Genomic DNA, 125,854 nt, shown 5'->3' on the forward strand with positions numbered 1-125,854 from the left:
AAGTAAGCGCTGATGAGCAGTATGCTGTTATCAGTAAAATGTAGGGGACTAGTAAGCATTCTTCAAGTGGAGGTTAGCAATTGGGGTAAGCCAAGGTTTTTGGGATTGAAACTTGAAAGAAGATTTTCTAAAGGATATAAACGTTAGAGCGAAACAGTTTGTAAGACAAGAGTTGCAAATGACACGAGCTGTTTTGTGAGTCACAGTATTTTTCCCACCGATGTAGGATGATGCAATAGACCATAATGTTTCGGTTTATATTTTGTACGGTTCGCGTAGTGTTATCAAGCGCGATCTTGATAGAATATTTGGGCGAAAAAAACACCTTTATTTTTCTGAGTCGGAATTTTGGTGGGACATGCATGGCAGCAAGTAGACTGATTGGCCTCAGATTTTTAAGTTTGCTAAAAAATGAATGAAAAAAAGATGAACAAATAGTTCTAGTGTTTATACATGTAGATGACAAATTAGATATAGAATCAGATTTGAGATGTCGCTCCCACTGTTTAACCCTTTGCTGCAGGTGATGAGCATAGCACGTCACGCCCTACATTTTATTTTGCAACATGCCATACACACGCTTAGGAACATTGATTTGTTCCAAGTACTATAGATGGCAACACTTTTGAATCTTATTTGCCTGTTCAGATAAAAGCAAGTAATCACTGTTCAACATTGCTCTCCGCAGCTTTGTACGGGTTGGCACAGGCTGAAAAATGGCTTCCATAGCAAAAGTGAGAAAGATTGAAGCTAGATTTTCATCAAAACTAATTTTTGACAATGAGATGTTTTAACATTGCATATAATTTTATGAGGCCATGGAGACCACGTCTACATGTCAACCCACATTATGCTGTTAACCTAAGCTCCTTTTATGCGCCCCTATTTTGATTTAACAATCACGATGCGCGTATGCACTTCTCCGGTGAGGGATTCACATCCTCAAATCTGTCTTTGGCTTCCCAAAGAGGTCGCTACTTGCTTTAGCCTCTACAGTCTAATTTTTGTCTATCTGCAAAGTACACCATTTCCAGCCAATTTTTTTTCTGCGAGTAAGTTCAGTTACAGACCCCATTGCTTATTGTAATGCAAAATAAATGTTTTAGGTCGTTGTATGTGATAACCCGCCTATTGTTTTGCAAAAGAGGGTAGGGGTCTGGGGGAGGGATCTTAAAACTCGCAACAAAACTTGGTTACAAACTTTGTGATTGGCCAATGCAGAAAGGCTTACAGTTTATAGTTTTGAATAAACAATATATGTCTTAGAATTGATTTTCGTCATGATTAATTATGACCCCTTCCTTCAAATCAGCATACTTCTATACTTCAATTTTCAATCGAATCCAAGAATTGCAATGCAATCCACATTTAAAGCAAAAAGCCTTATATTCCTAAATAAGCTGGTGAAGGGTAAAGCTTTTTGTGAAGTTGTTTAATGGCCCTGTTGGTAGAAAAATACTTACTTAAAAAATAAACTTTTATGACGGCCATTGATGGTAGCACCTCCTTTATTCTGCCAATTCTCAGGTTTCACGCACCAAATGCTTAAAACCCGCTATCGAGATACAACACCATGACAACATGTCCATTTTATGAAACACCCTGTACACAATATTTACCATCTGCACTTATAATGTCTCTTGTGCACAAAATGGTTAATCTACCAATCATTTATGTTGCCATTGATATTGAAATAACAGTGGATATGTCTTTTAAATGATCTGGTCAGATTTGAGAAAAAAAGGACAAGCTCTCGATTAATTGGTTCAAGTATTGATTTTAAAACAACAGAATCAATGAGATGAAAAAAATAATAAAGAAATGTAATTTCAATGACATTTTCATCAAGTGGCTGTTAGGAATTCTCCTTTATTGGGGTTTAAAAGTAGCGGGCAGCAAGCTGGTGGTAGGACAGCCTCTCTCTTTGAACAAAATGTAATGGTATCTCATTGTGAATGACTACAGAAAATGGGTTAAGTTGCTGCCAACTTTTAAAAAATCTCCTTGTACTCAAAATCTTAATGAAACCCCTACTACACATGTACTTAGACATCTGCACTGAATGATTTTCCTGATGACATAATGATTTCAAAGTAAACAGTTTATCTGTTTCTGACCCATAATGGCATGATAGTTGTTTTCTGTGCTGGTCTGTGAACTTTTTCGACTGTTCTGTTTGATACATTGGTCAAATTTCATTTTGAAATGCCGCCCCGAGTGTCACTGAGGAAACTTTTCCACCTTTCTCGTCTGACATATCTTTCTGTCTCTTCCAGCGACCACGGGTTGCCAGCCCAAGCAAGATTCCTGCGCCCAGTCCACTGCGGGAGAAGACTATCAATTACATCGCCTACAGACCTATGTACCATACTTCCACCCTGGAGAACCGGCGACCTCCCAAGGCGACTCCCCAGCGCTTACATAACTCAAAGATCCCCTCCCCCATTAACCCTGTACAGTCTCCCCAGTCTCAGTATAACAACTATACGCTAAGGACTTCCAGGTTATTAGAATTGGCTCGAGCTCGTGGTGCTATTCCAAAGAATTTGGACTTCATGAATGCACCGCGGGCTATGCCGGAAGACAGTTCGAGCTCTTCAGACCCTAACTTAGAGGATTATACTATGCAACAACAATCATCTATGCCAGATGTACGTGTAGCGGGTGATACGAATAAACGTGTTAAAGAAATATCAGACGCTGAGCCTAGTACCTCGGCAACACATTTGAAATCTAGTGAATATATTCTGAATTCGGATGTGGATACTAGCGAGCACGAAACAACAGACTCCAGACCTAAAAAATTAGTGAATAAGTACGAAAGTCTTGAGCCTGGCTACATGGAAAGTAGCAGTGATATGTCTCAGCAGGGCTCAGGAGTGTTCAGCAGTTCTGCGTCGAAATCGCGCAGTGGATTATTCAAACCAGTATCTGGTATTCTTTCGGCGTTGTACAGCAAGCTGGATAGCTCATCGCACAGCCGTCTTAGTGGGAGCGAGGACGGTGCCACAAGTAACAATTCATCGACGTCAAAATTAGTTGAACAAAATCCGAATGCAACACCGAGCAAACAGAAAAAGAAATTTTTGCTCCACCTGAATCGGAAGGCGCACAAGACGAGCACACCTAAGCATAATAGTGGGAAAAGCAGTTCCAAACGTGCATCACCTCATTCACCTCATGGGAATACCCATTGGTTACCTAAACCCGAGTCGCCACGGTTACCTATGCAAATGCCCATAGCAACCATAGAAAGCTTCACGGACGACGAAGACGATGAGTTTCTGAGTAACAAACCGTTGATTCAGACAGCGCAGTTGCCGTCGCCAACCACGCAGATTCCTCGGCCACAGAGAAGAAGCAGTGGCAAACGGTCACAGAGCTTGGCCGAAGGGGATTCGTCACCGACGGCCAAGGCGTGGTTTCCAAGGAACGGAATATTCACCCCAGTGCCAGACAACTCATTGAGGTATGAATGATCTTTTACTTGTTTTAGAGTTGAGTAGATTTTAAATTCAAAAGTTTTTTGCAGTGCTTGAAGCTTTTAATTGTGATCATCAAGCATGAAACAAATTGCTCATTTGTACAGCGCTCAAGAGGTCTCGGCGATTCTCTTGGTGGTTTAATCCTTTTGCTGTGGGTGACATGCATAGCACGTCATGTACATGGTCTCGTATCATGAATGTGACGTGCATAGCACGTCGTGCCCATCCAAAATGTTAATTATAAGGGATAACTAGTTTCATCCTGATAGAATAGATGGCGACACTTCCGATAAAAGTAAGCTCCGCAGTTTGTTATTGGTATCGACCGTCGGTACCTGGCGGCGCCGGCGGAAAAGTGGCTGCCGCATCAGAAGGGTTAAGGATTGATTCTAACACTTCAACCTCGCTTCCAGGTGCGAGTTACTAAACGTCGGCTCCTCTGACTCGTTGACGCATGAATCTTCTGTGAGTAGTCTTCGCCAGGATGGCAGCATGGATAAACTGGTGTCAGGAGGCAGTGGCTCAAAGGTGCATCCTGTTAATATTGCCAAAGGTAAGCATCGCCAAACTCTAGCAGACGGCATCCAGATTTGTCAATTACACCAAAAGTGCCCAGTTTATTGGAAGGGTCAAAACTATACACACCAAAAATTGTTTTGTTTTTGACCCTCCTGAAGTGTTTTCTGGATGTTGTAATGATGAAATCTGCTCCTTGACACCGTTTAATGACATCACACCTGTACCCCCCCCCCCCCCCTCATCCAGTCAGGGGTCAACACCAATTCACATTATTTTGAGTTATTTGTGGTTTTCACCCGTCGCTTTGACATTTACAGATGATGAACAGCCCTCATCGGCGCCGAACCTTAACACAAATCCTTCCACGAAAAATGGACAGTCCCGAATACCGCGGCCTTCCTCGGGAAATGTTGCCATCGCAAACACGCATAGTTTTACTGCAATTCCAATTGGTCCAGAGGGGAGCAATGGTTTGAGGTCTCCTCAAAAACAGGTAAGGAGCATTCTGATTGGTCCAGAGGAGAGCAGTGGTTTGAGGTCTCCTCAAAAACAGGTAAGGACTTTTTGATATGTCCATGCAGCGGAGAGCAGTGGTTTGAGGCCTCCTCAAAAACAGGTAAGGACTATTCTGATTGGGCGAGGTGAGGGCGATGGCTTGAGGTCTCCTCAAAAACAGGTAAGGACTATTGGGATTGAAGGAGAGAATGAAAAGCAAAAAAGCAATTTATAATTTATTCCAACTCTCCAGTGGAAATGGTCATTTGGAAATTGGGTCTTGCAGAAGAAATAATTTCATGCAACACTGCTTATTTCTCACTGCAAATGAGAGCTGCCTGACAATGAACTGTGATCAGTAAAACTATTTGAAGTTTGGTTGTTGGTGAAATGATACCGAGCCTATAAATATAGTGTTGTTTACTTGTAGAAGAAGGAGCCCCCGCCTAAACTACAACTCAAAGACTTTGACAAGGAGGCGAAGCAGTCGTCTTGGAAAACGGGGCTTTCACATCTGCTGCGGAGGACGAAGCAGAGTAGCATGAACAACAACGTGGTGACTAAGCAGAACGCGTCGTCTTCGCACAACAAACTTGTCAAATCGCGGCCAAAGTTGGGCAAAGTTCGAAAAGAGTGGAATAACGATATGGACGCCAAGTGGACGACGCCTCCCGCTTCATCAACGTCATGTGTGAATAGTAACAGTAAATTCAGTAAGTATTTGCATGGACCAAGAGGTGGTGCTGTCAGTTGTTGCGTTAGTATCGTTGAAATGAGTATTATGTATGTTATTCAGTCCAATTGAAGTTAGGTAAATTATGTTGTCCTGTAGTGTAATATGCAGGGATAAGGCATTTCCATTTTTACCTGCATAAGAAGGGCTTCATTTGTCCACAGAATTGGAAAGCGCTTGCCTCAGCTCTGCGTAGGATTTTGAATTTTGGAAATCAGACCAAAAAAACCCATTTTAGAGGCATGTTTTGCAATTTAGGGCAGTTCCAAGAACAGCATTTTCGTGCGAATTTTTTTCAATTTTTACTGTTACATCCCTTGTGAGGAGTGAAAAATCTGGCACAGAATGTCCGCCACAAAATATTATCTCAAATGGGTATCTGTACCTACGTGTAGCAATAGCATGTACAGACTGTAATTACTTTATCTTTATTTTCCATTATAAATGTAAAAACGTACTGAAGAACCTGTGTCAATTTCAGTTAAGTCTTTCAAGAATTAGTAAAGACTAGTCTTTATTAGTTCTTGATTATAAACATTGTAATAGCATTTCGATTTTTTTACAGCACTAGCCCGTTTCATGTTTCAATAAGTCATCTTTTTTTCGTTTTATTTCTGATAATTTGTCATGCGGATAAGTCTTACTCAGGCCGTCCAGAAGGAGAAATAGAAATTTGAAAAAATCTCTTTATTTATGTTTTGAGTTCCTCATGTCAAATCAAAGATTCAAATCTTTGAGGGAGACCGACGTTCATGAAATTTCGCTTTATTCTTATGCAATTTTAAAGGCCTACGCCATTCGTTAAAAATGTGAAATTTGTAAATAAATTCAAAATTTTCTCATTAAGCTAAATCGAACTGAATATAAATTTCAACATATCCATTTTGTGGACAGATATACAACTGCCGAATGCATGATAATGCACTGTGGCATTGTGTATAAATGCATACTGTTTTCCTAATCCATGATTGAAAACGAAAGGCGTACCCCTTTAAAGAAGAATTCGCTATTCATTTACAATTAGGATTTGCTGGTTTGGTTCATAGCTGCTAGGCATTTCTAACAGTAATGCGCTTGGTAATGAAGCAGCGAATAACGTGTTCTGCTAGATCATTATTATGAGGGTAGTTCAGGGACTTTTCTAGAATCGGAACATCTTGAATTCAAGATTGCGATTGACTGAGAAATGGTCATGGGCCGAAATGTCTTGGCCAAAATGGTCTAGGCACAAAACGACCATTAAATAACCCATCAGGCTTCTCTGCATTGATGTCATCTTGCGTTCCAGATGTTCTTATTCTCATATTAAAGTCTCTAAACCTCCCTATTGTCGCAACAGCAGGAATCTCTCTTTAGCTGCAACTTGCATCAAAGCTGTCAGGCATGGGTTCAACTATCCTTCTGTCCGATTCTAAACCGCTTTTCAAAATACTCACACAATAACAGGATGGGGAGAAAATTGGCATTGCCCTGAAAACTGCTTGGAATATCACAATCTGTCCAATAAAAAATATCATTTGCTGGTTCTTTATATTCACCTTTGCAGATTGTGGATTGTCACAACTCTAAAAGCACTGAAGTGGCATTTACGAAATTGCTGCTTCTGTCCCGGATGATTTTAAAATGTACCAAATTTGATGTGGTCTACTTAAACCCAGAAATTAGCTGGCGATCGTGACTCGCACATGAGAGGACGGTTAGTCAGACCCAACTGTTAGCCTGGATGAAAATCTGGACTTGCTTTTGCATAGTGCGGACAGAAATGTCGCGGGCGTGTACTCTAAACGGTTCTACCTTGAGGTTCACAGAATAAACTAACACAACTCTTCAGTTAAAATGATATCAATCTATATAATTTGGCCAGTTCTTCACTGCGCCTTTAATTTCATACAGTTAATACGGAAATACACCTTGACTTACAAATATATCTTCTTCACCAGACGAAACAACGGTATTCGACACGGACGCTTAATAAATCGAGACGAGACACAATGTGACTTCCCCACACAACGTAACTTCTGAACTGACCCGAAAATCCAGTGCAACTCCTTTTTATACTATGCAACAGAACCCCCCCGTAGAAATACGTCCCCCAACAGAACCCCCAAGGAAAAGCTATACAACCCCTTTAAAGATACGAAACTAAGACACCCTCCAAAGGACCCCTATAAAACGACCCGGAAATATAACCAACCCGACGCGCTAACAATAATAAACATTGGCACGTGGCCAACGTAGACGTCATACGGGAATTCCCTACGAATTAACATGCCAACAATAGAATCCACAACGAGGCTCCCGCCATGTTTGCTAGCAGAAGAACAAAATAACATGCGTGACGGCGAGAGACAAAATGACATATAAATACCGTTTTAGCTGCAAGACTCATAGAACTTATATACAGACAGGTAAAGATATTATAATAGCCTAACTAGGATGCTAACAAAAGTAGTGTCATGCCTTTGCGAAACCGCTACGCGCCCGCAAAGCGCATGACCAAAACCCTAACAATCTGGCATACTAAACGATGTACACTGCACTCAACTACAATCCATGCATACATTAATACATTACGAATATACAAAACGCCACACTACCTCCCCTCTCACCATTGTTTGCCCCCAAACAATAAACCCAAAACAACTAACATTAATGCTGGACCATCCAGACTCATAATTAATGTCCTCACCACAGAATAGAATAATAGAATACCAAAGTTACACAGTAAACATACCCCCAACTATTAACTGGCAGCTCCAACTCTCAATAATGATAATCTAAGATACAATTCATGAACTAGTACACGTAGTAGGGGAACAGTTACTCATACTAAGCAGTCTATTCTAAAGTTCAAATAAAAGTTGCTCCCAAAACTCTCCACTGTAATCATCCTCAATGTTCTCCTTGTCCTCGTCTCGAGTCGCCTCAACTCTAACTGATTCAGTTCCCTTCTGTTCGTCCACCTTACTCTTTTCCACAACTACGACCCTGGAATCCTCCACCGGTGGTGGTGCTGATACGGCCAGCTGCTCCTCAAATGTTTCAATGTAGTCCTCCCCGTTTTCCCCGTGCCACTCGCGCTCCGTTACCATTATGTCAGAATCCTGCGTTGCACCTCTCCCCCTTATATATCTAGAATGCTGTGCAGTGACATGCACATGATGACGTCGCATATGTCTCCTCAAGTGTGAGTTGGTGTGGAAGACACCAGGGCAGTGTTGACAGTGCACACTTCTGCGCCACCTGGGATTGCTGCTACAACGTCTTAGATGACTCTTTCTACTGTCCTCCACCACTACTCTGCACCATTTACATTCCCAGGCCATCACACTGAAAGGAAGGCATGGAAGAGTAAATTCCCAATACCCAGAGGTGCCTAAGCGTCTAGGTTCATGTGATCTGACCACAATCCCCTCAACCACTCTCCGAATCTCTCTTTAGGCCGGGAGACTCGGCCACTCCTAGTAATTTGCACCTCATCAATGATTTCAGCTTTTTCAGCTACTAACTGAGGACTAACATTAATTTGCGCCTGACTTGTAATAATATTTTGATTTTTATTTCTCCCCTTATCTTTCCCAGGTGAATTGAATAGAACTTCTGGTGGATCTGAATCCGCACTAAAAGGTGCTGAGTCCACTACTCCAGGTTGTTCACCTGACGCCCTAACTCCCTGTATTACCTCTGACGTTATAGAATCAACCACCCCAGGTTGTTCACCTTGTGCTGGTTGATCTGAATTCAAAGTAACTTCGGACTCTGAAGTCCTACTGGGCTCAACAGTGAGCCAACTGACTCCACTAGTACCCTTGTACCGTCTCAACCGATCTATATGTACCACCTTGGGTTTGCAACGTACAGTCTTCTGTACTCTATACACAACGTCATCTATTTTATTCACTATCAGATATGGTCCCTCCCAATTCCTTTGCAACTTGGGTGACAACCCTTTCCTAGGTTTTGGGTTATACAACATGACCCACTCTCCCTTACTCAGGGGTTCCCCTTTGACCTTGAGGTCGTAATTTGTTTTTTTGTCGTCTGGTGTTCTTTATTACCACCTCCCTAACTTTCTCATGGGCATAACTTAACCTCTCCCTCAACTCTTCAGCATAATAGGATTCAGGTTGCCCCACCACGTCTTCTTCTAGTCTATTGTCCAAATATAAGTCTATAGGCAACCGTACCTCCCTACCCAACATCATCATGTTTGGTGTTTCCTGGGTGGTCTCTTGCACCCCAGACCGATATGCCATCATAACATAAGGGAGGTAAGAATCCCAATCGGTTTGCTTCTCAGACACCATAGTGGATAGCATAGTTAATAATGTAGAATTGAAACGTTCCACCAACCCATCAGACTGAGGTCTCAGCGGTGTTGTGCGAGTTTGGTGTACTCCCAATAGCTTCAAAGCCTCCTTATGTAACTTGGCCGTATACTGAGAGCCCTGGTCACTATGGCACAATCTAGGCACCCCATATCTACACATCACCTCTGTAACAATTTTATCCGCCACCGTGGTAGCTTCCATGTTTGGGATTGCAAATGCCTCTACCCATCTAGTAAAATAATCTGACACCACCAGAACATATTTCATTCCACCCTCAGTTTCTGGCAAGGGTCCCAACAAGTCGGATGCTATACGCTCCATGGGTTCACCAACCCTGTACTGTTTCAAAGGGGCTCTATTTTTCTTTGTCTTTTTACTAGCACAAATGTCACATTGCCCACACCAAGTCCTAATATCCCGAGCCATACCATGCCAATGGTATCTGAACTCAACCTTTGGCATTACTTTTCGATATCCCAAGTGTGCCGCAGTAGGACTTGCATGTAAAGACAGAAATGCCGGTTTTCTCAACCGGGCTGGAAGCAAAACTTGCCATCTAATTTTCTTGCCATCATCTGACTCCCATTTTCTTTGTAATACTCTATTTCGCAAGTGTAATCGACCCCATTGCGCCCAGTAATGCTTCGCTCCAATACCTTTATCAGAGACATCTTCCCATTTTGGTTGAGGGAGGTTTTGCTCTTTGGCTGTCAAGATCCAAGCCAGATCCTTGTCTTCTAATTGATCTGACCTGATACCGTCCCAAGACCACCCTAAGTCATTACTTTCAGTCTGGCTATCCGCCGGACTTTCACTCGGTATCCATTGTTCCCCTTGCGCACTGGTGCCCGCAACTACACCGTCATCCTGTACCGCAGGATGACGGTTACTGGTAACGGCTGTTGGTTCCTTTTCACTGGGTTTGGTTTGCAGTGCCCTTACCCCTGAACTTTCGCCTGAGAACAAGGTTTGACTCTCCTGGTCAAACCCCATCCTTTCACATTGCATGCAAGGACCTCTAGACATAGCATCAGCATTATCATGGTTTTTACCAGCTCTAAACTGTAACTTAATTTTATACATTGACAACGTTGTCAACCACCTAGCCGTCTGCCCCTCTAGGGTTGCCTTTGTCCCCAGAATCCAAGCCAACGAGGCATGATCATACCTCAAAATGAACTCTTTTCCGTACAAGTAATGCTTGAATTTAGTCACAAACTCGACCACAGCTAGCAGTTCACGCCTGGTTACACAATAATTTCTTTCTGGCTTACTGAGTACCCTACTGCCATAGGCAATAACCTTCTCCTCACCCCCCTGGATCTGTGAAAGCACACCTCCTATGCCATAGGCCGATGCATCAGTATCCAGTACAAAAGTGTCTCTGTTGTTTGGGTATGCCAACACTGGTGCTGAACACAATCTTTGCTTTAGTGTCTGAAAAGCCTCCTCACACTCCTCATTCCAGATGAAAGGTGTATTTTTCTCTGTGAGGTTGTACAGTGGCTTGGCAATAGAACTGAAGTTCTTTATAAATTTACGATAATAAGATACTAAGCCACAAAATGACCTAACTTCAGTTGGTGATTTAGGAGTTTTCCACTCCATTACCGCCTTGACCTTGCCCTCTTCAGTACCTAACCCCTTTTCTGACACCTCATGGCCCAAAAACACCACACTTTTCTTTAACAACACACACTTCCTAGGCTTAAGCTTGAGCTTGGCCTTCTGGAGCCTCTCAAAAATTATCTCCAGGCGCTCTACACTTTGCTCAATCGTTGTGCCCCAAGATATAAGATCATCCAAGTAAATCAACACAATGTCAAACGTCAGACCAGCCATAACCTTCTCCATTAATAACTCAAAGGTGGCAGACCCCTGAATTATGCCAAATGGCATAACTTTGAACTGCAAAAGCTGATTTCTCCCTGTCGAAAATGCAGTTTTTTGTCGGTCCGATTCAGAATCAAGCTCAATTTGGTGGTAGCCCGAACAACAGTCAAGGGTAGAGAACCACTTCCCCCCATCCAGAGCATCATAGCACATTCCTATGTTTGGTAAGGGTTGTGCATTTACCCCAACACATCGAGCATTTAAATCTCTATAATCAATCGCCATCCGATAAGAACCGTCTTTTTTACGAACCATCACCACATTGGAATGCCAGGCACTTTCTGAGTTCTCTACCAGCCCATCCTCAAATAAATTCTTAGCCATACTGTCAGCGATGTCTTGCTGATGGATAGGCAGTCTACGCGATTTTTGTTTGAACGGACGGGCATCCCCTGTGTCTATCTTACATTTCACTACGTCTGTCCTCCCTAAATCCCTATCATTTTTGGCAAATACATCCTGCCACCTTCTCAACATGCTTGCTATTCTAGGGCCATGCTCTGGGGCTACATCTTGCATGGTCCTGGTAAACAAATCTTGGAGATGCTCAGGTATACTCTCTAAGGTGTCTGACTCCTCAGTAATAGTCTCAACTGATAATTTACAACATTTACCCCTGTTAAGGATAGGAGAAACATTTTCTGCTTCTTTTATGGTGCTTTCTTCCCCTTCTGGTCCTACAACTTGTAGATTATCTACAGGCTGAACTATTCCTATATCTTGTCCTTTGTACAATACTACTGGTTCACTGGACGGATTCATTATCCTGACCGGACAGCGCTTTTTGCTGAGATCAACAACACTCCTAGCCGCTATAAGTCCTGTTTTTCCCATACTACCATTAGCATTTTCAACCAGGCCCCACCCAGTACTCATTCTCCTTTTTCCCCTGATTCTTGGCACCCCCTCAACTACCATTTCATGCCCAGGTGGTATACACACTGTTTCACCCAAGTTCACCCTACAACACTTTTGTGGTTCGCCTTCTGTGTTGCATCTGATGATCTCCTCATCAAATTTAAGGGTTTGATTTTTTATGTCAATAACACAACCTGACTTAGTCAGGAAATCCATCCCAATTATTGCATCACTGGTAATATTTGCTACTACCACTGTCATAAAAACCTTTGCCGAATGCAACTGAATTTCTACATTTATCTGGCCCAATGGCCTTAAGGGTTGGTCATTCATCACATAGAAGGTGGAGTAGCAGGGCTCCAAATTAGGTCTGATATGCTCTGGAATACTGTCAAAAATCTTAGGGGTTATCAGCGTTGTACATGAACCTGTGTCTATTAAGAAATTTACTGACACAGTACCTAATGTGCCTCTGGCATAGAGTCCACTCTCTGGTGCATTTGGAAAACAAGTTGACAACACCCTGGGTTTTTGAAGAATTTCAGACTTTTTTTCTACAATGCTGTTTTTACTAGGCGTTAATACTACTGACTCTTCTACCCTAGCTTCAGGTTTTTCACCTGGCACTGAAGGAACATTATTTACAGTATCAATCTCCACTTTGTTCTGATCATCTATTACAGAATTATCTGTGTCTATAGAGCGGTTATCAGCCTCAGTTTTTTCAACTGTAATGACATCTTCGTTTTTGATAGAAGTAGTAATATTAACAGTGGGTTTTTCAACCCTTGTAGTATTTCCAGCGCCTAACATACATGTACTTTGGGGATTTCCCTGCTCTCTGACCAAATTGACCCCTTTCAAGATGGCCGACCTTAGTTTTCCGAACGCTTAGTCTCGTTACTAGTACCACCACCCCTATTTAGGTTTGGACAGTCCTTCTTGAAATGTGAAATGTCGCCGCATTCATAACATCTGCGTGGCTCCCCTTGCTGATTGCCCTGGAAACGTCTATACTCCCCATTCCTAACTGCGCCATTGTTAGTGTTACTACTGTTGCTATGGTAACCGTTGCTACCACCCTGTTTGCCATAGCTACCACTCTGGGGTCTGGTAATGCTATCATTACCACTGTTTTGCCTGTTATACCTATTTCCATTACTGATATTCTCTCTCTTCTCTACTGCTTCAGCTAATCTCGTTATAACTCTACGCAACTCATCCATCTCTTTTCCGAGATCCCTTTCCCTGGGTTGTTCACCCACACCCCTCACTGGTAATGATGGCCTTTTGATGGCTACACTATTCCCATTTCTCTGCGCCTCTAACTTTTTAAAGGCTTCTACCTCCAATGCTACAATGATTGCCTCTTCTAACGTTTTAGGCTGGGATTGAAAAAGTCTCATTCTGATATCCTGGTCAGTGATGGCGTCTGAAAAATGTGTCCGAGCCAACATATCTCTCTGACTTAATGACACTCCAGGGTATGCCAGGTTAGTCAGTCGCCTTACTGCCTGTCCGAGCTCTTTCAAACTCTCCTTTTCCCCTCTCACCCTAGCTCTGAGTTCTGCTAAGTGTAACTCCGGTCTCTGTTGTGGCCCAAACCTGAGGTTCATGATCTTTACTATTTCGTCATAGTTCTCAGAATAATCTATTGGCAGATCAGATAGCACTTTCTGTGCTTGGCCCCTAAGACAAGCAACTAAATATATGGCTTTCTCAGCCTTGTCCCACCTGTTTATTTTAGAGACTGCCTCAAAATGATGGGCATAATCTAACCATGAACCCTCCCCGTTATACTTTTCAGGTAGCATGTTGGGCTTCCGTAGGCCTCTTGACTGTTCGTCTCTACCCATACGTTCGTTACTAAGACCTGCATAGTTTCCCAGAGACTGTCCGTCTCTGTTCATTCTGTCATACCCGGGACTAAGATGCTGGTTAGGCATACTGTGTGCCTGTACATTATTCTGAGACTGTCCGTCTCCTTCCAAATTTCCATAACCGTGGTTAACGTAACGCTCGGTGTTACTCTGAGTCTCTCCGACTCTTACCGCACTCCCATGTAAATGTTCACGGCCCTCACATCTAATACCGAAACTGTTCGTCTCTTTCTTGGCCTTGGGTATCCCCTGCAGCGCCGGCTACACTGTGACCCTCCCCTGTTCTAACATTATACTGGTTGGGCCTAATTTCTAACTCATTTTGATCTCTATGAAGTGCCAAGAGATTGTTGGCTGCTGCCATCACATTATCGAACTCGTTCATCAAGTCTGAGTTCTGTTCACCCAAAAATGGCGCAGATCTGCTCGACCGAGTTGCCATATTAACAACAATATATATATATAAGTCCAGTCAAATTGTCTATTCCGATCACCTCAAAGCACTCTGCTGTCACCAATGTCGCGGGCGTGTACTCTAAACGGTTCTACCTTGAGGTTCACAGAATAAACTAACACAACTCTTCAGTTAAAATGATATCAATCTATATAATTTGGCCAGTTCTTCACTGCGCCTTTAATTTCATACAGTTAATACGGAAATACACCTTGACTTACAAATATATCTTCTTCACCAGACGAAACAACGGTATTCGACACGGACGCTTAATAAATCGAGACGAGACACAATGTGACTTCCCCACACAACGTAACTTCTGAACTGACCCGAAAATCCAGTGCAACTCCTTTTTATACTATGCAACAGAACCCCCCCGTAGAAATACGTCCCCCAACAGAACCCCCAAGGAAAAGCTATACAACCCCTTTAAAGATACGAAACTAAGACACCCTCCAAAGGACCCCTATAAAACGACCCGGAAATATAACCAACCCGACGCGCTAACAATAATAAACATTGGCACGTGGCCAACGTAGACGTCATACGGGAATTCCCTACGAATTAACATGCCAACAATAGAATCCACAACGAGGCTCCCGCCATGTTTGCTAGCAGAAGAACAAAATAACATGCGTGACGGCGAGAGACAAAATGACATATAAATACCGTTTTAGCTGCAAGACTCATAGAACTTATATACAGACAGGTAAAGATATTATAATAGCCTAACTAGGATGCTAACAAAAGTAGTGTCATGCCTTTGCGAAACCGCTACGCGCCCGCAAAGCGCATGACCAAAACCCTAACAATCTGGCATACTAAACGATGTACACTGCACTCAACTACAATCCATGCATACATTAATACATTACGAATATACAAAACGCCACAGAAATAGCTAAGTTAAAGTGTTTAGCAAGTTGGGCAGCAGATGGTATTGTGTCTTTTGTTGGAACTGTCCTCCAGTTGATCAACTTCTGATTGCATGGATAAAAAGCAAATTTAGACCAGATCAGGTTCTGATAATGTGGACGAAAAGCAAATTTAGACCGTATAAAATTCTAATAATGTGGACCATAAGCAAATTTAGACCGGATCAAATTCTGATAATGAGGCCCATAAGCAAATTTAGACCAGATCAAATTCTGATAATGTGGACCATAAGCAAATTTAGACCGTATAAAATTCTAATAATGTGGACCATAAGCAAATTTAGACCGTATAAAATTCTAATAATGTGGGCCATAAGCAAATTTAGACCGTATAAAATTCTAATAATGTGGACCATAAGCAAATTTAGACCGGATCAAATTCTGATAATGTGGACCATAAGCAAATTTAGACCAGATCAAATTCTGATAATGTGCACCATAAGCAAATTTAGACCGGATCAAATTCTGATAATGTGGCCCATAAGCAAATTTAGACCGGATCAAATTCTGATAATGTGGACCATAAGCAAATTTAGACCGGGTCAAATTCTAATAATGTGGACCGTAAGCAAATTTAGACCGTATCAAATTCTAATAATGTGGACAAAAAGCAAATTAAGAGCGTATCAAATTCTAATAATGTGGACAAAAAGCAAATTTAGACCGTATCAAATTCTAATAATGTGGACCATAAGCAAATTTAGACCGGATCAAATTCTGCTAATGTGGACGAAAAACAAATTTTGACTTTATCAGATCAAATTCTGATCCGGTCTAAATTTAAATTATATAAAGTGTAAATGCCACTTATGTCCATCTGCTATCAATGCTTTGAAGTGCCTGAAAAGCACTGACTTCACTCTGCAAAGGAGTTAAAATGCTTAGCATTAGGGTTACAAGTTTAAAGCAACTATCCGTCTCTACGTGACTGTCTTTATTCTATTTCGAGTCCTGAGAACATCACAAGCTGGATTTTGCATGGTCTCTTTCGACGATTCTTCTCACCTCACTGTAAAGAGCAGGGAAGGATAATCACAAACGAATGAAATGATTAGAGGTTGGGATTATCACAGCGCCGCCCACTGAATTATCACGGGTTGTGGCATGTGGCCTTCTGCTATTGAAGACAACTGGCTTTCTGGAAATGACAGAAAAAACTCAATGTTTCCTGCTGTTGGGAGTTAGCCATCCTCGTAGTAACAACGTGCATGTATTTCTATGTTAGGTTCAATCCGAGTGACTCCTTCCCCAGTGCCATGCAACTCACCCACGCCAAACGCACAGGTGTTTGACTTCAGTAACACGTGCTGTGATACGCCAAACAGCCCGCATAAAAAGAGTAAGAAGTCGGTATGGCCTGGCTGTAAGGAGTGCGCCACCAGGAGCGATCAGTCATCGGATGAGGTACTCATATAGCTTAAGATACCGGCCACTTGCCTGCCTGCCTGCCTGCCTATTTCCTGGTAGTCGCTCGCTCTATACTACAAGCACGGAATTACAGTGCCGCCTTACTTATTCTCATTGGTCAATTGGATATAGTGTCAAACGTGAAAGATTTTAGGAATTTTGTTGTGTCCGAATTTGGATGTTGATAAAGTCACGCAGTCTCTGGACTTCAGTGCAAGAGATTCTCAGGATGAATTCGGGATTGATTGAAGATTTCTGGGGCGAATCTTTTGGGTAGGGTATACTCTTTATCATTGGTGATGGAAAAGATGACTTGAGAATGAAGTAATGGTCGAGTCAAACAATTTTCTACCTCCTTCTTGCTGAGCTGCATGCGTCGCTTATTTTAATGCTTTTTGTCTCTTTTTTGACTGAGGCGCTGTTCATACATTAATTAATTCTTCTTAAGTTGCATGGTTTTGCCATCATTCTACATATGTAATTTTCATCCAACAAATCTTAGTTCCATGAGCTGTTTCACTTCCCCAACATATGTGCCATATACCTGCTGCACAAAGTTTTGTGCAGCGGTATTGCACCAATGTGGCTCGATGAGAAGTGGAAACTAACGGCGTGATTTACTTTGCTGACAAAGAGCTTTATAATAGTTTGTTATTGCTACCAAATGAATTTGTCAGGTTTTTTCTTGCGCAAACATTATTATAATAATCACACTTATATAGCACCTATCAGTGATATCTTGAACCTTGCCCAAAAGCACTTTTGAGGCTGTGGGCCGAATAAAAACAGGTTTCTTTTGTGGCCGCATTTTGGGGGGCAGAGTCAAAAAGATTTCCTCATGATGAATTTAGGTCATCACATTGCATAATAAAAAGGTTCCCACAAAAATTGTTGCACGTTAAGCAGATGTACTGACTTAAATCGCGAGAATATCCCATACAAACACCAGCTTTTCTGGTTTACAGACTGGCTCATAGGTGGCCGAAATCTGCTGATTCAGTGCTGCCACCTGGGATACAAATTATCTCAGCTCAGCTTAGTTGCCATAACTTTATGGTTGCATTTGTTAATATATCGATCTGGTTTAGGAGCAACTATTTTTGAGGGAACATTTATTCATGTAAAGTGAGGACTTCGAATATTTCACTCGGCCAATAACTGAAATATAGCTTCATTACGAATTTGCTGGAATTTACAAGAGTCAGTGGTAAATCCATCAAATTCACAAAATGGTGTGCTAATTCTATCAAATTCACAAAATAATGTGGTAATTCCATAAAATTCACAAAATAATGTGGTGATTCCATCATGTCTGACATAATAAAGACCCTCCCGGTTTCCCTGCTGATTGTATTGTCTTGTGCAGTGTTGGTGTGATAAAGCTGACAAACCATCTTAGTACATGCAAGTAAGATGGTCAAACACTTCATCAAAATGAAATCCAAATATTTTTAGATCGTGAAATTTCACCATTTAGAAATCATCGGCATGACAGGTCGTTTTATTTGCCATTTTCAAAACATTTTGATGAAAAGGACTGGTTTCTCTGTTGTGTTGTTGGGGTATGGGTATGTGTCAGTGTAGCAGACCGTGGTTTCAAGAGAGCTTCAACTGAACTCTCAAAAGCAGTTTCTCAAACATGTTTTGAGTTGCGTGCAGATTTTGTCCAAAAAACAGAGTTAACGTGAAACTATAGTGACTTCATTATGCCAAACTTACGAGCACCAGAACTCTATCAAACAACAAAATTCGGACAAGATATTTTTCGGAGGCCATGCAGAGCACAAGTGACAACGTCCTTATGGAAATACTTGTATCATTTTGAGGATTTTAGATGAGTTCTGGTGTTTTTTAGATTGGCGAAATGAAGTCACTATAGTTTCACATTATATAGAGGAAGTATTCATCTGCCCTATGCCTAGCACTGTCTACATGATCAGACATTCTGTTTTTTAACACTCGCTCAGTTAATCGCTGTGCGCCAAGCAGAGCTAACGAAATCAGCTTCTATTTTTACATGGAACCTGGGAATTAAGAACCAGATACTAAATGTAATGTATGTAATTCTATCCTCATGCTTGGTGCTCAAAATGATGTATGTAGTGATAGGCCAGATGAATATACTGCCTCTAATTAACTGCTGTTAAAACTGATAGAATGTTCCTCTTTCATTGTCAATTTTGCATGAGTCTTTGGTGGACCGTTATAAACACTTAGACTGGCATGGCAGCCTGCACCAGTCGCTACACATCTGTTTGATGCAGCTAGAACAACGCGTAACCCGTGGGCGGACCATTGCCGGCATGATCAAATATAGAATCGATAGGTTATGTTCCTACAAAAAATTTACTGGTTTATATGCATGAGACTATCAAAAACATTAAAAATGGAACGGGGCGATCAGCGTTGATCAAGCTGTGGCGACATGACTGGAGTATGGTGTGGTCATGTTTGGTGGGTGACGCAAAAGATCAGTTTGGGCAAATTATGTTTGTCAGCCACATGAATACGTTTAAAATGTTTTCACAGCTGAGTTTTTCAGAGAGGTGTCCTGATTACTGTGGTCGAATTCAATGGAAGTGGCCAAATTGGGGCCAAATGCAGTACCCTTTATGCCAGTAGTTTGCCCTCCAGAGCCCAAAATGATGCGGATATAACATTTATAAATGGACTATAGCAGATATGGTGTCCCAGAGAGGGTGTCTTTGATAGTGAGGTGTGCTAAGGGAGGTTCCATTGTAGTTCATTCTGATGGATATCATAATTCTGTAGTTTTGAGATGCTGATTTTCTCTCGTCTTGGTATTTCAGGGCCTGGACTCGGCGTACATGCTGGAGACCAATGTCAATGAGACGATTCACATGTCCGTGAACATCACAAACATCAATGATGCACGCCATTACGCCATTCAAAAGTGCACGAAAACATAGCATCGGGCGCCTATCGGTCAGGTCAAACATAGCATCGGGCGCATATCGGGTCGGAATCAACAAAGCATCGGGCCGGAATCCCCAAAAATGGATTGTGCTGCAAGGTGGTCAAATTGGACGAGAATTACATTGGGAGGAAAAGCACTTATTCTAAGCGGATAGCATTGCGGCCGACTTAAAACATATAGGGCGCAAATGAGGCGAAACTCGCCCCATTTGTGGTTCTTTCGAGATCGTGTGATACGGTGCGGCTGCATGTAGAGGTGCCCAAGGACGCCAAAGTTAAATTAATCGTTTCCGTGTCTAGAATTTTATATGGACCATTTTTTGATTTCTTCAGAATATACGGACCATTCTATGGAGGACAGCCATTTTAAATTTGTCAATGCGTGGAAAGTATCAATCGACATCTGAAGATTTCATGAACATTATTTTATCGATGTACTTGTACTTCTTCAAATTTATCATTGCATCATAAGAAATGTTCATCGCGGTCATACAAACTTCATTGTACTTAGTTAGGTACTGCAAAGCTGTACATGAGAACTTCAAATCCTATATTTAAATTTTGACAATGCAAGACGTTGGTTGTATATAGACGTTTTTATACTCGTATGAAAATCTCTGCAAATTTTTATCAGGGCTCCAGTTCCACTATAGTCTTGTAAAGATTGGCAACGCTGACAAAGTGATGCAAATCCTGTGGCTAGTTAAATGCATTATTGTAGTGTATATATATCACTGTATGTTTGTCTTCTGTCTTAACTTTGACTCGCATTTTATCTGCATGGTTTAAGGTGAATGCTGATTTCACAATTTGAAACTTGCGTTTTGATGGTAAACGATTGGCTGATTTTGTTATTGGCTGTTTAATTGTGATTGAGTGATCCAGTTATATGGCCGTTTTTCAAATGAGGGGACTGTAAATTTACAAGCCTATTTATCTATTATTGCTGTTCACCACAATTCTTTACAGTTTTTTGTTCTGACAGATTAAGAATTGTCTTTTTGAAATGAAATTCTGGTGAAATCTGCAAAAATGGAACGCTTTTAATGCATCGCTTTGATTATAACGTAATTAGGCCAAACAATTTAAGTGGAATGTAGACATTTGTTTTTGATGTGTATATTTAGAGGAAATGATTTGGGTGGTCAGAAGACAGGAAAATTTTCTTGAAAATCGTCAAGATAGTCATTTCTTTCATTAGGAAATAAACGATTTACAAAACTTGTGGCATTGAGCTGTACAAAATTTTCATAGTTTACGCAATCCACCTGTATGACTGTAGTTCTTGCTGATCAGACCAATATCCTTCTAGCCAATCAGACTTAAGAGATCACTACCCATGTGACTGGATCAAGCCAGTCGATCACCAACAGCCACGAACATCAACAACTAATCAGATGCAGAATACATTTGGGACAAGTTCTTGTCTTATCGGCCATCAACTTAACACATCCCTTGCGAAAGACTGGCTGGTTTAATTTGGAGTCTAGTTGCATCCATTCCTTCAACAATCCCTTTCGAAAATGGCGAATGAGTACATCAGACATAAAAAGCCATAGTTTATACCAGCGAATAAGTTCATTTTGTTCATTAAACGCTTTGCTTTTATTGATTCCAATGCTTTTTTTCACCAAGAACGTTTCATAAGTAAAAGAAGTTATTTGAAATGCCCATCATAGCTTTCGCAAACTTCAGAGGACACTGCCAGCCTTTGATTCTTCTTGAGTTCTCGGCATGGAACTGGCTTAGAAAGCAGCGGTAATTTTTTTAAAAAATAGGGAATTTTTGATGGTAAAAAATATCATTTCTGCTGTTTCGACACTTATTGTGCTGTTCTTTATGCTGGTAAAACATTTGTTTTGTCAACAACTAGAAACTGTTAATAAACATGCATGGCCCTGTAAACCTCACTGTAAACATGGCCCTGTAAATGACACTGAACAGGCCTTGTAAATGAAACTGTGAGCAGGAGATACCTGTTGATCCGTGACCTCTGAACCAGATGCCAAAACATTGATATAGAGGACCTGTTGATGATGACGTCATCACTAAACAGATGCCATTTTGGACATTGAATTTGCATCATTGAATGATGTGGCCTACTTTGTCCTCTGCGCAGTGCAAAGTGTGGTGACGTCAATCATTTACAATAGTGATGTCAGCAGGGTCAAGGTCATGAATTGACATTCCTAAAGGATGCTCAAATGACGTCACTAAAAACCCTCTATTGAAATTTTTGTAAGTTACTGAATATTTCACTGTTTTGGAAATGAACTCTTCCTGTGATATGTGCCATGAATGAATACTGTAATTTATATTAATGAATCAGCATAATATTTTGAATAGATTATCGTTCAAGGTTAGTTTGATAAATCATTGGCCCAGATATAATTAAAAAGTGGGGTGGGGTGGACGAGTATTTAGACAACACGGATTTTCCATCGATAGATGCCAACCAAATCGTCACTAATGTTCAGGGTTCTAATAAATGTTGCTCGAAGTTTTTGGTAAACTCAGTATCTGAGCTGTGAAATGTTGGTGAAGCTAAAAGTTAATATACACAACTTATCAGTGGAAATTTTTTCAACACTTGGTTTTACAGTGCAAAATCTTGAAAAAGGACGCACACGAAAATTTCAAGGTCAACAGTAGATGATTTACTTAACTGTCAATTGTGTTCATACTGACGCCAGAATCAAGACCCGCAATGCTGCATGGATGACAGATGATTTTCCTCAGTCGATTAACAATCACTAATGGTTAAGGTTTTCTTATTTTATTCTTTCAAGTTATGCATATTTAAAACTGGCAAACCTACGAGTTATCAAGTTTCATTGAGCCATTGCATATCTTCATTTGTACTGTGCCAATAATTGTGAACGGTACAAATTAATGTTATTTTTACAAATCTGTTGTCGTGTAGACATTAGCTGTGATACATTTGGAAAGAAGGGTCTGATGCACGTTAAGTTGAGCAGCACTCACTTGTACATTTGTACATGATAATTCACAAAATGTACAGCCATTTATCTCAACTTGAGGTCTCTTGGGCTTGGCTCGAATTCACCTTGAGTTGAGTTGTGCATACATGTACATTTGTACATGATAATTCACAAAATGTACAGCCATATCTCTCAACTTGAGGTCTCTTGGGCTCGGCTCGAATTCACCTTGAGTTGAGTTGTGCATACCTGTACATTTGTACATGATAATTCACAAAATGTACAGCCATCTCTCTCAACTTAAGGTCTCTTTGGCTCGACGTTGATTTCTGCATACCTGTACATTTGTACATGAAAATTCATAGAATGTACAGTCCAAGCGGTCTAACTTAAGGTGGCATAGTCTATGTTCGCTTTATTAACATGCTCTGCTGAGTTTGTGTCGATGATTCTGCTCAATGCCTGGTAATACCTTGAAGGAGATCCAACTTGCTGCAGTTTTAAACTGCGAGTAAAAGAATCCAGGTCTTGTCGGCAACATGATAACGCCATGTACATTCCTTGAGGGCTGTAATAGGAGGCCTGTGCTTACCTTGCAGCCTTTGGACATGCTGAATGAGACAATTCTAAAGGTGTGAATAATTTTCAATAAAAACAGGGTACTTAACTAAATTATTCATCGGAGATTTTATAAGCGAGTTGGATCTTCTTCTTGGTGCTACGGTCAACCATTTATGATTATGTCTTTTCCGTCTCTGTGTTACTTTCAGGATTTTAATCTTTGTGTCATTTATCCGTCGTATTGGTGTTTATTTTACGAATACTTTCGTCACAAAAATGGACAATTGATCATTCATGTTTCCAACATCTTGTGAAATTCACCCAGTTCTCGGATCAAAATCTAAACCTCTCTATTGACAATGGCCACTGAGTGTTCTAGCTCGGTTTGATTCTGAAATCTTTGGTAACATTCAGACCTCAGACAAATTATTGATATTATTAGTCAAATTGTGTGAAAATAGTTTGTAACACTACTCATATAGGGGTTTTTCACCTTCAGAAAAAGATCTGGAATGTACGGTCACAGTAAATGGTTCGTCAGTGACAGCGGCAGTATTTTGACATAAATTATAGTCTAGCTTTTGGCCTGATGATGTGATCAGACTGATAAAAGTTATAAACGCCAACTAAATATCAATTGTCCCTATTTTGTGGACATCACAGGTACGAATTCAATCTCTCCCATTAATATTTCACGACTCATGCAGCGAAAACCTCAAGTCAGTAAAGTAAAGTCAGAATAGAGATTCTTCAATCAATGACGGAGTATTTGAATGTTAGGGAACTGACCTCCAAATTTGCTGTTAACACAAAAAGCTTCAAGCGATATACATCCAAATCTCCATTAACCTAAGTGCAGTTGGCATTTCTGTGCAACGCACTGTACACTTCCGTGAATGTTTATCGTCAGACATCAAAGGCTAATGTTCCAGAAATGGTAAGACTTGTGTTTTGAAATCAGTATTATCATTCCATTGGGCTAGTTACTTATCATCTGCACTCACACACATTTTTCATATTCTTCGATGTTAGAATATTTTGTCATCGACTATTGATTAGATGTCTAATTGGTACGTTTTTTGCAAAATTGTCACAAAATTGCTGCGACGTGATTGGTCCATGCATCGTAAATAATCAAGCCTCTGTTAAAGGCTCACTGTATAAGCCTCTGTTAAAGGCCCACTGTACCAAATCCCAACTTAATGCCAATGTGCCAAATGTATGCATTAATGCATGCGAGTTCAGCTCATGAGGATAGAGTGATATCAAGAATTGATAAAGACCAAGTTTTTCTTGATAGATTGGTACCTAATTGCCTCACAGATGGCAGCACGACAAAATGAGATTATCAGTCATGTCTGCCACGTCTGACATGGACGTGCTTGGCACAATGTGGACGTCATGCGTTCATGAAGAATTCTCTTGGCCAATTGGCGCTTGCTACTGTGACATGTGACATGCAAGATTTGACCTCCCATCCGAGAGGTGGATGAAAACAAATTCGCATTTTGACATTTATGTACGAAATGGCAGGCATGACTGATCATCTCATTTGTCCTCAGTGGTGCCATCTAGATAATCAGAAATTATTCAGTAAATTGATGTCGAGACTATACCTGTATGTGACATAGATTGAGGTTGAATAGGGATATCCTTTAAGTGTGAATTATATACAGTGGGCCTAGTGTGAGACGAGGGTGCAGTTCTTGTGAATACATCCAACGATGTGTATGTAGTAGTCTGTATGACCATTTGAAAAGAACAACAAGCAATGAGATACACTGTTTATTGAAATTCATAAGTGCCTGATTAGGGAAACTGGGGTAGAGGTTGGGATAAGGTCGCGTGAAATGAATTGACGAGAAAACTACTTAAAAGGAAATTGGTTACTGATAAAAACCTTCAGATTTTAACTTGAATATTACTTTGGGATGAAAACTCTATTATTTAGTGTGCTTTCAAATGAGTTTTTGGTTTTATTTGCGGTGCTTCTGTTCTGTGCCATAATTGTGTTTTAAGCCAGATGTACGGGAGAAGTGTGTTACATGTCATAAGCAACCTAGTGATTCTCGGCCAAACCGAGCATATTTGTGTCTGTGAAAAGCAAAAAAGGGTTTGTGTTGTTATAAATCTTCTAAATTGAGCACATTTAAAGGGGGGGAGGGAAAACACCAAGGCTGGTCAATTCAGAAGTTGTAGATTTACAAATTTAGATGTGTTTTAACGTCATTTTCAGCTTTATACTTAATCTACTTCATGTGCCAGACGACCACACAGCCTGCACACGGGAAAATTTTCCATTCCTCAAATGCACTGGACACATTTTCTTTCAAACAGCAAATATTTCAAACACTCTCCAATTTTTGCAAGCTAGCCACTGCGCACCACTTCTACTGTTTCATATTAAAATGAGTAAGAGTTGTAACATTTCAGCTGCTTTTTGCGGTTTTTTCGTTAATTCGGCCATCTTGATTAAGATGGCCTATTATGGAAATGGTCGGTACCAGCTTATGGGTTGCTTGCAAAAAAAATTATTTGCGAAAAAAAGCTTAACTCTCGTATGGTAAAGGGACGAGTATAAAATATTGAAGTTCATCAAGTTGTATTATTGCAGCAATTGTGTCGAGTCATATGTGCATGCATTAATTGGTAATGAGAAAGTCCTCGTCAAAATCTGTGTCACACATGTCAATATTTGTCCGTTCAGAAAAAATTGGGGTGTTTTAGAAATTAGGACACTGTAAACTGAACTCCTCACAGAGATAATGTGATGCCTACCTAAATAATTTGGGGGAAAAATAACAATCTGTCGATTCCATCCGATAGATCTGCATCTGATTTTAAAACCTCGGCAGTCGTAGACATCTTTCTATGGGTTGGCTTCTGTAGAGTCCTATTAATATCTGCATGTGATTTAATACTTTAGCAGTCAGCATGATCTTTCTACGAGTTGCCTCCCATAGATTGTTATAGTGTCTTAGGTCAACTGTAATAGTGCCCATTAACCGAACCTTTCCATAGACCCTAAGTAAGGGATTTCGTAGAGGTGAAGAATGAAATTGCTCTGGTAAAGATAAATCCAAAACCTCATCAGGTTACCTGCCTGCTACAAGTTTGATGAGGTAAAATTGGATTTAACTTTTTCGAGTATTTTTTTGTGATGATGATGGCCATCAGTCAATTTGCTGATTCTAATTGCATAATATATTGGCCATCGTTTCGAGAAAAATGATTTCGAGAATTCGGATTCTTCACTTAGAGAAAGATTCGGATGTCATGAAAGTTGCATTTCGCCACAAAAACCAAGGTCAGGTGGCATTCCTAGTTTGCCAAATAGTTGTCTTTGAGAGATTATTTGCAAGAAAATCTCTGAAAAGGGTGCAAAGAATACTGTCTGCTTCGGCCCAAAACCTGTCTTGGGCTGTGGTGGCAACATTTCTATCATCCTATAACAAAACTGTTGTAAAAACCCTAAAGGTCAGTCTGTAGGTTATGCAGCATACCTTATGCTCAATAGACTCCGGAGATATAAAAACATTCAAACTTTTCTCGTCAAGTGAAATGAATCTTGGCTTTTGAAGAGAAGTGCATCTTTCTGACAAGTTTTAAGAATTCTTCACATATATCTCTGCTTTGCCTATCTAAGTGCAGTAATCCATCTCCATAGTTCCTCTATCCAATGCAACGGTTTTTTTTCAAAATCCTGATGTCCAGTAGTTTCTACAGCTTATCTTTAACAATCTCAAATGCCATCTCAATCAAGCCTCACACTTGCAACATAATTCCTTTTGTTAAAATTCGCATCATAATTTCCTCATTCCTAACAGCTAGAGCATTTTTTCCTCGTAGATTTTCAGTTTTATCACCTGGTCCCATGGGGATGGTTGACAAAACATTTACCCTGTAGTCTTTCCATGTCAGGCAAAGTTATTACGAATCAGATAATTCATAGTTTTTTGCTGAAACAGCATAAAGCTGTAAAATGGAAACATGCAGATCATGGAAAAAAGATTTCTTCAGAATAATCTCCCTGGCAGTCTGTTGGCATCACTATCCTTGCAATCAATTAAACAATGGGAATTAAAAAATAATCCCCTTTTTTAATTTAATCCGTATCACCTTAATCTGATCTTGCAGTGGCAAGGTTTTCATGGTGGTCTGAACTTTTTCCCAAGTATTGTGTTTCCTTCCCTGTGTCCTTTTGTCTGTTTGTTTAAAAAACAAATGCAACAAAAAGAAAAAAAGTCCAGTCATTTTCGATAATTACGTGCGTTATCAGAAAATCGCTGGTAGCGTATGCGAAATTTATTGATTGATTTAAAAGTGTCTTCAGGACCATATCATCTATGTGAATTTATACCAATGTCATGTAAAATGGTTTTATCACTTTTCATTCTGGTTTTCGACCTGTCGTAGCTCAGTGTGCAATTGCACATCGGTAGTTTGTGCTGCAGAATTTTTGGGGGTGTTGGTTTTCTTTTTCGATCAAAATCTTGTTCATGTTTGCGTGTGTCGAGGATGGTTTGCAGTCATTTTGAACGTACCAGTACCTGTTTTGGTCTCTTGGTGGATACGACATCGCTTTTACGTCTTTTTTGGTCGAGTTACTGCCATAAAGTCACCAGCAATCACAAACTTGACAAAAAAGTTTCTTGAGATGATCACCAGCGACGAATGACTGAAGAGTCTATTCATCACGTTCATTCAGAAAAATTGAATGTGAAGGATTTCATAGGAAGTCCTGTCATTGTTTCAAAGCTTCACCAAGAGACGTTTGTTTTCTGGCAACTGGTACCAAGTGCGACCCCCTCCTCGTCACTGTCCATTTTCTGGGTTAAGGTTTCAACTTCATATCAAGGTATGCTCAAGGTGTCATAGATGAATGACGTGTTCTCTGATGTGTGTGGTGCGTCGCCTGGCCGAGGTAACTTAAGTTGTGATATTTTCAACTTGGGCGAACTAAGAAAATTTATCCAGTATTGTTTTCATTATAGAATGAATATTTGCATTTCTAAATATTAGAGGTATGGTGGTCTGTACATATTATGCCAAACTGATGTGTTAATTAAATTTTCTGTGAAATATCATATAAGCTAGCATTCCTGGCCTAATGTTATTTTGTATATATTATGCTTCGTGGTGGAAGGATGAATATGGCTCCACCGGTTACTATGGTTACCAAGGATACAGTGCCAATTTGTACTGTGAATAATGTACATAAAATTCCAGATTGCAATGGAGCATAACCTTGTATCTAGGCACTGAATTCAATACTGTCTAGTATGTTTAAGATAGGGTTATAGTGTCTTGGCGGTGAGGTTATGTTGCATATTCATCTGGGAAATTCTGTGAGAGAGGTCTTAAAACTTCCTGATGTGTTCAAAATGTCAGTTTTGGATTCTTAGGTAGATTTTTACTCTGTAATTCTTCAATGTTGCAACCAGAATTCAGCACTAGTGTCTTTTTTCCCAAAATAGAGATAGTTGAATAACTGTCGGATTCTTGCCGTTTGACCCCTGTGGAAAAGGAAATGGTAAAAAAAGTGTGCTTCTGGAGGTTTAGACATTTTTCATGTTGTTCTCATTTCAAAAGTTTTTCTATGAATTTTATCAACCCACCTCAAATAAATCGATATATTCTGTCCTATGCGTTTTTCCCATAAAGTCATCATTTTCTAGAGAGCTTGTGGATTAAAACGGTGGAAAGGTTATAAAGATTAGTGTGAGATAGGTTTAATTAAATTCTTTAAAAAACTGTTGACATGAGAGTGATATGAAAAGCACACTTTAATGACGTATGGTACAGGTATTGTACCAGCTCGAGGCAGAATTAATTAATGTTATGGAAACCAGAGGGGGTTAATGTTGGTGTTTCCGTGCACCATTTTTACTAAATGTTACTCTAATGTATTTGTTTCTTCTCTTGAATCTTACGACAAAAAATATCATCTGAGAAATTTTTCAATTCTTTCTGTTCTCCTTGTGCTAATCAATGATAATTAAATAGTTACAGTTGTTAATTAGAAAACCTAATGAGGAAATCATTGCTGTGTGCAGTATCATCAGACAGCCTCCCTCGGATTTTTCATACACTTTTATCACAGATATCAAGGATGCTTTAGGATTACTGATCTGTCCTTGTGCATATTGATGTTTATTGGGCATCCCGTTGGTGGACCGAATGATTATTCCTGGCGATGTACAATAACACCCCTGTACAAAACCTTGCTTATTCTTGGCTTAAAAAAATTCCTCGGATAGTTTTTATTTCTCAGCCAACACATTAGAAAGGTATCAGAGATGAAATACCACGTAATTGCTCTTGGTTTTTTTTCTCTATATTTTGAAGGTTTTATTTTTATTCGGTTCTGTTACAACTCTTGTTTATTCCAATAAAATTTAAACAAGATATATATTTGTCTTCTGTCTTCTTCACTACTGAGATCATTTGCACAACAGTAAGGTCACCCTTCTGGTGGAACTGCTATTTCCCTGTGCTCTTGGGCTCAGCTATCTTCAGGTTTCCAAACACCCTGCATGGCAACATTTTTAGTTGCACCTTTCAGGGGAGCTTATACGATACCGTGGCGTCCGTCGTCGTCGTCGTCCATCATTAACTTTTTACTATGTGACCTAGATCATTCTAAACTTATACAAAGATGCCTCTAGGCAAGTCCTATCCAAACGACCAACTACAGTCTGTATTCGATTACAAATGTGACCGCCAGGGGCAAAGTTTAACAAATCATCAATGAAGTCAAAAGCACCTATCATGTGCGAGTCCATTTTTGCCTGCATAGATTATACCATTTGCAATTGGCATGATTGTCTCCCCAAGATTTTTCATTACAAGTTCTTCTTCAGGTTTTCCCTTCCATGTCGGCAGGTGAGCACAATGGCTCTGGCCATTTCACTTTCTTTAATATGCCATTTCCATTCATCATCACACCCACTATTAAGGACAGCATAAGTCTCTCAAAATAGTGCCTGGTGATAAAAACCCATGGTTGCAACAGTGTCTGTTTATTATTTGAATAATTTCCTCTGCTTGGTTGCGACTGACAGTCGGGGAATGGTTGTGATCTGTGATAGGGTCTAACATTTTTTTAGAACTCCTTGTGGTGTCTGTTGATGACAATTGGTCAACTTCCGACAGTACCTGAACAATATTCTCCCATGGTTTTTGTGGGTTAGACTGGAGATGACAGTCAATTTAAAATTGACAACCAACCACAGGGTGGCCCAGAACCTTTCCCTCACACAATGGATACACAATAGAATTATTTTGTGCAAGGGAAAAGTTTACTTGGCCACCCTGTAGAAACCGACGCGCCATCTCGCGAATAATCAAGGAACTGGGCAGAGCCGAAAATGTCTTCATCACAAGGAAAAGCAACTGACGCGCCATCTCCTGGATGATGGTGAAACTACCTATATGGTCTGTGCAGTTGGACAATAGAAAGTTTTCGCAAAGCCACTTAAACGTCCACGTAAACGCCCGTCCCATTGTTCGACACGATATCAGGACGTCGAACAATGAGATAGGCGTTCACGTTGGCGTTTCGGGTGATTTGCGAATATTATCCCGGTGAATTACCTGAATTAGATTGAAGTGTCTTCTTATTATTAGAGATCATTGCCATGGTACCAGGTAAAAATCCCCCCGGTAAATATCCCCCAGATAAAAATCCCTCCAGGTAATTATCCCCCCAGTAAAAATCCCCAAGGTAGAAATCCCCCTGTGGTAAAAATCCCCCAGGTAAAAATCTCCTTGGTAAATATCCCCTACAGTAGGCCTGTTGTAGGCTATAGCAGAATCATTATAAAATAAATCACACCATTGTTTTTATACAAATTTTCATGTTTACTTCTTTTACTTGGGCGGCAAAGAAAAGGTTTGCCCAACATTATAATCGGGGGAATATACGTAATCATGGAAAACAAGCCTGAGCCTAAGCTATAGGCTTAATACACAATACACATTTTTTAACTATAGGGGGATTTTTACGGTTTATGCCTGTTTCGCCTATTCCTGTTTCGCCTACAAAATTCCTGTTTCGCCTATTCCTGTTTCGCCTATTCCTGTTCCGCCTATTTCTGTTTGGCCTATTTCCTGTTTGGCCTATTTCCTGTTTGGCCTACTTTCCAGTATCCCTACAATAAATAGACTCGCCCAGGGGGAACCTTAGGGATGCACTATGATATCCATTTTATGGGGAAAATGTGAGGGGACAATTGGATGATGTTAACGATGTGATGACAATTTGACTAATCAAATGCCATCAACTTTGTTAACAAACCATGCCATGACCGTTTTGAAAGAGTCACCTTGAAAGCGGGGACAGTCTGGGACTTATTTGACCATCTGACCATACTGACACGCAGTAAAACCTAATAGATTAAGTAGAGTAAAGCAGTCGCTTATTTATAAAAACAGGAATTCATGAGTTTTTGATAAAAATACATAATACTGTACATTCTCATAATTATTTAATCAAAATCAGCTGTAAAATCCATGTCATAATAAAGAACAATGTAGGTATAGGTATTCTTTCTATTAAGAAGCCAGTTACTGACTAAGACAAAAGAAAGAGAATCCACAATATAAAATTCAGGCCTAAGAAACCTTTCTCAAATCTAATGAAAGGGTAAAACTTTCTTACTATTTTTTTTCTTGCCTTTTAAAATAAGCTAAAACGTAAGCTATGTCTAATTTTCCAAAGTTATTCCGAATAATACTGAAATAATTGACATGTCGCTAAATCCATTATTTCAGACTTTATTCTTCATGATAGCCTTTAACACTATAGTAAGGGACGGTTCATATTCCTACGTCTGTGGGGAGGTTAGCAATACATTTGAATAGGCGAAACAAGAATAGGCGAAACAGGAATTAGGCGAAACAGGAATAGGCGAAACAGGAATTAGGCGAAACAGGACGTAGGCGAATCGGGAATAGGCGAATAAGGAATTAGGCGAAACAGGAATAGGCGGAACAGGAATAGGCGAAACAGGAAAACACCATTTTTACTGGGGGAGATATTTACCGGGGGGATTTTTACCGGGGGATTATTACCTGGGGGATATTTACAGGGGAGATTTTTACCTTGAGGGATTTTTACCAGGGGGATTTTTACCGGGGGTTTTTCCCTACATTCCATTGCCGTACACCCCCGGATAACATGCCGAATGTCGCCCGACAGGGATGCAATTTCTCCCGAGGCTTTGCGAGGGAGGGATATGTTATTGTTGTTGATTTCATTTAATGCTACTCAAAATTGTCCATCAATCAGGAAATCATAATCTGTGGAGAGTGACATGATATAAATTGGCTGATACGATATTATTCATTTCTTTGCTATTCAGGATTGTCCTTCAATCGAGTTGGTCCTACATTTCCCCATATACCGACTTCGAGTCTCCTCCTTTCAAATATGGATGATCCGCACAACAACGGTAGATCGGCATGACATTTCCCAAACCCCGCGCTGTTTTGAATCGACAGCTTTCACAGACGATTAGAAAGAACCTGAGGTATATTCGATGCGTATTTCGCGTCAAAAAGCTCAATTGGGTACAGTACTAAATCCACAGGTTACATTCAAAGCTACTACACCAGACTTCAGTTTCTGTCACATCACTCCGGTCAAGGACACACAGCTTGGACCGGGTAGTAGACTATATAATTACAAGACAGGTCAGGCGACCTGAAACCTGCAAATGTTACTAGCCGAGTTTACAGTGAGAAAGGATAATCACAGGATCACCTTTTATGTAATTCCGGTGTTATTCTGTATGAAATCAATATTAATAGCTAGACAGCAATTGATCACCTGCACTGATTCACATTCGTCAACCGGGACGCGGGCCCTCAACAGTAGGCCTATAGCGAGGTTACGCGTTAATAAGAATACGTTTACGTTTAGTCTAGCCTTTACCCTTCGGCAATGCAGAACATGCAAGTCAAAACGACAGCTTGCAAAACTTCGTCCAGGTTGATTCTTGATATGTGACTGAAGGATGCGTTTTCGTCTTCGAGTAAACACGGAATTAGCTAGACTTCTATATTGCAATTTATAGGAAGCGGGATAGGAAGCTGCTCACTCTGCATGGAACCCGATTTGGACACAACGTGGTCTACAATTTTTTTCCGAGTGAATTCAAACTTGTCACCTTGGAATAACACCATAAGACCCAATGTTCATTTCCGCAAGGATGTGTCACGCTGCCGTAGATGCCACTAAAGCTCTATAAGGTTATACAGGGGGTCTTGATCAGTAGAATGCCGATTATGGACGGTTTGCGAAAATATACTTCGGCCATTTTGAAAGAACATTTTGACAGGCAACGTATGTTTACCATGGCAAAAAGGTAATAATAGACAAGCTTATTAAAGCAATTTACTCAAACTTGTCCATGTCTTCCAATGTTTCAGGTATTTTGAATGCTTTTGGTGATGGTAAACTTACACTGTCGGCGAAAAGGGCTTTTCAAAATGGCCGAAATTTATTTTCGCAAACCATCCATCATATTATGCATGACACAGGAAACGAACAAGGCAGGCGAATCTGCTTGAAATTCATGGATAACTTCGTCAGTGGAGTGTTCATTAGGACGGTTTCGCAACTCTTCTGAAGAGCTACTAACGAAGAAGTATACGAAACATGTACTTTATCGACCTTCTTTTTGAAAATTTCACCGATTATTCGTAGGCATACAGCTCATATTTTTAGATGATTTACGAGTGTCACGTAAGTGATTAGCAAATGACTTGATACCACGACATAACTTTTTAGTTTGTAGTTCCTCGTTCGTAGGGATTGCGAAACCTGCCTATTATCTTCCCTTGGAGCGGGGGATGAGAATGGGGAAATGCCCACCGACAATGTATGCCAATTTGAAAAATCTGAAGTCTTTGAAATATGTGGGAGTGAAAACTTGGCGTTTTCGGCATGGCATTGCTCCGGCACTTCCAGGCCTCGGTCAGAGCACCAGGTATCAATCTGAACAAGAAGTGGTTCTAAATCACACCAAAAAGTGTTACTTACAGGAAACTGTTCCTCTCTATAAGTGTGCCGACTCCTATAGTTACCATTCTTTGAGATTGGGATGATTTTGGCAAAGGATTACCGAGATTAAATCGTATTAAATTGGCACCAGAAATGATTTTACTTGTCTGACCTACTTCTAACCGCCAGAGAGGGACAGCCTTGGGCCTAGGATGTGACGTTTAGGACATGTGACAATCCCTCCAATCCATCGAGGGACCCCTTTGTGGAGCCCTCGATGAAAGAGCGGGATAATTCAAATGCAAAATGCTCCTTTCATCAGTCCGTCCGGCCGTATGGTAAAGCATCGAACTATATGATATATGCGTTTGACCTATAACCCACCTATCATTCACAGCAATCTATAGCCACTTAATGTTCAATCGGAGTTACTGCTACTAGAGTAAATGTGTTTTAGAGAAAACATGCAGTGACCTTCCCATTTACCGCGGATGTGAAGATTCTGTCTATCATAACCACGCACGAAGTTGTTGCACCTATTCAGTCTCCTTTGCTATATACAAAGGATGTCTCAGAAGGTCTCTTGTAAGCGTTGGCCTGACATGGAGACATTGTCACAACCTGTAATTGTTGCACCTATTCAGTCTCCTTTGCTATACCCAGGATGTCTCAGAAGGTCTCTTCTAAGCAAGCCCCTCCCATGAAGACATTGTCACAACCTATAAGTGTTGCACCTATTCAGTCTCCTTTGCTATACACAGGATGTCTCAGAAGGTCTCTTCTAAGCAAGCCCCTCCCATGAAGACATTGTCACAACCTATAAGTGTTGCACCTATTCAGTCTCCTTTGCTATATACACAGGATGTCTCAGAAGGTCTCTTGTAAGCAACGGGCTGAAATGGAGACCTTGTCACAACCTATAATTGCTGCACCTATTCAGTCTCCTTTGCTATACACAGGATGTCTCAGAAGGTCCCTTGTAAGCAACAGCCTGACATGGAGACATTGTCACAACCTATAAGTGTTGCACCTATTCAGTCTCCTTTGCTATACACAGGATGTCTCAGAAGGTCTCTTCTAAGCAAGCCCCTCCCATGAAGACATTGTCATAACCTATAGTTGTTGCACCTATTCAGTCTCCTTTGCTATACACATGATGTCTCAGAAGGTCTCTTGTAAGCAACGGCCTGAAATGGAGACATTTTCACAACCTATAGTTGTTGCACCTATTCAGTCTCCTTTGCTATACACAGGATGTCTCAGAAGGTATCTTGTAAGCAACGGCCTGAAATGGAGACATTTTCACAACCTATAGTTGTTGCACCTATTCAGTCTCCTTTGCTATACACAGGATGTCTCAGAAGGTCTCTTGTAAGCAACAGCCTGAAATGGAGACATTTTCACAACCTATAGTTGTTGCACCTATTCAGTCTCCTTTGCTATTACACAGGATGTCTCAGAAGGTCTCTTGTAAGCAACAGCCTGAAATGGAGACATTATCACAACCTATAGTTGTTGCACCTATTCAGTCCCCTTTGCTATATACACAGGAGGTCTCAGAAGGTCTCTTGTAAGCAAGGCCCTCCCATGAAGACATTGTCACAACCTATAATTGTTGCACCTATTCAGTCTCCTTTGCTATACACAGGATGTCTCAGAAGGTCTCTTGTAAGCAAGGCCTTCCCATGGAGACAACCTATAATTGTTGCACCTATTCAGTCTCCTTTGCTATATACACAGGATGTCTCAGAAAGTCTCGTGTAAGCAAGGCCCTCCTATGGAGACATTTTCACAACCTATAGTTGTTACACCAGCTGATACAGGTACTGCTAAAAGCTTACTAGCTATTCACATGATGTCGCCAGAGAGGACATTAACCAAGGGCCTTACTTCAGACATTGCAGCTGCATTGTCAAACATTTCAAGTACATGAAGTACTTCTGGAGGTTCCCAGGTAGTACCTAGGTTCTTCAAGTCTTTATTGGGAGGATTTCACTAGTCTTGCAAGATGATAGTGGTCATTTTTAAGGCGTCAAACCAGTTTCATTGTCAGTCATTTCAAGTAGTGCTTCTGGTAGTACCTCAGCAGACTTAGTACTGGCATGTCAGAGTAGAACCAAGCCCTCTTTCCCGACTTGTCAGAGTAGAGAAGGAAAGAAATCAAACCCTAACCAAATTTCAACTACCAGCCTAGACCAGAATCGGCACTGCATGATTCACTTATCTTGTTTCTCCCTTTACAGTCATTGGCAGCTTCATGGAAATAAAATTGAAATCAAGAAATATTTGTAACAATGTCTTTTTATTCAAGATATATTTCATAAACAAAACATACAATATTTTAATATAAAACCAAAATATACAATCAGCATAGACAAAATACACTATAGTTTTCTTAAAGTAGTTTGACCCCATGATACCAAGGGTACATGTATATTAACAACTTATGGTTGTGGGTGTCCTCAGTACAGAGGTTGAGGTTGTACTATACAATAACACTAAAATGATACTTTTCTTTGAAATTTTGGAATACTTGCACACAACTGAAACAAAACAGATGTGGTAGATTGTGGTTTGGGACATGGGAGTATAGAGTTCAATACAATGCTTCTCATCTACAAAGCTAGAAACTGACTTGCCCCTGCTTATATATCTGAGCTCCTCCCATCCTTCGGCCCCGGACAATCCCTGAGGTCTGAAGACAACTGTCCCCTCAGGGTCCCCAGGTATCGCCTGGAGACATACGGTGGCAGGAGCTTCCTTGTGCAGGCGGCCAGACGTTGGAACGAACTCAGTGTTGATATTCAAAACACTAAGACTGTTGTCATTTTCAGATACGGGCAAAAAACCCATCTGTTCAGACGATTTTTTAAAGCACCGCATTAGAGCAAATTCTTTTTAGACTCTGCAGTATAAAGTGTAAATTTCATTCATTCTTGGGACTGACTGTGGCATAAGACAAGTAAGATAACTCTGTATTTATGGCACGAAAAAAAGTGTTGGAACACAAGATGTGGACAGAAGTCTACAAAACCAAACAAACTCTTCATGCATATCTAGATTGGAAGGATATTTCAGTATGTTCGAAGACTGGCAGTGGTAAATCTCTAATGCATCCGAGTATTTTAATCGCTCGGAAAGTTTCAACTCGTACGGACAATGCAATGAATGGTGCAGGCCCAACTACTCACAGTGCCACAACTGATGTGCAGGGGTAGCTGTTTGCCTGCAATAGTGATTGTGATTGCTGATCGCCCCCCCCCCCCCACTCTTGTCAATTATGACAGAGCATGTGGATAAGTTGACGAAATCAGGTTCAGGTTATGCTGCCATATATACTCTGGGGAGGATCGCAATGAAATGAATGCACAGCCACCTGTGCATGGTACAGGCCCACCTACTGACAGCGACACTGCTGATGTGCAGGGGATTGCAAGTGATATCTGTTTACCGGAAATAGTGATTATGATTGCCCCCCCCCCTTGTCAATTATGATAGAGCATGTGGATAAGTTGACGAAATTAGGTTATGCTGCCGCATACAATGGGGAAGGATCGCAAAGATATTGCAGGAATTATAGCATGACAATTCGACTTTGTTTATGGCAGTCCAGAAATTGGAAAAAACTTGAATCAGACTGTCTTTCTTGAAAAATACAAAAAGAACTTGCTAACCTGGGACCTTATTCACAAAACATCCGTTACTAGCGGGTCCGTAAGAGTTTTTACGGATGCCTAACGGATCCGTTAGAATTGCGCTGCGCCGTATTCACAAAAGGTTCCGTTAGGTATCCGTAAAATTGCAGATGTCCGCAAACTAATGGAGGCACTATAAATACCGCTTATACATGTGTATGCACGTGGTGTATACATCAGTATTGTGGTTGCGAAGTCGTGTGAAGTCGTTGTCCACCATTTTTGCCACACGCTGAGGATCTGGGATCTAGAATGAGTAGGAAGAGGACGAGGAAGCCGAAATCTTCTGATAATGAAGTCAAGAGACTTTTGGACCTCATCGAGGCGGACTATAAAATCCTTAAATCAAGGTTTTCGAATTAAGTCGCCCTCCGAAGAAAGCAACAGCACAAGAACGACCAAGTACAACAGTCCCCTTCGCAGACTCAGATTTACACCCACTTTCCTACCTTCTGAAACCGGTCACAGCCAAGAAGGCAACTCCAGTTCTTGGAGTCCCGTCTAGTTTGCAGCTAAGGCCTGCTGCGCCTGTGTTTCTTATGCCTCCGTTACCTTTATTGGAGGTACCAGACCAAGGGTTCCCTGGGCGAGACCCAATCGCACCACCAGCTGCTGCGGAGCAACAGCCTCAAAGGGGGGAAGGGAATGAACCCCATGGAATTCATGAAGACCAGCCCGGAGGAAATCCCGATACGCCAGCCCGTGCAAGGTCAGGGCGACCGATACGCTGACCAGAATATCTGAATGATTTTGTAGACGAGGTTTCTATTACCTACCCGATGGCCCCCACAGAAGAAAGGATCAGCCGCCTGTAATATTCTAGAAATTCAGGAAAAGGACAATTTACAGTGTTATTTTATGAACAATTACCAGTGTGTGGATAAAGGACAATTTTAGATTCAAGGTCACCAAAAAAAGAAAAAAGACAACATTTGAACATTTGAACTATTGTGTTGTTGTCTCTTATTGTATCTTTGTAATAATACATTAGCTATGTTAGTTTTGTGGTTATGAATATGGTGATGAATATGAATATGATGTACTTATGGAGATAATATGGTGACTCAAGGTTAGGTCAAATAGTTCAGTTGTGTTAGATACATAGTCAGGTGGAGGTTTTGAATTTAAGTTTAACTCTACTGGTGTTAATTTCAGGCGGCAGCAGTTGATTTAAATTTAGATACTAGTGAATTTGAGTTAGTTGGTTGATGGAGCAAAGTTATCAGGAAGAAAAGAGGGGGGGGGGCGTTAGTTGCTGTTCCCCTTAAATTAAAGCCTTATAAACTAAATTGTATGATTCTGAAAAGGCAGATTCTGGCATGGATTTAAACTCTTCAAAATTTCTGAAGGAAGTTACTGTATTTATTGTTTATATAATATTTCTTTTTATATGTCATTGCAGTTATCACCCTTAACTTTAAGTATGTCTGACGACGCGTTACAATATGATGAAGCAGAAGTCGAAGAGTTCTTCGAGGCAGAAGAAGAACTATTCTACGATGCAGTGTTGCCGGACATTGTTCGAGATGTGGAAAGTTGGGTTCCGGTGGCGTCCCCGGTCTCAACCAAGGTGATCTTTCTTGTGCTTTGTGGTAGTTATGATCTTTTTCGTGATGGGTGGGACCACACCTCCCCCGCACCAGGAGAGCCCACATATGGGTGGGATGTTCGGGAACTAGCCCGTTATAGAGCCGAATTCAATGCAGTGATGTCACGTCTAGCAGAGATCAGCGCTGATCATCACCCAAATAGCTGTGTCGTGGTCGGGACTATCACACCACGCTTGAACATGACGGACTCTGAAGTTGTTCTTTTAGATCAAATCTGGCAAGATCATACCGCATTTAAACCCACAACTTGGCTCTCCTGTTGTGGAGGGCTATAATGTATGCAGAGGCTGGCCCAAGATGAGTGTGGGCTACCTGCGCTATGCTGCTGTAGGTGCATTATAAATAGGTGTTTTATAAATAGCAGAGGTGTGATGTCACTAGCGGGAAATATCCACATGTACTGTATGCCAGATAGTAGGGATATAGGAATGATTCTTTTTCAAAGAATCTCTTGCGCTATTTATGGGTTAGTATCTGGGGGCTTATGGTGATATATCCAGACTTTAGAGTAGATAGGAAAGGATGTTATCCAAGACCAGATGTTGCACTTGTAAGTTGATTCAGAGCTTAGTTTCACCAAAGTTTGTCATAATGTTTCCTGCATCACATGAATGTCCGGGATGAGATTAATATCGTATGTTAACTGGGTCAACGTAGCCCCTTCGTCATTTAGTTTCTCAATCTTAGTATAGAGGCGCTGCCTCTTTTCTTTTTAGAAATATGTGAACCGTCCAGCACTGTGATTGGCTCTCTGTTTCACATTGCAAAAACTTGTTTCACGCCCCAATAAAAAGGGCGCAACGGGGTCCTCGCGGGGGAGTCCGAGCCGAGTTTCGTTTGTGTAACTTGACTGTAGTGAAATGAGCTTCTGACAGTGCGGCGCACGTGTGCGAAGTGGGCGGAAGTTGCCCGTATTCTTGTATTATGTACTTTTGTGTAGAAGACATCTCTGTGACGTTCATCTTACGATCATGTTTCATGACATCTAGGATTTTGTAACATTTCAAGTGTGGTATCTGTGATTATAAAGACGAAGGCAGTGTGCAAACGTGGAACGGAGTAGTTCGTCAATTCTGTGTACAATGTACATACAGGTGATGTATCTCAGACTTGTTTTACTAGTATCTCATCACGATCACGGATGGAGTGTCTGTCTTTAGCAGCTTGCTGTTGTGACATGGAGTGGATAGCAACCATCTCCCTATCATCCCTGTACGTCTGATATTGGAGGACGATCATACTACTAGCTCCTGCAGCACTTGGAGGTGACGATCTGTTCACCGTCGGATCCCGGTAGCACATCTACCGAAGAAGCTCGACGCAAGTTGAGACGTCGCCGCCCCTCTCCCGCGACATGAAGATATTTGTATATTGTGTACAGTAATTTGTGTGAAATCTTGGATGCAATGAAATGGTGGTTTGTAATCTTATCAGACCCAGGGGGCAGGAAGGGCCAGGCTGTAGCAGTCGCAATTATATAAGACTAATGATGCGTTTATGAGGCAAACTTTTGCCTACACTCAGTTCCAAACCAAGGTTGCAATGGCTAACTTGAATACTGGAGCTTTCCCACAATTAGTGAGACTGAAGGAATTAACGAAGACGGTGAAACCACGGAAAAAGCGTCCATCTGATAGTCCAAGCAAACGAAAGGAAAAGAGGCAGAAAAAGAACGATGACGGTACAAGCAAAGTACGAGGACAAATTGAGTTTTCGTGTGATGCAGATGAAGATAAGGTAATTTTAATGAAGAAGGTTGACCATGTCAAACTCGAACTTGGTGGCGGGACAATTGGAAAAGTCAGTAACTATGTATTATTATCAGAAGTTCAGGATTTCTACGTTGAGCATAATTTGATGCGTGATAGGAAAGACAACATTGAGGAAAATAAGACACCAGCTACAGGTTCTTACCAGTATTGCCCTCAGGAAGAGACAACAGAAACTATCTTTCTCTGTACACATTCTGCAGTGGTAAACTTGGCAACAAGATTACAGGCTCACAGTTCATCTTGTTCCAAACCTTTGACAATTAAAAAACTCGACCACGATGGAGGACATGCAGGGATGGCAGACTTCATTTGTGAAGGTAAACTCCATTCAATTCGTTGGTTTTCGTCGACACGCATTGAAGGTGGGAAATTTCTCGTGGATGCCAGCATGGCACATGGACATATTGCTGCCGGAATTCAACCAATTCAGTATGAAAGGTTATGTGACGGTGCTGGTATTGGCAAAATAGGAGAAACATCTCTAGATAATTTTACGGATTCCTATAGTAAAATTGTTCATGACTGTGCTGAAGAGTCACAAAGAGATGCACTGCAGGAGGAGATTGCTGCAAGTGTTCTCCATACCGGTGCAACTGATGGTATAAACATGATGACAGATGCCAGACATAACTGGAGAAGAAATGCTAAATATTCGGATGTTGTATGTCTTGGGGAATCTACTCACAGGGCACTGCGAGTTGAAACAATTTCAAAGATCGATGATGACTCCTGCAGCCAACGCCATGAAATGATTGGGACGAGAAGGATTTACGATTACCTTGACAAACAGTGTGTCCCGGTGAACGTTCATTCTCATGACAATAATGCCTCGGTGATCAAATTTGTTCGAGAAGAGAGAGCACCAACTCGAAATGGCAATGATGTGTGGCATGCTTCAAAAAGCCTTGCCAGCCAATTTAAAAAGCTTTTGAAGGAAAAAAAACGTGCAGAGGGCATTTCAGAACTGAGAGACAAAGCCGCCTCCATCAGGACACATGTCTACTGGGCCATGAAGACATGTGAGGATTCAGCAGATATATTGAGATCGAACATTGATACAATTATACCTCATTACCAAAACAATCATGAAAACTGCAACGCAAACTCAAGATGCTGCACTGATGATTGTATGAACCCAGCAAGGACAAAATAAGTTCAAAAAATGCTGAAGAGATTCTCACCAGTTAAATTCTCTCCATTAAATTCCTCACCAGTCTTCCCATGTATAAAACTGCTCAGAACTACTGTGCTTTCAAAAACACGCATTATGTTGAATCTTTCAACAATGCGTTGCTGATCTATCAGGATAAAATGATTGGTGGGAAAGGCCGCACAAGGTACCGCATGAATAACGAATTGGCAATTTTGGATTGGAATGAACACGTTGATAGGCCCCATACCTCTGTCACACTCCGACATGATGCTGCCTATCCGAGAAGACAGATTGGAAGACCAGTTCACTCCAGGAAGCAATATTGTTTCCGGGGTCAGATTTGGGAAAGGTGGATTTCTGGCTTTTATCCCAAGAACATGTAAATCAGGACAGACTATATAGGGCTACTTGAATTGCTCCCAACCTTGACCAAGTATCCAGTTTGTATGTCAGTTTGTAGTACACCATGGATGAAGAAAGACACCAATGGACTCTGATGGTCACTGATGAACAGAAGGAGACAGTGAGGCTGAAAGGGTGAATGTCGTCCTGGGTGCCAACAAATGGTACCCAGGTTTGAGATCGACTGGACAATAAGCACCCTGGGTGCCATTACACTAGACAAATAGCACCCAGCTTCTTCTTGCCTGGCTTACGGATCTTAGGGACAAGGACGTTTCTTGCAATCTCGTTTTGTCTCGCGCTGTGGTACTTGTGGCATTAGCAGCGCGCGAAATAAAAAGAACAGATAAACAGAAAAAAATGCGTTTAGGCCTAAAGATCTTTGAAAGCACATTTCGGATGATTTATTCAGAAAAGGGATATATCCGAAATGTGCTTTCAAAGACCAATAGGCCTAAACACGTTTTTTTCTGTTGATCTGTTCTTTTTATTTCGAGCACTGCTAATGCCGCAAGTACCACGGCTCGAGATAAAACGAGATTGCAAAAAACCTCATCCCTAAGATCCGAATATGAATAAAATAGATATGAATAAAATATGGTAGAATGAATAAAATGTCAATATATACATGTACATCTATTTTAATATTCCCTACTTCTTTTTCAGACTTGACTGATGATCATCTGCCTGATCTACATGAAGAAGGTGAACGTGCAAAAACTCCTGTGGAAACAACCAAAAAGACCTCCAAGCGGAAACACCAGACTCTGCCTGAAAAACTGGTAGGCGGCAAGAAGCAGCCTATACTTCCTCAAACTCAACCTGAAGTTGGCAAGAATCCAATTGTGCCTGCAACCAAGGCTGGACCTGCTGCTCCTGCTGCAATCACTTAAGTAAGGCCTAAACAAATGTCTGTTCCTTTTAAGGTATCACCACTTCTACAAGAAGCCATGCACAGACAGCCGATTTATCATGGAGTGTCAACTAGAGCCGGAGAACCCATACGACAAGAATGCAGTAAAAGTGGTGGCACCTAAATCTGTGGATGACAACATTCTTCACAAGGTCACAAGGGATCATCCACCTGTACAACGGGTACATAAAATTTTGGGGTGCGTCATTGGCAGAGTGCCAGCTGAACTGTCGGAGACTTTTAGCAAAGGTCTCAAAGGAGGAGACATTCAAAGTATCACATGCATATATTCAGGGAAAATGCGCCATGATGGGGCTGCAAGGAGGGGAGGTCCCAAGTTGATTGTAGCCTATCAGGTGATCTTCAAGAATGGATGCGTAAAGATGGACACCTACATGATGCTGGAAAGCAGTGGTACAATCCACTCTAACGACCTGATAATATAGACAGATAGATGTGTCATGTTACTTTAGGGGAATAGCCATCCAAATTCGAAATGGATTATGTGACAATCAGTCATTCTTCGGACATTTACGACGTGTACTTGAGACAGATGTCTTGTTGGCAATTAACGTTGAGATTAAAATCTAATGAAATTCGCTATATCATGTATATACCGGTACAATGTTTGCAGCACTGAGAATTGAGATAAAAAGGGAAAGAACTTTTTTGAACTCTCAACTTACTTTTATTGAAAAACCATTTATGGCAAGCCGTTTGTTCATTTAATCAAAGAAACTTGGTTTGTTTGAAAAAAAACCAAGTTTGTTTTAAACAAACTAAGTTTCTTTGATTAAATGAACAAACGGCTTGCCATAACCATTACAATCCCTTTCAAATCAGTCACAGCCGATACCATGATTACTTTTTCAGGCTTCTGCTGAATGCCTCCCTTCTAGAGGACTTGTGTGGTGAGGTATCAGGAACCACACCAATACCACTTAGATCGAGCAACTGCTTTGCACGCATGGACGGAGTTTTGGTGGGTGACTCCTGAACAGAATTATCTGACCGAACCGCCCTCAGGCATTTTCTGCCTTGGGCCGCTAAAGCAGCTTGCTCAGCTATCTGCTCCATTTCATCTGCATCCAACAAGATGGTAGATGAGCTTGATGTTGACCCACAACTTGAAAACCCACCAGTGGAACATGTAGAAGAGGCTGCTGTTGTTCCTGAGGCATTGGCAGAGGCTGAGCCAGACGACCTACCACCTCCAAACCCAGGTCCAGCTATTCCACCTGTTTTGGGGGCGATTGAATGCGTGGACTGTATTTGCTGCCCTTGTGTTTTACAACATCCACAGCGTTGGTTTGGTAGGCAGCAGGCTCCACATGTGGGAAATGGAGCGGTCAGGAGAGTGAAATACAAAAAGTTTTGAAAAATGTTAGATGAGATAGGAGCTTGGTATGGCGATAGATATCTTCACAAAAAGGAACGGAGAAGGAGGGATGACAATTATACTGTTTGGAGCAGAAGAGAAATTATGCCCGTTTGTGCTATTCGTTCTGTTCGTGGTCTTTATCCTAATTTGCCGGGTGTCCCCTACATGGGCCACAAGTGGAGTTAATTCAAAAAGGATTACTTGGATTACTTGTGACATTTTATGACGAGTTGATAGTGATATTATTATTGGATTATCTAAACAAACCTTTTAGGATACTAAAAATGTCAGTTCATTCATTGAATTATTTAGACTTTTACAAGGATATTGCTTATAATGGATTTTGTCAAGGAACATGGTGAATATAATAATTGGTATAGGCCTACAGGTAGGAGCAATGTTATGGTCTTCAGCATCTTGTGCATGTTTACTAACAGAGATCGACCAGGTATCCTAGCAACACTAAAACATTGTATGCAGTCACATGACTCTGCCCTGTCAATCATTTCCACTAACTGAAAATGTACTGGACGGTATATTTTATGCACTTTCAATATTTTGTGCATCAATTTCTATAGATATGAGGGGTCTGTTTTGTTTTTTTTCGTTAGGTTATATATATGAAGTATTCATAAACATGGTGATAGATGAAAATTCTCTCCACAATTCCTTAATTCGTTCGAATTATGAGAAAATCTGCAAAATTCCATGGGAGCCGTGAATAAAAATTTCCCTGGCAGCTATTTAAATATTAAACCACACTCCCTCCATTTATACTGTGGCTGTGGGTTTAATGATGCCAACCTCATCCGCACCCTGGACTTGTTTTGGTATGGGGCCTGTTTCAGGGGGAGGCCCGCTGTCTTTGTTTCCGCGCGACCCGGATGTTTCCTTGGCGATTGGGTGCACCCCACACCTTGGCTCGCCCATAAGTAGATGGTGGAAATTCTTGGTATGTTTGAGTAGTGTATTTGGCCTCTGACTTTACTATGGTAAATTACTGCCTTTATCATTTGTCGGTTTTCGGATAACTGATTGTGACTGCTGAAATTTTAAGTTTAACCACTGTACATAAGATCTCTATTTTTGATAAGCTGTAATCATTTTATGGGACGAGTAATAGTGTTGTGCTGTTGAGGAGCCTCAGAGTTGATAAGAAGAGCTTAGCAGAGCACAGGGGTATCCCTTCTAAGTTTTGTCATCTACTGACTGTGTGACAAGACCTTGTTATGCTTGGTTGTGCAAATGTCCTTTTGCTCCTGGAAGCAAAAAGAAAAGTTGGGTCGTTTAGGTGCCTGAGTGTTTGCTCTGGGAATTCTCCACAATTTAAGCTGGACGTAATTAGTCGTGATATATCCAAGGTCATTTTTGGGACCAAGGATCACATTTTGATCTTTCCATTTTAATTAGTTTTCTGAGACAAAGTCTTGTCAGTTAGGTTACTTTGTGGGGTCACTGATCAAGTTGGTCGATTAGTGGTGTCCCAGAAGGTTTGATTAGACCCTGACTGTTTCTGGTCATCTGACTATTTTGTGTGAAGTCAGTTTGCCCAGTTTACAGGACTCGTCCATATACATGTATAGTCTGTTAAGTTTTAGAGAAGATGTGACGCAGGTAATTTACTTGTTTTCTTTTGTCTTAGGAGGTTGATTGTACCTCTGCGCCGTGGGTGTGTCCCGGCCAGAGTGGAACCTGTTGTGTTCGATTGTGTGTTGATGAGGAGAGAGTTTGTCAAACTAAGTTGAATAAAAAGTCAAGAGAAAGTGGTGAGATTTTTCATAGTTCTTGTAGTTATTTAATCAATCGTGACAAGAGCTAGCCGGAAAGACGACGTGTGTCACACCAATGACAAAAGACGACGGCAAGTTCAAGCAGTCAGTGCAGCAGACCTTGATCGAGTCCTCACTTGATGACAACAACGTTTGGATGCGAGATGATGACTCAAATATCTCGTCCTCACCAACCAAGAGAATGACAAGGCCTGCCTCGCTACAAGAGTACCCCTCACCGAAGGATGGAGACAGACTTTGCTTGCCACAAACAATCGATGGGTGTCCAAGGCCCTCTTCTGGTTCAACGCCAACGGCAAGCCAGAATTCGATTGGTCCAAGTTAGACAGGATGTGGTGTGAACCACGCAGCCTTCTCTCGTCAACAACCAACAGCCAAGGATTGACAGATACTTTGCCCAGCGCCTGTTCATCTGGATGCCAAGAAAGCTGTGGAAGGTTCGACTTGTCTGCCCCAAGACAAGTGCAATGGTCGCGAGGTGACTGGTGCAGGACTGTATCACCGCGTGAGACAAGTGTTCGACCTCGACGGGTACTACAGCATGGCCTCAAAGTGCTTGGAGTGATCCGATCACAAACGAAAGTACATTGGTTGGAGCTTCCCAATAGTTCAGCAGTCGAGCGCCGAACATCAGAAGCAGTTCCCATCATCATCACCTACAAGATGGCTTGTGGTATGAGGGTGATTCGACTGATGAGGTAGGGAGGATTAGGCAACAGTTCCACCCAAGGTGCCAAGAAGTTAGCAGAACAGCATACTGCGCATTGGCTAAACAGAACCATCCATTACCTGACCGACCTGGAAGCCTTCAAGAGGCGGTGCATAGCTCACTGATTGTAGCCCGAGCCTTCGACGACCCACCCACCATTCAGTCGGTGCCAACTTTCCAATGGTTGATGCACATTTATGCCAGGGACATGCAGTCAAGAATCGGCGGCGTGAAGGCAGCAATCACCTCTACGTTCAGGACGGTAGAGAAGCTAGAGATGGCCAAGCGTTGAGAGAACGTCAAGCGTCAGGCATCCCTTGCACAAGAAGCAGACCTCAAGACGACCATGACCAGCAAAGAGTTGGCTCTCCACTGCAGATGTACGACAAGTGGCACAGAAGAGACCAGTTGGAGTCCCACTCCTCAACAGCCAAGTCGAGTGGGAGATCTGGGACAAGCAAAAACGTCACATCTCCTGCATCCAGGATCTGGAGGGTTTCCAACTCTACACTCAAACAGGCACAAGGGTGAAAGGCGGCGGTCAGCTTCCAGTCTACAGATGTGCAAGGGGATCAACATCGCTAGAATCTTTTCATTTCCACCTGGCCAGATTCATCCCAGGTAAATACACATTAACATTTTCTTTTCGTCGTCGTCTGTTTCAGGCACTTGACTTTTAATTTCAAGTTTTAGTATTTTCTTTTTCACTTGCTGCCTTTCACAGGAAATAGCACCAGCAACTCCATCTTCCAGGCTTACCTCCTTGATGGTCTGATGTGATGGAAAGAGGATCGTGCATATGCGTCGACGGAGAAAGGACACAAGGGCCCCAAAACCTACGATGCGAGGTTCAAACACGTCGTCAACCGCTTAGGGGCAACTTGTGCTGGGAAGGAAACTCGACCCGACCTTTACCCGCCAAGAAAGTATACGGGTGAACTGATTGGCGTCGAATACCTGTACAGCCAGACGGGAGAGATTATGGAAGAAAAGGACTGGGATCCAGAGGCCGAACCCTTGGCAAACGTCAGCACCACGCTTCAATTCGAAGACCAAGACAAAGGGTTTGCAGACGACGAACTGTCCGATCCCACTCTCCCTCCACTGGAAAAGGCACCCAACACTCGGCAACGAGTCCCCACGCCTAGGAAGAGAACTCCATCATCTCCTAGGCCAAAGACACCAAGCGGCCAGCTGTCGATTCACGACGAGGACTCCACTCCGGATTACGTTGAGGGATACGCCAAAGTTCGGGATCTAGCCACCTATGTTACCAATCTCTGGTGTTTAGGTTTTAAAAATGGTTCCATTGGTTAAGAAAGGAGTCTCCGGTGAGCTAAGTATCGATCTGGTTGGAACTCCGGTCAGGTCAGCTGATCTGGAATCTAACCAGTGATTGGCTAAGTTGGGGTTGGGTTGATAGTTTTTGGAATATGCTAGGCCTGGGACTTATCCGGGGCCTCTTTGGTTAGCAGACTTTGATGAATGCAGATCAGAACGTAAGTGCTTCTTAATAAATTACTACTTGGAATCAACCTTTGATGTTTTAGTTTTAGTATATATTCCTCCCTGCTTCAATTTGTTAGTTCGTCCCAGATCTTCCATCGGTCTGGGAAAGGACAAGAACTCATCTAGTTTGATAGTAGAGTCTGGAAATCAGCTCACTTCAACACCTACATGGTGTCCCTCGGTGAGCAAATCAGAGCCTTGACCAACGAACAAGCGACAGAGATTGGATGGCTTTTTTCAGGCACATCAGGAGAGAAAAAAACAGGAGCAGAGTGTACTTCAGCAGGGCTTTACAAAGCCCCTCCGATGACATCAAACGAGCAACATATATTTTTTTTCTTCTGGAATATTTGTGGATCCTTAGAAATTTGAAAACGAATTGGATCTAATGCACTTCTGTGAAAGATAAACTAGAAAATAAACAATTTAACTACTGGGTACATTGTATTCTGTTAGATGTCTGCAGGAGGGGGGGGGGGACTGCAGAGCTCTTGCAAAATTGCAGATGATTTGCTGCTTAACAGTAAGATAAGAATGGAGTTAATCTTTGCTTTATGAATTGATTTTCTAAAAGCCGCCTTTAATTTAAAGATTGTGAATGACCTTCATCTTTTATCCATCAGGTAAACCTCCTGGTGAACAGTTCCAGGCCTGGGCTTACGAGTGGAATGCCCTTTCTCCTGCAGCCAAGAAGGGCTTCCAGGAAAAAAGGGAGTCATTGGACATCAGACCAACAAATGAAAGGGAACGGATGGCCAGGGTGGAATTTCTTTGGCGCAAATTTGATGAAGCTTTAAGTAATGCTACTTAAAATACATTGTACTGTCAATGTAAGCCAAATGCTGGCTTACCTGGCATGAAACCCAATTGTGTTACCCCAGTGTTCTAATGGCGAAACTTTGTGGTCTGTTTTAAATTTGGCTGAACTGAACTCGAAATACTGCCCTGATGCATTACTGACTTGGTGACCTAGATAAATGTACACCTACATTATATGCAAATAACGTCACAACAGGAGAGCAGAGTTGAAGACCTGGACCCGGTTTCACAAAGAATCTTAAGTTTTCTGTATGTTTTCTTGGTGGTGCTCTCAATGCAACTTAATTTCTTCTTTGTGTATGCAGCCTTATGTGTCGTAACCTTTTTTGTGCCATTGGATTTCTGTTTGATATCCCTGTTACAAAAGTTTACATGATCTACATCTACCCCGCTCATTTCAGAGTTTTTTGTATTAATTCTTAATCCTTCCTGTTTTTGATTTTGTAGTGTCAAGAACTGGCAACTTATGGAACGGATGTGTTCCTCCTCAGCTGTGACGTCAAGTCGGGGAAAGAGGTTGTCCTTGAAAATGGGAGGGGGAAAGTCTTCCTGGGAAAGTTTCCCAGTTGTGCGACCAATTTTCGTCTGCACTGTAGATCTGGCAAGCTTTGGCTCAAGTTTGTTTTCTACCGGGTGATCAATGCTGGTTAATTTCTCATTTCACTGAAACTTCATTGAAAAGAATATAGTTATTTTTTTGGAAGAGGAGCTGGTTTGGTTAAACAACTACATTTAGGTACTGTAATGTACCCATTGGATTATTCTTATTCTTTAAGCTTACATTTGGTTTTTAACCTTTCTGGCTGTTAGATACCGGTAATATAATCTTACCAATTAATGTTGTTTTTTACTTTAAGGTCTATTGGATACGCAGGCTGCTGTTGGAACCAGCACATCAGGCATGTCAGGTCAAACTAGAGACCTCGAAAAGAGGGTTAGGGAGGCTCTTAATACTGCATATTGTAAGTTTCGTTTGTTTTGGTTTACTTCTTTAATTGCAAGGTAACACACCATTTCAGGCTTCTTCATTATTTCTTTTTTTGGTGAGTTAACTTTAACAGGTATTATATGGTGAAACATTGTCAATTTAAATTTATATCTTCTTTATTACGTTACAGGTGTTTCTACTGGTAGGGGCCGTTTCCCTTACAGTGATCACCACAAAGGTATAGTCAATGTTCATGGCCTACCGGATGGACTTCACATTCCACAGTCTTTGGAGAGCATCGGGAAGGCCAAACTCCAAGAACTCATGGAAGTTATACCACAGTTAAAGTTTGTGGTAAACCCGTAAGTTCAATTTTCCAAACTCATAGGACCTATGCTAGATACATGTGTGCAGAAATTTCACAAGTAGTGATTGCATACAAGACCATTTTTACCACTACTGGATCCGAGCCTTATAGTAATAGTTACCAATAACTAAGCAACCAATGTGCCCTATTTGTGTTTTTACACGCACACTATTGATTTGTGATTTTGTTACCCAGCTTTGATATTTGAATCTTGCAGTACCCCAAGCACCACAGAAGAGCCAACACATGATGATGATGAAACAAGGACAAGCAACACCTCTATCTCTAGATAATGTCCCTGTTTGTATGGCCTTCTGCCTTCATATGCTAATAGTAGAAGCATTTTGACATTGATCAGGTCTCCAGTGCTGACAGTACTAACATAGCTAAATGTGATTGATGTCATAACCCAAATTATGGCATGTTAAATCCGAGTCCAGTAACCATGAATGAACTGCAAAAACTGAGAAAATGGTTATTGCTCATACACGCCTATAATTGTTTTGAAGTGGACGTATATCTTCAGGCTATTTTTTAGTGAGGCTTGAAGTACTGTGGGTAACTCTAAATTGGTTCGTGCGTTAATATATGTTACTTAAACGGTACTCTGTGTTACATTGCAGCATGCCACAGCTAGAACCAGTGGATGGTGAAAACACCGGTACTCCCCCCTACCGAAACGCAGTAGTCCACTGATAGAACAGTAGACCACTGTAAGACTACTGAATGCCACTGTTTCACTACTGCGTGCCATTCTCACAGAAAACAAGCACTACTGGACCACTACTGCGAAGATGCAGCAGTGTTCCAGTGGACTACTGTTGTACTACTGCTCGGACATAATTTATTTCTCCAACAGAAAATGCTACTACTGCAGTGCTACTGATGGATAATTTCATCTGCAGTAGTGATGCAGTTGACAACTGTTGTACAACTGCCTTAACTTAAAATTTCTTCAACAGAAAGTGCATCTACTGCAGTACTACTGCTGTGAGTTAAGGAATTTTTCCTCCATTACTGATGACTACTGCAGTACTACTGCTGTGACTTAGGAGATTTTTCCTCCATTACTGACTACTGCATCACCACTGTTCTGACTTCGCCAGTCTGCGCATACCACTATGCTGCATCACTTCTGCGATCACTTGGTAACTTTTAGCAGTACACAATGCCCTCATATTTAATAAAGGAATGAATTTTTTCAACCATATGCCAACTGGCTTTATACATCATATACTAACGTTGATACATTTCAATACAATAACATCGTTCTGCTTCTGTGCCAATGTATAATTCAGTTAACAGTGTGCTTTTGTTCCCCAGGATCTCGCAGGAGAGTACGCGAATGAGACTCCGGGTTTGCATTTCAAACTTTCAAAACTGTACATTCTAGAGGGGATTTCCAGTGTAAACTTTCTTAATGATGCTAAAAAAATGGCCAGGGTTGAGTTGACGTGGCTTTGACAGTGTTTGATTTGGTCATGAGCAATCTCTGACCAGGAAAAGTGATGCGTACTCTCCCGTGGGATTCTCAGGTACTACATAAATGTGTATGTGTATGTGTTACAGTATTTAAAGGTACAAGACAGTATTAAAACCCCATTTCTGAAAGGATTCTTCTCCCTATTGATCCGTTTTAATCAGTTAAGTCCACTCCTACCATTAGAATTTTTCAGTGAACAGCTCTCCCTCGCTGTAACGAACTTACCCTTGGACCCCAATGGGTTCGTTATAACGGGGGAGAACTGTATAGACATAAAATCCAGCATGTTGAAACCGTCATGAGGGTATCAGTTAATGGATGAACCGTTAGCGCCATCAACATTCGGTAACAGTCCATTTAACAAATGCACCCCTTAAAATTTTTTATGGCAATGGCATGTTTAAAAAATTGTCCCATTTACTGTACATGTAAACCAGTAAGTTCTTTTAATCATTTTTTTATGTACAGGGCTCAAAACGAAAACATTTATCACACGAAAATTAGATCTCTAGTGTATTACATTGAAACTTTACATCAAACACTGAATTCATATGTGCTTAGCGTAGACCGAGGTGTATTCTCAATCACTCTGCGCCATTTTGTCCATCTAGATGCTTTTGGCCCCACAGTCTCACAACCACCCCCTGCCTCTGAACAGTCGGCATGCTCCTCATCATTATGATTCTCCATCCTCCTGCTCGGCATATAAGCCCAATACGGGCCTCTGCGTTTCTTTGCAATAACAGGTGTCTGTTCATGTCCATCTGGCTCACATGAGGATTGTTGAACCACCACACTGTCATCGTCACTGTCACTAACGACAACAAAACTTTGTTTTCCTGTTCCCCGGCCCCCAGGATTATCTAGAATTAGAATTTTTTTGGAATTTAGAATTTTTTTAGAATTATTGCCTCGAGGAGTAGTGCCCCCAGCTGCCAAGGACGGGGAGGCCACGCCAATGGAATGGGGGGTGCTACTTTACTGGCGACTGGCGTAAGTAGTATCCATTGTGTACACCCCGTTCGCATTGTGTACATATTACAATACATTACCAGTCTGGACCATCTCAGTTATCCACGAATCTCGAGAATTTTTCCTCTTCCGGAAATAGATTTACAGATCTAGCGCATGCATATTGCAACAGAAAATATGCAAAATAGATACAATTCCGAATTCGAAAATCCTCCGATGAAAAAATTGGTTCCATTCAGTCCGGCGCAATCATGCCTTGTGAAGTCATCAAAATTGACAAATGGCTGCCAGTGCCATTTCAATGAAGAAAATCGGGAATTTTACTAACTTTCAGAAAGTATTACTCTGAAGTACTTCGTCTTCAACAGATTTGGAATCGTCATATCATGATATCATTTTCTTCTGTTTAGAGAAAGAATAATCATTTTACACTGATGAGAGGAATGTAAGAGATAAAGTGACATTTGTAAGGGCCAAAAAAGCGATCAAACAATAGAATACACATAATTGGACCTCTCGCTTTTACGAGAGATCCGTTTGTTGTCGGAAAGCCGAGATGGTGCAGACTGATTACGTGATGCACTGTTATGACAGTAGGCCTACTATACAGTTACACGTCTGCTAGCTACACACACACATCGCCGAGAAGTTTCGTGTCGTAAATAGGTAGCAAAAGTCTCTCGAAATTATCTGGCGTGGATCGTTTATACAAGTAGAAGATTAGAACATGTACACAACTCACAATCCGTCACTGTTCATAGCATAACAGACTGATAACAAGTTGAAAAGGCATGAAAAGTGAACACAAACCGAAAACACTGGACGCGGCCATTTTGTTGCCTCGTTTTCAATTTCATAATCTCTACGCCACAAATATTTTATTCTGAAACATTCTAGAATTAGATTTGATAATCAGGTGAAGAATAATTCACAAGGTACACGTATTCAAGCAACAAGAGGCCCAAGGGCCTGGCGCTCAGCTGAAATATATGAACATGGAAAGTACCCGATAGATCTCTTTCAACCTCAGTTTTGTCAATATATCAGGCAAACATACCAAAGTAAAAAGACTTTTAAATGGTGACAAATATGCCACTTATTAGTCAAATCTAAGTGCCTGAGCCAGGCTGACCTTGAAAAGTAGGTCAAATAGAAAGCCCATGTGATATCATGTAAAGGAGACTTATTGTACACCAACCATAAAATTCATGTCACTCTGGATACAGCAAAGGCTTTAAAATAGAAAAAAAAAACCAAGATGGCCGCCCACCAAATTATTCAAAAAAGTAAAGAAAATGTATTTACAAGTGAAAAAAGTAAAAATTAAAAAAAAAAAAATTGACCCGAAGTGGGATTGGAACCCACAACCTTCAGAGTCATACAAGAGCGGGAAATTCAAATCAAGCTTAAACTAGGTCAACACAGATTTTGGCTCAGTAACGCCAACTGGTAGTATCAATCAAAACTACTCTTAGTAGTTTCAAGACCTACATGCATGCGGTCCTTTTCAACTTTATTTCAAGCTTCAATCTGCTTGAATAAAGCGCCAAAAAATTGTTTTGTGATTTAGGCTTTTTGCCCCCTGGTGGCCAAACTGTTAATCCTGCCGGACCCACACTTGGTCTATTCAGGAGTCCTGAAGGGTCTAAATGGCTTATAGGGAAAATCTATCGCCTATCCGCCATAGTTTTGAAACGTGCCTGTTTAACGGACAGACAGACAGACAGACAGACAGACAGACAGACAGACGGACATTCATTCTACCATTTACTCATATGAATAGCTCAGCTTGTCAGCTGAGCTAAAAAGGTTATATAACCTTGGTAAATGGGGAAAAATTGGTTATTTTGAGAGTACGCCCAATTGTCACGTGATGACGCGCTCTCAGGGTTATCCTAAACAGCGTCCACAAGCGTCCACCAGCGTCCACCAGGTTTAAAGTCATGAAAACAAAATTAAATGGTCTTAAACGAAATAAGCAGGCCATTTGACACATTTCTTGAACACTTCATGACATTTGTGTATAAGATAAAAGAGCTGTTGTCTAAAATGTACAAGCGTCCACCACCTAGCCGGGGGCCATCTTGGATTCAACTTGGAGGAAATGATAGGGCTTCAAGTAACAGTATGCTGGTACATTTTAGACAATAACTCCCTTATCATGCACACAAACCTCATGAAATGTTTAGAACATGATTAAAATGGCCTGCTAATTTCGTTAATGATGGTTAAATTTTATTTGGATGACTTTAAACATGACTTTTAACCTGGTGGACGTTGGTGGACGCTGTTTAGGATGACCGCGCAAATGACCCGCCACCACAGTGTGTGTCCCCAGCACCCAATTACAGGGGCCTGACAACCCTTCCCCTGGGGAAAACGTTGATCTTTTGTGGTTTGATAAATGAAATGGCCAGGGCCATTGTGCTCACCTCATGTGGAGGAAAGATGGATAAAGAGCATGGTATTGTGTCATGTAGTGTTAGGTTTGATGTAGGTCCAAGCAATTACAATTTCCCCAAAATGGCCAATTTACAGTACATTCGACCTCTGTGACCTTGAAAAGTAGGTCAAATCAAAGAAGACCCGGGTGACACATTAAATGGTTGTTAGAATTAGATGTACCTATGATATAAAATTGGTGCCAATCGGGCAAGTCATTACTAGGAATAATGGCATTTTGAAGAATTTAGGATTTGGCCCCCTCCCTGGAGGCCAAACGGCAAATCAGATCGTACCAAACTTCGGTACCTGAGATCACCTGACCAAGGGGTACATGTGTACTTAATTTGTGATCAATAGTCATTGCAGTTAAGAAACGTGCCATAGTTACGACCTGACGGCGAATTTACGCCATTTGACCTCTGTGACCTTGACAAGAAGGTCAAATTAAAAACCTGTGTGACATATACTGTATGGTGGTTAGATGTACCCATGATATCAAATTGGTGGCAATCGGGGAAGAAGTTAAGGAATAATCACATTTTTAAGGTTTTTGGATTTTGCCCCCTGGTGGTCAAGTGATGAATCATATTGGACCAAACTTCGGTCCCTGAGATCACCTGACTAAGGGGTAAATGTGTACCAAATTTGGTATCAATAGTCATTGCAGTTTAGAAACGTGCCATCGTTACATCCTAACGGCCAATTTCCACCATTTGACCTCTGTGACCTTGAAAAGGAGGTCAAATCAAAAACCCGGAGGATATATGATGCACCTTTGCTAGAAGTACCTACCATATTTTTTTCAAAATTTCCCGACTACTATTAAGGGAGATATTGCATATTTTCACTTTTAACGTTTGGCCCCCTGGTGGCCAAACCATGAAACGAATCGGACCGAAACTTGGTCTCCAAGGTGTCATTACATAAGGGTACATGTGTACCAAGTTTCAACTCAATAGCTCTAACAGTTACGAAACGTGCCCTGCTAACGGACGACGGACGACGACGACGACGACGACGACGACGACGACGGACGACGACGACGGACGACGGACGCCACGGTATGGGATAAGCTCACCTCTGCTAAGAGGTGAGCTAAAAATTGGGTGCTAAAACCTATCCATCAACCATCTTGAGAATCCCAGGTATGTATGGGCATGTTCTGATGATAGGCCTATCCCATGATTCGATTCATAAGGCGCGTCACTGCACGAAATGGGTTGAAATACTGAGTTACTTCTGTTATACTGTGATCAGTATTCTAGCTGTGATATGTGTTATGCTTACAATATACTGGGATATACTGAGATGTTGTATATTTCGAATATAATGATCAGTATATCACAGCATATTCTTTACCCCTAGTATACCACGATGTATATCCCAGTATACTAGGTTTATTCGTATCAATGTGTTATACTGAAGAAAAATATGCAATTATATGGGAAAAGAAATGCGATAATATAACACATGATATCATGGAATCTGTGCTATATAGAATACAAACTTGAGAAATGCTGCGTCAGTATTTCATAGGAAATGTAAGTATATCCTCCCCCATTCCTCCCCTTGTTAATGTGCATTCTGGGATTGAGTATCAATGTGATATATTAAGTTCTATTTCAAGATATGCTGCATTAAAAGTTGTTGGATGAAGTAGTGTACTGTTAAAATACTGTCACAGTATTACAAATGGAACTCTCTCATCGTTTTTACTTGGATGTTATGGGCGTGTGATCGCCACTAGATGCCAGTGCGATTGCCGAGAGCGTGAAGACAAAGGCACAATGACCTGTCCTCAGTTTTGGGGTACTAAACTGGCGAGGTGGACGGGTTAAGGGCGAACTACGAACATTTGGCTAACCTAACACTGAAGGTTCGTAATTTTCGACTTACATATTATAGGCCTTCTTCCCCAAAACTGGCCTGAGTAGCTTAGAACAGCTAAGGATTAGGCCTACTGATGGCACTGAACGACAATGGTTTAGGGACAGTTTAATTTTGCCCCTTGAAATACTGCAGAGACACTGCAGCTCAGGACAGAACTCTGTTCGGTTTTATTTAAAGGGGTACGCCATTCGTTATTAGTTGTGGTCCAGTTAGAAATAGAAATCCACTGATACATCATAATGACGTAGTACAGTTACATGTATGCAGACAAATCTGCTGTCATGTGGTTCTAACCACCGACGAGTGTGCGAGGCCGGCCGGGAAGGAGGGTACGACGTACTGACTCCGGATATTCGAGGAAGGGGATACATTATAGTATTCAATGTAATCAGGTGCCTCCCATATCGTTGACCATGATTATGAATTAAAACTTAAAGAAATATAAAAATATAAATTGTGGCACCACGAAACACCCCCTTTCCCGACTTCTAGGTACGCGCTTTGACATTATATGTCATATCATACATGTAGTTTGTGTACATTATACATGTAATTATATAGTACATGTATATGGCATTTCTAGGCCAGATTGATTGTCGCTGCCCAACCCTATATTATTGTACAATCTCCCCCCCCCCCCCCGATCTCAACTATCTTTTATCCCTCAATATATGTAGGCCTACTTCCTTTCTGTATCAAACATTCATATTTGGCAACATTAAAATGACTCTATTTAGGCAGCATGTAGCCTGGTAGGCGCGATAAAGCACAGTCTCCAAGCGGGGGCTCCGCCATCTCACAGTAGATCAACCTACCAATGCAAAAGTTTGGGAAAAGGACGATCTACAACTCTCCTCCTTTTTAATATATAATAGGTACTTTTTGGCATACTTTCATCGCAACAGGCGCACGTTTTCCATTTGTACTCTCTGGCGGGCACCCGCCTCGCCAACCGCCTTGCATCATCGTCCATGACGTCAGCAGTGGCGGGAATGTACAATGTAGGCTAACGGTCACTTGAACTCTAGAAGTGAGAGTACCTACATCGCACTGCTGCTGTTCCGATTTTTAAGATGGCTAACATTCAAGGAAGATTTTACAGTACTCCGACATCGTCGAGGAACAATCGGGGAGGCTCTACGACAAGCAGGTCTGAAGGTTCACGATCTGCCGGGACGAGGGATGTCATTAGAGACGTATTCCAAGACAATATGGATGCGTTAATTGATGGGGTGACCAAATGTATTGAAACTCTTGGCGAAAAAGTAAGTGATAGTAGTTTTCTCGTAATAATTCCTAGTACCATGCAGGATCACATAGATACATTCTGCTGTGCGGCCAACGGGGGCTATCAATTTTTAATCTCTCTAGAACTGTTATTAATGCTTTATTGAAAGTTTTTCTAACCGCACCATTCATACGTGTAGTAGCAACTACCTAGTGTATGCAGCCATCAGCCAAGACAACGACGAAGGCAACGCAGCAGGCATCATATCACAGGATACACGCATCATGATGCAACTTGCGAAAATGATTCCTCGTTCCTAGTTGGCCTCAAATATTATATGAGTTATATCATGAATGTAGCTTATGCATTGGGAACAAGGTCGCCTACCTGTAAGTGGAGTGGCTGGGGTTACATAATATAACGTGAGTCGAGAAGCTGGCTTTGGTCTGTGTGTTTGTCAATTTTGTTAACCATCGTTACCCAAGTACGCAAAAACAAACTGGTTAATTACCTGCATTTGGTTTGATCGTGTCGGAAAAGAAAAGAAAGAAATTTTGTTAAAATGTTTCGCCGACCTTTTTTGGACTTTGAATTTTACTCTGTCTTTATAGATGAAACAGGGATTCGACCGACTTGGTCAAAAAATCAAAGGTCTGAGCGAGCGGCTTACGGACATTGAGGACCGCACAGTCCAAATGGAGCAGCGGCTCACGGTGGAGACTGATGGGGCAGGGGCAGAAGGTGCAGCAAGAGTGCAGAGGAGAGGAAAGACTCCGACCGCAATTAAGGTAAAATTATATCAGTTACTTTCAGAATGTTTAAAATGGAGGGGAGGGGTTCTCCAAACTAGGATTTTGGAAATGAGGGCAAATGACATGATAATAATGTGTTGCCTGGGCATCTGAAGGCATCCTGAAAACCTTTGTTTCCCCGTTGAGCGCTTCATGAGCAACTGCAACGGACTAACATCTACTAGTACTCAATATCACAAAAATAATATCATTTACATGTAATGCAAGCATAGCAATTCATTTGATGTCTACAAGTCAGAATCTTACGGTAATTCACTGTTCATCAGACGAATGAAACAATGCACTCATCATCTCAATGTCATCATCATCATCGTCATCACTACATTACTATCGCCATTGCCAATTGTTTCCTTCTATTATTTTCAGACTGCTGTACACGCATGCTACAATGCTGAGGGAAATGAACTGCAGTATAATGTCAATGAAACGTAAGTACCGTGTTGTGTAAATTGATGAATTGATACGCTATACAGCCTCCCACCGGTGTATGCCACCATAAATGAAATGGCCAGGGCCATTGTGCTCACCTCATGTGGAGGAAAGATGGATAAAGAGCATGGTATTGTGTCATGTAGTGTTAGGTTTGATGTACCTATGATATAAAATTGGTGCCAATCAGGCAAGTAATACTAGGAATAATGGCATTTTGAAGAATTTACGATTTGGCCCCCTCCCTGGAGGCCAAGCGGCAAATCAGATCGCACCAAACTTCGGTACCTGAGACCACCTGACCAAGGGGTACATGTGTACTTAATTTGTGATCAATAGTCATTGCAGTTAAGAAACGTGCCATAGTTACGGCCTGACGGCCAATTTACGCCATTTGACCTCTGTGACCTTGATAAGAAGGTCAAATTAAAAACCTGTGTGACATATATTGTATGGCGGTTAGATGTACCCATGATATCAAATTGGTGGCAATCGGGCAAGAAGTTAAGGAATAATCAAATTTTTAAGGTTTTTGGATTTTGCCCCCTGGTGGTCAAGTGGTGAATCATATTGGACCAAACTTCGGTCCCTGAGATCACCTGACTAAGGGGTAAATGTGTACCAAATTTGGGATCAATAGTCATTGCAGTTTAGAAACGTGCCATCGTTACATCCTAACGGCCAATTTACACTATTTGACCTCTGTGACCTTGAAAAGGAGGGCAAATCAAAAACCCGGAGGATATATGATGCACCTTTGCTAGAAGTACCTACCATATTTTTTTCAAAATTTCCCGACTACTATTAAGAGAGATATTGCATATTTTCACTTTTAACGTTTGGCCCCCTGGTGGCCAAACCATGAAACGAATCGGACCGAAACTTGGTCTCCAAGGTGTCATTACATAAGGGTACATGTGTACCAAGTTTCAACTCAATAGCTCTAACAGTTACGAAACGTGCCCTGCTAACGGACGACGGACGACGACGACGACGACGACGACGACGACGGACGACTGACGCCACGGTATGGGATAAGCTCACCTCTGCTAAGAGGTGAGCTAAAAAGCTGCCTCGGCAACTAATTTTAAGATGCGAATTACTCTTTCATCATGCTCCATTAGATGTAAAATGCAGTCAAACGGTACGTTTTTTAATCTGATGACACTTGTTTTTCACGCCCGGGTCCATGTCGCTGCAAGTGATATTCCACAGTCAAGCAATTTTACCTTTACTTTTTCAGTTTCAAGAGTCTCCACAATGAAAAAGTGTCGGCTCACATATCGGCCGTGGTCCGCCAAGCCCAAAATGAGGCCCCATTGGATACGATCAGAGGTAAGATCGATGAGCTCCAGGTGATTTTGTACCAGTTGCCAGTGCTCATTATCTTCTATCGCAGTGGACCGCACTTGTAATCTATTCATTAGATACATAGATGTACTGTTTTTATTTCAGTGTCGGCCCAGCGCTTGTTCACCAGCCGGAAAAGGGCGGCGAAGGAGAGGGAAATGTCAGAGGAAGCGGCTACCACCAACAAGATGTTAAAGACTGTCAGATCGAGGAAGAAGCGGGTAAGATGAATATTAATGTTTGCATTATTCGACCCTCTTTGACTTCGAATTCACTGATGAGGACACTGGTTCGTTGGCTGGTTGGGCTTAGCCAATGTGTACTGTTAATTTGGTAGCCGAAGTGGACTGTTTTGTTGCCTTAATTACAATTACATGCACTTTCACACTTGTAAGAATCCATCCCAAAAGAAAAAACATTGCCAACTGACGACAAAGACAATAATGAAGAAAATCAACAACACTATAAACTGGTCGGCAGTTTCTTTTGGGTTTGAGATCTTTTACAGTGGTGCTGTAACAAAATATGACAGGGTGGTGGAGGGGGGGGGGATTTCATGGAGAGCAGCATGACTTTTTTGCAAACATTTCTACAAGTTTAACCAACAGGAATATAGCTCCTCGACTGATGTTATGGGTAATCGACCACAGAACAGTAATGTTGGAATGGGGAGAAACTCTTACACAAGGTAGACAGCAGATCAACACAGTCTGAATCTCGTTGCGCCATTTGTCCACGTCTTTTTCAGCCTGGACTCTACATTTCCTCGGGTCCATTCACAAAACCTTTCCAAAAAGGCTAAGGAAGGAGTTACCCTACCCCTCTGCACACAGAAATTCCCATTTTCACCTATATATAGCATTTACTTATTTTTCTTACAGATGTTCCATTGTTGATAGCAGCCATGTTTGTGATCAAATAGAACAGTCGTGAATATTCAATTGATGTTATTATCATTACTATCATTTCAGCTTTTCCAGTCGAGGAGCCGACACCTACGAGGGGCGGAGGAGAAAGATCTATGGGATAAGGTGAAGGAGCAGGACATGTCCGCTGAGGAGGACGCCGAGGATGGAGAAGAGAAAGTCCTGCGGCGGATTTCCAACGCAAGAAAGAGAAAGCCAGAGGTGAACGAACTAGTCGCAGTATTGGACTCACGAATGGATGCCAATACTGAGTGGAACAGTGCCCCGAAACTGCGACGGATTTGAAAATTAAGATCTTGTGTAAATGAAATCAAGTACATGTAAGGAAACATGAAATATAAAAATAAAATTCAATGAAGATTAAGAATTTTTTTGTGGAGTTATTTCCATGCACATGCTTTACGGATAAAAGGCAAATCGGTTGGACGTGTGCATACCACGTATCCATACCACTACCCCCCCCCCCACCCCCGCCACCCCCCCTACCCCGAGCGGCAGTCACTGGAATATACTGACATATGTTCAGATAATTTACACATAATACTCAAGGATATGTACATAATTCCCATCATACTACAGGATATCCCCACCATCATTGGAATACACTGAAATATAATGGGATATCTCGACGGAACCGGACGATATGCTGGAATATATCCGAATAATCAACTCATTATACTAAAGGACACGTAAATAATTCCCATTATACTGCAGGATATCTGGTCAATATCTGTCAGCATGTCTGAATACATCCCATGATACGGCCAGTATACGGCAAGTATACGGTCAGTATTACTGACATATACTGACCTATACTGGCATAGAATAATGCGATATACTGTGCGTATAATGTGATTTCCCCAAGAATATTGTCAATATATTGTGGTATACTGCGTTATACTGTGAGAATATTGGAAAATATTGAGTCATTATAACACATGGTTACAAATGTTCCGGATCATTTGATATACTGACATTGCACTGACTCATGATACTTGAAGTATCCTACCAGTATTTCTCATTCTACGTCATAACATGCCTTATATACTGAAATATATTGTCTCATTTCGTGCAGTGCGTAATAGCTAGCTTCCTTGGCTGGGTGTGGAGGAGAGTGGTTATAAAAGGCGACCAAAACATACATACCACGGTTGACGCACCATGATGACCATGGCGGCTCGCCATCTACGCATAGGCCTACGGTGGTCTTGCTCGCCACTTAGGCCTACACAAATTGGCATATTGTTTTCAAAAGGAATTTGTGCGCGCATGACTTTGCACGCCACTGCTCGCCAGGCACTCTCCATGATGCGTCAATCCTCCTATAGCATGCAAAACATTACATGATCTTTTCTGGGGCTGGAAGCCGGGCTAGGGTTCAGCCCTGTTCGCTGTTAGGCCTAATAGGCTGTAGGCGGCGGGCCCTATATGTCCGTTCCCCTCTCCCTCCAGTCCAGGCCTGGTTCTAAGCCTGCCCTAGGCCTAGAGCCCTAGCCGGTTACAGTAACTAAAACTAAAGTATTTTTAACCAGCATGACCAGAAAGTGGCGAGTTTAGGTTCCGATGTCGTGAAGGTGGTGACTTTACGTCCCTCAACATTTGTATTTACATTGTAGTATCAAATGCGAGTTTAAAGCACTAATCTGAAACGAAATGAGATCCTTGCTAGACCACCAAGTAATGTACGCGCCCTCCCCCCCTCACTCCCTCAATTATTCATGTATTTTCCTTTTGTTACAGCTTCTAAAGTCCAAGGAGACAAGGAGGCTCTCACTTTAGCAAAATGGTAGAGGTTTAAGCTCCATGAGTGGGTACCGCCGAGGGGCCCCGATTAAAACCCCTGGACTGACACATCCGGACTCGCAACTGTTCTTGTGTACGGCTTGTGTACGATTCATTCATTCATACGGCTCAGGATTTTTTTTCAGCCTTGGCCGTACATTAAATGCGTATCACTGTCGACGGTAAATCGATTTACCATCGACCGGTGTTCCACAGTGCGTAAGTTCGACCTCAACAATTTTATGTTAATTACGTGTTTTAATTATACTTTACATTTTACAGTTTAATCAATGTTTTGTCTGATTATTGTTAAGGGGAATGTTCTGTATGTCAATTATGTGTTTTAATAATACTTTACATTTTACAGTTTAATCAATGTTTTGTCTGATTATTTTTAAGGCGAATGTTCTGTATGTTCTGTAAAGGAAGGCCTATGGTAAAATTGGTGGCCCAGGCCCTGCAATGGCAATTAACACCAAGGGAAGGCCACTACTGCAACACCACTGGGAAGGCTACTACTGCAACACCACTGACAGGCTACCACTACTGCAACACCACTGGAAGGCTACTACTGTATTACTACTGGAGAGCCAATGCCCCTATTTGGCGTGCAGTAGGTCATCAGTAGCTCATTATCATAATGGCAGTAGTACTACAGTAGCTCATTTAAATATTATGCACCCAACTGTTAAACTACTGATGGGCTACTGTGATGCTACTGCGCACATCTAATTAGCTACTGCAGCACTACTGTAGAGATAATTTGGATTCATAATGAGGGTGTCAGTAGCTTTCCAGTGGACTGCTGGAAAGCTACTGACCTTTGATGTCAGTGGTATTGCAGTGGACTACTCGAAAGCTACTGATAGTTGATGACAGTAGTACATCAGTGGACTACTGACATGTACATTTACATGTACATTTCTTGACTACTGAAAGGCTGCTGCAGAACTACTGAAAAGCTGCTGCGTTTCGGTAGGGGCCCCTCTCAGATGATGAAGAATCTCTCCCATCATTAGATCAAGCTAGTGGCAGTGTTAGCGGTGAGCATTGATACTTAGGTGTTATTTGATAACGTTTGGTGTTGGTGTATCACAACGACGTCACAGGATTGCCTAAAATATGCTTCATGCTATTATGTTGCTGTGCAACCTTCGCTAATTCTTATTCTCTATTCTATCAGCTATGCCAATGCTCAATTATCTTGCTGGAGGTGGGATTGGAGTTGCTCCAGTGATTCAAAGTAAGTACAAAAACTACAACAGACTACTGCATTTAACTGGAGCAGTACTGTCATAATGGCACTGGTTGAAAGTGATTATCATGGTAAATGCAACTACTAAATGTCTCCCTCCCCAAGTAAATGAAGTAACTATTTATGGTGACCATCATTATTTTTCTCCTTTTTAGGTGTGAACAGAGATGATGTAGTGCGACCAAAGAAATCCAAAACAAGGGTTGGCATCAGAAAGAAGAAGGCAGGGAAACAGGTAGGACTTGGAGCTGAATTTTTTCTAACTTATCCTTATTCAAGTTTAAAACATTTATTTGAATATTGAAATCAATTGATAAACTTAAAGGTTCATTTTGTAAACCTCATTAAATGGCTAGAACCATAACCATATCCTACTGACAGATGAGGAGTCTGCAATGGAAACAGACGAGGACGAGCCCACCAATTCTCAGTACAGTGATCCAGATTATGCGCCAAGTTCAGATGAATCAGGAGATGAACACGATATTCTTGATGATTATGAACATAAAGAGTGAGTGTACATATACATCATCAATGTTTAAATGACATTGTTATCAAGTATTCTCCAATGAAAAGTTTTCATTTTGATTTGACATTATCGCTTCTTTTCAGTCAGTTGGCCGCACCCCGTTTCCGCGTAATTCTCTCTGCGCTATGACGTCACTGCATATAATTACGAGCTCATTATCGCACACATTTAGGCGTGAAAAATATGAAGTCAGAAATCGATCATAAACTTGCCAAAATCTTTCTGAATGACATGTAAACTGAACATATTATTCTAGATGAAACATTAATTAGTAGTTTCATTAAGAAAAAAGTGTAAAAAGTCCTGAGGTTTGCTGTTTACGTGACTTTGAACAGCGGTCGTCGCCCGAAAATTTGCAATTTTTTCACATAATTTTGTTGAATAAATGCACGTAACTCATCAAAAACATCACGCGTGCTCGGAAGTAATGACTGATATTTATTGTTATATGTATCTTTGACTGAATAACACGATAGAAAAAATGATTATTTCCGTCGCACGGCTGGAAAATACGTTTAAGTTGCCTCTGATTTTTGTCAGAAAATGCTGCAGCCGGATTTAGGCTCCGACCACACCCAACGTTGAACCGAAGAGGCCCGAACACTAGGATCGCCACCATCGCTACAAAACCAACATGGCGTTTGAAAATTCAAATTCCGACTCTACTATTATTTTTTCTGCCAGAATATTAAAGTACATGTCCGCTGAGACTCTTCAGCTGGATCCAGATCGACATATCACTTTTAGCTACCTGGGCATAACATCTGAAGGCCTGTTCAATAAGATCCGATGCGTGACGCGCACGTTTGACCTTGCCATTGTGCAAGTTGGGACAAATGATTGCTCCCAGGGTTTCCGCCAGAAAATGACAGAAGGGGGGGGCAACATTTGAGTGACGAAGTCACCGCACAAAGGGTGCCGAAGGCACCCGTACGATGGGGGGGTTTGGGGGCCCTCCCCCCCAAAAAAATTTTTGCGAGAAGCCTGGAGATGCGTTTTCTGATCATTTCCGAGAGAGAAATCTTTCTGCAAAAACGTCCATTTTCTAACACAAAATGATAAATATCGGCCCAGACATAGATAAATTTTGCTAACTTAATGTCATAAAAACATTTATTTCCAATCGGGACCGACGAACAAGGTCTGGATGGGTCGGATTGAAGCTTTTAATCATCGATCGATGTCAATCGCACCGACATAGAACGAGCACGGATTTTGTTTACATGCTTAACCCTTAAGCTGCCTATAGGACGTACGTTGTACGTCGTCATTTTGGTAATTGATGTGCCATAGGGACGTACAATGTACGTCCCCATATTAAGTATCTACTGTGCCTGGGTCTAACGTTATTTCCAGTTATTAGGACGTTTCTCGTACGTCCGATAGGCACATTAGCAATTATAAATTATGTTTACCTAAAATTTCGTCAGATGGCAGCACTGGGGTGACTTGATACCTGGATGACCAACAGACAAATTTCACAACAATGGCGTCGTCACATGCTGACAAAGCAGGTTGGTTTTATGCCGTTTTTTCGCTTATTTCTTTACCGATTTCGTTGTAGTTTGAATGAATAAAGGCTGTTCACATCGGAGATCATTGTCATTATTTACTTGGAGTCAAATTTTGAGGGGGGGGGGTACTTGGGGGGGGTCGGGAATGGGATACATTGGTTTTGACATAACCACGTGGTTACTCAGTGGCGCAAAATTCAAACTTATTTTGACCAAACATGCCACAGGACATTAGAGGCAAGATAGGCCGTCATAATTTTGAAGCTGGTTGGGTAGTGTTCACTCAGTACTAGGCTTACTGTGCATTCTAATTGGCCAATAAAGTCAATGGGGCCAGATTCAATTTCAAATTCAAATTTGTGAAAAGTAGTAGTTTTACAAACATTGCCTGGGTGCTTTTGGTGATAGGCCTACTCTGCGTAGGTTTGCTGGTGTCCTGCGGATCAGGGAGGTTTGCTAGTGTCCTGGTGATCAGGGTGGGGTCTAGGGGGTCAAGGATGGGAGGAGTGGGGGTGGGGGTGGATCGAGGGGGTCGGATCTAGAGATGTGATTGTAACTGTACTGTTTTTTTTCAGGGCCTTCTGCATCAAGCAGCACTGGCCCAAGGCCAGGTACCAGCCAAAGGCCGACCCCTAGAATGAATCTAGGTCAAGTCTTGGAGATCTTTCAGGACTCAGACAGCGAAGATGGGGGCCTTGATTGTGATGACGAACTTTCTGACTATGAGGATAGTGAATCTGACAATCCTCCTTCTCCTCAAGATGATCCTATCGATGCGTCTGATGGCACAGACGACGACGGGGATGATTTTCAGCCTCCGGACATAATGGATATGTCTGATGCTGATACGTCTGGTGACAATATGGCAATATGGTGTCAATAAATAAAGTTTATTGAGTGAAAAAACACATTTTGTTCAGTTTTTCAAGTTTCCCGCCAATTTTGGCGGCCATATTGGATTTTGTGACGTCATATAGGTAATTTATAATTTGCATATTCATCACTAGGTAATAACCTTTACAATATAGGGTCTATTTTGCCATATTGGCATAAAATCTAAAAAAGCCTATTTTTCCCTAAAAACCCCCGGCACACGGGTTACACAAGTGGCCCGGCACTCAAAGGGTTAATGCGCACGCGCGTTCGGCCATGATAGTCAGCCAGCATTTGGTGCGCTCGGTAAGTATTTCTTATTTTATTGGAATAAAATACCTTCATTTATGTAAAGTTTCGTGTAAATAAGTAGAGAAATGAATATTATGTGATGATTATATTTTTAAACATTTGTTTTCTTTGTGACTGGCAAAACTATTCGAAAACTCTTTGTTAAATCTAGTGCTGGAGTTTGACGGCCAGCTTTTCATCCGGGTCACGTGCGAGGTCAAACATGTCGATGGAAATCAGCATCACAATAAAATGGATAAATATCTGATCAAAAGACCCCGTCTAGCAGCTGATCCTCCTAGCAGTGATGCGGACGCTGAAACGGAAACTAGGATTGACACCAGTGACACTGCTGACGGCGTGAGAGATGATGGCAGTGACAGCGAAGGCCACGTGCCACGCCGACATCATTTACATGACAATCTGGATTGTCATGCAATTTTCAGGATACCCTGGAGCTGCAGATTGAGAATGGCTTGGAAGACTTGAAGCATTTTTTGGACAATGCTCCAAAAAAATGCCAATTATACTAGCCACCAAGTCATTGAGGAGTATGTTGCTGCAATTGGTCTATATATAGAAAAGAACATTCTCGAGTCTCTCAGATCTGCTTCATACTACACACTACTCCTTGATGAAAGTCAGGACATAAATACAGTAGAAGAAATGATTGTCTGTGCGAGATGGGTTCCTCCTAAAGAAAAGCCAGTGGAGCGTTTTCTAGGCATCCTCCCCCTGAAACGAATATCTGCAGAAGTAATCAGTGAAACAGCTGTGAAATTCCTTAATGAAAAAGGTAATGATAAAATGGTTTTTGTGTTGATTTATTTTTTAATGGGTCTCAGTGAGTTACTCTCAGCTCAGTATACGTTTAGTTAGCTAGGTATGAAAGGTCAGTAAACCAGCAAGAATGACACGGCAATAATACTATAGTGAGTCGAATTGAATTTTGACTCCTGATGCAAATAACCCAGTGAAAGCTGCACGACAGGCCTGCATGTACTTCAGGAATATTGTCTGATTTCTTTTAATCTTCCTTCATTTCAGGTGTTGATTTGACTAAGCTAAGAGGTCAAGGGTATGATGGTGCATCGACAATGTCTGGAAAGAAAACTGGTGTTCAGCAGCGGATGAAAGTTGCCTGCTCTCCAAAGGCTGTATTCGTTCACTGCCATTGCCATGTCCTCCAGTTGGCACTGGTCTCTGCTTCAAAGGAACATAGGGGAATCAACGAGGTTCTGACAGCCATGATGACCATTTGGCGACTCTTCCACTTTTCATACTTGAAAAAAGATAAGTTGGAAGAAATGCAGTGCATGTTGGACCACCCAGAGATGAAGATGATCAAGCCGAGTGATACCCGCTGGATAGCTTATCAGCGGTCTGTCACTGCTGTCAGGAAGTCCTTGGTGCCACTTCAAGCTAGTCTGGAGCACTTCCATGCTGATTCAGGTAATACGATGTGCAACTCCGCTTAAAGAGATTAGGTGTTTAAAATTCAGATAATAATGAAATGGCCAGGGCCATTGTGCTCACCTCATGTGGAGGAAAGATGGATAAAGAGCATGGTCTTGTGTCATGTAGTGTTAGGTTTGATGTAGGTCCAAGCAATTACAATTTCCCCAAAATGGCCAATTTACAGTACATTCGACCTCTGTGACCTTGAAAAGTAGGTCAAATCAAAGAAGACCCGGGTGACACATTGAATGGTTGTTAGAATTAGATGTACCTATGATATAAAATTGGTGCCAATCGGGCAAGTCATTACTAGGAATAATGGCATTTTGAAGAATTTAGGATTTGGCCCCCTCCCTGGAGGCCAAACGGCAAATCAGATCGCACCAAACTTCGGTACCTGAGATCACCTGACCAAGGGGTACATGTGTACTTAATTTGTGATCAATAGTCATTGCAGTTAAGAAACGTGCCATAGTTACGGCCCGACGGCCAATTTACGCCATTTGACCTCTGTGACCTTGACAAGAAGGTCAAATTAAAAACCTGTGTGACATATACTGTATGGTGGTTAGATGTACCCATGATATCAAATTGGTGGCAATCGGGCAAGAAGTTAAGGAATAATCACATTTTTAAGGTTTTTGGATTTTGCCCCCTGGTGGTCAAGTGGTGAATCATATTGGACCAAACTTCGGTCCCTGAGATCACCTGACTAAGGGGTAAATGTGTACCAAATTTGGTATCAATAGTCATTGCAGTTTAGAAACGTGCCATCATTACATCCTAACGGCTAATTTACACCATTTGACCTCTGTGACCTTGAAAAGGAGGTCAAATCAAAAACCCGGAGGATATATGATGCACCTTTGCTAGAAGTACCTACCATATTTTTTTCGAAATTTCCCGACTACTATTAAGGGAGATATTGCATATTTTCACTTTTAACGTTTGGCCCCCTGGTGGCCAAACCATGAAACGAATCGGACCGAAACTTGGTCTCCCAGGTGTCATTACATAAGGGTACATGTGTACCAAGTTTCAACTCAATAGCTCTAACAGTTACGAAACGTGCCCTGCTAACGGACGACGGACGACGACGACGACGACGGACGACGGACGCCACGGTATGGGATAAGCTCACCTCTGCTAAGAGGTGAGCTAAAAATAATATCTTAAAAACTGCATAAAACCACATCATCAAGATGAAAATAAAACTTAGTTGAGTCTTGCTCTAGCAGACCAGTGGTGTAATCTTTGTTGCAGCTGACACCTATATAGGTGGCTGACACTTATGGTAGCCCTACAATAGTTCCTCGGTACTACTTGGTAGATTTACATCATTTATTCTTCATCCAATTTCAGGTGATCCAGAAGCCAAAGGCGTCCTGAAAACCATGAATACCCTCAAATTTGTAGCGATGATCCATATTATGTCAGACTTGCTGGAGCCAGTTACTAGACTTAGCAGAGTCATGCAAGCAAAGACCCTCGATAACACCTATTTGAAATGTGAAGTGAGTATGTGTGAAGAGGCATTAGAAGCTCTGTTGGCCAATCCAGCCCAGGGGGGAAACGCAAAGAACATCAAACAAGCATGTGAAAACCTGGATATCCCATGTACTGATGAAAGCCTGGATCAGTTTCTCACCACGAAAGCTACGCCATATATCAGCACAGTATTGAATAACATTCAAAGTCGGTTCTCACAAGCTTCGCACCTCCTTGTGGCCATGTCCATCTTTAATCCGAAGCTCATCCCTACTGTTGACAGGCTGGCTGATTATGGGAATCAGCAGATAGAAACATTACTTGAATTTTATGGTGCCCCAACAACAGAGATCTTACAAGTGCGGAATGAGGAGGACCAATCAGCAACAGTTGGGCCTGATGTTGATCCTGGAGAAACGAGAACAGAGTGGCGAGCATTGAAAAAACTTTTGGCATCTGAGTATAAAGAACTTTCTGCCCAAGAAGTTCTACAGGATCTCACCAAATCGGAAATGGGCCCGGTACTATACCCAAACCTGACAACACTAATGACCATAGCCTTGTGCTTGCCGGTGTCCACAGCAACTGTTGAGAGGTCCTTCAGTGACATGAAGATGATCAAGACCCGTTTGAGAAACCGACTCTCTGCTAAAAATCTTGATCATCTCATGCGCATCTCCATTGAAGGCCCTCCAATGAGTGCTGTGGACTTCGATGCGATCCTTGACATTTGGAAAGAATTCAATCCAAATCGTAGAATAATAATCTAACCTGTGTGACTCGACTATGACATGTATGAAGGATTTGAAATTATTAATAAAGACATCTGGTACATACAAACCTTTCTTAGCTTCCTTATTTTGCACATGGAAATCTCAATTGAGTTAAAATAGGAGTGATTTCAAAACTTTACTTTGCAAAGTGAAGGGGGGGCAAGCCCCCCCTTGGCTCATGAAAGGGGGGGCTCCCGCCCCCCTGCCCCCCCCTCTGGAGGAAACCCTGGCTCCCAGGGGTTGGACTCGCGAAGGGCCAGGCTTCCCGTACTCACCACATGAGAGATTTACATACGAATCAAAGTACGTAAAGACGTATCTCGAGTCATGTCACTGGTGGCTAAGCCTGCATGCACCCCACAGTTAGTAGCCTACACAATTTAGCTGTGTAGTAGAGCCTAGATTTACACAAAACTATACAGTACACTGTACACAGTACACTGTACACAGTACACTGTACTTGCATCAGGTAGATCAGCTGACTTGAAGCTGATTTCTGATTGGTCAGAACTTGGATACATTTGGAAACATGTGTCCAAATAATTGCATTTCAATTTATTTGCAGCAAGTGGACACAAATGTGGCGACTTGTGTCGAGAAAGTTTTTACCCTGTGTACACTATTGACATTATGGAAACATCGTGTATCCACTTGTATTGTGTCCACTTGTATCCTAAAATGTGTCCAGTGTACACAGGCCTTTAAAGAGCTATGAATCCTAATAAAAGAGACAACCTTATTCTGGTAGATGATTGATAACATGTTACTTAATCCCTAGCACGATCCTTCAATGAATAAATATACTACATTTGTCGGAAAACGGCACTGGGTTCGAAGGGATTGAGCCGTATCGGTTCGAGCCAGAGCCCCCTGAAGATGAGGCGCAAGATCGGGCTGGCGATATCAACAACATGGATATGGACGATGATGAAGAGATTGACACTTGATTACAGCATTGTTGAAAATTGGTAAGTTATCTCACAGCAGGCATGGACGATGTCCATGAAGGTTTCGAGCTAAATGGGGCCGATTAAAAACCTATCCAAATGATTCATGCACATTTTCTAACCCTTTACCACATTTATCCTGTAGTTACCACACAAATGCTGGTGGACTGGGTTGCCCGCAAGTGCCCATATAAAGATAATATTTCCCCACAATTATTCACACCCATTCCGTATCTCGATTACCTCATGCACATTTATGATGATAGGGAATATTTAACAACCCATGCGTATAACCCATACCTACGTTTATATCCAGCCATCACAGATTTCAGGCATCATTTTGCTCCTTCGCGCCCGCCCGGTTTGTCTACAAGTTATTCGGCTCATTCATTCCTCCACCTACTTGCTCTCTATGCCAGCCAACCATGCCAGATGGTCCCCACCTATTTCACTGTCAAAACGGTTTTAAAAATTGCATAGATTATGTGGCCCCGCCTTGGCATCATGTCGGCAACAGACATCGCCTATATTACCCATCTTTTCCAGACAGACCTTTGTCAAGACTGCCTGTCCTCTCAAATCCGGTTTTCCTATAGGACCCAACTTCCGGCGTGATCATCAACGACAGTACAGGCATGAACAGATTATTACACCTCTCATGATTGGCTGGTATAGGATAAAAACCCTAGAAGATCCCGATGACGAACCAGATTTAAGTTATTATTTAAATGAACTATACCCTGTATTAGACAATATCCCAGCGGCAAATTTTGACAATTAAATATGATTAATAACATGCCTACATTTATAAATATACCTTAATTCCATACATACGCTCTGTCATCCGACTGTGATCATCTAAAATTCTACTTTCGGGCAACCGCACCTACTCCTATATTCATTCCTTTATGATGCTTACGGTATTTTGCTCATTTAGCTCGTGTATCATCATAACACTATAATTGTCTATATGTAATTACCTCTGTATGTCGATATGACTAGAATGGTCGAGGCGTGTGACCGACAGACTCCTGCAGCTACCTGGTAAATTCTGATTCCTGCCTATCTTGTAACGTAGCGACAACCGTTTTTTTTTTTCCTAAGGTATCATTATTCTTTTGCTATACACTGCAAACCATGTGATAACTTCAGAAATTAATAGGCACAGTGGACGCATTGATTATGATTCACACGGTTCTGCATTCCTCTGTACGCCGATGACACCTTGCTTCCTAAATTGTACAGTATACTTCTATTTACTTTAGGAGAGCATTCCGGATTGTTCATGAGCAAGTTTAAAAATTACAGTTTCAAAAGCAGGTGTATAAATATTCCAATTGCTTGAGTTTAACCATTATTTCTTACAGTATATTATTACCACATCACGGGGTAATTCCCTTTCAACCAACTTTCTTTCCAACGTTCTACGAAACTTATTATTCTTTCTTTCCTTCTGACATTAAGGGTCACAATCGTCGATTGCTCTTCGCTTATCTAAGGGTCCTGCGCGACCTTGTCCGTCATTGTGAATCAGGAGGCCCAGTGCCGCATCACGTCCTGATCTACCTAGAGGGCCCGATATACTTTTATACAGGGGAACCAACCTCACTAACGGCAGTCATCGAGAGGATGATAGCGGACATGCCTCCAGCAGTTTCACTATGGTTCGCTAATCAACACCTCAGGCATCGCCTTTAATTCCTCTACGAAAAAAGTAATATATAAAAATAAAATCATCACAAAACCCCCTTTGTACTTGTCAGCAAGATAGCGGCGTAGAAGGCAGCCAGGACCAGCACCTGCTGGTGAGAGCGAGATGCCCTCACCCACACCAGCCTCTCCTTCTATCGCAGAGCTGTTGGATGGCCCCGAGTCAGGCTCGCAGTCTTCGGGGCTGATCTTATCAAGTTAGTTGAGGACGACCTCAATCGTTCGGGACTGTGTAGTCAAGTTATGGTTATGGAGGGCGCCACGTGGAACCAGGCGCTGACAGAACTTGACTTGTCGGCGGCGTTTGTAGCCCCACAAACGCCTATAGTCATCTTAATGATGTGTGGGTCACATGACCTGTTCAGATGCAGGAGGGACCACACCTCCAGGCCCCAGAAGAACCAACTTATTCCGGCCATTGGGAGGGTGTTGGCAGAGTACCACGCTATCTTCCAGGATGCCGTCCGGGACTTGGAGAGTGTCACCGCGGCACATCACCCCCTAAGTCGCTACGTGATTAGCACCGTACCACTTCGCCTTGGAATGACCGAGTCCGAGTGTGTAACTCTAGAGGCTATTTGCCAGGATGCCACCGAGGTGAACAACAGGAATGGTATCCAGACACCAGACTGCTTCTGACAGGTCTGGTGAGGTGACAAGTGAAGCTCCTCTTTCACGGAACAAGTTTGCCATCAAGGAGTACTTGGCGTCTTTAAAAAGGAAGGAAAGGAAGTCACTGAAGGAAAGAAGATGGAACGCTTATCAAAGAAAAAGCCAGCTGCTGTTCCAACTACATCGGCACACAGACCACCTCCACCACAAACTGCAGTTTCTTCCCTGATGTTAGGTCGGAAGTTGTCACCAGCTGCCCTAAAAGCCCGAGTGCAGCATACCCTTATTGTGAAGAAATCATCTGCCAAACCAAACATTCCAGGTAATTAAGAGAACACTGAGAAATATGTGTTTCAAGTTTGTCTTTCTTAATGTTAAGTAGCATGTGCATCCTACACATCTTACAAACACTGAATTAGCTGATCTGACTATTTTTTTCTTTGTAATTTCAGCATCAATATCACCTCGGTCTTGTGCTACCGGTACAACAAAAGCAGACCCCGCCACTCCAGAGAAGTTTGATATTAGTGACCAGGATTTTCTCTCAGAAGTTGATCAGGCGGAGAGTTCCAGTACTCCTGCTCAGAGTCCTGTCCAGTCAATGTCTCAATCAACAAAGTCCACTAGTTCAGCTCCTCTATTAAGGTAGCTCCTGCCTTTTAACATCAGTATTTCAGAAAAATTTCATTTTTTTCAGAAAAGACTGTGAATATATACTTTAATGCATACTAAATACAAACCATCTATAAAAATAACAAAAATAATACTTAAAGGCCATATATCAAGGTTTGAAAACATGCTTGATACTCATGAAATATGTTGAGGGTTAAAAAAACAAGATCCCAGACATTAAAAAAATTCTAATAATAAAGTCATTATTTAGTTATTTCAATTTTCAATTTTAAACTATTTGAATTTCCCACCTCACACAACTTTAGATTAGTTCCACATGTGGCCGCTAGGGATTTTTTGATGACGTAGATCAGGTCAGTCAGAACAAAGCAAGATGGCTTCCGCATACAGTTCAGAGAGTGAGAGCAGTGAATTTGAGGATGTTTTGGTCGATACAGAAGGATATTTAAACGTTGAGCCGTACATGTTCGAGCCATTAATATCACTAGATCATAATGAGAGTGATCATTCGGACGAAAGTGATTAGAATTTGTGGTTAATCAATTTGCATGGCAGACCTGCCGATATAGCAAAGAAGACATTGATAGACGGTTGCAGATGCATATGTATGATTTTTGAACAGACTAATGTTGCACAATATTGTTTCGCCTCGTCAGTGTTGTATCGCCAGTTATGTCATGACGCTGAACTACTATTGAAAAGTGACGGTATTATGCACAATCATCTTGACGTGATGATATAATGCCGTGCAACGTTAGATAGGCCTAGATGTCAGATGACAATAATCTGTCATTGACAGTGGCTGTCACTGACACTGACCTGTGTCGCTGTCACCTTGCTGTGGCTGGAACACAAGAAGACACTATGCGGTATCACAGGCCCCAATAGGGCCTACACATTATGTATAACAACCGACCTCAGCAGCCTCGGGCATTAAATGCAATTGACATGGTTGGAACAGCTGTTTTTAACAAGTGGCATTTAACATTCAGTTGGATGCAGATATCCGGCTTCATGTGATAATCTGTATCGATAAAGTGATCACTGCAAAGTTTGGCCGAAGGCCCAGGCTTCCAACACTCCAAACGTTTGCACTTCCGAATCCACAGCTTCCTCCTCTCTCGTTCAACTGGCTTTGGAAATTCATGAAAATGGGTCCCATCCGTCATTCGATTGTTCTTTGTGCTATCCTTGACACAATTCGGAGCCACACAATACACCATAGTGAATGAAACACATTACTTCCAGGTGTGCATAATTAATTAAGGCCCTCCTGCTTTTATGATTGCATGACATGTACAGATAACCTGATCTACATCACAACTTTTGCTGAACCCGCCGCCTGGCTCTAACAAGCCAGTTGCTAGCCTGATTAGGTAATCAAGTTGTCAAACACATAATTGGCTATATCTTCAAAATGGATGGAGCTAATTGCATTTGGTTTTCTGTATTGTATAAAGTGTTAGGTACACTTTTGAAATCGTCTTACAGCAGAAAATGGCAAAAAACCTTGATATATGGCCTTTAAATGGTATCTAATTTAACTTAATTGACACCAGAAGTTGATTGAAATGTTTGTTTACCCTTCCCAGCAACAATTTTGGGCCTTGGATCATGGAGGTATTATTAAGAAGGAGAGAGAACGGCCTAATAACTCAGAATTAATCCCCTACTAATCCCCGGCTTGCATTGTTTGCCCCATTGTTCTCCAATACACATTCCTCGCGGCAGCGCTCTTTGTGTACGATCATCCCTTCCGACAGCGAATCGAACTGCAGCGCCCTCTATAATTCGACCCGTAGTCGAAAGTTTTATTCTCGTGTTTCGCGCTTTGGTGTTGTTGATTTAGTAATGGCCGCGAGTTCTTCGAGTTCGTGACAGAATTCTCGAAAAAAAGAGACCAAAATCGCAAAAATCGGTTGATAGATTCCAGACGCACAATAGATTTAAGGTTTGTACTATACTTACTTTCAAATTACGAATTTAAGTGTTTCTAAAACTTTCTAGAAGGAACGATTTTGACCAATAAATAGATGAAGGTTTGAATGATTGTGTACATATTGTCAAATGCATGCGAACTGATGCGAACATTTAGAATTTTGTTTCTGAAGATCACCGTTTTCTGGAAAAGCAGTATGGCCACACCCCTCTCTCTAGCTACTTTCTATGGTTGTTGCTATCATCTGGAGTACCTCCATGCTGTTTAAAAGACAGGATGACTATGATATATGCCTACCATCCATTCCATGATCATGTCCATCATCATGTCAATTGTCATCACTTATTCACTATCAGTCAGTCATGATATGATGATGATGATGATGTGAATATGATGACACTTGACAGGATAGTCACATTCAAATACCGGCTAATTGTATTCATTTCTTTTCTTTCTCAGATGAATCTGCATGATGTGTGTCGTCTCTGTGGCTCAGAAAACATACAAAAGAATAGCCATCACCGGCATCAGCCCTGCCAAAAGGAGAAGTTCAAAGTCGCTATAGAGAGAGCTCTCGGGTTTGACGTGTGCATGGATCATGAGAATTATCCCCCATACATCTGTGAAGCTTGCAAGAGGAAACTGGAAAGATGGTGGCGGAGTGGACAATACCGGAAACAAAGTGTTAATATAGCTGTTTCGTCACGTTGTTTTGACGTTCCTGGAGAAAGTTTGTGGAATATCAATGAAGCCAAAGCCATAGGTACTGAATGCGGATATACTTTAGTGGAAAAACAGACTGGATTGTTGTTTCTGCTAATGGGGGAAAACGGTTTCCCTGAGAAATGTTTTAAACTGAAAAGTGACAGGACTTGGGAAATGTACATATATGGACATTTGATAACAGACCCAGTGATGGATATCTCTTCAGCCCATGTCTTAGATTCTAAGGAGGACGTTAGCAAGCTTCTCCATTTCCTGAGTAACTGTCGTCCTTGCCCTGGACTTGGCGGATTTTCTGACTTGTGCCGCGACCTTTTCCCAAGTGGACTGGCTATATTCCGGCGACCAGATGGAACCCTTGAAGCAAAGGAAGACGGACAACATACAGGCAGTAGTTCAATAGTCCGCCACTTAAAGTGTGAACTTTATGCCCCTCCAAATGTTGTTCGTTGCTCAGTCTGCACCCAATACAGGCCCATCTTATGTGCAAAACAAGCTGCATTTTCCCAGAGAACCAGGCTTACTCCAGGTGACCACATCCTTTCCTCCCACACCAGAAATGATAGGCTCTCATCTGGAGCAATGAAATGTAAACTGACGGCCTTACAAAAGGAGAGACATTATTTGAAACGGCATGTGAAAAGCTTGAAGGAAAAAGTTCAAGACTTGTTGAAAAAGGGAGATGTGCAGGTGGCAGATTCACTTAACAAGTCCCTACTGCAAGTGATGGAAGACAATACCAGTAAAGTTCTCCAAAGTTTTGAGGCTGGTTCTCCCATGGAACTGCTCTGGGAACAGCAGCTTTTAGCAGCAAGAAAACCTAGCAAACAGATGAGATGGCATCCTGCTCTTATACGGTGGTGCATAGCACTCCATTCAAAGTCGCCTGCTGCATACCGGATGATAGGCCGAAGTAAATTTCTCTGTTTACCACATGAAACCACTCTCAGGGATTATACTTCTTTCACCAAGTCATCAAGTGGTTTCAATAACGATGTGCTAGAAAGGATAGTGAAGGACCACCTATCAGACATGCCTGATTTCAAGTTTAATGTTAGCTTGCTCTTCGATGAAATGAAGATAAAATCGGGACTAGTGTACTCTGCAGCTACTGGCGAACTGCTAGGATTCTGCGATCTTGGTGACATTAATAATGAGATAGCACAGTTGGTACGGCAGTGTGATGAAAGGGATGATACTCCTACTGTGGCTACACATGTTATAGCCTTCATGGTCCGAGGCCTATTCAGCAATATGGAGGAGACATTTGCTCATTTCCCCTGTACTGGTTTCAGCAGCCATCAGTTGTACTGGGTAGTATGGGAGGCTGTTGGTCGACTGGAAAGTGTTGGATTCTACGTCAGAGCATTTATATCAGATGGAGCATCTCCAAATAGAAGATTTTACCGCCTACATGGAAATGACGCACCTACTTACCACACAACAAACCCATATGATCCTTCTCGGAAGATTTACTTCATTTGTGATCCTCCACACTTGATGAAAACCACAAGAAATAATTGGGAGAATAGTGGATTCCACAACAAAACAAGAAATCTGATGGTATGTATCCATAACTTTCATGAACATCCATATTAGTGTTAAACATAATCAGTAATTGTCCTAAATCGTCCAAGGAGACCTCTACTATTGGTCTTTTTGACCGGTGGGCATCCCAATTGAGTACCATCATTTTGTCTGTTTTTATCACCTTCTCGCCTCAGAAATGTTAATGTAAATAACATTCCAACATTCTTCTTCAGTTTAATGGTCAACCAATAAGATGGCCACAGTTAATAAGCCTAGTAGAAGATGGAGGAAGGTTCAGCCTTGCAAACAAAATGACCTATGATCACCTGCATCTGACACCGCCATTAAGAATGAAAGTGAAGCTGGCAACTCAGGTTAGTTACTTATCAGGAGACATGTTAGCAAGAATGTGACTTATAAACTATGTAAAACAATGTACCTATTGTATTGTGTACAAATGAACGGTATTGGACTGACCATCAATAAATGTACACATGCATACTAGTATACTTGAAGAATAACATATTCCTCATGTTTCAGGTCCTCAGTACAAGTGTTGCTGATGCCTTCAGGATTGTTGGAGGTCATGACACAACATCTGTCGAGAAGTTTGTCCGAATGATGGATCAGTTCTTTGACTGCCTGAATGTTTCAAATCGCTGCACTGGTGCAAGGAAAAGGAAACCAGTTCTTGAACCATACACTTCTCCTGATGACTGGCGTTTCAAGGTAAGCATCAGTTATTGCAAAGACTTGGACAGTCTTGATTCCTGCATGTACTAGTAGAATGTGTGTACACTGCATGTATATTTCAAATGAAATAAATGCGCACCAGCCATAGATATATGCTAAATGTTATTTTCCTTTGCAGTGGCTCGAAGAAGATTTCCTCCATGGCTTCATTGACCAATGGGAAGCTGAAGCACAGGCAGTACCTAACCTGAGTAAGGACCAGAGGAATCGATTATGCCTCAGTAGGGAAACGCTAGAGGGAATCCGAATCACTGGTAGGTGGGAAATTTTGAACACAAACAACATATTTTAAGATGATATTGTTTCTTTTATTGTACACTAGTATAAACAAAGGTCATGAATACATGTATTCACTCAATTGAAGATAATTCTACAACAGTAATAGACATCCGAAGTATTTTACTGCATATACATGTTATCATTCTTGTTTTCAGTGAAATCATTTGTTGCCTTGGCCAGAGATCTCCTGATGTTGCCTGGTGTGACATTCTTTCTCTCCGAAAAACTGTCACAGGATCCGCTTGAAGAGTACTTCTCACAGCAACGAGGGATTGGTGGCCGTTGTGATAACCCAAATGTGCAGCAGTTCAGCAACAATGCGTTAAAGATTCAGGTTGCACGATCACCTGCAGTTCTAGCATCAACTCGAGGTAACTGCCAACATCGACAAGGCAACAACAATGTAATGGATGACACCCCCCTCCCAAAGAGACAAAGACGACTATAAACATTACTATCTTTCTGGGATCTCAATCATGACATTGAAAGATGATTCAAGTGGATTTCTTCAGTTTTTTCCGCAGTGGTTTTTCGGACTTTCGTGACACAGATTTCTCGTTCTTACTCAGTGTGTAGGAGTATGCAGAAACAAATGCCCTGCATCGGAGAGTGACCCAGTTTTTCACAAGCTTGCTCAATAGTAGTTCTTTGAGTTTTTCATCATCTAGATTTGTCAGTTTGTGAAATCCGAGTTGCACAAGTTTGTTGTCAAGAATGGCTGTGGTCAACTTATGATGCAAATTTGAGTTCTGCAGATTTTTCATGTTCGAAGCACACAGCAGAGGTCCAGCTACTAGTTCCATTCTTCGAAAGAGAATGTAAAGATCATCGTTGATTTGAAATAAACCACCCCTGTCTTTGATATCGATCATCTTTTTTGTGTAAACTAAGAAATTTGGAGCTGTTTCAGTTCCTTTGGTGTCCCATGAATCTACAACACTAGCACAGATTGCTGCTGCTGGATTGTTTTTGGCATGTGTTTTGAAGTGCTTTCGAAGTTTCTTCGTAACATATCCCGAAGCATAGCGTAGAATCTGTTCTTCAGTTGGCGAGAGTTTGTACGACGGTTCTTTCACATCAGATGGTCCTGTTGACGCTCCTGACTGAATGCACTTGATCACCTCCAGTGCGGTCTCCTGATACATGAACTGTTTCAGGATGGGGTTATCAAGGCCTACGGTGCCGTTAATGAGATTTTGAAATGTCCTGTCCATCTCCTTATCGAGACGCAATTTGTGAAAACCTTCCACTTGAAATTAGAGGCTCTGATTTGTCCTTGATTTGGTGATGCTGGCTTCGTTGATGCCGCTCCACAGCTTCGTAACAAAGTCTTTGACAACATTGTAGGCTTCACTGGTCTGACACTGTTGCAGTAATTGAGAAACTTCCTTATCCAACCTCGGTAACTTGTGGCGAACATTCTTGAGAGAACGCTGAAGAATGTCGGCGGATTTACTTCTCAATTCCTCTTCACTGAAATGTGTGACTGAAATTAAAAAAAGAAAATTAAGAACAAGCATGATACTAGTACACATGTACACTCCGGTAAAACAGGCTACAATGTAAATTGTAAATGTATGTTAATCATGCAAAATTAAAAATATGTTCAAATTCAAACTTACCATGAGGCTTTTGTACAGTTTTCGGGGCAGTTTTCTTCAAAGCCTTCTCCTTCGGCTTCGTGATCTCATTTTTCTTCTTGGGCTCGCTGACAATGATGCTGGCGACCGAATCCGGCGACTTTCTTTTCACCCCTGAAATTGAATAGTAGAAAGTTCAGTGAATCGAATGTAGAATTTAAGTCAAATAAAGAGATGTAATTATAAATTAATATGGATACGAGTATAACCATGCCCATGGTGGTATTCTTAATAATACCTCCATGGACGGTATAACTAACAGGCTCATTGGTCAGGACACATCAGGTGGACAATGTCAATGAAAATCATATTTATCTCAATCTCAACCGTTGCTTACCTTTTAAACTGTTTTCCTTGCCCATTGCACTGATCTCGTTGCAACTGCTATCACTGTCAGTGCATTTCATGCATATCCACTCTCCAGCAGGCACTGTGTCTGGTTGCATACCAACACAATTATAATGGTGCCACACTATCACGCATTCTGGAGAGTCACAGGCTATCATCTCATCAGTTTCCGCTCCACCGCATATACAGTAAACATCGGCATCACCATCGTCAGCTTCGAGAGCGATAAGATCATCTTCTTCAGCAAAAAAACTTTCAAAATCGTCGAGCATCAGGTATTCATCCCGATCATAGGCCGCCATGTTGTTTAATGAGTTGCCACAGTGAAATGACGAAGAAGACGCCCGATTAGTCACGGAAGTTGCCGATCGCGACTCGGAAACTAGCTCGGCAGTTTCCGATACTTTCCGACATAACGCGCTCGGCCGGCCGGGGTATTGGAAGGGATTAACGCGAGGGGTTTCGAATACACATATCTATGGTCGGAAGGATGATTGTATTCTTTGAAGTGGGCTCCGTTCTCTCTCCTTCTTAATAATACCTCCATGCTTGGATACAGTATCTTTAACTTTATAATTTTCAAAAAAACCGCTGCCAAATATTTTGTAGATGCCTATAGAGTCTCTCAAAATCAACCAATCAGAGGCCTCCTTATATACAGGTACGAGATGCCTGTTTGAATTCATGGTATGCCTGCATTGGTTCCACTGAAATTTAGTATACACGATTTTCATCTGCAATCATCCGCCTTATCTTTCATCATCAAGTTCTAAAAACGAATTTAATATAATGATCAACTATTACACTTATTATACATCGACATTATGGGAGATAAGAAAAGGTCTGGAAGGCGAAACAAACGTAAACTTGGTGGAGCTTGTGGCAAGCAGAAAATCCAAGATGGCGGCCCCCATGGGTTGAATGTTGACATTGACAACATGAACACTTCTGCATCCTCCAGAAAAGTTGGATGGTGGTTTAAAGGGCAGTGACATTCAATCTAAGACTGTTGAAAAGTTTCAGGAAGGTTTTGTTTTGCAAGATGTTGGCATCCTGTGCGACTTTTTTTTGGGAACTGTATTGTGTACAGAATGCACAGACTCTGTGCAGTGCTTCATGAGGGTCGACACTTCTCAAGGTTTTGCCCAAGATTTAGTGGCCACATGTGACTCGTCTGACTCTGAACAGTTACTTTTCACCACGTCAAAGAGATGTAAGAACACAGAGGTAGTCAGGGGGAGGAAAACCCCCATGGAAGTGAATGCAAGGATGGTGGCATTCACACGTGCAATTGGAAAGGGGTATACGGCTCTGCAGCTCTTCTCGAAGTACCTGAACTCGCCGCAATCATTGGCCTACTCCAGCTACAGAAAGTTGCTCAATCGTCAGCATGATGCTGCAAAGACTGTAGCAGTGAATTCCATGAAGGATGCTGCTGCAGAGGTCAAAGCAACCAAGGGGACGATGTTGCTGTGTCCGTGGATGGGACGTGGCAAAGACGTGGCCATGCCAGCCATCATGGTGTTGTGTCTGCTATGTCGGTGGACACTGGAAAGTGTGTTGACGTGGAAGTGCTGTCCAACATTTGCAAAGGATATCAGTCATGGGAGAGACGAGATAACGAGTCCGAGGAGTATAAGCGGTGTACGGTCGACCACAAGTGTAGCAGCAACCATACGGGAAGTGCAGGCGCAATGGAATCGGTCGGAAGTGTGCAGATGTTCTCTCGCTCTGAGGATCTTCGTGGTTTGAGATACACGGAATACCTTGGAGATGGAGATTCTTCCTCCTTCTAATGCGTCTGTGATGCTGAGCCATATGGGGAGAACGTTACATTAACAAAGCTTGAATGTGTTGGCCATGTCCAAAAGCGAGTGGGCACAGGTTTGCGAAAACTGAGAACCCAGTACAGGGGGAAGAAACTTGCTGATGGCAAAGGACTCTCTGGTGCTGGGCATCTCACAGAACAGAGGATTGACACTCTTCAGAACTACTTTGGGTTTGCCAAAATAGTGGCAATCTGATTGAAATGCAGAAGGCTGTCCTAGCCAGCCTGTACCATGTCGGCAGTACGGACGCCAACCATAATCATGGCATGTGTCCCGTGGGGAACGATTCATGGTGTAAATATGCAGCTGATCAAGCAGGGTTTAAACACAAGCATGGGTTACCTGAGATCATCATTGACCTGATAGAACCATTCTATCATGAAATCAGTGATGCCTCCCTGCTGGGTAAATGCCTCCATGGAAAAACACAAAACAACAATGAATGCCTAAATAAACTTATCTGATATTGATGCAGCTAGGAGGTCTTTTTGGGGCAAAAAACAATTGAAGAGGCTGTGTATGGTGCTGTAGCACAGTTCAATGATGGCAATGTTAGTGTTCTGAAACCGTTAGAACTTCTGGGAATAGAGCCGGGACAATTCACTGCAGAATGTTCAGCTACCGTGGACGCGAGGCGCATCAAACAGGCAAATAAAAAAACTGCAGAACCAGCGAAAAGCCGTCCTAAAGTCATCCGAGCCCGTAGAAAAGGCTTTCAGGACAAGAAAGAGCAAGAGGAGGGCAATGTGTATGAAGCAGGGGGACATTAGACTATGGGTGACATTTAATGTATGCTTGACCTGAACTTGAACTTTGCAAGCTATTTTCTAAGTTTCGCATTTTCGACCAAATGGGGTGTGCTTAAAACACTATAAAATCTAAAATATTCAGGGAAACTCAATGAAACTTTCAGGAAAGTTACTTGACAAAGTTATCTAAGGATGACCGCAGGAATTTCAGATATCTTTATCAGAAGGTCTATTATTCATTGCATAAATATATGATGAGGGGGTCAGAAATCGCAAATTGTGAAAAAAGGGTGTAAATTGGTTTTAAAATCAAAAACAAAAAATCTGCTGCGGTCAGGACATTGGTTTATGTATAATCAAAGTAATATGTAATTTTCAAGACTCTGCTATGTATAGTTTTTGAGATATCTTGTTTGAAAGATTTTGCCAGTTGCGCGTTCCGGCGGCCATTTTGGATACTAATTAGCATAATTCATGCGAAATAAATTTTGAAAATTAATCGCAACTTAAGTCCACTTTCACGGTACAAAGGAAATTTCCCTGGCTTTAGGGTTGTCAAAATTGGGTTTAAAAGGCAGAAGCTAAAGCAACCACATTCGACTGACACCGGTGAGAACATTTTACATCATAGTGAGAGTTATGAATGTGTACGATGTAGGCTTTCCTTTTAGAACACTGTTTAATCATGATTCTTCTTTTCCAGAAATTAACCTGCCTCAACCATGGAAACAGACCCTGCCAAAAGAGGACCATGTATGGATTTCAAAGCCTTTGTTCAAAGTCAACACCAGTACCGGAAAGCCAGAGTTCGACCCAGACCGTGCGACGAAACTGTGGTACTACCCACCTCAACCTTTTTGCAAGCCGTCACATCCCCCAAGAGTTGATCGCTATTTTGCCAAGAAGTTCTTCCTTTGGATGCCCCGTCTGTTGTGGAGGGTTCGTCTTGTCTGTAATAATGACCGTTGCAACAAGCGAGAACTTAGGGGTGCTGGGTTGCACAGGACGACTCGACAAGTCTTCGACATTGACAGGATGTACAATATGGGAGCGGAGTACTACGAGTGTGCCTCCTGTAAAAAGAAGTACATCAACTGGAGTCTTCCCCTATTGAAGCAACCATCCCTTGGTCAACAGCTCCAGTTCCCCTGTGTCCTAACGTACAGGTACACGTGTGACATTCGAGTGGTTCGTGCTCTGCACCAGAGAGGAATGGGGAACAGTACCAACCAGATGGCCATAAAGATGAGAGAGCAGCATGGGGAAGAGAGGATGAAGAGGACTATCCACTACTTGACGGATGCAGATGTCTTTGTGAAGGCCCAGTCAAGTGGCCTCATTCAGAGTCCTAGATTTGACCCGCCACCAAAGAGGCACCCTTTGCCAGATCCAAGATGGTTTCTTCACGCCTATGGCAGAGATGTCCCGAGGTGAAGGCAGCCATTACATCCATCTTTGGAAGAGTCTTAAAGATGGATTCTACTAAAAAGGTGAGAATGAATTTCACTCATAACTCTGTTGTTGTGTATATGATAAACATGCTTTAACCTGTTGTTGTTGCATTCTTATTCTTATTCTAATTTGTATTCTTATTTCTTCAGGTCGTGAAGAAACTTGCTGGTGCAGTTGCTGGTACAGCGAATTGGTGTACCAATGTTGGTAATGAGCACGGCCAGGTGCTGACCAGTGTCCTCACTTCCCGTGTTATGACCGAGACGGGGCTGCAGTTGGTCGAGATCAACCAGAAAACCTCAAACAGCTGGTTAGTATTTATCATATCCTCTATTTATTTCGTGTCTCATTTTTGTTGTGTGTGAACATATTTTGAGCATCATTCCCATCTCATATATTTCAGGTATGCTCCTCGAGCCAGTAGGATGGAGCTTGAGGTGACCAAGCAGGCCATGACTTCGGCAGTTCCCCTGAGGACTGCGACTGCACCATTGCCAGCCCCTGAGCAGCTCAGGACATCTCCTCCATGAGTGGACATTGAAGAACAACAAGAGTTTTTCCTGCCTGACAACACCGCCAGACAGGCCAAAGTGAGGAGCGACGCAGTGAAGAAGCGCCTGTTCCCGGTAGCTCTACCATTCACCGACTCCAGTCTCTCTTCCCAACCACAGCCGATCTACATCAGACTCGCACCATCGTCATCTTCAACGACGACAACCAGCGTGCCGGCCGTGCCAGTTTCCATCCAAGTCGACCGCCTGGAGAAACAGAAAACAGAAGCTGCAAGGAGAGGAATGCAGAGAATACATCAAGCACGCCAAATTTCGAAAATGTGGCAGGTGTGGGCTGCCCCAGGATGCCAGTACAGGCCACGCGCAATACTACGGCAAATACCTTTGTCCTTCGAGTGATCCTGGCACAGCTGAGGAGTGGTTGGCTGTACAGAAGGAGACGAGGGGAAGAAAGAGGAATTAATCCATGTGAGTGATCCATGCGAGAGAAAAAACCAAAAATACCCCAAAAAACAAACAAAAAAAACTCTTAAACGTCTCACTGCCTTGTACGAGGGTTTCGATTCCCTCCCGATGCGAAATTCATAAGAAATTGTGATACATCAGAGCTGGTGCAAAGTGGGCAGATTGCTTTGTGGCCCCGCGAGGCAGTGAGACAGTATTATTTCTTAAATATTTCTATAAGAACTGCTCTCAAAGTTATGACTACAGTGTGTACAGAGCAGAAACCAGTTTTACCTGACTAAAAACCGACAATTCTAGACCTGAAAGCAGTTTTATCAGTAGAACCCCTTTAAGGATTTGTGAATTTATGCCAATTAGCACCAGATTGATCACGTGCATGACCACGTGCCGTTCGGGTGGCGCCCCTGATTAGGCACTAGAATCTACCGCTAGTGGGTGTCATTTAATCTCTAAATGTGGAACCGCCAACACCCTCAAGTTTTGGTCCAATTTCTTAGGTTCATTGTAGATGAAATTCTCCCGGTTTAAGAGGTTGGTGCCCAAGTGGCCGCGTTTACCTAATGGGGAGCTGCGCAAGGACTACAGTGAGGCAGCAAGGAAATATAAGGCTAACCGTGGGAACAAGAAGTATGTGGCTAAGAGGCAGGAGATGGTGCACAAGGAGGCTGTGAATCGTTGCAAGGTGGTGCACTAGATGCTCATGACCATCTCACTTTTCTTTGCCAGTACGAGATGCAGTTTGGTGCATTTGTGGGCCGTACATTTCACTGGATGTGCGAGAACTGCATCGGATACTGTGGCTATGTGGTTCAAAGTATGGACGAGGAGGTGGAGTCTCCCAACACTCCACTCTAGGTATGTCGACATCGCCAGTAATGGTGGCGGCCATTTCCTGCCAAGGAGCCATTCCTGGATTTGCCTCACTGGCAATACCGGTATCCCCCGAAAAGCGCCTTTCTCATTGGTTCGTGGGGGGAAATCCTTGGGTTTCCTGCCCAATGACGTAGAGGAGATTCCCCTCTACCGCCTCGTTTTCGAAATTTTAGAATTCATAATCATTTGTCGCTTCAACTTGGAGGCCAAATTTTGCTTCACTTTCAGCCACCTAAAAAACTTTTTGGTGAGGATCGGAAGTTAACACAAGGTATGTAGGTATGTAAGTATTATCTTACTACTTATGTAGCATTTGTCTGAGTTTCATTGATTTATTACAACGAGAAGCTGCAAAAAGCGAAACGGAATGCGGATGGGTGTCAGTGATGTAGGCTGCCATTGTAATGGTTAGCCCAAATTTACCTGTTTTTCATGAGGAATAATCACACATTGATATTCATTCAAGTTCTTAAATCATGTGCCAGAAGTGTTTTTGTTTATGTCTAGATACTATAGAAGCATGTCAGTAAGAATGTGGATTATCCAATAAGCTGATGATTGTCGATGTTGAGGCTATGAAGTGATGCCGTTTTAGCTGTCCAGATCACGTGACCGTATTGGTGCAATCTAATTGGCTCACTTCGTTTGTTTACAAACATATAGCCATGTGCTCAGCTGGAGTTAGTTATGAATTATGCCTTATAATGCACTGTTATGTGTTTTTAAATCTCTTTCACACTTATTTTCTTTTAGTATGCCCTTCAAAAAGGCACGCCGGCCATTTTCGAAGAATCCAGGCATCACTGCCAGCAGACACTTCAGAATTTTTGAAAGGACATGTCCTCTGGATGTTCCTGACAACCTGCAATCGCAGTCGTGCTGAAACAAAAAGGAAACTGTTTGCTCTCATTCCATCAACATCACTGACAGAAGAAAATTCTGATTCTATTATGAGAAACTTGGACTCGCGATTACAAATGTTGATTACGAAGTACAATAGTTACCACAAGTTGACAGACGTTTCTGAATTTAACTCATTCTGAGTGTTGTGCACAGAAAGGTTTGTGATGACTCCTTCCGATATTGACACTGTAGGCCTACAGGCTGTTGAGTCTGTCTGCCAAGCGCCACAGGGGGAGACTGTTGTTATTCCACCTTCGGCAGAGGCTCAGACTACTCTTGTTCCACCTTCACCAGTGAAATCTAGAGCTGTTGCGAAGTGCAGCAGGTGCAAATCTCTCAGAAAGTCTGTCATGGGGATGCGTGAAAAACAACTTGAGCTTCAAAAAAGGGAAAGTTGGCTGTTAGCAGATTTCAGTAAACAATCCAAGAAACATGCTCATGTGAAAAGACTAAATCAGAAAGTGAAACAAAAAGATGAACAAATAGCAAAACTTCAGGACGATTCAGGACTTTACAAAAGTTTGAAGGAAGCAAGGAAGATGATTTCCGTCCTAAGGTGGTCCTCGGGTGTCATTTATATCAAAACAGAAATTTTCCCGATTTTTCAAAAGTTGCAGAAATGCATTGATTGATGTCTGAAGAACATGTTTTTACATTGTTTTTTCCTACTAAATCACTTATTCGAGCACAAAAATGAACTTATTGTGAACAAGTCTCCCATAATTTGTAAAGATTCTAAGACAATAAAGATTGTTTACCCCTAAAACACGCTACTTTGATCGATAATATCTCCGTAAGTATTGTGCCGTTTTGACATCGGCAGGCGCCATTTTTGTTCCATGAAACCAGCTGTTCTCGAATCAACAATCAACAAGCCAAGAACATTCACGAATCATCCCGACAATTCCCTTATAAGGGACCGGTATTTTCCAAGAATATAGGTCAGACGCGTCTTTACATAATTTATGTGGTTCAAAGTTGACCAGGCATGCGCAATGAGCGCAGTTTTGAAACTGGGCATGCGCAGTAAGTATTCAGATGTTCATTTGTTTTACTGCACATGTACAATGAAGCTTCCATTGTTTCTGGTAGCCATTTGTAAACAAAAACCATTGTTAGTTCACAATAGCTGGATACTCAAACAAACCATTCATATTTAGATATTTTGGCACAATAGCGACATGACAAGGGTAAAGAAAAACTCAAAGGAAACTAGCTCATTCGGAGTAAGTCGTTCGAAGCATAAACGTGGACGGAAAGCGGCTCCAAAAGGGGCCCAAATGAAACAACCAGATTCTACAAGGCGTGCCAAATGCATCAGAGCACAGAGGTAGAGTGAACGAAGGGTTACATGGGGCAAGTGTTTTCAAGGCTTTAAGCCAGGATGACAATGATGACAGTAATAAAGAGGGTGAACATGGTGAAGTCAAAACTCGATTCACAAAAAAACTTGAGTATCTGGCAAATATCAGTGGTGTTTATAGCCATGCTGAACATTGTGTTGACGATGCCCCAGAATATGGTTTTGTGGACTTGTGCTGTATGAATAAAATGATGGCGGATGCCCCAGAGGTCTGTCCGGAATGTGACTGCCGTGAAAGAAATTTTGTACATTTGTCTGGGGATGACAATGGCTTTGCCATGAGGCTTGTCCTGCAGTGCCAAGAATGTCGGTGTGTCTTGGCAAAGGGATTTTCAAGTCAAATGTCAACAGACGTTCCGTTTTCACAACAATCAGTAGCCTTGAATGTGAAAGAAGCAGAAATAGAAAAATACAAGAAACAAGTGCAAGATCTGCAAAGGCAGTTGCATGTGAAAGACATGGTTTTAAAAGAAACTGAGGTGCGCTTAAAGGCTCAGATAGATGTGTTGAAGGCAACAATTGTTGATCTTTTGTCTGAGAGGAATACAGCCAATGAAAAGGTAAAGGTTTTGGAGAAAGATCTAGCTAGTGCACAGGGGCAACTTGAGCAGGCTAGAGCAAAATTGAAAAGTCCTTCTGGAAAATCATTTCTAGAGGTGAGGGAAAATACTGAAGGAGTTTTGATGGCTAGGGATGCTTTTAGTGGGAAAAGATCTGCTCAGTTTGCATGTGTGCCAAGGCCAGAACTTCCTGCTTCTGAAGCAGGTCCGAGGTCTTTAAGTGAAAGGTCAAAGTATTTGCGAAAGGTCCTCAATATGCTCTCAAGCAATAAAGAGCCCGGTCACAAGGACTTGGTTTCTTTACTTACACACTTTGTGAAGACAAACAAAGACATTGGGTGAGGTCAAATCTCAGAGTTTACTAAGTGTTAACACCAGGTGTTAAGAAAGTGTTCCAAAACCCCGAGATTTGACCTCCTCACTTGACTCCTAGTTAACACTTTCTTAACACCGAGTTGACACTAAGTTAACACTTGGTAGACACCTAGGGAACACTTTGATCGCTCAGGTGTTCCCTTAATCTGAGGAAGTGGCCAAGTGTTAAGAAAATGCATTACAGATCGTGTACATCAGGTGTTAACCTCCTGGAGGTTAACACCTGTGAGAGGTCAATTCTCAGAGTTACAAAGGCAGCCATGTTTGCGATTCCTATGTTTCAAGTTGTTGCCCTAAGACATAATAGAAGAGCAGAGAACTTTATTCGAACGCCTGCCTACAGTGGAGAACCGATTGAGCGGCATATGAGGCTCAACCAAGAACAATTTGATCACCTTGTTGATTATTTTCATGGATGGAGGCAGGCTAATCACCAGGGGAATGGCCAAGTCAACGCAAGTACATCTTCAAGAAGAATGAAAACTTTTTTGCACTACCTCGCTTCAGGAGGCTTTCACAGACAGGTCGGTTATGCTGTTGGTTATGCTAAGCCAACTGCAATATTACATGTGACTGAGGTTTCTGACTTTTTCTTTGACATAGCTGCGCGTCATATTTCATTCCCTGAGCAGGATGAGTTTGATCAACTGGCCCAGCCTCTGGTTGATATCGACGGAGTTGAGCGGCAAGTGATTCTTTTCATAGACGGCGTTATTGTGAAAATCCAAAAGCCTGATAGGGCTGGTGATGCGTATTACTGTGGGAGGCCGGGGAAATGTTGCGACTCCATCAACGTGCAGTACGTTGTAGATCGATTTGGCAGGGTAAGACACGTTATAAGCGGAGTACCTGGATCGACGCACGACAAAACAGCGGCCGAGTGGTCTCGAGAATTGTTCGACTTCCTTCAGCAACTTCCAGAGGAGTATGTTATGCTTGGTGATCCTGCCTACAGGAACCTGCACCGATCTGTGCTGATTACTTTTACTGGAAATAATCTTCGACAGGAACAACTAGATTTTAACAACAGATGCACTCGACTCCGTCAAATAGTTGAGAGGTCTATCGGATGTACTGAACTGATATGGAGGATCAATCAGCTAAAACTTAAGAGAATAGGTACGCTGCGAAATATGGCCCTGTTTTTCCATCAAAATGCACTGTAGCAACATGCGTGTTACACAACCTTTACACCAATTTCTTGGCTTGAACCATATGTGAAAGACAAAGACAAAAGTAAAATAACTGAAAATGATTGCTTATTCTTAGTATCCCCAATTTAGTAACTGAAAGAGAAGCCTACTTGGCTGTCCAATCTGTGGCATGTCACTACTTGTAAACAAATCCTGAACCAAAAATATGATGGAATAGTCATGGCTAGAACTGAAGAAACAAAATAGTCTGTTATCACACAACAATTGTACCTCTCTGTTTTGTGGGTGTAGTATAGATCAAGCCACCACTATAAAGAGCCATCTATAAAATTGACTAAAACTAATTCCATGCTGTTAGCGTGACAAATCGCAGTTTCTGTAACTGTTTTCATCAATAAAATGTTGTTCACTCAGCAATCATGGTAATTAATTGCATAAAAAGAGTCTTGTCTGTATGACGGAACTCGGTGCTTGAAAAATCCGGTATTGAGCGGGTTAGTAGGGACTGTAATTTAGTCGGTATCAGGTAATTGTTCAATAATGGTTATTCCTCTCTCCTCCAACACAGCAGCACGGAATAAACGAATCTCGTACACAAGTTCACGGAGCGTATCCCTGATTTCTTTCATCAAGTCACAAGTTTGCTCTTGATGTTGCACAGAAGAGTTCATGAAATCACTTTCGTCCCTGGCCTTCTTTCCTGTGGTCACCGGGGGCATCATTTGTGAAGCAGGACGTTTTTTTCCGGCACTGGTACTGGCATCGGTTCCTGCCTGAACAGTTGGCGTTCCAGACCTTGATGTCGAAGGGGATGGAGTACTCCTATCTGAGCTGATGACAACACCGCGGTCATCTGGTATGCTGCAGTTTTCATCGCTAGGGGTTTGGGGTCGGGAGTTCGTTGCAGATCCTGGCCTAGTGATGCCGGTTGGTGTCATAACAATTGCAGGTCTGGCTGCCCCGCCCTTCGGATAATAAAGTCGATGGAAAGAGTCAAAAAGTTCAAATAATTCACGAGAGTCCTTGAGTTTTAAACCAGGGTGCATATCATCTGTTGCAGCCCCTGAAGCCTGCTGTGTCTTGATGGCATCTCGATATTCCTTCCCTAGGTTCTTAAGCATATTTTCAACCACTTCGGCGTGGGTACCAACGTGGTTCCCTACTGCTGCATAAAATTCCTGGACCAGAGCATTCTTCTTGGCACGACGAAATGCCTCATGGTGATCAATCATGTACTCAAGAGTTTGCATCCTCTTCTCGAGTGTCCACTGGAAGCGTTTCTTCCCCTTTCCATCCATGATGACTGCTCAGATGACAGACTTACACTAAAGATCTACGCATAGTCCAATTCAACCTCTCTTCAACATGGGCAAAGTGCCAGACCTGTGCAACCAGGAAACCAAGTGAAACTCACATCATTATGTAACTGTGGCATGGATTATTTACCACTGACATGCGCCAGGCTTGGCACCTTGCCCATGTAGAAGTAAAGTATCTAGAAGGTGTTAGGAAAGTATTATTCAAGTGTAATCTTGGTGTAACCCAGGTGTCACCAAGGTGTTAACCTGAACTTGGTGTCTAGGGTTCAGGTTAACACTTTTCACAGAGATTACACTTGGATAATCTAGGTGTAGAGTTTTGACCTCACCCATTGTGTTAGAAGCATGCCAAAATGCCAAGATCTCAGTGATAGAAAAACTGTCCCCTGGGGATTGTGTGGATTTGAAAGTTCTACTCAAACTACCCATGAGTAGATTTCGGGACCTGAGACTTTTCTTAGAAACCCACGGTGTTAGTATATTTGTATATCTGAAAAATGGGGTAGCTGAGAAACCCTCAGCCATTGCATTTTGTCGTGTGAAGTCAGTTGTTGGTACTATAAAACATGTACACAAACATCATATATGTGCTAAGTCTAAATTCATTGACCTCCCTCTCAAATTCAAAGGCGAGTTATGGCTAAAGATAGGTGGAGACAAAGGTGGATCATCTACGAAGTTAGTGTTGGAATTGGCTAATCTGGTATCATGCAATGCACCAGAAAACACAGAGTTGCTGGGCCTGTTTGAGGCGTATGATTCCTTCGAAAATATTTGGGAGGTTTTTTCCCCCACTAAGAGAGGAAATATCCGAACTCGAAGGAAAGGTTTTAGAGTTGAACGCTGAAGGCGGTGTCAGTACATTGTACAAGAGTAGATTATTCCTCTTTGGTGATTACGCTTGGTTGTGCAGTGTATTGGGTCACCAAGGTGCTTCCAGCTCATACCCATGCATATTTTGCTGTGTTCCCTTGTCGTGCTTGAGGGAAAGAACCAGTGAGGCTCATACTCCTCAGTTAAAAGTAGATGGGAAATGGGTTGCTAATGGAAAGTGTCAGTTTCAAACTAGGACAGATCTCATGTACAGGGTAGACCTTGCTAGTTTTCAAAATTACAAAACGAACCCTACAAAACGAACGAGCAATGGGAAGTACCACCATTCGATCATTTGAGAAAGATTGTTCCCCATATCTATAAGCCAAGTTGTACCACCCCCACTGCATATATTTCTTGGTTTGGTTAAACATTCGTATGAACATCTGGAAAATAAGTGCATAGAAATTGACAGGGAACAAATGGGGGATGAGGAATGTGAAAAAGCGAAAAAGCTATATCAGTCTTGGCAAAAACTTTCTAATGAAGTCTCGGGAACTAGTTTGGAACTTTCTGAACTGAAAAATGAAGTTGAAGAAAAAAGCCGGTTCTTGAAATGTATTGAAAAACGAAACTGATCAGCGTTTCCAGGTGACACAAACCGGGTGTGCAGTAGCCCAGTTTGCATTGAGAGCAGGGCAAATTTGAATCCCCAGTGGATTATTTGTTACAAATGTAAATTATCTGTTCACAAAAAATGTACAGGGTTGACAAGTAATGATGAATTGGAAGATGACGATTTTTCGTACCAATGCTTTTCGTGTAAGGGAGTCACCACTCCCAAAAAAATGATTAATGATTGCAAGCAGATTGTCAAAGAGTTAAAAGATTCTGAGAAAAAGTTGTCTACCAAGTTGAAAGCTGTTGAAAAACAATTGGAAGAGGTTTTTGAGGTGGTCAAAAAACATCAGGGTCCACTGGAATTGGCTTTGAATGAAGGTTTAGCAGGACTTCATATCTTTTAGCAGGCTTATCATAGTAATTCCTTTGTTTGCAACCACTGCAAAAAGATTATTGAAAACCCCCAAATCCTTGTTGGAGTTTTGCAAAATCATCATGAAGTCCATGACTTGTTTTGGAGCTTATTCAGCCAACTCTTATTCATGTACAGATTGATCTCTGCATCTAGATTTCTAGAAGAAAGTGAAATCCAAAGTTTAACAGAAGCCTGTCACAGTTTTGGTGCATGGTATCCCTCCAAGTTCCCAACAGATACAGTGACTGTTAAGTACACTTATTAATTTTTCACGTTCCAGAATTTGCTGCAAAGTGGCAAACGCTTGGGTTACTTGGAGAACAGGGGGCAGAAAGTATCCATCGATTGATAAATCAGGATATGTGAACATATGCAGGTGTCAGGGACAAAACCGAGTAAATAAAACTGGTGTGTCAGAACCATGCGCTAAGGTCTACGGCCAATTTGTCGGAGCACTGCAAACCAATTCCCAAAAAATGCAGATTGCTTATTGGTGGCAAGCCCTGCAAGGGATACTTGGAAAATGTTAAGGGAAATGCGAATGTGAGGCATTGCAAAAAATGTAGAGGTGAAGTGTGTATTTTATAAGAATGACTATTTTGATCATGCTGAAACTTATATTAAATGGTACAAATCAGAGAATTATCTAAATAAAAGTTGTAATATAACATAAAATATGTGGTTTTGTTTTTCTATCTCAGCTCACTGAATAATTAAAGGCAACTTTAATCAACCAGAGGACACCTACTTGGCATGGTATAAATTGTGTCTACAGTGAAATAATAGCCCTAAGATGTCACAAACTAACCTAACAACCTTATAACAATGACCCTCCCTTGGTACTTTCTGTGGATAGTCATCCCATGTGCTCACTGTTTACCTATTTAACATAATCAGGTAAATAAACCACGTGAGCCCCCTATATCCAGGTAGAGGAACTATCGATTTCAATTCTTTGGCTAACAGATGTGTGTGACGAGTCAGGATTTCCGTTTGCGCCCAAATCTGGGAAGATTCTGGCCATGAGAGGGGTCAAAAACTGTTACAGGTTAACAAATGGAGACAAAGGACAAATTACAGTCCATTGTTGTTTCAGTGCGTCAAGTATGCATGTATCTCCTATGGTCATTTTTCCCCTCAAACGCATCAATGCTTCATACCTCAATGGTGCAGAAGATTATTGCATTGGTAGGTCAGAAAGTGGGTGGATGGACTCTGCCGTCTTTTATGAATGGTTGGTCAATCATTTTCACCCCACCCTGAAAGAAAATGGGGTGAAATTCCCTGTAATCCTCTTTCTTGATGGGCATAGCTTTCACATCAACCAAGAGACAAAGTAAATACTGTCTAAAAAATGGTATACATCTCTCCTGCCTGTTGCCCCATGCCTCACACATTGTGCAACCTTGTGACTTGACCCTGTATAAGTCACTGAAATCAACTTGGTCAAAGGCTGTAGAAGAATTTCAAAAAGAACACGTAGGTGAGTATGTGACCAAGAGAGAATTTTGCCCAGTTTTCAGAAAGGCCTACGAGACATCAATGGAAAAATCCCAGGAGATCGCAGAAAATGGATTCAGGAAAGCTGGGCTGTAACCCTGGGATGTGGCCGCCATCGATATGACCAAGACCCTTCCATCCATGTAGTTCAGTAGTTTGTTTAGTTAGTTAATTTAGATTAAATTTAAACCTGGAGTTTCTGATCCTGGCGCTATATAAGGGTGCTGGACAGATGAGTGGTGTTAGCTGCGTCGAACCAGCTGTTATAACATTGTGATTGTAAATTCATGAATTGAGTGAGGTAACTTTTTGTTTGAACTTGCTGGGTCCACGTGTAGTTGATACCAGCGCAGTTATAGTTATCCAGGAAGGAATTTTAGAGTAGTGATAGTTCCATTCGTATATTTGTTTATATAGGCGTTGTTTTACTCGACATTCGCATCCACATTCACTGTCCCTTTATATTATTGTATTGTATTGTAGTGTACATTCGTCATATGATATAACACACACGATTTTACCTATACTAAATTAAGTCTGCCGAGGACGGCTGTGTTTTAAAGAGGGGGAAAGTGAAACGGGCACCAAAATTACTTTCTCATTTTCGTAACCTTTTATGTAAACCTAGTTCCAGGCACAATGGTTTATTTCGTTTATTTTCGGACAAATTGTCAACAACTCTTTCTATCCATTTCCTGGATGCGTCGCCATTTTATCGGTCATGTGACCAGGACGGCGGCCATCACTGTTTACAATTTTCTCTTTGAAAACAGAAGAATGGCATAAATGTTTTTATGACGCTTAGCCGGATGTCTTGCGCATGTGTTGTTATGCTAATTGAGGCGGGGTGCAGTGGTGCATTCGATCACGTGCAGCTAGCCTCTTCGTTTTTGCACGGAAAGAAAAGAGAACAAAGTTTTGGCAACATAAAGGCCTAACCGAGCCCGAACAAAATGTATATGGCACTGACATGGTGCATTTAAACAATTTGGGCAACCTCAAGTTATATCGTAGCGTTCGGGCCGCTGTCCGCTCCGCGGTAATTGCTCGTCAGCTTTAGGCTAGTGCTCTTTTTTAGGTGTGTAGTTTTGCGTCTCAGGCGCTAACTACGTGTAGGTATAGTGTGTTTGCGCACAAACAGTTTAGATGGAGTTTTTCTGCTTCGCCAGTCAATGGTCTAAATCGAAATCGTCCATTATTTAAGAAAGGTTTTAGCCGCTTACTTTGATGTCACAAGTAGCGGTGTGGTATTTTTATAGCAACAAATACATTGTCATTGTTCGTGTTCTCCCTTTGGGCTAACTGTACCGTTGGCCGGAGGCATCAACATTTATCTAATACCTTGCTATTTGTTGTTGCAAAATTGCGGCGCCATTCCAGCTAAATCCCTTCTCGTTGTGTAGGGTTCTTTTTAGGAGTTTTTCTTAATTAAACTCACGGTTACGGTTTGGCGTTGTTCTTCATGCACAATAGTTTGCGGCTTTTTTTTTTTTCTTCTTTTTTTCGCCTGATATCCCTTTGGGGTACTTATATCCTTTGTCGGTATTTTGCCTATAAGGCTGATATTCCTTGGCTTTATGTTATTCAAGCTATTCACGGTATGTCCGCCGACCCTTCCGGTATGAAGTGGTAACTGTTTGTCCCTCTGATAATCGCTTGAAGTGGACCCGGTGGTCTACCAGGGCGCCCTCCAACAACTCATGGTTTTACGAGCTGGCTACTGGAGGGTAGCGTCCTTTTGCTTGGTTTAAGCAAGTTCAGCTTCTATCAGAGGGTTCTTGCTTGCATAATTGCTTGGTCTTAAGCAGATGCAGCATTCCTGGTGAAACAGTTGGGCGGTATATAGTGCTAGCTCTAGGTTCGTTCGCTTTTGTCGAACGCCAATGTCAAGTCCAGGGCTACTATCTTAATTACCCTTTCAGGTCTCCATCATGCCCCCACAGAAAAAGAGCGCTCGTGTTGGGAAGGCCAAGACGAAAAGCAAGAGGCAGCAGCCATATGAGCCGGTGGCAGGTTCCAGCACCGGTAACAAGACGCCCGCCCAAGCGGATTCAACGATGACGTCGTTCAAGACGGAGATGCGGTCTCTAATGCGGGAGATGTTAACAGAGGTAAGGGCTGCGCGTCAACCAGACGCCTCGATCCCAGGCAGCGCCACCAATAGCAGTTCGGGGGGGTCTCAGGCCACCCCAAACTTGGCCACTCAGGAACAATCTCTCCGCTCTGCCACTGGTGGGTCTCAGGTCCCCCAGTTCGACTCAAACTTGGCCACTCAGGAACAATCTCTCCGTTCTGTCACTGGCGGGTCTCAGGTCCCCCAGCCCGACTCGCAGCAGCCGATATCGCAGGCGACGGCTGTTGGTGGATCTCAGGTCAACCAACACCAGCCAACAAGAGCTTGTGCATCCGCATCCCAAGGAGCACATCCAGGAGGAATTCAAGGCGCTGGTCCATCTCATGCGGATCAAGCGACCTCTTTTAGCCAATTATTGTCAGGTGCGGCACCTGCAGGCTTATCGTCGCTGTCCGGAAGGGATCGCAATGGTTGCTTGTTTCAAAGGCTTGGCCTTTGCATTTTGGCGTTTCGGATTCTACGAAACAGAAAGTGTGGGAAAACAAATTCGTCCCATTTAACGTCTTTTTGAAATCATCCATGGATTTAAGAGCCACGGCGCCTTCTTCCGGTGGCAGCGACGATGAATCGGATATTGTATCCGTCACTAAAGCCAAGCCATTGACCTTAATGCAATGGCTCTCGGCTTTTGACAAATTTGCATCGGTTTACTCATTGAAATACCCAGGTGAGACGCAGTCTCTGATAAGGTATTCCGTAGCGATCAAAGAATTGCATGCGGGTGGTGGGGATTGGCGGTATTACGATGAATGTTTCCGCCGTTGGAGGGAGGTGGAGCCCATTGATTGGCACGATATCTTACACGTGCCAATGCTGAAGGCTATCGGCCGCGGTAAAGCACAATCCGTACCTGCTTCCGATAAAAAGCCTAAGAAGCAGCCCTTTCGTGCCGGCGGCCAATCCAGGGGCTCCTCCTTCCCCAAGGGTTCCTGTTGGGCCTTCCATCGTTCAGGGAAATGCAAGGACCGTGCGGTTTGTCAGTTCACGCACCAATGCACCAAATGCCAAGGTGAACACCCCACGGTTCGATGCAAAGCTAAGTCCACTGATGGACACAAAAATTGCGACGGGAGAAAAGCTGGCTCTAAGTCAGCCAACCAATAAAGTAACACCGCCTCTCCCCACCCCCATTTGTGGTAAAACTTTGTGCGCGTATCTCAGAGGCTATGATCCAACAAAAGTTGCATATTTGCGTAAGGGATTTTCTACGGGGTTCCGCTTAAATTTTGAGGGAGATCCTATTTCATATATTTGTACAAACCCACCGACCGTATCGGCACATAAGCAAGTTGTTGTTGAAAAGCTAAGAAAGGAGATCGAGGCGGGCCGGGTGGCCGGTCCTTTCGATTCGCCTCCTTTCTCAAATTTCCGTTCCTCACCGATTGGGGTTGTACCAAAAAAGGCACCGGGAGAGTTCCGTTTAATTCATAATTTGTCCGCCCCTCTCGGCAGTTCGGTCAATGAAGGTATTCCGGCAGAGGCCAAATCAGTTCACTACGCAACTATTTACGATGCTATTGACAAGATCAAACACCTTAACAACCCTGTATTTCTCGCTAAAACCGACATCAAGTCTGCATACCGTATCGTACCTATTCATCCTGATGACTACCCCCTCTTGGGTTTTTCTTTCGAGGGTAAATTTTACCACGATAAAGTTTTAGCTATGGGGTCGTCCAGTTCTTGTAAGATTTTTGAGGAAATCAGCTCGGCCATCGAGTGGATCGCCGTGGAAAGGCTCGGTATTCAGGCCATGGTTCACATCCGCGACGATTTCTTGTTGGTAGTTGAGGGCTTTGACAGGTGCCAGTCTCAGCTTAACATATTTTTAAATTTTTGTGAAGAAGTTGGTATTCCGTTGGTCATAGACAAAACCTTTGGTCCGGATCGAGTCATGCCTTTTGTTGGCATTGTTCTGGACACACTTCGTTGGGAGGCGCGGTTACCGGATGACAAGGTCCAGAAGTGTTTGAATAGAATCGCGCTTTTTCAATCAAAACGAACTGTGCAATTAGTACAACTACAGTCTGTTATCGGCCTTCTCAATTTCGCATGCCTCGTTATTCCCTCTGGTAGAGCCTTTTTAAGGCGGTTACAGGATTTAACTATTGGCTTCTCCAATCCAATGCACCATATTCATCTTAACTTAGAAGCTAAAGCAGATCTGCGGGTATGGGAAACATTTCTCAAGCAGATTAACGGCGTATCCTTCTTCCGCACGGACGCATGGGCGTCCAGTAACACCCTTCGCCTGCATACCGACACGGCAGGTAGCCTTGGTTTCGCGGCTATATTCGGTGCCCACTGGGTTTATGGGGCTTGGCCCCTTAAGTGGAAACATTTTCATATTACTTTTTTAGAATTCTACCCAATTGTTGCAGCTTTATATGTGTGGGGCCATTTGTGGCAAAACAACAATATTTTGTTTATGTGCGACAATGAAGCTGTTGTTCATATTATTAACAAGCAAACCTCTAAGAATAAGCGGGTTATGGTTTTAGTACACATGCTAGTACTGCGGTATTTACAATTAAATGTTCAATTCAAAGCTAAGCACGTGCCTGGAAAGCTCAATACAGTACCCGATTTGATCTCACGCTTTCAGGTGGATGCTGCGCGCAGGTGGGCGCCATGGTTGGACGAGACCAACACTGCAATTCCAGCGGAAGTATCCCCAGAGCGGTTGGAGATTCCTTAAATCAGCTAACCGGTGCCGTGCTTTCTGATGCGTCTTTGCAAGGGTACAGTAGGGCTTGGACAGTGTACACTAATTTCCGCAGGGAAACTATACCTGGCTCCAATCTCATTCCATGCACTGTCTCAGACACCACATTGTTTATTGCTTATCTGTTTTCAAAGGGGTACGCACCAGCAACCATCGCCACTTATGTCTCTTCCGTTTGTTTTGTAATGAAATGGTTCGGTCACCCCGACCCCTCCTCCAATTTCGTCGTTAAAAAATTGCTTGGTGCGACTCAACAATTGAAGTCGAAGGCTGACATTCGTCTGCCCATTACGAGCGAGATATTGGTTCGGTTGTTGGGAGCGTTACCAATCACATGTCCACCACTGTACCAGCATACTATGTTTGCGGCCATGTTTCAACTTGCTTTTGCAGCTTTTATGCGTATTGGCGAAATTTCCCCCAAAAGTGTAGCTGATAGCGATAAACCACTCCAGCTAGGAGATCTCACCGGGTCCGAGACCGAGATTATTGTTTCAGTTGTCCGCTTTAAGTCAAGTAAAACGCAGGGCCCACAATTCATTTGCGTCAGGCAAGGGTCATCGCCTTGCCCTGTGGCTGCCGTCAAATCCTATCTAAATTTACGTGGGTCTCAGCCGGGCCCTCTTTTCATCCATCAATCAGGCCGCCCAGTTCTTCGTGCTGAGTTTGATCGAGTTTTAAAAACAGTTTTGATCTTCTGTAATCTTGACACGACCCGCTTTAAGGGTCACAGTTTTAGGATTGGGGCCGCCTGTGAAGCTGCCCGTCAAGGCAAATCAGACGCTCAGATTCGTCTACTTGGTAGATGGGCGTCGGATGCTTTTCGTAAATATATTCGCATCAATTAGGACCCGGGTTCTAAAAGGGAGCAGTCTCAGGCTGCGCCTTCCGCGCTGCTATATTTTCATTGCCAGTAAGTTGTGTACTTCTGGTGCATTCTTTTAATTACATGTATTATATTTAGGTGGCCTTCGGTAGAGGTGTCGGATATGCTCGACATGATCGCTAGTTTCTTCTTTCTCCCTGCTATGGGGTCGCGGCTTACCGCGTTTTTTGGGGTCTACCCCTTGCAGGGTTTCTTTGTGACTTTTAGGTTTCATAGTCACATTTTGGATTGTTGCAGGTCACGTGATTTTTTGCAGTGCCAAATTCCGGTCACGTGACATAGCGCTTCGTCTGGGAAACCAGAATTTTTAAATGACGTCATTGAGTTGACGTCACCTCTTTTCATGGTGAAGCCCTGTTGAGCGCGTGCGCGAGGTTTTGCACTGAGCTTATATGATGTCATGACAAGGTGTCATGCCTTTGCATTCGTGCCTGCGTGTACATAGTATTTGTTGGGGGATACCCCCTTTTCTGATCATGTCGGGCATGTCCGCCAAATAATAAATTTGGCCATTAATTAATTAAACACTGCGCTTGTGTTATTCATTCGGGTGACGTCATAAATGCCCTTTATGAAAACAGAAGGGTGGCATAAATGTTTTATGATGCTTAGCCGGATGTCTTGCGCATGTGTTGTTATGCTAATTGAGGCGGGGTGCAGTGGCGCATTCGATCACGTGCAGCTAGCCTCTTCGTTTTTGCACGGAAAGAAAAGAGAATACGTTTTTTCTCAGCCTCCTCCTCCGCTCCGCCTCCAGAACCATGATGAAAAATTGTATTATTACGTGTCTTTCTGCAGGGTTTCTTTGTGACTTTTATGTTTCATAGTCACATTTTGGTTTGTTGCAGGTCACGTGATTTTTTGCAGTGCCAAATTCCGGTCACGTGACATAGGGCTTCGTCTGGGAAACCAGAATTTTTAAATGACGTCATTGAGTTGACGTCACCTCTTTTCATGGTGAAGCCCAGTTTAGCGCGTGCGCGAGGTTATGCACTGAGCTTATATGATGTCATGACAAGGTGTCATGTCTTTGCATTCGTGCCTGCGTGTACATAGTATTTGTTGGGGGATACCCCCTTTTCTGATCATGTCGGGCATGTTGGCCAAATAATAAATTTGGCCATTAATTAATTAAACACTGCGTTTGTGTTATTCATTCGGGTGACGTCATAAACATCTTTTAACGTGCAAATTTGGGATTTATCTCAATTAATCGTAAGTTTATTTAATCACTCCTTAGCATGTGGCTCGAACTACGGTGTTTTAAGTTATATTCAGTGCGATCTCTGCCAGGAAACAAAGGCTTTGTATCGGGTTGCTTGGTGATCTTTGGGATAGTGAATGTTTGGTTGTTTAATTCTGAGATCTTGGGGTGTTTTCTCAGTGCTAGTTATGTTGTTGTTACAAGGTATGACACATCCTGTTAATCAAAGAAATACATCAAGTGGTCTTGTGAACTATCATGGTGAAGCTGCATGGTAAACAGGAAATATTGGGAACACCTATCATATAACAGTGAGCTTGGGACCATTCACGTTCATTGAAGTAACCATGGCTAATAGTCAACTAAAACCATATACTCGCCCTCCAAGGTTCAAAATCGACATACCAGGAGATGACACTTTCAAAACGTTGATCCTTTCGAAAATTGCAAAAGTTAGGTACTACTTGAGAATGAAACTTGGCAGTTGTGTGACAAATGCAACTGTCATGGAGAACATCCTTGACTTTTGGGACAAGAACCACCAGGTGGAATCTGGGACAGACGAATACTGGGCAGGAATGAATATGTACATGGCCACACCGAATGATTGAGAATACAGACCAGAGGAATTTCGTGGTGTCTGATTTTTCCTTTGACAAAATGCTTCAAGTCGCAGAGCAGCATGGAAGGCATTGTACATCCGACCTTTCGGTGATAAACACAATTTATCGTGGACATTGCGTCATCAAAAAGCTTTGGTGTTAGAGACATAAAGCTAGACACAACTACAGCTGGGCATCTTCACCATATTTACCAAATGGGGAGTTTCTTTGCAACACACGGATTGGACATGGATACTTTGCAAGTGGAATACTTCCGGTGCAGTACAGAAGATTTACAGAAGCTGCTGGGATAGGGACTATCTCAAAACAAAAACAAAAAGCTCTTTTTGAGGATTACAAGCCATATGTGAAAGAGGAGTACAAGGCATCAACCCTCAAAGCCCTCAATGAGGAAAAACAGCGCTATCCAGAAGGGGAAGGGATTGAAATCGAAACAGATGCAAGGCATGGCTGGAGAAAAAATGCCAAGGACTCCAGCATTGCGTGCCTTGGTGACAAAAAATAGGAACTGTTCGACTCTATGAATATTTCGATTCCACGGGAACAAAATCAAAATCCACAGCCATGACCGAAACCTTTCAATCAATAAATACTTGCGGGTGCATCAAAAAGACACTAAAAACCAGAATGACGTGTGGCATGGAGTCAAGGGGGCAAGTGAGGCGGTCCTTGAAGTTGGGGAAGGTGCAAAGAAGAGACAAGGTGCCACATGGCACGAGCAGCTTCATGACAAAGCTCAGCCAGTTGCCACCCACATACACTGGGCAGTTCAGAATTGTGACGGAAACCCTGACTACATCAGGAACTCCTTGGATAATGTGGTGAAACACTACAGTAATGACCACAGAATGAGAAAGTGTGCCAAAATATCGCGATGCAAAAAGGACAGGAAATATAAACCTTTCCGTGTTGTCATCACAAACAAAAAAGCTCTTCTCCAAACAGCCATTGAGAACAATGTGATTTATAATCACCCAGAGGATTATGTGCTTGGGAGGACAACCTACCACACAGAGTCATTCAACAACGTCTTTAATATATTCACTGACAAACGGATATCAATGGGCAGTGACAATTACCAAATGCGAGCCAACCAAGCAGTAGTTCACTGGAATGAAAATGTGGACCGTGACGTAACTTCTGTGTGGACCAGCGAGGCCACTGGAAGTTCGCAAAGACAACGAACAAATGAAATGGCCAGGGCCATTGTGCTCACCTCATGTGGTGGAAAGATGGATAAAGAGCATGGTATTGTGTCATGTAGTGTTAGGTTTGATGTAGGTCCAAGCAATTACAATTTCCCCAAAATGGCCAATTTACAGTACATTCGACCTCTGTGACCTTGAAAAGTAGGTCAAATCAAAGAAGACCCGGGTGACTCATTGAATGGTTGTTAGAATTAGATGTACCTATGATATAAAATTGGTGCCAATCGGGCAAGTCATTACTAGGAATATTAATGGCATTTTGAAGAATTTAGGATTTGGCCTCCTCCCTGGAGGCCAAATGGCAAATCAGATCGCACCAAACTTCGGTACCTGAGATCACCTGACCAAGGGGTACATGTGTACTTAATTTGTGATCAATAGTCATTGCAGTTAAGAAACGTGCCATAGTTACGGCCTGACGGCGAATTTACGCCATTTGACCTCTGTGACCTTGACAAGAAGGTCAAATTAAAAACCTGTGTGACATATACTGTATGGTGGTTAGATGTACCCATGATATCAATTTGGTGGCAATCGGGCAAGAAGTTAAGGAATTATCACATTTTTAAGGTTTTTGGATTTTGCCCCCTGGTGGTCAAGTGGTGAATCATATTGGACCAAACTTCGGTCCCTGAGATCACCTGACTAAGGGGTAAATGTGTACCAAATTTGGTATCAATAGTCATTGCAGTTTAGAAACGTGCCATCGTTACATCCTAACGGCCAATTTACACCATTTGACCTCTGTGACCTTGAAAAGGAGGTCAAATCAAAAACCCGGAGGATATATGATGCACCTTTGCTAGAAGTACCTACCATATTTTTTTCAAAATTTCCCGACTATTATTAAGGGAGATATTGCATGTTTTCATTTTTAACGTTTGGCCCCCTGGTGGCCAAACCATGAAACGAATCGGACCGAAACTTGGTCTCCAAGGTGTCATTACATAAGGGTACATGTGTACCAAGTTTCAACTCAATAGCTCTAACAGTTACGAAACGTGCCCCGCTAACGGACGACGGACGACGACGGACGACGACGACGACGACGACGACGACGACGACGACGACGACGACGGACGACGGACGCCACGGTATGGGATAAGCTCACCTCTGCTAAGAGGTGAGCTAAAAAGAACAGAAAGGCAAACACTCATGTATACAGAAATAACATTTGGCAGCGGCTTATGGCAAACGTATACCACCAGTAACTTTTTGCCATCTCATGATTTTTTGACAGTGAATTTGGAGCATCATTAGAATTTGTGTGCTGGTTACTATAACAACCTTCTTTGGGATTTATAATCAGGGAATAATATTGTTTTGTGTATTTTGTGTAACACGGAATTATAAGTTGAAAATGTGATAAAGCAAGTGGTTGATACATATTTGGAATATACGGAATACAAGCTTGATACAGAGGATGAAATCTGTTCACCATAACAGTATTGATGTGAGTCTGACATCTTCTGCATGCATCTCAATTCTCATCATGATTCATAATAAAACAATGGGTGATATGAATAAAGACTAGCAAAAGCTTTTGCTGAAAACTCCATGTACATTTAAACTAGGCCTTTCTTTTCAAAACTGAAGTAAAAGCATTTACTAGTCTTTATTCATATCACCCAATGAGACCCGGCCTCAGTTCATCCACCGTCTCACACAAATACTTAAAGTTTTTTAGAAACATGCAAATTGAAATTAAGCCTTGTAAAACTCCCTTGGTTCCATTTTAATTTTTGTGGACAATAGCCTATACCCTTCAGACTGCAAGATCAAATCCAGTGAAACAAAACTATTATAAACTCCCCACATGTTAGTATAACTGTTTACATTCTTAAAATAACCCAGCCATAGCAACACTCCATGAATATAGTATGCATAGCTCCTCCCAGCCTGCCAGTGTTCTCGCCAGGCCATTTAAACGGGGCGCTGGCGACGGTCGGCCAATAACAATCACCCGTAGCCTTGGCAACGAGGTCAAGGGAGTGGACAAAAGCGCACCTGTACGATCGGCTAGCGGCAGAGCAGGGGCGGTTGTTTTTAATTATGTCAAAAGAGTGCTTGCAGGTGTGCCGCAGGTGGATGATAATAGCTGTCGGCGTAAAATCAGCAGTCTCTTTCAATTGATATACAGGGTACAACGGGATCAAATGAGAAGAAGGCCGCGACAAATTTTTAATAAAGTAAACATTGTACATGTATAGAAGCGTCGATCATCATCATGTCATCATGAAGAAGCATAGGGCTTGCGCAGTTGGTTACTGCGCATCCGCGGGCTGCAGGATGCGCAGTTGGCTACTGCGCATCTATATTTGGCACCCCTATCTGATTACAAAATACCATGTGCTTTGACGATGTCGGGGTCCGGGGAGCAAGCGGGGAGGGCAAGGGGATCAAAAACTTTTTTTGGAACCAGTGAATTTTTTATTCGTACAACTTCACTTTTTTATCGTATAAACTGTCTTCAGGTGGTTATTTTATGTTGAGTGCCCGTACAAACACAACTTTTTATCTTTCCGTATAATATAGTGTACCCGACCGTACCGCGGGGCACAAACATCGGAAAACGTACAAAATACGGTTGAAACGTACAAGTAAACAGCCCTACGCATGTAACGGTTTGAATACTAGTATTTACGTGGATACCCCGCCATGCGTCCCTCCCGCCGACCGACGTGACGCCACAAATTGCCGTGAAGCAAAATGTTTTGCCTACGATACTAACGCTGCAATGTCGTTTTATGTCATCAGAATTAGGCCTGAAATTGCACCTCAGAGCATCTAGGTTTCAAAATTTTTCTGGGGGAGGACCGGGACCCCCGCCAAAAATGCACCTGCGGCGCATATAGGAGCTGGCCTCCGGCCAGCTGCGCCCCCTTTGATTGAAATCCTGGCGAGAACACTGAGGATTTGTGAATTTATGCCAATTAGCGCCAGATTGATCACGTGCGTGACCACGTGCCATACGGGTGGCGCCCCCGATCAGACACTAGAATCTACCGCTAGCGGGTGTCATTTAATCTCTAAATGTGGAACCGCCAACACCCTCAAGTTTTGGTTTAATTTCTTTGGTTCATTGTAGATGGAATTCTCCCGGTTTAAGAGGTTGGTGCCCAGGTGGCTGCGTTTACCTAGGGGGAGCTGCGCAAGGACTACAGTGAGGCAGCAAGGAAATACAATGCTTACCGTGGGAACAAGAAGTAAGTGGCTAAGAGGCAGGAGATGGTGCACAAGGAGGCCATGAATCGTTGCAAGGTGGTGCACTGGATGCTCATGACCATTTCACCCTTCTTGGCCAGTACGAGATGCAGTTTGGTGCATTTGTGGGCCGTACATTTCACTGGATGTGCGAAAACTGCATCGGATACTGTGGCTATGTGGTTCAAAGTATGGACAAGGAGGTGGAATCTCCCAACACTCCACTCTCTCAAAGCAAGTTTCGGTTCAAGGAGTACGTGAAGTAATTATTTCAACGTTCCATTTCAGTCCTACTACCTGAAGCTTTGAAGGTGACACTGCCAGAGGCTAGCAAGAATTGGGTGTCCCGGCACTCTTCAAACTGTCTCACACTGGTAAAGCTGAGCTTGACATGGCCAAGGTCGACCACCTTTGGTTTTACCCACCCCAGCCCACTCTGATCAACACACGTCTGCCTCGTGTCGACCGCTACTTTGCCACACGTCTACTCCTTTGGATGCCGAGGAAGCTGTGGCGCGTAAAGATCCTTTGTCCATCGTGCAAGTCCGAGATGACTGGAGCCGGTATCTACAGCAAGATGAGGATAGTCTTTGACATCGATAGTAGTTACATACTTGCAGGAGAGTATCTTGAGTGCGGCAAGTGTTCAAAGAGGCTCATCTCGTGGAGCTGGCCGATCGTTTCTCAATTGAGTTTGGCCCATCAGTCACAGTTTCCTATCGTCCTGACCTATCGATATCCAATCCACAAGCGTGTCGTGACTCTGCTGCGACAGCGTGGACTTAGAAACAGCACCACTCAGTTAGCCAAGAAAATGGATGAGCAACACGAGGAGTTTTGGTTGAAAAGGACTCTCCAGTACAGACTGATGCCAAGGCCTTTGTGGATGCAACTTCCAGTGCCCTTATCGAGATGAGAGATGTTCAGTCGAGGATTGAGTTTAAAGCAGCAGTGACCAATACGTTCGGGCAGGTTTTAAAGATGGCCTCGACAAAGAAGGTAAGGCTCTTTTAGAATATTTTAAAAAGCACAAATAATCGAAGTCAACTGGATGCTCGTGACCATCTCGCCCTTCTTCTCCAGTACGAGATGCAGTTTGGTGCATTTGTGGGCCGTACTGTTTACTTGATGTGTTAGAACTGTACCGGGTATTGTGGATATGTGGTTCACAGCATGGACAAGGAGGCGTAGTCTCCCAATACTCCACTCTCTGAAAGCAAGTTCCGCTTCAAGGAATATGTGACCGCCTTTCCTGAGGGTCAAGAGATGGTCGAGATAAAGCAGAAAGGGAAGGCTACGAAAGAACTACCGAAGGCCTCCCTAGCGCCAAAAAAGAACAGGTTGCCCCATGCTGCCCTCATGTTGGGCAAACCTGTCAGCCCTGGAGTCTTGAAGGCTCGAATCAGCCGTGCCATGAAGACGAAGGCACCCAAACAAAGAAGGTGAACACGGTTTTATATTAATCAAATAGTGTTTGAACAACTCTTATGGGCGGTTATTTCTGCAAAAATAGAGGTTGTCTCAAATAGACATTTTATGTCGTGTTATGACTCGAATAGACGTTTGGTGGCACTCGTTTTAACGGAGACGTACCTGAAATAAACATAGTGTGTCGTATCTCAAATAGACATACACTCAAATAGGCGTTTGGTGGCGCTCGTATCTCAAATAAACATATATTGTCGTGTTTTCAGCTTTTGTTAATAACTCAAATAGACGTTTGGTGTCGCTTTTCAAATAGACATACACTCAAATAGACGTTTGGTGGCACTCGTATCTCAAATAAACATATATTGTCGTGTTTTCAGCTATTTGTGTATAACTCAAATAGACGTTTGGTGTCGCTTTTCAAATAGACATACACTCAAATAGACGTTTGGTGGCGCTCGTATCTCAAATAAACATATATTGCCGTGTTTTCAGCTTTTTGTTCATAACTCAAATAGACGTTTGGTGTCGCTTTTCAAAAAGACATACACTCAAATACACGTTTGGTGGCGCTCGTATCTCAAATAAACATATATTGTCGTGTTTTCAGCTTTTTGTTCAAACTCAAATAGACGTTTGGTGTCGCTTTTCCGCAAAAATGGAAGTTCCCCAAATTGACGTTGTGTGGCGCTGGAATCAATTTTAACGACGGCAACAGCGATATTGACATTATCATTGCGGTAAGCGGCGGCGCTATTGCATGTATTGCATGTACATTTGATGTACTCGTTTCTCTCTTATTCTGCCAAAGCTAAATACACTGACAATCCAATTACAATTAAAACTAGAATTGTCAGTTGAGTCTTTGCAGACTCTGGGGTCTCCGCCTCATATGCACACAGCCATGCATGTTGACAAAAACAAAACAAAAACATCGCACTTTCACTTCAGCGAAGCGATGGTTTATGTGTGAAATACGACTGATCAAGGCAACATAAAGTGTCCAGAAGGGAAGAACACATTCTTGAAACTCAGCTGCTTTAATTCACTGCCGTTTTTTCTTATTTCATAGCCCATAAACTCCAAATATTAGGTTTTATAGAAAAATGCTTCGATGGTGTAGACTAGTCCCTGGTCTTTATCCGTTACGTTCCTCCATATGTGCAGCCAATATGTAATACACATAACGCGGGGCACCAGTCATCGTGCCGGTATGGCGAGGTTTACTGGTTAAAAATCTACATGTATTGCGCTATGCATGCCCATAGCACTTTCGCGGCTGTTACCCAGATTGACTTCTTAGTTCATGGACACCCTCGTTTTATCGATGTTTTGCAATGCATTGCCGTGTTCATGTACACCCTTGTCGGAAAGTTTATGGACACCAGTTTTTGCACATTTTCTCAAAAACGGCTAATCCTATTGAACCCAAATATTCACCAATGGTGGAGAATCTTCCTGGCTATCGAATGACGTGATAGTTGATATCAGGACCAATTGCATAACAAAGTTATTACATAATTTTGAGAGGCATCTATTTTTCACTTTTTGGTTGATTTTTTTTAAATCGAAGTATAAATCTTGCATCATACAGATAACAATGCTAAGACTTTCTGTGAAGAAAGTATTTGAAAATATCATTTACTTTTCATGATATATCAAAATATCAAAATTTTGAGATTCTGAAAATTTTGAGATTTTTCTGATTTTTCGATATATCCTAGTAGTACCCATGTCCCCTGAATGAATGGTGATTTTTTTTCTGATTTTCAACTAAAGGAACATCTTGAAATTATAATATGAAAATTTTCATACTACCAAGTATCCACCTTTTCTCAGCAATATTAGTTGCTAGCTGTGCTAAATTGGTGCCAATCATTATTTGGGTATGACTTCTCAATGATACAGTTGCAAAAAACCCAAAAATATCAAATTATCAAAATATCAAAATTTTGATATTTCGATATATCTCAAAACCGAAATGAGATTTATCCAAATTTTTTTCACAGAAAGTCTTAGCTATGTGCAATATATACTGTAGGTTAATTTGGTTTTGAAAAATTGATTAACAAAAAAGTAAAAAAAAGATCCCTCTCAAAATTATGTAATAACTTTGTTATGCAATTGGTCCTGATATCAACTATCACGTCATTCGATAGCCAAGAAGATTCTCCACCATTGGTGAAAATTTGGGTTCAATAGGATTAGCCGTTTTTGAGAAAATGTGCAAAAACTGGTGTCCATAAACTTTCCGACAAGGGTGTACATATGAAGCTTTCACCTGGGGACGAGAGTTTGCTGGAATAATTTCTTGAGGAGAATAATACCCTAATACAAAAGTCTCAGCCGATGGCGGAGACTAATGAAATTGTATTAAGTCGAGATTTTCCTCAGATACGAGCGCAAATAGCCATGTGCACTGCTTAGAGCAATAACAATAATATCGTTGTGGCAGATAAACCAATTCCAAACTTGCTCCAGAATTGCCGCACGCCAGCGCCACACAACGTCTATTTGGGGAACTTCCATTTTTGCGGTTACCGTATACACAAAAAGCTGAAAACACGACAATATATGTCCATCAACTGCTTCAAAACTATTTGACCAACTGATAAAACCCATATGCACCTATGGAGCTGAAATCTGGGGCCCTGAGACTTTCTTTAAAATGGGCCAATCCCCATGGGATGCCATGTTTGGTAAAAAATTGGATCTTTCTCCTATAGAAAAACTTGATATGTTATTTAATAAATTCACCCTTGGGGTGTCAAGACGTTCCCCTAACCTTGCAGTTAGAGGAGAACTAGGTCGCTTTCCAATTTTCATTTCCATTGCTATGGCTACTCTTAAATATTATATTCATGTACAGCAATCTGCCAATGACTTTCCATTGCTTTCCCACGCACTGAATGAGTCTAAAGAAATAGATCGGAAAAACACCTTTTCCTGGTATTCCTTTGCTAGAAAACTATCTCATCAACTGGGATCCAGTCTTGACAAATGTAATGTCAAAATCATCAAGTTCAAATTAAGACAAAAATTTGTAGTCTATTGGAAATCTAAAATGGTGGAAACCCAAAAGGATGGAGGCAAATTGCTCCTTTATTCCAACATTAAGAGCCACTTCCCAATGGAAGATTATCTAATGAAATTGAAAGAGGACGCTATTCACGCCCCAAACCCCCAGAGATGAAAGATTTTGTAACTTTTGTAAAAATGATTTAAATCAAAACATTGCAATATTATGGCAGGATCTTTTGTCCATCAATCGATCCTGGTACACCTGAGGAGTGGTTGGCTGTCAAGAAAGCAACAAGGGGAATCAAAAGAAATTAACCTATGTGAAAAAACTTGAACCACTGTGAAAAAACTTGAAATAAAATGGTCCAGGGACCACATGCTCACCTCGGGTAATGTTAATGCATGTCATAGGCAGTGGATATGGGGAGATACATGTCCACACAAGTTTAGAACCATCTAGCTCAAATAGAATCGCGACGTGCCACCTATCGGTGATTTAGCAAACTTTTACCTTTGTGACCTTGAAAAGTAGGTCAAATCAACAAATCGGGTGATATGTCATTTAACCTTATTAAATACACGCACCATAAAAATTTCCAATTTCCAAGACGCCGCCTGGAGGCCAGAAAATAGGTCTTATCGCGAAAAAGAAAAATATGTCTGCGCATATTGCCCAAAGCTACCATTACACCAAGTTTTAGCCATCTAGCCCTAGCAGTGACAAACGTGCTCTGTTAACGGATGACAAATGCCAGGGTATTGTATAAGCGCCCCAGAGGTGCAGGTAGTATATCGTTTTTAAGGTGATTTTCGTGGAATCTAACTCTTCTCTGTTTCAAGCTAACCGGTTATCGGAAATGTTTTAAAATTTAATTAAAAATATTCGGCAGTTACTTAAAGGGTTAAGATTAGCATCTATCACTTCTAAGAGTGTAAATAATTGAGAGGTTTCACTATATTTACAATAACAAGATACACGAAAAGGATTCACTATCAATACAGGCCTCTTGGTGATGACACATCCTCGAATTCCTCTGGCCTTTCCCATTCGGCAGTCTTCCAGTTGTGTGGACACTTACAGTCTTATATTATCTGAGTAAACCCTCCACGAACTTGTGATAGTTATATTTGATATCGTATTCCATGTCGTACCAGAAGTTAACTAGAAGAAAGAGGGTATCGTTTAATTGAAAATCGATAAATGTTGTATTAGAAGATTACTGCGAGAAAAAACAAGTACAACTCTAATTGACAAGAAAACAATAATTTTGGCCAGTATCGAAATTTGCTTGTTGGTTCAGGTCGTTTTTGTTGACAATCTATTGAATTCATTCCATTTCGAAAGCAGGCTGATCCCCAACATTTTGATTACCAGTGCGATTTTTAACTCTATCGTTACTCAAATCCTTTCCTGGCAAAAGAACTCACTAATCGTAAACCAAGAAATGTTTGCGTGCCTTCTATTTTCATGTTTACAGATAATCACGAAAACATATGGAAGTGAAAAAGAGACTCTTACTGAAATTACTGCGAAATAAGCGCAGTTGTCAAAACACTAAGTTGAAAGAACTCACAACATCAAAATAAAATGGTCATGAACATTTCTGGGTTCACAGTATATTCGAATGTGGCTCACCTACCATCTCCTCCTTTAAACCCCCTCCCCCACGCCCCTACAACATAATTACCTGCAATACATCCCTGCGACTGCCTCACATGATGAAACCATAGTGAGGGAAGGTACAACGTTTCGCCTTTTTCAACTCGGATTACATATGGCTTGGCTCTCTTATATTTTGGGTATTTCTCCAAGTCTGGAGTCTCAGGGTCGACTGGAATCCATGGAACCTGAAATGGAAACAACTCAATATCTTCACAGCTGTTTATAACACACTGAAGAGGACATACAGGGCTAAGTTGATAAAATACAGCCATGTTGACAGAACCAACCCTTTGACTAAAATAATGCACAAGAAAATTCACAATGTTCAAACTCCTGATTATTCCTTATGCGGAATCATTCACAAGTACATTCTGTCAGAATGTCAGTTCCTTTCTACATTTCCAAACTCTCGGTTCTGGCCATAAAAAATTACACAAGGAAAACAAAAAGATGACATCTCTTGCATGATCACGTGGAGGACAGGCTCTATTTTTCGGAGGACGGTCTCTAAATTTCAAGACTGTCTTTAAGAATAGAGAATGTCCTCAACCTGATGATCACCTCTTTGTATTTGCTCTGGGGACTCGGAATAGCTTCGAGTTGTTCTTAAGTTTGCAAACACTGCTAAATTCTTCCCTCCAATGCTATCAACTTTCTCCAATGGTACAGTACATACCTTACCAGTCTCCATGTCATCGACAACATCGTAACTGCCATCTTCATGGACGACATACTTGGCAGCTTGGTACTCACCTGAAATCAAGGAATACAGACTGTAATGTTGATGACAACTTCAGTTTTTATTATGTAGAGTGGAAAGAAAAAAAAGGGGATGCACACACCACTGAAACTAGTATATTTGATTTAGATGAGAGTTCTTTTCATAGTGGAATACTTGGACTTGGAGAGCAAATTATTTCGATGAACAACACTACATATTCCCAACTAAAGAATCATTTGGAAAACATTTAAAATTTAAGACACTGTGATATTCCTTTCCTTACCGTAAGGCACAAACGGTTGATCCGTTGGAGGTATAATTATAAACTGCTTCTCTCCATGGATGACACAGTAGAGATTCTCATAGTGGTCCTTGTGCACTGGAAGCAAGAGCAAGATGTCGTATTAAAGGCAAAACTTGGGATGTTTCTTTTTAGCCTTACTTTAATCCCAACAACTGAAGCAAAAGGGAATGTAAATGTGTTATCCAATTTAACCAAAAGCACATACAGTGGAACCTCCCTTAGCGGCCACCTCTCTGATAAGGAGACCCTCTCTATTAAGGACACTAGTTTTGGTCCCAAATTGGTTGTCTCCATTTAATTTGACCTCTCTAATCAGGACACCTCTCTATTAAAGTCAGTTCTTGTCAGTCCAGAGGGTGTCCTTATTGGAGAGGTTCTACTGTAAGTAATGCGCTTTTGATCCAACCCAGTGAACGATCTTTGTTTTTCAGTCTTTCAGCATGTGCATCAAGTTATAAAACGTATTGGCCAATAATCTTCAACCGTGTCAGCACTGTCAATCAATTGTTGGCTCTGGTTTTCTGCACGTCTTCAGGACTTCTTTTCGATGTTTCAACTCACTTGATGTTACTGCTTTCTCCTCCCCCATCCAGAAGTTGACTGCATCTGGCTTCTTCCCTGAAAGAAATGTGGGTTTAATCAAAGCCGTGGAAATGGAAATATTATTCACTTAACTGGTAATGAAGTGGGGCCACGATGAAGACCAATTTTATTACCCGAGTGAGAGAGCTTACATGGCCTCTCCGAGGCTGAAAACGAAGTCAACAAGATAACTCACCAAATGCCTCAGTGGCCCACGGAATTTCCAAACCAGCATCAGCAGCTATTTCTTGGAACTCCTCAGTGAAATTTGAATTCTGTTTCTGGATGTAATATACACCAGCTGGCTTCGACTTCCGTTCAATAATGTCAAGAAAGCCTGCAAACTTCATCGATCTCTCCTCAGGCATGATGAATTTTCCCTCGGAGACTGCATCCGCATAACCATTTGGCGTAACAGTCACTGTCACCTCTTTTGAACCAATCTTCTCCCTGGAATAAGACAAATATATCCCACTCAAGTTCATGCCGAGTATATGCGTTTTGATTGCCTCCGTCAGAAAGTTAGTCCACAAAATGCAGTGGATACAAGTCGGAATCTATGAAGGTCGATTACTGCGACAAGCCAGGTAGTTCCTGCCTCTAGCAAATAAACACTGCATGTGATGAACAAGTTGTTTTTAGATGTGATGCCTGTGCCTGGACACAAGGTTAAAATTGCGATATTCAGTTTTTTCTCAACTCAATAGTTTTTTTATCTCACCTGAGGTATTCAACATCCCAACATTTCAAAGCCGGCCAGTCGTCGAAGACTCCTTTTATCAACACCGGCTTGTTTGGTGCAACCCAGTCTCGATAGAATTCAAGGGCAGTCGGAACATGGTCCAGAATTGGCACAAGCGGGTCCAGATAAAGCTCTGAAAGATATTATGATCTCTTTAATTTATAGGTTTGATCAAAACAAATCAAACGCGCTCACTCAAAAACATGTCAGAAGGCCTATGGTAAGGCTTTGTTTACTGCTTGCTGTTTGTTGTGGTCAGCAGTGGCTTCCTCCGCCAGGTATAAGGTTGTCTATCTATGTTAGACCCCACATTCAGATATGATCTGGAGGAGCCTCATAGCCTGGTGGTTAACACTGCTGGCTACCACGCAATAGGCCCTTTGCCAGATGCGCCAGTACCACCTAGGGTCAGCCAAACAAACTACCTTTACAATAGGTTTTACGGTCAATGACGCCAGACAATCAGCATCTTTTACCGTGAAGATCGATTGTAAAGATAGTTTGTTGGGTCAACCCTAGGTGGTACTGGTGTATCCGGCAAAGGGTCTGTGCTTATCTGTAAGGGCCCGGGGAGAACCCAGGGCCAGGATTTTATTTCTAGATTAACCGGCGTGGCTTTCAACTTCAAGTAACTTAAATTCCTGGCTCTCCACAACTCGTACACTAACGTATGAAATACTCGAGGGTCTGTTGGGGGGGTCTGTCAGATGAGACTAAAAAGCTGTGGTCCCTTTTACCCGAGTGTCTATAATAATACGCCAGGGCAAGTAAACGATCCCACATAGGTACACAGTATCCTAACACCATACCGCCGGCAAAAATCCAATAATAGGGCGACAACACCAGCAATGATACGATATGATCACTCACAAAGAATAAAGTGACTTGGGCCTAACTACAGAATGGCCGGGACAGTAGTAGCTCTGTACATTATGTACACCCTGTTTCTCTGTACATTATGTACACAATTCCTATCATTTAGCACAGAGTCAGAGTGTCCCATGATTCTGGAGCAAGTTGCTCCCTGGACCCTTTCGTTGTCATGAGCATATATAGTATACCATGTGCTTCCTGGGCCAATGTATTGAGTGCATCCTCCATAACGATCTTTGAATATGTACTACATTACAACATCGAGAAATTTGATATGTCACAAAGTTTATGAAGGGCAAATTATTATGTTTTTGAGACGGATTTAAAAAAAATTTCCCACGTGGTATTTTTTCCTTCTCATGAATATAAACCGAATTGACCAATTCCGCATCGGCCGTAGCAGTGGCGCTTCGAAACGACGAGACTGTCTTTAATTAAAAAGGGGGTTCCGAGAGGGGTCCCTCGGCGCACTCGCTAGTTGCACAACGTTTTGCCCCTCACCCCCCCCCCCTCCACACACACAGCACAGGCACAAGCACTTACCAAATTATAGGACAACGCCAAACTGTAGAGAAAGTTAGGGGTGGGTATCCTGAGATCAGCCTGGACTTTTTTACTCCTCCGTCGTATACAAAATATCGAGAGGCGGAGTATAGAAAACAACTGATGCCAGGATGAGGGTAGGCGCGATGTTCGACTTGGGAGATGTGAGGGCCCTCTCAGTTTTAGCGCGAGGGCATCCTCAGCACCAACAAGCTGATGTGTGCGAGGGGAGGAGCATACAACTGACTCTGGTGTTCTAGGACGGGGATTGCTACATATATATAGCCTTGCCTTAAACTTACCAACAGCCTTGTCTCGAACTCACCTCCAGTCTGGTCTTCAACATGCCATCAGCCTTGTCTTCAACTCACCTCCAGCCTGGTCAGCAACTCACCTCCAGCCTTGTTTCAACTCACCTCCAGCCGTGTCTCGAACTCACCATCAACCTGGTCTCGAGAACTCACCTCCATTCTTGTCTTGAACTCCCTCACCATCAGCCTTGTCCTCGAACTCACCTCCAGCCTTGTCTTCAACACACCATCAGCCTTGTCTTCAACTCACCTCCAGCCTTGTTTTCAACTCACCTCCAGCCGTGTCTCGAACTCACCATCAGCCTTGTCTCGAACTCACCTCCAGCCTTGTCTTCAACAAACCATCAGTCTTGTCTTCAACTCACCTCCAGCTTTGTCTGCAACTCACCTCCGGCGTTGTCTTCAGCTCACCTCCAGCTTTGTTTTCAACTCACCTCCAGGCATGTCTCGAACTCACCATCAACCTTGTCTCGAACTCACCTCCAGACGTCGACTTGTCTTCAACTCACCTCCAGCGTTGTCTGATCGCGACCTTAGCTGAAATCTCAGTTTTCTCTTCCGCTCATCTCCAGAATGCTTTTGACATTTACTTCTAGTATTGACATTTGTGGTAGTAATCTTATCAGCAGCTACAACTTATCACCAGAAATGATATTCTCATTTCTGACGAAAAAAAGGGGATGGAGCCCGGGCTATAATCATATTTCGTTTCCTTTAAGTATTAATGTTTGTGCCGTATATATTATTTTGAATAAATGTTTTCAATGTTTACTCTTTTGATCGGCATAATCAATAGCTCCCAGCAGTGGAGGAGTCCATGACGTCACAATATGCACAACCGTGACAAGATTTGGCTGTCGTCTGCTAGTCTTCTCAACGAACACATGGTTTCGTCTAAAGCGGGATTACCACTTGAACACATATCTTCATGGGATTCTCGTGATTTTCGGCGTTACCAATGCGTTTCGGGATGACGGGGGTCGTGAATTGGCAGGAATTTCTTGATACACAGCTGTTATCAACGGGCTGCGTTTCAAAAGCAGCCATCTTCAGCCAACGGGGACAGAAATGGGCAGCTTCGCGAGGCTTTGAGGTCACACCCCAAGAAGCCCAATGCCTTGCCAGTGCCTTCTGGGATCCTACAGAACTCCATAAGTGTGGAAATAAATTTCATTTAAATCAAAAGATTTATTATGCTATAAAGACAAATGGCGATTATTTGTTAGGACGGACAGGTTCACAAGGATGCGCTATCAGTCGCGGAAGGCGATGTGTTGTGATTGGGATTCACGAGGATAGTGCGCACGCTGTAGGATGTATGAATGTGGTCACCAGGGTGGCGGATTACCTCAGGAACGAAAACTTCTGAAAGTATGTCTCCAATCATGGGGATTAACTTAGCTAGGATTTGTCGTAAACTGTGCCATATCAGTCTAAGATGACGTCCTTTAGTCTAAGATGATGCCGGAATCGTGTTCTCCAAGTGTCTTTGGAAACATGGAGACCTTTGTTGAGACACTACACATTGATGGCGTCCACAGATTTTCGTGGAAAATGGAGGCTCAAAAAGAAAGACACTGACATAACCAGTGATTTTCAATATTATATACTCCGCCTCTCGATATTTCAAACGAGGTATAGGAGTATCAAAAACCTGATCTCAGGATGAACGACCAATGCCCCTCGCGTCACTGGCTCCTGGCGCATCCTCTCAGTGATGATTGCTCCCTGTTTCGAAGAGAAATGAATGATTGTTTGGAAGAACGTCTGCTCCCTTTATTGATGAGCGACAATGATTGTTTGGGAGATCGACGAGATCAGTGATGGTGTGACAGTCTCCAGGGTCAACCTGCACTCTTATGGTTTAAGACTCCCTTTTAATGAGGAGTTGGGAACGTAACTGTGATCAGCAAGGGAATCATATCTAGATTTCTCTTCCTCATCATCAAACTCAGAGTGTCATCAGCTGTCATTGGCTGACATATGTGCCCAATGTGGTATAGAGTTGCAACATTTGTATCCTGCAAAATAATATTGATACAGCTCCCTGAATTCATTAGTTTGTTACGAATTACGAATGTAATGCTGTTTGCTTGTAGAAAACCTGATAATTCGATAAATCAAGGACCGTGTTATCGCTAATGGCTAATGGAGTTTGATCGTTAATGGAAGTTCGAAAGAGAAGGCGAGATCGATACTCTGGCTTGTTGAGATAATGTCGAGCGAAAGGCGATTGACTGACTCCAGTATGACTGGGCGATGGGTAAGGGGTATGGTTTTTGAATGAACCTGCCAATAATGGGGTTCAGTGAAGCCTGAGGTTGAACCCCAGGACTTGGACAATGTGAGCTTTAACCATTGCTTGGGGTATACTTGTCACATCCTCAGGGTCGGCAACTGCTGTATTAAATGTCCCTCTTGGTCGTGTACCTCTCTAATGTGTTTTGCCATGTCATGTCCATGAAACTCCAAATCCGTTTTTCTTTAAATCTCATGAAAAAACTAAGACAAATACAACGAACATGTCTATAAAACATTGTCCATGGTTTTCCCATGGGTGATAATCGTGCAATCGTGGACGATCTAACACCACGCTGGACATCTACAAGCTTACTAGTAATCTGATCTTGGAGGGCTTTAAGCCAAGACATTGACTTTATCTTAACCATTTAAACCCGATCCATTTAAAACCACTCAAGACATTTGATTTAAGAAAGACCCAACCTGACTACTACTGTTGTCGTTGGCAATGAAGTAAAGAAAACTATGTATAGGTCAGGCTAGGTCAACAAGACTAATATTTGCATAGGCCTACAACATGACCCGTAGAAAAGACACAAGGATTAAAATCCACATACTGAATAAATCTCATGGGTAAACAAGATGAAGTTTGTCTTATTTTTATACAGTGTGTCCCACCAAACGAACGGACGAATTTTATTTTGTCTTCAATTAGCATTATCTTGCGAACCAGTCAATATTTGAAACTCAATATTTGATTCACGAGTGGCCAAATTAAGTCTTTCAGAAACTCTAATCATTGACATAATATTTTCCAATTGGACGACGGTCGTCGTTTTCGTCAAGACGCCAAGGGTAACTATTTGCGTTGCGAAAGATTTTGAGACGGGACATGCTGAACTTCAGTGCCTTTCACTGCATGGATTCTTACCTCCCTTATGATCGTACAGTGAATGCCGAAATCAGGTTTCCCTGAAAAGCGAAAATATCAATCTCCCCTCTGAAATGCGGGGAGGGGAGGAGCATGCAATTGACCCTGAAATGCGAGGATGGGGACAGGCCTATATCATCCAATGCAAACAAAAAGGCACTTTCTGGTTGTCATGTTTGGTGAAAAAAGAAAAAAATACCCCCTTTCTGTTTAAAAGAGCACTACTTGGAGCAATATGTCTGTCAACAGACGACTTTAGCTGTTCTATATTTATGATGGCCCGTCTACAGTTCTGCATTAGAATAATGGTCATACCATGGTAAGCTGTATTTTCAATGATTGATCATGAGTAAGATATGCAAGAAGATTTCGTAAATCTTCTCAGAAATTTATTCATTATTCATCATGCAGGTACACTCCGGACGCAGCGGACCGGCCTCGTCCCTCACCCTAACAATATGAATAGGATGACGAAATAGAATTGAAATAATGTTGTAAAATCAAAGGCAGAATATCAGTATGAAAACGTACTGTAATTCAACCACGGATATGAAGTCGGAAGGGTGCGCAACCTCTCTATTATCTCCAAACAGACATTTCTCCTTCAAGCTGCATAGAAAAACTTCAATATCCTGAAATGGAAATACATACATATATATAAACCATAAGCATGTGTATAAACATATGCATAAACCACAAATCCCTATTTTACCATTGCATTTATTTGAAAAGGTGTTCATATCATTGTCGTACAAACATTTTGACATTAGAAACACGAAGCTTTTAGACGAATTTGATATAATGAAATGACCTTTACTTTGTGCAATTGAACCTGGGCGGTATCTATTGGAACCAAACTGAAAAGCCCATTCAAACCCGCGCGCGTCTCAATTGATATCTTTAGCGTGTTTGGACTTTATCCGAACTTCACTTTTCAAATTGAAGTCGCATGGACAGAAAAGAAATCATACTTTCAAAATGTAAATCATTCAACAGTGGAAAAATATTCTCGAATAGCTATAGAGGGTCACTTCATAGTATCCCGTGAATTAACAGGTTCATCAGATTCGGAGATAGGTCACAAGATAGGCTTGAGAGCCCAGAAACCGTTCTAAATAATGTAGAGAAGCATGAATCATTTATGAAATCATTATCAGGTCAAGGGCGCAGGTTCTACTTTTAGAGACGGTTTTTTAATTTCAAGATCGTCTTTAAAAGAGCCTGTCCCGAGAGTCTGCCCGAATGACCATCTTTGGTTGAGACACTGACTCTCATTGGTTGAGACTCTGTCCTGGTGATCCTTGGTGGTGACTTTGTCCTTATTACCCTTCTTAGATTTGGTTCTGAATCCATACCTGTATCTGGTTAACTATACACCAAACCTAATTTGTCCCTTCAAATCACAGCCGGCATAGTGAGCATCGGCAGATGGGATTCAAAAAGAATCGACTTGAACTTTAGAACAAATCCGCCATGTCTCTGACATCATTGGCGCCAAAAACTATTTCT

The 125,854-nt window shown here is 42.0% G+C and overlaps 4 protein-coding genes and 1 long non-coding RNA gene across 7 annotated transcripts in view; 4 read left to right on the forward strand and 1 right to left on the reverse strand.

Moving 5' to 3' along the window:
* LOC135486105 (serine/threonine-protein kinase MARK1-like) overlaps positions 1 to 29,842 on the forward strand; it is a 136,985-nt gene extending 107,143 nt beyond the window's left edge. The window contains exons 11-16 of one of the 2 annotated variants that reach the window (XM_064768630.1): positions 2,277 to 3,469; positions 3,899 to 4,038; positions 4,322 to 4,497; positions 4,930 to 5,212; positions 16,809 to 16,987; positions 19,801 to 29,842. In XM_064768630.1, coding sequence (XP_064624700.1) covers positions 2,277 to 3,469; positions 3,899 to 4,038; positions 4,322 to 4,497; positions 4,930 to 5,212; positions 16,809 to 16,987; positions 19,801 to 19,920 — 2,091 coding nt within the window. In that variant the 3' untranslated portion in view covers positions 19,921 to 29,842. The remainder of the gene's footprint in view (positions 1 to 2,276; positions 3,470 to 3,898; positions 4,039 to 4,321; positions 4,498 to 4,929; positions 5,213 to 16,808; positions 16,988 to 19,800) is intronic. The other variant, XM_064768631.1, reaches the window with a different exon arrangement.
* A 23,712-nt stretch (positions 29,843 to 53,554) lies between these two features.
* Positions 53,555 to 120,618, reverse strand: LOC135486522 (bifunctional peptidase and (3S)-lysyl hydroxylase JMJD7-like). Of its 2 annotated transcripts, XM_064769368.1 has the most exons (9): positions 120,508 to 120,618; positions 119,426 to 119,579; positions 118,901 to 119,154; positions 118,684 to 118,740; positions 118,102 to 118,197; positions 117,774 to 117,850; positions 117,123 to 117,282; positions 116,514 to 116,596; positions 53,555 to 53,832 (listed from the first exon to the last, which is right to left on the reverse strand). In XM_064769368.1, the coding sequence occupies exons 1-8, from the start codon at positions 120,545 to 120,547 to the stop codon at positions 116,523 to 116,525; spliced, it is 912 nt and encodes a 303-aa protein (XP_064625438.1). In that variant the 5' UTR covers positions 120,548 to 120,618; the 3' UTR covers positions 53,555 to 53,832; positions 116,514 to 116,522. The 2 variants fall into 2 exon arrangements, with proteins under 2 accessions (XP_064625438.1, XP_064625437.1); XM_064769367.1 differs by lacking the exon at positions 53,555 to 53,832 and having other exon boundaries at positions 115,985 to 116,596.
* LOC135486088 (uncharacterized) lies at positions 65,786 to 66,294 on the forward strand. The gene is made up of 3 exons (XR_010446664.1): positions 65,786 to 65,846; positions 65,987 to 66,046; positions 66,214 to 66,294. It is a non-coding gene; the product is annotated as an uncharacterized LOC135486088 (long non-coding RNA).
* LOC135486020 (uncharacterized protein C17orf113-like) lies at positions 70,573 to 72,981 on the forward strand. The gene is made up of 2 exons (XM_064768473.1): positions 70,573 to 70,717; positions 72,086 to 72,981. The coding sequence occupies exons 1-2, from the start codon at positions 70,573 to 70,575 to the stop codon at positions 72,979 to 72,981; spliced, it is 1,041 nt and encodes a 346-aa protein (XP_064624543.1).
* LOC135486022 (uncharacterized) lies at positions 78,747 to 82,723 on the forward strand. Its single transcript, XM_064768475.1, has 7 exons — positions 78,747 to 78,837; positions 79,285 to 81,111; positions 81,312 to 81,452; positions 81,619 to 81,807; positions 81,950 to 82,085; positions 82,266 to 82,481; positions 82,680 to 82,723. The coding sequence occupies exons 2-7, from the start codon at positions 79,285 to 79,287 to the stop codon at positions 82,721 to 82,723; spliced, it is 2,553 nt and encodes an 850-aa protein (XP_064624545.1). The 5' UTR covers positions 78,747 to 78,837.
* Positions 120,619 to 125,854: the final 5,236 nt, after the last annotated feature.

The sequence above is a fragment of the Lineus longissimus genome, chromosome 4 (assembly GCF_910592395.1).
Source record: "Lineus longissimus chromosome 4, tnLinLong1.2, whole genome shotgun sequence".
Lineage (NCBI taxonomy): Eukaryota > Metazoa > Nemertea > Pilidiophora > Heteronemertea > Lineidae > Lineus > Lineus longissimus.

Bases quoted from the DNA above. Each gene is read 5' to 3' on its own strand.
- LOC135486020 (XM_064768473.1), top strand. From the start codon at position 70,573: ATGCAGTGCATGTTGGACCACCCAGAGATGAAGATGATCAAGCCGAGT. The intron at 70,718-72,085 runs GTAATACGATGT...ATCCAATTTCAG, and splicing joins GCACTTCCATGCTGATTCAG to GTGATCCAGAAGCCAAAGGC.
- LOC135486022 (XM_064768475.1), top strand. From the start codon at position 79,285: ATGAATCTGCATGATGTGTGTCGTCTCTGTGGCTCAGAAAACATACAA. The intron at 81,453-81,618 runs GTTAGTTACTTA...CTCATGTTTCAG, and splicing joins AAGTGAAGCTGGCAACTCAG to GTCCTCAGTACAAGTGTTGC. The intron at 82,482-82,679 runs GTAACTGCCAAC...GTTCTTACTCAG, and splicing joins AGTTCTAGCATCAACTCGAG to TGTGTAGGAGTATGCAGAAA.
- LOC135486522 (XM_064769368.1), bottom strand. From the start codon at position 120,547: ATGGAGGATGCACTCAATACATTGGCCCAGGAAGCACATG. The intron at 119,580-120,507 runs GTATACTATATA...AATATCTTTCAG, and splicing joins ATTGGCCCAGGAAGCACATG to AGCTTTATCTGGACCCGCTT. The intron at 119,155-119,425 runs GTGAGATAAAAA...GTCTTATTCCAG, and splicing joins TGGGATGTTGAATACCTCAG to GGAGAAGATTGGTTCAAAAG.